Source organism: Hyperolius riggenbachi, chromosome 5 (assembly GCF_040937935.1).
Source record: "Hyperolius riggenbachi isolate aHypRig1 chromosome 5, aHypRig1.pri, whole genome shotgun sequence".
In the NCBI taxonomy this organism is placed as follows: domain Eukaryota; kingdom Metazoa; phylum Chordata; class Amphibia; order Anura; family Hyperoliidae; genus Hyperolius; species Hyperolius riggenbachi.
This window is the reverse complement of record NC_090650.1, coordinates 348,258,557-348,402,735: the sequence shown is the minus strand read 5'-3', so window position 1 is coordinate 348,402,735 and position 144,179 is coordinate 348,258,557. Positions and strand designations below refer to the sequence as shown.

The following is a 144,179-nucleotide window of genomic DNA, read 5'->3' as shown; positions in this document are numbered from 1 at the left end:
ATTGGAAAATGTTAGGATTGCAGTGATAGTGATTAAGATTAGCATTTTGGATAGCAATGGGGTAGGAATAAGCATATTGGAGGAGTACAGAATGGGATTAGCCATACTAGAAGGGTAGAGGCTAGGGCTAGGTATGTTGAATCAGCACAGTTTAGGATTAGGCATGGGGGGGGGGGGGGGTATAGGTTAAAATTAGGAATTCTGGAAGGTCATGGTTTACGTGTATAGGAGGGATACAGGTTAGGAGTAGGCATATTACCAACTAAATAACAACATTAATAAAGTGCTTTATTCCCATAGGTCTTATTAGTAGGGTGTGGGTTAGGTATACTGAGGGGATACGGGTTAGGCATATATAAAGAGTGTAGGATGATATTAGTTGTATTGGAAGGGTAGAGGTTATAGTTAGTGATATTGGTGGTGGTGGTGGTGGTGGTGTGTGTGTGTGTGGGGGGGGCATTCAGGTTTAAGCATTTCAGCGGTAGGTTAAGGATTGTTGTCAGGTTTACCAAAAATATTGAGCAGCACCAAAAATGTATTGTCTACTTACAGTAAAGAAATATTGTTGGGCTGTTGCTTTATAAATTAATACACATAATTAAACCTTATGACAAAAAATATATTTTAATATTAATTAGATCACATCACTTTTCTATTCCACATACTAAGAGCAGTGGTGATGCACATGGATGGTGCTGTACAAAAAATAAATGTAAGCGTTATGAAGTGTCAAACGCCAGTATTTGTGTCTTTTTTTGTTTTCCAGTAACAGATGGTAAAATAATAAATCATAACAAAACAACTAGGAAAATAATATAAGAATATAAAACAACATTGTGTGTTTATGATAAATGGTGGTACTGTTTTAAAGATGCACCTTCATCCTACAGAACTCATTATATTAACATCTACTTCATGAATGCCAGTTACTTAGCCTGTTCTTGCTGGAGTAAATGGATTACTTGTACATGTGTCTGGGTATTTTCTTCCAAAGCAGGCAATTTGGGCACCAGCAGGGCTTTGGTAAAATGGGTGCTGCATAGAATGCAATGTTAATGTTAATTATAATAATAATACCTTTTTTTGTATAGCGCTTTGCTCCTGTCGGACTCAAAGCGCTTGCGAGGCAGCCACTAGAGCGCACTCAGTAGCAGTGTTAGGGAGTCTTGCCCAAAGAACTCCTTACTGAATTACTGGCTAACTGAACAGGCAGAGCCGAGATTCGAACCCAGGTCTCCTGTGTCAGAGGCAGAGCCCTTAACCAGTACACCATCCAGCCACTACTAATTGTGGCTATAGCGATGCCCGGAGTATTAATTTTCATTTTTAGGTGGCTTGGATATCAGTGGATGTTTTTTTAGTGGCAAAGGGGGCGCAGACATTGGTGGATATTGCAGTTGGCGGGGGTGGCAGCTAGGCTTAGGCATAGATAGAGTGAGGGTTGGTGTGAAAATAGGGTTAGCTGCCTAGTAGTTGAAGTTCGGTAAGTTTACTGATATTGTACTAGTGGCTATCTCCAGCACCCAAATTACTGCAGTACCTTTTTTACACATACACATTTTCTTCACCTCATTATAACTTGAGGTGCTGGCTGCTCAGTGAGCGATGTTTTCTCTTCTACATCAGGTAAAGTACTCTTATTTTGCTTTTGGATGTAAGATAATCTGGATAAACGAGAACAGCCACATAAATACTCCCCTTTCCTGGCTGGAGATCAGGAATTAGCAATTATGCCATGTGCTCTGGAGTTTTAGAAAATTGCTTTTTTTTTATAAAGCCAGGCATAGTTGCTAAAAATGTGCTTACCTTTCAGCAACTCTTATTTGATATGATTCACACAAGCCTAATTATATTTTTGTTTATAAATCCAGGTGGGTTTTCCAGGATCACTCTTGATTCCCAGCCTAGATACGTTTTAGTAAATCAGTCACAAATATAGAATGGTAAGTACTGGGGTGTGGGCACCTTGTTGCAATGAAGTCTTATGGAAAGACAACAGTTAGTAACAATATGTGTATGCACTAAACTGCTTCAAAGGATATCAGAGCTGAACTCAGTTGGGAAGATGGGGGGGAGCAGGCATAAACGGGAAGCTAGCCTGATACCCACCGCTCTAGAGCTCTTGAGGCGGAAATCAGAAGTTCCCCCCTCCCCACCAAAAAAAGTCAGACTCAGATGTGCCCCCGGTAACCCATCGATCCATCCCGCATCCCCCTCACCATTCCCCCCCCCCCCCCCCGCTTACAAGGTATGGAGCACAGCGGCCACCGGGCAAAGATTACAAGATTACAACCAGTTCACTCACACCCTGCTCTGCGGTCTCCAGTCCGGGCGCAAGAGGTCTTAGGTGACAGCTCTCTCTGTGTCTCTACCCTGTTGCGCCCCCGCCTGTGTAATTCCTGTATCAGTGTATCAGGAAGTACACGAGCGGCAGCGCAACAGACCAGAGACACAGAGAGAGCTGTCACCTAAGACCTCTTGCGCCCGGACTGGAGACTGCAGAGCTGGGTGTGAGTGAACTGGTTGTAATCTTCGCCCGGTGGCCGCTGTGCGTTACACTTTGCTGTGGGGTGATGGGGGTCGCACAAGCTAGATGCAGCAGGATACAGGAGTGGGGCCGTGGGGAGAGTAGAAGTCCGCCCCTCCTGCCGCCCTCATAGCCTAGCGCTCATAGGCTGTAGCCTATCCAGCCTCTGCCTGGTGGTGGGCATCAGGACAGCTTCCATGCCTACTCCTCCCATGATGAGTAGACAGGGACGGATCTAGACCAAGTTGCCCCAAGTTGCGCCTGGGGCAAGGTCAGGTTTTGGCGCCTAAACTGCCATTCCCCATCCAAATTTTTCCGCCTTTTTAAGAATTCAACAAACTGCGCCTGGGGCAAGAGGCCTGCTTGCCCCCCCCTAGATCCGTCCCTGTGAGTAGAGCATAATTGCATATAATGTATGTAGTATGCTATACTCATTGTGTGGTAAGGCTTTACCCAAGTTATTCTGCTTAACAGTTTCGTGCATACTCATCAATAAGTAGTAAGTTATAATTACCTTAAAAGAGAAGCTATAGCTTGAATAAAGGACTGGTTGACAGTTCCCAAAATCTTGTGTAAATTATACCATTAAAAATTGCCAACACAGTTTGTTTTGTATGTCTGTGCAGCTTGTTTTGCAGTGAAAGACAAGGCACATGGGTGCGTCAGGAGGAGACAGGAGCAGAAAAGAAGTATTGCCAATTTGGCCTTGGACAATAAAGATTATGAGACTCTTGTATCTAGACATTTTGCTCAGTCAGGCCATATTGCATGTAGCAATACGCAGTATTGTAGTTTAGCCACTAGGTGTCTCTCTACTGTATTTTAAGGATCTAGTTTTGTACAACTTGTTGGTTCCTGCCTGTGTGTGTCAGGACACAGGTCACTGTAATAAGCAGGATTAAAACTTATGAGTTACAATCTACCATGTGTGTCTGCAAATAGAAGCAACCTAAGGCCCCGTTCACACTTGGACCGGACCTGATCCGTACGGTTCCTATCCGGATCCGGTCCGTTTGCATCTGTTTTCCGTGCGGTATGAACACGGTTGCGGTCCGGAACCGTTTAAGATAACAAGCTGTATAATAATACCTGGGGTCTGGGAGGTCAGCAGAAGCTCTGGGGTCATTGTAGGGCCTCACCTCCTCGTTATCAGACGTATCGGACATGTTGCTGCCGGGGAGCTCCAGCGTGAGGTCGCTGCTGCTCCACTCTGTGGGCGCTGGGCCCATGTGTCCCCATCCAGGATGGCCGCTGTAGCATGGAGGAAGCATGGGAGGTGGGGTGGAGCGTCCGTTTTTTACGGCCAGTGTGTTGTGCGCTCTCCGGTTCTCATTGCTTTGTATTGGCCGGATGCAACAGTCCGGCTCCGCTCCGGTTACGTCTGCCGGAGGAGCCGGACCAAAAAATAGCGCATGTTGGATCTTACGCCGGAGTCCGGATCCGGTCCGGCTCCGGTCCGGACGGAACGGATGCATGAGAACGGACGCATAGACTTTCATTGCTGTGCCGTGCGTCCGTTCCGTCCGTTCCGCATGCGGTCCGGCTCCGGCACGGCGATTCCGGACGGCGACCGCCAATGTGAACCGGGCCTAACATAACCAACATATTGGCAGTGATGTACAGGACTTCGGAGCAGTAAGAGCAATACTAGGAAAAGAGCAGAGAGAGACTGCAGTTGGCAGAGAGACTGCAGTAGACTTTGGTTTGCCTGTATCAGCACAAGTACCACAAAATAATGGAGAGGCACCACATGTAACATGAGCAGGCAGAACAACTAGAAAGCTGGCTCATATGAACGATTATGTTTAACGCACAAACTCTCTAGACAGATCAGTATAGCTAGAGTGTTGTTGAATTTTTACATATACTGTGTTGAGTTTACCTTTAAAGTGGACCTGAACTCAGACCTTCTCTCTGCTCTAAAACATACACAACAGCATAATAACCTTTAAACAAAAAAAAAAACAACAACATTTATTTGTTACAGCTCATACAAATCCTAAAATAAATCTGCACAGTTTCTACTTCCTGATTCACGAAAGCAGACATATTGATTACAGTTTGTGTTTTCAAATGGGCTTATCTGCAATAGGCAGTCATGTGACACAGGGGAGGATCAAATTACAACTTGAGATTAGACACAAATGAGGGGGAATACACTCTGAATACATAAAGGGTGCATTTCTGTATGTTTTCCTTCTGTCCTGTGCAAGAGTTCGGGTCCACTTTAAAAGAGAAAGTATGTTGCAATATGGAGTATTGCAGTTTAGCCACTAGGTTTCTCTCTACTCTTATTAAAGGGAGTCTGAGGCAAAAATTGAAGTAAAAAAGAGGAGAGGGAAGGCTCTGGGTCCTATAGAACCTTCCGATTCTCCTCCCGGTGTCCGCGTTCCCCCACAGGCTCACCCATTAGCAGTCCACAGCAAATTGGTCATAGTCTGCTCTCTTCTGGGTTGGGGAGACTTTGGCGGTCTTCAGAAGCACTCGGGCTTCCGAAGACGGGCCGCTCCGTACTGTGCATGTTCGAGAGCCCTCTCTCATGCACTGCGCAGCACAAAGCCTCCAGTCTTTGGGAGCCTGAGTGCTTCCGAAGACTGCCGAAGCCTCCCATGGCGGGAGATTCAAACAGAGGAGCCTGCCGGGGAACAAGTACACTGTCAGGAGACCGGGAAGGCTCTATAGGACCCAGAACCTTCCATCTCCCTAGGTAATTATCTGTTTTTTTCTTTTAGATTACGGTTCAGAGTCACTATAAGGATTTAGTTTTGTACAACTTGTTGGTTCATGTGTGTGTGTGTGTATGTGTGTGTGTGTGTGTGTGTGTCATGGACACAGGTCACTTTGTTAAAGCGGAACTGTAACAACAATTTAAGCACACTGTTTCGCTTACCTGGGGCCCCCAGCAGCCGTCCTGTCCCGCGCCAGTCCTGCCCGAGCCGCCGTTCTAGTTTCGGTTTTGCCGCCGGGCCACTGCGCCTGCACGTCTCTGGCCACGCGTATCCTTTCTCTGCATCCCTGCTATGGCAGAGGGGAACGCGGAGAAAGGATACGCTTGGCAGGGCTGTGCTGGCGTCGACTTTGAAGTCTAGGAACGGAACGGAGCTGGCGGCGTGAGAATGGCGGCTCGGGCAGGACCGGCGTGGGACAGGGCGGCTGCTGGGGTCTTGCAGAAGCCCCAGGTAAGTGAACACTGTGCTTAAATTGTATTTACAGTTCCGCTTTAAGCATAATTTAAACCTATCAGTTATAATCTACCATTTGTGTCTGAAAATAGAAGCAGCCTAACAGAACAAACACTGCATGTCATCTGTGATTATTTGTGACTGATACGATCATTTCACATTCTATTTCAGAGAGATTCTGTGGATAATCTCAGTGAGGGAAGAGAAAACACAGGGGACACAGGCACCTCTAAGTGCAATATTATTACAGGGAGATCTGTTTAGTAGAGTAATGGCCCATACTCACGGGCTACATTTGTGGCCTGTCGCTAGCACACGGGAGCGTGTGCGCGACAGGCCGGCGACAGCTCGTCGCCAGGTCCCTTCCGCGTACACACGCGGAAGAGGGATCAGCTGTGCGAAGGAAGCTGTCGCCGATGTTCCTCCTCTGCCGCCGGAAGCTCCGTGTTCTGGACAGAGGTTGCTGTCGCTAGTCCGCATACTCATGCGGACTAGCGACAGTTGCGGCGCCAGGGGATTGACCGTGCCAATCGCCTGGCAACAGCAGCGACAAGCGACGGTTCGGGGTGCACGCCCATGTTGCGCCTCATACTCACGGGCGACCTGTCGCCGCAACACGCGCGCGCCGCGTGTTGCGGCGACAATTGTAGCCCGTGAGTATGGGCCATAATACTCATACAAACAGTTGGTAGACTGCAACCGTAAATCTGGAAGGTGGAAGAATTTCCTGTCACTTACTCAAGTCTTTGTTCTTGCAGGTCCAGTGGATTGCAATCCATGGTGTAGTGGGAGCTACAGTACTAGTTAAGACTAAATCATGAAAGGAAGAGAATGCAGCTGGTACTACCACTATGGCGGAGGATAATGAGGGAAGTGTGGATTGAGTGCTTGTATGTGTAGAGCAGTGTGTGACGTATAAGTTTACCTACACAATCTGTTCATAGTATTCAAAATCTTCTGCTTTTTTACTACATGGAGGTGGCAAAATCGGCCAATTGGCCAATCAAAATTCAAAGGTGTGTACCAGACTTGACTTACGCTGGAGACAGGTCCAACAGGTTGCATTTTTATACCATATTTGGTGGCAGTGGTTAAAGATCTTGCATTTCTGGAGACTGGTTAAAAATCTAATTTCAGAGGTTATTGGAGTACATATTCCACTGGAAGCAGAAACTATGTTATTACATTTGTGCTTAGACAACATTCTGCCTTATAACCTTACATATTTTATTAGCAGCTAAAGTGGTTATTGCTAGATGCTGGAGGGCTCAAGATGTTCCTCTTCTAGCACAAGTCCACGGTGTGCTACAACAAAGCTATGTTTATGGAGAAATGTACGCAAGGGCAAATAGGCTGCTCTCCAAATTTTCTAAAGTATGGGATCCATGGAAAAAATCGTTAGACGTCAATGCTGATAAGTGATCCATTTTATGGGGTAATTGAGGTCAGTGATTTTGTATTTCTGTTTTTCTGGCAGAGTAGCCTAGGTGCTGCTATCACTTATACTGGTGATCTTTTTACTGCTATTTTCCTCCTTTTTGGCTGTTTAACTTTCGTTATCGTTCTGTTATATACAGTTATGTTAAATGATCGAGGCCCCTTTTACACCTGCAGGTGAAATCTGCTTTGTGTTACCCTATTATACTGCAAGAAGCCGCAAAAGCAATGAAAGTCTATGGAGAGTTTCACACCCAATATGGGTGTCCAATGCAAGGGCTGCAACACCTCACCACAAGTACCGTACTTTACGCATGGAGCTTGGGGTAATGGAAGTCTATAGGCAGTGGCGTAGCTAAGGAGCTGTGGGCCCCGATGCAAGTTTTACATTGGGGCCCCCCCAAGCACTCTATACATAACAATTGATACGGCGCAACAAAACCTGCCAATGACAACTACAGTGTCAGGGGTGCAAGAAGGGGTTTGTGAACAGTGTGTTAGTGATTACTACTATTCAAAGCATCTACAGAAGTGATTATTATGAGCACAGGACCAATAGAGAGCTAATAATGTAGTTGAGGGAGAGCCCATCGGGGCCCCTCTGGCCTAAGGGCCACGATGCAGTCGCTACCTCTGCACCCCCTATTGCTACGCCCCTGTCTATAGGCAACGCAGTAAGTGTAAACAACGGAGCGCAGTGGTACATGGCACGCATGACCGGATGGGATTCCCAGTGAAGTACTTCCTGCCTAGCAGGAAATAAGTCACTGAACGGGGACGGCGCTATGCATGTGACCCTGTCGGCACACTCTGCCGTAGGGTCATATGATTGACATTTTTTGCGTTGCAATGTGATATAGAAAAAGCATTGTTACCCCACCGCAATGCAAGAAATAGGTGTAAAACCGGCCTGAGAGTAGTATGTCTCTGTCATCTTCCAAACAAAATGTGCTATTAATCTGATTGTACTGCACTTGCTGTAATGTACCTCCATCAATTTTCCTAATAAAAACAACTTGACTAGAAAAAATAGTTTCATAATGGAATGGCTTAGATTGTACTAAAGCCAAAGTTTCCTTCGTTGTTTGGGAAAAATCTAGGTCTCTTTAGTAGCTAAACCAACATTACATCTGTCATATGGGGATTAAATTGTCAATGTTGCATAAATAGGCTAAATGTAATAATATCCACATGCAACATTGCATGGTTAGTACTGGGCTGAATAAATATTGCACAAAGTATACAAATTATGCCATGTCAATACATGTCATCCTTAAAGTGATTTTGTAGTGAGAGGGATGTGGTGACTGCCATATTTAAACAGTGTCCATTACCTATCTGTCCTCCTGATTGCATGGCTCTAAGGCTGTGTGCATACCATGCACGTTGCGGTGTGACAAGTGCATAATGCAAATGTGCATTGTGTGCAGCAGAATGTGTGCATTGTCCTACTGACTGCTGATCTCTATAGAGCGCATGCATGTGTGCGTTCAGCGGTAATTAACAACACATGCACAAAAGAACAAGGCTCAGGCCTCTTGCACACTACAAGCGATTCTGATTCCGATTTGCGGTTTTTAATCGATTTTTAACCTGCAATTCCGATTTACGATATTTAATCAGTACTGTAAGCTGCGTTTTTCCTACGTTTTTCTTTCTGTTTTAATAGCATCCAGGGAAAATCGGAATTGCAAATCGGATTTGCAGTGTGCAGGGAGCCTCATAGAGATTGACAGGCAGTAAAAATATGTGCATATTTTGCTGAACATTGTGCATTATGCAACACACACAGGGGTGTTACATAAGGGTAAGACTCATTAGTAATGTATGTTACCATAGCAATGGTCGCACTACTTGAGTACAGTGATGCACGCTAATAACATTACTCCCAGTACTGCAGGTGAAAGGAAGGGTAATATTGTCATCCGCTGTGTGTGCACAGCAGTATTACCGCTGTAATGTGCATCAAACCCATAGTGTAAATGTGCCCTAATGGTTTAGACCTAATGGTTTAGACCTAGAATGAGTATTGAACAAGTATACAGATCACAGACCTAGAAAGACTATACAGATACTGTGACCAAAGTCTGACCGTATTAGTCAAATGCTTGTGTAACGATCGGTGTCAGCACACAGAGAGAATCTGATTATTGGTGATCTGCAGTATCACCAAGAATACAGATATATACCTGATTATTGATGATCTGCAGAATCACAGATAATACAAGTATAACTAACCTCTGGACACCTGACAAAGTGTAAGTGTTTGGTGTGACAGTATATGAGTCAGTGATTCCCTGACTGCTGGGAATCAGACTCTACTGCAGTCAAAGGACACCTAAGAGATGGAGTCCCTGACTGGATTGCGGAGAGGTCCCTTTAAGAGACAGGGAGTCTCTGCAGACAGTAAGAGGGGTCTGCCAGGCCAGGTCGGTAACACACGAGCAGATAAGGTACAGAGACAGAAGACTGATACAGTAACCAGGGACAGGCAGGGTTGGCAACAAGTAATCAGATATGCGTAGGTACCGAATCAGATAGCAGAAGGATGGTCAGGAAAGCAATAGGTCATAACAGATATCAAGCATAGGCCTAGTCTAGAGTGTGAGGTCCGTGTTCTCAACACCCAGGAACTGGTCTAAGAATAACACAGTAATGACACAGTATCCCTAGTCTTGAGTGTGAGGTCCGTGGTCTCAACACCCTGGAACTAGTCTGGAGTATAACACAATATTAACACAGTATCCCTAGTCTTGGGTGTGAGGTCCGTGGTCTCAACACCCTGGAACTAGTCTGGAGTATAACACAATAATAACACAGTAATCTGGCTAAGTGTGGATTTCCAGGTCCACCTGGTTCAACCACACTGAAGGATCTGACTATGGTCTGAGTGCTAACATGTAAGCATTTGCAACGGCAGACAACCGGCAACTGACAGGGAAGAAGTATATATAGCAGAGCGCTCCTCAGCGCCACCCAGTCCCATTCAGCCAATCACCTGCTGCGCTGGGATCAGCTGATCGTCCAGATCAGCGGATCCCTCTCCTATTGGCATAAAGGGCTTGCCTGTTAGCGCGCGCGCGCAAAGCTCTCCATCTGTGTGCACTACTAGGCTCAGAAAAACAGGCGCACGCTGCTGCCGCTGCTGCGGAGAAACCGCCGGTCTGAACGCGGCTCCAGCGGCCTAGCTGTCAGACCACGCGGCGGTGTCTCCGCAATCCATTACAGCTTGTTTGAGGTGTGTGATTTCCGATAGTACTAAAGCTACTAAAGCCAAAAACATCAGCAGGGCAACCAACTGGCAGTTAATAAGAAAGGGCTAGTGCACACCAAAAACCTCTAGCAGATCCTCAAAATGCTAGAGGTTTTTGAAGCAGATTTCAGTGCGATTCTAGGCATGTTTAGAGACGTTTCCTAAACATGCCTATCGTTTTTTGGAGCGTTTTTGTGTAGCAGATGTCATATATTGTTACAGTAAAGCTGTTACTGAACAGCTTCTGTAACAAAAATGCCTGGAAACTGCTCTGATCTAGCGTTTTTCAGAGCGGTTTTCCACTTTCCTATACTTTAGCATTGAGGTAGAAACACCTAAAAAATGCTGCATCCCCCGAGTTTGTGTTTGTGCAAAAAAAACGACCTGCTCTGATGTGCACCATCCCATTTACTTTCATTAGTCAAGTGGTTTTCCCCCTGCAAGCATTTAAAAAAACGCTTCAGAACCGCTCTGGTATGCACCAGCCCTTCTGGCTCTGCAAGACAGACCTTTGTACAGTGGTATAGTTGAACACTGGCAGTTTTGTGTTGTGCACAGCGCCACATAGAATGTGACTAGAATACTTAGTTAAGGCCCAGCATCCAGTCAGAACATTACGGAGAGGACAGTGAGGAGGAAAACTGGAAGGAACATTGCTCTATGGTAGATTAGGTCACATGAGCAAAATTCTTAGGGACCAAGTTAGGCCTTGTTCACATCATAAATCCCAATCGCTGACACCAACGTTTTGCGATTTTGTGTGTGATATTTTTTAGTGCCTCTTGGCGCTTACCTGTACGTTGCAATTTTTTTAAAGCGCTTTTCTAAGCGCTTTTGCAGAGCGATCCATTTTTTCACTTCCTGACATCAGTCAGGAAGTGAACTCTTTGACCCGGAAAAGAATAAATGCAATGTATTTATTCTAAAAAGCGCTCGGGAAATCGCTATACAAATTGCTTTTTCAAGCACTCAGCACTTTGCGATTTCCCTTTACCTTCCATTATAGACAAATCTCCCCAAAAATGGTACAGGCAGCGGTTTAGGAGCGGATCAGAATCGAACCGCTCATATATGAATACTCTCATAGGGAATCATTGCACTAGTGCTTTTAGGGCAATTTTAAAAATCCGGCGCTTAAAAAAACCCGTAAGCGCCCTTAGTGTGAACAAGCCCTTACCAAGATAGGAACATGAAAACCTGGAGAAACTTCCCAGAGCAAATAATTCATATAAAAGCTAAAACCTAAGTGAGTGCTGTATGCTACTGCTTCCCTTTTCCTCCAACTTTTTATGTTCCTATGAGAAGGAAAGCCAGTTTTATTCCGTCACCTAATAAAGGGTGCCTCTCCCCCAATATCACTATACAAAACCTGGGAACAGATGGTACTGGTAGAGCGCAAACAGACTGATGCTGCACAACATTAGTGGGGCACTCTTAAAGAGACACTGAAGCGAAAACAAAATATATGATATAATGAATTGGTTGTGTAGTACAGATAATTACTAGAAGATTAGTAGCAAATAAAATATTCTCATATTTTTATTTTCAGTTATATAGTGTTTTTTATAACATTGCCTCATTCTTTAATATTTGCAGTTTCCACACTACTCAGCATTCTAAATGTTTTTACAGAGCAGTCTTGTGAACTATTGACCTGTCCTCTGGCAGAGAAAAAGAAAATCCTTGACTGAGAGTTGAGGTAATAAACTACATAAGATAGACCTCTGTGGAGCTTAATGGATTTTTTTGCATAGACATAACAACTGGAGTTTCTTAACTCTTCCTGTACTGGAAACAATTAGACTTATGTCTCTGCTCATAATGTTTTATTTCTTAGCTGTACTACACATACAAATCATTATATCATCATTTTTTTTCTCTCGCTTCAGTGCCTCTTTAAGAAACCCTTCTGAAGCATACTTATTATAATGCCACAGGTGAATTGGGCGCAGGGTGAGCCGAATGACGGCTCTCCTTGCTGACCCTAAAATTCCTGGCGGCATTAAATACTATTCCCCCTCTGAGTTGTAGCAACTCGATGGAAGAAATAATTCAGAGTTCAGTAATCCCTGGAACCCTGAATTATCCTTGTGCAGGGTGCACACTATTGCATTACTGCTATAGCAGCACCCAGCTTGAAGCTCGCTGAATGCCAAAATAAACTGCTTTGCTTCTTAAAGGAATCATCAGGCAGTATTAAAGAAAATAAGTGCTACTTACTGGGGGCTTCCTCCAGCCCCAAGGGGCAGGCGCAGAACTACTGTGCCTGCGCTGTCTGCTCTGGCCCACGTGGCGGTGATTGACAGCGCCGCTCGCGCAGGCGCAGTACAGGCTGACCTGGAGGTCACCTTGACGTCATCGCCGGGGACCGGGACGGAGCTGTGGCGAACGGCTGCAGGGAGAGCTGCGGCGAGGGACGTGCTGGGAGCTTGGGGCTGGAGGAAGCCCCCGGTAAGTAGCACTTATTTTCTTTGTATACTGCCTGATGACTCCTTTAAGCACTAACAGCAGTGATGGGTGAAAATGCTGATATATATTTTTTTGCACTAAATTTCATGAAAATTATGAAATATTTGACTTTGGAACAAAAATGCCATTGAAAACCATTCTACGATACTTTTCTGCTGTTTTTGCCATTTTTCATTTAGAAAATGTAATTCATTGGCGCATTTGCGGACGTTATGTTCACCCATACCTATCCCAGTTGATATATTTGTGAACAAAAAGTCGCAGTTCCCATAAAAATTTTTGGTTTCTGCTGTAGTCGTTTTCCATTGACCTTTTCACGAAAATATATTTAAAAAAAAAATGGCGTTTTCAACGTGAAAATGACTTTGGTGAAAATTTGCAATTGACACTGACTAATAGTAGTAATGGCAATCTCTTTTTGTGAGTACCTAACATAATACTTGAACTTTTTCATCGTTCCCTTGAGAATAATAAACCAGGTCAGACTTGATTTTGTGTAACCTTAGGGCTGAGACATAATCAGGACTGGTTATAAACTTTCTGCTGTCTAAAGCAAGGCTAAACACATGCACTCCTTCCTGACAGGATGCGTGGATAGTATGTCATAACACACCCCCTGAAGTTTGGCTAGATCTTGCACCCCCCCCCCATGTTAGGCCCGGTCCACATTGGCGTTTTTTTGCGGAACGTAACTGGAACATATACTGTACAAACGGAACGGATGTGAAAGGATGCAATGTTAACCTATGGATCCATCCACATGTGTCCGTTGGTATGGATACGTTACGTACGTTCTGTACCCCTGCCCAGCGGAACGGAACCGGACAAAAAGTGCTGCAGCATTGGGGCAATGGAAAATGGACCGTTTGTTCACACTAGTGAAGAAACTGACCATTCCACGGGGATGTGGGGATGCAAACCTGAGCGGTGGGAGGGTGAGGGAGGGTGCAGCAGCCAGGCAGGTGGATGAGGGAGGGTAAAATACATACCTAATACTCTTTTGAAGCCGGCGGTAGAGGCTTCCGTCTTCTTCCGCATCATGTGACTAAATGACGCGTCATTTGACTAGTCACATGACGCGCTGTGTAGTCACAGCGGAAGAAGAGGAAGCCTCTACTGCCGGCTTCAAAAGAGCATTAGGTATGTATTTAACGGCAAACTGAGTGAAAACTGATCCGATCGATCGTTGATCAGATCCGTTTTTCACTTTCCATTTGGCAGTGTGCACAGAGCCATCTGGATCTGGTGAAGCGTAGACCGGATGCGCTCAACGGATCTGTTTGGCTCAAAACTCTAATGTGAACCAGGCCTTAGAGGTGCCCAGGGCTAAAAGGGCCCACCTCTCTCTCTCCCCCCAGCGGAAATTAACTTACTTAGATCCCGTCTCCATCTTCCAGCTGTCCTGTTGTGCTCAGCCCCCAGGTACATGCTGGGAGATGTAGTCTTTATTCTATTTACATCTCAGCCAGGAGATGTTATGATGTCACATGTATGATCCTGCATCCCATGCATGAATAGCAGCCAGGGACACCCATCTCCTGGCATACACTGAATGCGCTGTAATGGTGACCCCTTTGGAATATGGATGCCTTCTTGGAGAAGGGAGCTAAGGATCCTCCCCCATAGGTAAGCTAAATTACTGCTTCCCCTGAACTTCCCCCCTTCCCCTCACACACACATATAAAGCCATCATCATTTTTGAGGTTGATTTTAAATATTTTTATTAATACAATGCTCAGTGCACTTTAAGCTGAAATATTTTGATCACTAAAGTATAAGTCGACTCTGGAAAGTGTGACATTAAAGAAAACCTGTATTGAGAAAAACCTCCCCTGGGGGGTACTCACCTGGAGTGGGGGAAGCCTCCGGATCCTATTGAGGCTTCCCCCGTCCTCCTCGGTCCCATGGCGGTGGAGATAAAGCTCCCCAACCAGCGGGGATGTGAATATTTACCTTCCCGGCTCCAGCGCAGGCGCAGTATCGGCCCTCCGCCTCGAAGATAGGTGGAAATAGCCGATCACTGTAGAGCGGACCCGACGGAGATCGGCTATATTCGCCTATCTCTGTGCGGAAATCCATAGCAGCGCCCTCGCTTGAGCCAGGAAAGGTAAATAAATCAGCGCTTGTCAGGCTTGTCAAGGGTGGATTCCGGGACACTTCAGGGGAGCCAGCGCTGGGCTGCCTGCAGCTACAGGGGAGGGGGAAGCCTCATTGGGATCGAGGCTTCCCCCTCCTGAGGTGAGTACCCCCCAGGGGAACTTTTTTATACAAGTTCTCTTTAAGGGCTTAAGTCTACAAATGCAGCCATAGTGCCTCAAGTGCAGCCATTAACACAGCCAGTAACAGCAGAACAGTGCCTTATAATACTGCACGGGTAAAAAAAAAAGAAGGGGTTACAGAAGTGCAAGTCAAACAAAATACGAGGTCTGCTCAAGCAGCATTATTAAAAGTTTTATCGTATTATATATAGTATTTTAAAAAATTATTAAAAGCGTCAAAAGTGCAGGGTAAATGCAGAGACACACAGGCAACACCATAAAAATGTCTCCTGCATTAGCCCTGCACTTTTGCACTTTTAATAGTGGATAGTTGGTAAAACTTTACAAGCACTAAAGCTGTACTTTGACAATACTGTTTGAGCAGACCTCTATACAGTGGCACATAGAGGTCTGCATTGATGCTTTAAGACACTGCAGGCACCAGCAGGACTGACAGGAAGACACACTAATGGGAGATGGTACTGAGGAAAGGTATGGGATTTAGTACTGTACGTTGTCACAGTAGAACCTGCATTTTACAGGTCTGTAAGTTAAAATTTTGATCTGACCCGTTTATAAGTTGCCTCCTATGGTTTACTTAAGTCAGACCAAAATTTCTAGACTTGTAGTCAAGTATATGCAGTACTTCTCTGCTCACACTATCTGCCACCATCACTTCTACACTAAGCTTAGCCTGGCAATGTCCCAGAATGTGCATTATCTTCCTTTCCCTCCTTGTTTTCGTTGCATAAGCATGCATGCGGCATTCACGTGTAACTTATACAAACCAGCCAGTGAGGTTTGTCAATGGGCAACATTAATGTCATGTCTGAAGACCTCTGCCATGCAGAATGAAGGCTGCATTAACCCAGCTGCGTAGGGAACTTATCACTAAGCAAATACAGCTACACAATATTACCAAAAGTATTGCGAGGCCCTTCCTAATCATTAAATGTAGGTGTCCCTACAAAGTGGTCAATAACCTTGCTTTAGCTAAAGCTGCAGGCAAATACTCCATTCTCCTCCTCATTGAGCTTTAAGCAGCTTTTGACACAGTGGACCATCCCGTACTCCTCTAGTCCTTCCAGTCCATAGGCATTCACCTCGCCCTGGCCTGGCTCTCATGCTACCTTTCCAACCGCTCCTTCACGACCTCCTTCAGTGTGTCCTCATTCACCCCCAACCACCTCTTGGTGGGAGTCCTCCAAAGCTTGGTCCTTGGCCCCCACTGTTCTTCCTATACACATCCTCCATTGGCAAGCTTATCTCCATCATGGGTTTTAACTATCATCTGTATGCAGATGACACCCAGATCTACCTACACACCCCTGATCTATCCACCACTACTACGGAGCCTATCATCCATCTCCTCCTGGATGTCTGTTAGGTTCCTGAAACTAAACCTGGACAAAATTGAATTTATAATCTTCCCATCCCTGACCCTCCCAGATGTAAATGTTACTGTTAAGCACACTACCATTCGCCCTACCTCTCAAGCCCTCTGTCTGGGCGTCACCCTGGATTTGGCACTCTCCTTCACCCCCTACATCCAAAACCTCACCTGCCCTCTGTCACCACTAAACTCCTCATCCATGCCCTCATAATTTCCCACCTTGACTACTGCAATGTCCTTCTTTCTGGTCTCTCTATGACTCAAATTGCCCCACTGCAGTCCGTCATGAATGTGCCAGCCAGAATTATCCACTGCTCCCATCACTCCATCACGGCGGCTCCACTCTGTGAATCCCTCCACTGGCTTCCTATCCAGTCCAGAATCAGATTCAAAATACTGTGTCTGGCCTGCAAATCTGTCCACAAAACCTGTCGATCCTACATTTCCGATCTTACTCAGAGGTACACACCTAGCCGCTCACTCCACTCCTCCAATGAACTTCGTCTGACTGCCCCTCGCATCATCTAATCCCATGCACGCCTCCAGGACTTCTCAAGAGCTGCTCCAACACTATGGAACTCCTTAACTCCCCACATTAGGGTTTCCCCCTCCTTCAACATCTTCAAGAACAGCCTCCAAACTCACCTTTTCACTCTGGCCTACCCCCCTCACCAGGGCCGGATTTCTGGGAAGGTCACAGAGGCCACGGCCTAGGGCGATAAAAATCAGCAGGGCGCAGGACTTGGAGAGATAAGAGGTCATATGTCAAAGTAAATCACCTCTCCTGCTTTGCTTTGGTCTGCCTGAATTCCAGAGATCCCTGCATCTCTCTCACTTGTGCAAAGTGTGTGTTATGCCAGTCAGCATCTGCTGTCACCTGTATGATGACAGGGGACAAACAATCTGCTGTGAGAAGAAAAATATATGGGCTCAAGTAGCAGAACTCTTGAGTTCCGATTAGTTTTTTTCATGCAGTACGCATTCACGGGCAGCAATTAGCAGCTCTCCCCTCTCCCTGACTGATGGTTTATTACTAGTAGGTCAGTGCTGTTAAAGACCTCAGATCTGTTAATTTTATGGCTTTTTTTTTTCTCCTAGAGAATGACAACAACATTCTTTGTGTGAGTTTAACTCTTTCCTGGCTTTTTTTTTTTTACCAGCAAAGTACTGTGTTAGCCACCAATGAAAGTAGGATGTTTTGAAACAGAATGACAACTGTGTTACATTTATTTATATTTACAAAACAATCAATGCATCTCCTGCTGACTGTATATATAAAGCTGTGTGCCTAACATCTTGTATACAATAACAAAGTCTAAAGATGGCTCATTAACCAAAGGCTCACTGTTTTTCTTTTGGTTAGCCAATAAAAAGTGTTATTCTGATACAAAACTTCCTGCTGACTGATTTTAAGATCTATCTTAAAGAGAGTCTGAAGCGAGAATAAATCTCGCTTCAGACCTCATAAATAGCAGGGGCATGTGTGCCCCTGCTAAAACGCCGCTATAGCTCGGCTTAACGGGGGTCCCTTCACCCCCAAATCCCCCTCGATACACCGGGGGAGCGCTTCCTGGTTGGGGCAGGGCTAACCGCCGCAGCCCTGCCCCACGCGCGTCTGTCAGCGCGTATCTCCGCCTCTCCTCCGCCCCTCTCAGTCTTCCTTCACTGAGAGGGGCGGGGGAGAGGCGGCGATGCGCCGCTGACAGACGCGACTGGAGGCAGGGCTGCAGCCGTTAGCCCTGCCTCCAGGAAGAGACAGCCAGCGACTTTTTCTACGACACACTTTTGTGGGGGGTGGGTTGGGGGTGAAGGGACCCCCGTTTAGCCGCGGGATAGCGGCGTTTTAGCAGGGGCACACGTGCCCCTGCTATTTATGAGCTCTGAAGCGAGATTTATTCTCGCTTCAGAGTCTCTTTAAGTGCTAAATTGTCACTGTGTAAAGTACACCTGAGCTTATGCTGGGTACACACAATGCAATTTTCTGACAGATTTACTGTCAGATCGACTATTTCCAACATGTCCGATCTGCTTTCCAATCAATTTTCTGAATGATTTTTCATAGAAGTGAACAGCAAATTGATCGAAAAATTGAAATCAGTTCAAACATGATGGAAATAATCGACCTGACAGTAAATCTGTCAGAAAATTGCATCATGTGTATATAGCATTACACTACATATATGCCAGTGTGTGTAGTGTCGGATCCTTCTACTTACCTGTCTTCTGTTTTGGATGGGCTTCTCTGCATTGTGCTGCACTGTCCCCTATTTGTGGCTCTGACGGCAGCAAGTAGCACAGAGGACAAAGAAGCAGCGATGTCCACTGGGGCTCCCTGTGATTTTGCACTCCTGTATGCATGTGCACAGGAGCCGAGGGAGTGTTATGGGTATGCGTACTTGACAAGTGCTGCTCATACATGAGCATCATTTCTGAAGTATGCAAGCCCAGAACACTATCGCCTGCTGTGCATGCAGACAGGAGAGCAAAATTACATGGAGTGGATAGAGCATGCACTGCTTCTTTGTTGAACAGGGCAAAGCAGCAAAACAGAGGAGGGCCCATTCAAACTAGTCTGAATTGGACAGAATGGGGAGGGGGGGGGGGGGGCGGTTGGTGACAGCCGGCCTAGGGCGCTGGAAAGTACAAATCCGGCCCTGCCCCTCACTGGAGCTCTAAACCCGCAGCTGAACTCTGGTCCCCTACCTTTAAGGTGGCCATACACTGGTCGATGTGCCATTAGATCGACCAGCTGACAGATCCCTATCTGATCGAATCTGATCAGATAGGGATCGTATGGCTGCCTTTACTGCAAACAGATTGTGAATCGATTTCAGCCTGAAACCGATCACAATCTGTTCAGCTGCTCCTGCCGCCTGTCCCCCCCCCGTATACATTACCTGAGGCTGGCTCCCGGGCGTCTTCTCCGCACTGCACCGCACCGCTGTTCTTGCTCCATCCCGGCGCTTCCTGTGTTACTCCGTGACCAGGAAGTTCAAATAGAGCGCCCTCTATTTCAACTTCCTGGTCACCGGAGTGACACAGGAAGTATAAGCGTACACTGGGACATGCGGAAATGCGGTGCAGCGAGGAGAAGAGGACCCCGGAGCCAGCTTCAGGTAATGTATACATGCTCGGATCGGGCCCGAATCGTACGCCGCAAGCGACGCGCTCCTACCGCCGGGCGATCGAGGGTAATTTCCCGCACGGCGCGATCGACGGTCCGATCCGATTTCGGGAGGGAATCGGATCGGCGGGTGCGTTTAGCGCAAGCGATTGGCAGCAGATCCGATCCCAGGATCGGATCTGCTGTCGAAACGGCCGTGAATCGAGCCAGTGTATGGCCTGCTTTAATGTCCCTACTGCTCCCTCTAGATTGTAAGCCTTCAGGCAGGGTCCTCCTCCTTATGTCTCCTTCCTGTTCATGCACCTCCATTACTGTACACCCATCATATGGATCTGAGTGAACTCGACTTGCCTAATCTCCATGCTTCCATCCAGTGACAAAGCATTTCCTGCACTCATACTGTGCTGAGTGATCTGGTTTGCATGTATTCCTGTATTGTCTTATTGCTGTATGTCACCCCTAAATAATGTCTGTAACCTTAACTAATGTCCAGCGCTGCGTAATATGTTGGCACTTTATAAATACAATAAATAAATAAGTGTCCCAATCACTTCCATGGCTAATAGGTCGCTCTCAGGAGCTCAGTGAATTTCAGAGTGGTACCATGAAAGGATGACAGCCGGTGTAGTAAATCCATTTTTGAGATTTGTGAAATTTCCTCACTACTAAATATCCCAGAGTAAACTGTCAGAGGTATTATAACAATGTGGAAACCGTTGGGAACAACAGCAACTCAGCCGCAAAGTGATAGGTCATATAAAATGACATAATGGCATCAGCGCAAACTGTGGAAGACATTGTGCTGAAGACAACAACTCTCTGCAGAGTCAACAGCTACAGATCTCCAAACATTGTATGGCTTTCTGATTAGCTCAAAAACAGTGTGTAGAGAGATAGAGAGCTGTTATGTAATGGGGTTACTGCATTCATGCCATCACCAAGTGTAATGCAAAGTGTTGGATGCAGTGGTGTAAAGTATGTCACCACTTAAGCAGTGGAGATGTTTTCTGGAGTAACGAATCACACTTTTCTGTCTAGCAATCCAAAAGATAAGGTTAGGATTGGCGGGAGCCAGGAGAACAGTGCTTGACTATCTGCATTGGGCCAAGTAAAACATTTGGTGGAGGGTTTATGGTGCGGGGTTGTTCTTCAGGGTCTGAGCATGGCTTCTTAGCTCCAGTAAAGAGAAACTCTGAATATACCAGGCTACCAAGACATTTTGGTCAATTTCATGTTCCCAACTTAGGCCCAGTTCACATTAGCGGTCGCCGTCCGGAATCGCCGTGCCGGAGCCGGACCGCATGCAGAACGGACGGAACGGACGCACGGCATAGCAATGAAAGCCTATGCGTCCGTTCACATGCATCCGTTTCGTCCGGACCGGATCCGGACCGGATCCGGACTCCGGCATAAGACCCAACATGCGCTATTTTTTGATCCGGCTCCTCCGGCAGCCATATCCGGAGCGGAGCCGGACTGCACCATCCGGCCAATACAAACCAATGAGAACCGGAGAGCGCACAACACACTGGCTAAAAATCCGGATGTTCTACCCCACTTCCTATGCGTATTGTAGCTGCGATTTTGGATGGGGACACATGGGCAAGCATTTTGGAGTGGAGCAGCAGTGACTTTAAACGTGCTGGAGATGTTGGCAGTATGTCGGAGGTGGAGGTGAGTGCTAAACAGCGGAGGGCCTGATTCCACAGGTCCACCTTCTGCTGACCTCCCAGACCCCAACATTTTTATTCTATTTCTACTATCTTTTGCCAAACGGATCCGGATCGCATCCTGATGAACACCTGATGCAACCTGACCGGATCCGGATCGGATCCGGATCAGAACCGTACGGTTCCGATCCGGATCCGGGCAGGTCATCCGGTCCGTTTGGCAGAGACCCGCAAGTGTGAACCGGTCCTAAAGCAGAGGCTGCAAGCCAGAAGTTCTGCTACAATATGTGGGTTCTAGGTTCAGGCTATGAGGGGTAGTGGGTCTGGGTGCTAGTTGTGTGCTACGTGTGTGTTAGGTGAATGCTATATGAGGTACTAGGTGTGGACCATGTGGGTGCTAGGTGCAGGCTATGAGGGGTCTGGGTGCTAGGTGTGGACCATGTGGGTGCTAGGTGCAGGCTATGGGGGGTACTGAGTGCGGGCTATGGGGGTGCTAGATGCGGGCTGTAAGAGTTCTTGGTGTCCTGTCAGTGCAGGCTATGGGGGGGGGGGGTTACTGGGGGCCTGGGGGCTGAGTGTGGGCTATGTGGGTGCTGTATGCAGACTGAGAGGGTTCTGGGTGCCCTGTCCATGTGGGCGATGGGAGGTACTGGGACATATACATGGAGATGGTAAAGTTGGTCAGTTATTGGCCAATCAAAATAACATGTGTATGTGCATGTTTAAAGTACCCCTGAACTGACTTAGAAATGACTGAATAAAGCACATGGTGGGCTAGGTTACATGCTCCTGAGTGTACTGGCGCTGCTCGTTGTTGTCGGGGGTCGTTTTTCGCACCAGTCCTCTAAACTCCGCAGCCGCCCAAGCGCTTGCTTATACTTTGCTCACACGACTCAGAACTGCGGTACCGTTTAGGAAAAAATGTATTTGACAGGAAGGTCCTGGCGAATATGAAGAGGATTGGGCACGGGACCAGGCACCGGGGACCTATACAACAAGCAGTGGCAGCATAAATGAGTAATACATTCATACATCCTTTTTAAGTCAGTTCAGGGGTACTTTAAAGCTCATTCTTATGTTTTAAAAACCTATTGTTAATGCCCAAGTAAGTGAACTTTACACAAAACTAGAATGCTTTCCTCAAACTTCATTTAGAAGCCACTGAAGGAGTAATTACTTAGGTTCAGACTATGTAAAACAGGAGTTGTCATATAGTTTTTTTTTTTAACAATAAAAAGTAAAGATGAGTATTTATGTATCTAATAGTGGATTTCAGCCTGGCTACATTGAAAGCTCTTCTGTCCTGTTTCTGTGACTGCAGTTAAAGTGTACACAATAGCCCTTGGCAGCACTGCTGCTGCTAGCTACAAACCATTTTATCATCTGTGTCCCTTGATACTATTTTAACTTTGCAACTATTTGGAGTTTGGCAAGCCCCATATTAAGCTTAATTAAGGACGCAGTTACAGCCCTGCCTTTAGCAGACAGACAGCCAGATTTCCCTTCCATTGTATCCTCACCTCCCATCCCAGTGACAGACTCTGTGCAATGACAGAGAGCCAGGACCTTCTTGCGTACAGTTCTGTGTGTCTGCAGCCAAGTCCTGAGTCCTGCTGTGGCACCACCTCCACCATCAGACACTCCAGGCAATTCCCTAGAACTGTTCCGCTGAGTTTCCCAGCCTGAACGATGCACTTTTTTTGCATCCAGTAGTGTTCATCCCCTAATTACAGTGATTAGCAAGTCACCTCCTCCCCTCTGGCTGCATAGACCCGGGGCTGCAGTGACAGTGCATAGGGGAAGCCTGACTGACTACTACAGCACAGCATGTCCTACTTAGGTCGCACTCACAGCAACTAAACCACTCTAGTCTTCACTTCCATCCGAGGACAGAGGACCCAGATGGCTGATCGGCAGTACATAGACGGCTCCGAAGTGCAGGGAGACCAGGATAAGCAGGAATGGGGCTATGTGGAAGGTAAACAGCAATCCAGTTCATTTATTCTGTCAGTTATGCATTGATCTCACTGCTAACTCTTATTATAGAAAATGTTTTCCTTCTCATCATCTGAACTATGCAGTAGATGCAGATGCCTTGATATGATTATATAATTAATAATTATAGAGCTCCAGAAATCATACAGTAGTTTTCAGGTGCCCATTAACGATAGAATTTTGTCATAAGACACGATCTTTCGATGTGATTTTCAAGATAAAATTGTACAGAAAAATGCGCGGTGTGTGGAAAAATCGATGTAAAACGATTCTATGGTCGATTGTAACAGAGAATTTAAGTGATCCGAATGTTGGATTTTACAATCGAGAAAATGCCCTATACGTTCTGTTTATAGGAACAATCGATAATTACCTTCTGATCATACCTACTTTTTATCGTAAAAATTGTGTTGAAAAATTGCATCTGATGAAAAAATTGTACCGTTATTGGGCACCTTTAGACTGATGCCTAGTGAACAGTGGTGAAATATGAAACCCTCTTTGGTAAATATCGGAATACGTAGAATTCCTATTTCCTAATATTTACTCTGCATGGCTAATAGTTCAGCAGAGGAGTGAGGATGAAGTTAAGGAACCTGTTGCACCACTTTTACTTTTATAATATTGGGTTGTGCGCAGGAAATCTGGGAAGTGAAGAATGCCACCCTTTGTTTATAGGTTTTTAGCCATGATTTTATACATAGTCTATCAGCACACATTGGTGTTTTGCTCCTGGTTGTAGAAATGGTAAAAGTATAATTGAAATTCATGCACTTTTTCATTTAGTTTGCTTCTGTTTTCACAACTTTATTCATTGTTGTTTTTAGAGACAAACTGAGCCATTTATAGAGGCTGTGGATAAAGTGTGTAGTGGAGAAATGTAAAAGCAAGCAGTGGATGCAGCGAACAGCTGTTACTGGCAGGCAGCTGAGGTCAGTGCAGGAATAGTCTGATCACCTCCAGATACCCGGTCCATCAGTTGGCACAGAGAGCCCTCCCACATCTGTTTATCATGGGGAAAACAAAAGTGATCACAGCGGCATCCCAACCTGCTTGATCATTTTTCTCCCAGCAGAACTAAGACAGAAAATATCGGTTATGTCTCTGTGGGTACTTTTCGGGCTAATTTCTGCTGTGGGTACTTTTCGGGCTAATGTTTGCAGCAGAAGAGCCTACCGCAGCACATTGCACTGCACTGCACTGCACCGCAGTATTGTATTCAGAGTTGTTCCTGCAGCAGGTAGCGCTAAAGGGGAAATCTGAATGCCTGCGCCACCCAAATGTGTACGCAAATGACGTCACCGCACTGCTACCACAACAATTTATAAAGATTGTTTTGGTGCCATGGACTCCAATGCAAACACACCACTGCTGTCACGAGATGTAGTTCTGTTGCATCCTGTCACACTGCACTGTGGCCTGTCTCATCGACATTAATGGCCACTGCAGCGAGGTAGCAGTGGGGAGAATACCGCAGTGTTATGCACTAGTGTGAAAGGAGCCTAAAAGTAAAGTGGAAAATTGGGTGCTGCCATATGCAAATACAAATATCATGTATAGGTGGAAATTTGGGCGCCGGAGCCAAATTACACCCATAGATGGTATTTGTATGGGCTCCTACGTCAGTGGCCAAACTTGTTTGGACTTGCGGTATTTTCCGCTTTTTGCAGCGTGGAGGGGGTGTTTAAAGAGACTCCGTAACAAAAATTTCATCCTGTTTTTTATCATCCTACGAGTTCCAAAAGCTATTCTAATGTGTTCTGGCTTTCTGCAGCACTTTCTACTATCACAGTCTCTGTAATAAATCAGCTTATCTCTCCCCTGTCAGACTTGTCGGCCTGTGTCTGGAAGGCTGCCAAGTTCTTCAGTGTTGTGGTTCTGCTATGAACTTCCCCTTCCAGGCCCCTCTATGCACACTGCCTGTGTATTATTTAGATTAGGGCAGCTTCTCTCTTATCTTTTACAAGCTGGATAAATCGTCCTCTGAGCTGGCTGGGCTTTCACATACTGAGGAATTACAGACAAGGGCAAAGCTGTTTGCAGGAAGAAAAGAGCAGCCTGACACTTCAGTGGATAAGAGATGCAGGGGGAAAGAAACACACAAATGATCTCTTGAGATTTGGTATGTTTACTTTTGAGCGATTTTAACAATACAGATTCTCTTTAACCTATCCCCCCTCCCAAACCACCCTTCCTGAACCCTTCCCTCTCTGCAAACCCCCTTCCTGATGCCTAACCTTATTTGCCTCCTCACCAGGGTAAACCTCCTTCCTGACTCCTAACCTTAACCGCCTTCCTTTACACCCCACACTGGAAACCCCCTTCCTGATGCCAAACCTTAAAGAGAATCTGTATTGTTAAAATCGCTCAAAAGTAAACATACCAGTGCATTAGGGGACATCTCCTATTACCCTCTGTCACAATTTCGCCGCTCCTTGCCGCATTAAAAGTGGTTAAAGAGTAACTGTCAGGCTGCAGAAGCTAATTTAAACCTCTATTCTCCTGTGTTAAACAGTTTAGACAGAAGCCAAAAAGACATTACTAAAGATAAAGATCTCTCTTACATTTAATGTGTGCTTATCAGCACAGTTAAGCTCCTAAGGAGGACGCAAGCCGCATTCCATACTGCAAAGCATTCTGGGGCCCTCCCCTCGGCTGCTAAGGAGAAGACGGGATCAAGTTTCAGCAGCTTCTAACGCAGTCCAGCCACAGCACAGATAAATCTCCTGGGCAGATTACACTGCAGGAGTCCGCTATTGTTCCTAGCCACATGGCTCATTAATATTCACTGCACACTGTGTTATTCTGTACTAGCTCCTCTGTGATCAGAAGCAGGCAGGACATGACGACACATTTGGCTTCACAAACATGGAACCTGCCATGGGCTGTCAGGAGCATCATTCTCTGCATATACTATATACAAATTCTGTGAAATCCAAACGTGGACAGTGAAATGCATATGTAATGTAAGTACAGCCAATCTTTAGCTACTGATATATGTGTTTATTTTCTCTGAGACCTTATACCTAACAGCTCCTCTTTAAAAACAGTTTTAAAAAGTTTGTTTATAAACAAACAAAATGGCCACCAAAACAGGAAGTAGGTTGATGTACAGTATGTCCACACATAGAAAAATACATCCATACACAAGCAGGCTGTATACACCCTTCCTTTTGAATCTCAAGAGATCATTTGTGTGTTTCTTTCCCCCTGCATCTCTTATGCACTGAAGTGTCAGGCTGCTCTTTTCTTCCTGCAAACAGCTTTGCCCTTGTCTGTAATTCCTCAGTATGTGAAAGCCCAGCCAGCTCAGAGGACGATTTATCCAGCTTGTAAAAGATAAGAGAGAAGCTGCTCTAATCTAAATAATACACAGGCAGTGTGCATAGAGGGGCCTGGAAGGGGGAGTTCATAGCAGAACCACAACACTGAAGAACTTGGCAGCCTTCCAGACACAGGCCGACAAGTCTGACAGGGGAGAGATAAGCTGATTTATTACAGAGACTGTGATAGTAGAAAGTGCTGCAGTAAGCCAGAACACATTAGAATAGCTTTTGGAACTCGTAGGATGATAAAAAACAGGATGCAATTTTTGTTACGGAGTCTCTTTAAGGTTAGGCATCAGGAAGGGTTTTTTTGGCAGGGGGAATTGTCAAGGTAATGCCCTATGCCCATACAAATATCAGTTATGGCAGGCAATTTGCGCACTGGTGCCAGATTAACACCCATAAACGCCCAAAGTATTTTCAGTTTTTTTGTGGCACACTTATGGTTAAGGTAGGTGTCAGGAGGTTTTGTGGTGGGTGGGTTAGGGTCAGGCTTCAGGAAAGGAGTTTGCAGCGGCGGTTAAGGTTAGGCATCAGAAAGGGGGATTGCAGCTGGGGGACAGTTAAGGTTAGCCGTCAGGAAGAAGGTTTGAGGAGGGAGGGAGGGGGGCAGCTAAAGTTAGGTGTCAGGAGGGGGGTTTGTGGAGGGGAGGAGGGCAATTAAGGTTAGGTGTCAGGAAGGGGGTGGGGTGTCAGGGGACGGTTAGAGTTAGGCATATTGCAGTGCGTTGTGTTGGCATAGCAAACACAATGTGATTATGTTGTTATGGTACATTCACATTGGTGTGTAAGCAGTGCGCTGCGGCGGAATCCATCAGAATAATGCAAGTCATGCTGTACCGGACAATGGACTTGATTTAGTGCAGCTTAATTTGCGCAGCACGAATAAAAATGTCAGCGCGCACGCTATGAGCGGTGGTGCTGCGTAGCGTCCACTGGCAACTTACGCAAACGATCCTTTGTATGTATCGGCTACTCCATTTATCCCGCCCAGAGCCCCGTCGGGTCCTGTAGCTTTTTAGGAAATTATTTCTCCACTTTGTTTGGCTCAATACGCTGCCTGTCACTTGCGCAGCGCTGTTTGCAGCAATTCCTAGTGCGATTGCGATTCCCCGACTCTTAGAACAGCCTTCTGGTTTAGCCCCCATTCCACATTCCTCCTCTATAGTACTCCCTATCATAATTCCAGTGTGAGGGCTGGTGCACATCTAGAGAGCTTCTGAAAGCTTTTCAAAGCGATTGTATTTGAATGGGATGGATCACACGAGAGTGATGTAATTTTTTTCCCGCAAACAGTCCTGCAGAGATTCAGCCTCAATGTTAAGTATAGGAAAGTGGAAAATCGCTCTAAAAAGCGATTTAACAGAGCAGTTTACCAAGCATTTTTTTTTAACAAAAGCTGTACACTTCCAGCTCTACACCAAAATTGCTACACCAAAACTCCACAAATCGCTAGGCATAAATAGAAAATTGCTAGGCACATGTTTAGAATCACTTAGAAAAATCACTTCTAAAAGTGCTTAGCGTTTGCGATTTACTCTAGCCGGCAGGGGTTCTCAAACTGGGTGCCGCGACATCCTGGTGCACCTCGAAAACCTCCCAGGGGTGCCTCAGCATGCATCCCCATCCTTTGCGCATTGCCATCAGTTAATGCAACCACACATTGATATACAATGCGACTGCATTACCCGCCAGTTACCTGAAGTCCCAGTAGCCGTGGTTGAAGTTGGACATCAGAGGAATTAGGGTGCAGAGACAGATCATTGCGCCTTGGCCTAGATAGGTAAGGAAATGTTTGTCCAACTAATGGGGGTCACGAAGGCCGGATCCACACTATAAGCACTTTTGTGAGCACTTGCGTTTGAATAGCTTTTTCTGAGCGCTTTTTAAAAAACGCTCCCATTTAATGAAAGTGAATGGGAATGATTTTTAAAAAGCGTTTAGAAAGTGCTAATCAAATGCAAGCACTCACAGAAGCGCTTATAGTGTGGATCCAGCCTTAGGGCCCTTTTCCACCTGCAATCGCTAGCGTTCACGCTGAACGCTAGCGATTGCTGAATCGCAAAACCGGCGATTCCCCCGACGTTTGCGGCCGCGATTTTGCTATGCTATGCACTGCATAGCAAAATCGCGGCAATTATCGCTCCGCCGCGCGTTCGCGTTCCCGACAAAAGCGAATCGCGGTAGTGGAAATGACCTACCGCGATTCCTATGTTAAAAAGCAAACCGTAGCGATTGTAAAATCGCTAGCGGTTTGCGGTTTTGCGATTCAGCCAGCGCAAACGCGCTGGTGGAAAAGGGCCCTTACAGTCTGTACTGGTTGCTGAGGTAATGCTGCATAATAAAAGGGGTTGTTACTAACTGCAGTCCTCATGTGGGGAATTGTCTATGTGCTCTACAAGATGGATTCTATATCCTTGTCATTTTCATTCAGGGGGGGTGCTGCCTAACGTGGTGGTCACTGACTATTTGGAGAGGGGGGGGGGGTGTTCTGCCAGGAGGGGGGGGGGGCAGTCATTGACACTGCTTGGAGGGGGGATGCTGCCTATTAATAATCATCACTAGCTACTTGGAGGAGGGGTAGCTGCCTAATAAGGGCCGTAACAGTATTTTAGTAGTTCTTGCCGAGGGGTGCCTTGAAAAAATGTAAAAGCCATCAAGGGCGCTATCACCCAAAAAAGTTTGAGAACCACTGCGTCTAGCGCTTTTAGGTGTGCACCGGCCCTTAGTGTTTCTAATTATAGCTCCCGCAAATATAGTGTTCCCCTGTAATAGGGCTTTTATTACACTGCCTCACTATTATACTGTTTTTCATTACGGTGCTCCTTATTACATTAACCCCTAATTTAGCCCTTTATTTTTATAGAGTGGCCAAGGGGGTACTTTCCACCCCACCAACTGAGGCCACTCTCATCGGAGGGAAAAATGCCAAGGAACTCCTGCAATGTCCTCAAGGAACCCTGTGGGGTTCTGGGGTTCCAGGGAACCCTGGTTGAGAAAGCATGCGGGCTTCCCCGTAACACGATGCAAAGATCTGACAAGATTAGCTACATGCTTGTTTCTGGTGTTATTCAGACACTACTGCAGCCAAATAGATCAGCAGGGCTGCCAGTCAACTGGTATTGTTTAAAAGGAAATAAATATGGCAACCTCCATATCCTTCTTGCTTCAGTTGTCCTTTAAGGCTACCTAATCCAGGCTAGCCCCCCGGATCAAGTAGAGGCAGGTTCTTTTTAACATCTCATTGACCAGCTGTACTGGCTAAACAAGGCAGCACAGTTTTAAAGCATACCCAAAGTGACATCTGACATGATGAGATAGACATGTGTATGTACAGTGCCAAGCACACAAATAACTATGCTGTGTTCCTCTTTTTCTCTCTCTGCCTGAAAGAGTTAATTATCAGGTATGTAAGTGGCTGACTCAGTCCTGACTCAGACAGGAAGTGACTACAGTGTGACCCTCACTGATAAGAAATTCCCCTTTTTACCCCTTTCTTGCTCTCAGAAGCCATTTTCTGTTAGGAGAGTGTTTTATAGTTGGAATTTCTTATCAGTTAGGGCTGGTTCAGACGGACGCTTGCGGAGCGTTTACCGCAAGCGTTTGGAACGTCGCGGTAAACGCTCCCATTCAAGTGAATGGGAGCGTTTACACCGAGCTTTTGCGCGCTTTTACCCGAACGCGGCATTCGGGTCCCGATTTTCGTTAGCGTTCGAGCTGCCCCTGGAAGCGACATGTTGCTTCCAAGGAGCGGCCAACCGCGACGGCTAATGTTCCCCTAGGGGAAATAAAAAACGCGACCGCATCGGAATGCGACCAAAGGCTACTGAAAGCCTGAACACGCAGCCGCCGCAACGCCCCCAGACGCGACGCCACGCAGACGTCCGTCTGAACCAGCCCTTAGGGTCACACCATAGTCACTTCCTGTCTGAGTCAGGACTGAGTCAGCCACTTACATACCTGATATTTAACTCTTTCAGGCAGAGAAAGAAAACAAGGAACACGACATAGTTATTTTTGTGCTTGGCACTGTACATACACATGTCTATCTCATCATGTCACATGTCACCTCAGGTATCCTTTAAGCATCAAGAAATCTCTTGTCTATGGGTGGTGGCTGAAATGCTCACTTGTTGGTAAGTTCAGCCTTGTGGCTGCAGTTACATGCAGACAAGTGGTAGCCTTCGGTAACACAGAGCTAGCTAGCAAGAAGAGTGGGAGCAGCTGACAGGTGGTGAGTTAGTTCACTGTCCTCAGATGTGCGTAATAAAGAGGCCTCAGGCTTCTCATGTCAGTTCCCAAGAAAGCCATTATCTGCTTAGAATTCTTACATTTCCTCAGTGATTGTGTTGTGTTTATTCCAGGTGTTTGGCTTTCCAGCATCAGAAATGAAATATGTACTGGTAGTTTGATTAGCTCTAGATTGTGTTTGCATGATTGTGGCGTTATTATTACTCTTTATTTATAAAGCACCAACATATCCATGGCTGCACTGAACACTAAATAAAAAGGGTACAATTTATCAAACATTTATACTTAAAGAGAGTCTGAAGCGAGAATAGATCTCGCTTCAGACCTCATAGCTAGCAGGGGCATGCGTGCCCCTGCTAAAACGCCGCTATAGCGCGGCTTAACGGGGGTCCCTGTCCCCCCAAACCCCCTCCGTGCAGCGGGGGAGCGCTTCCTGGAGGCAGGGCTAACCGCCGCAGCCCTGCCCCATGCGCGTCTGTCAGACGCGTATCTCCGCCTCTCCCCCGCCCCTCTCAGTCTTCCTTCACTGAGAGGGGCGGGGGAGAGGCGGCGATGCGCGTCTGATAGACGCGCTGGGAGGCAGGGCTGCAGCCGTTAGCCCTGCCTCCAGGAAGAAGATTACCAGCGACCATTTTACGACCAACTTTTGCGGGGGGTGGGTTGGGGGTGAAGGGACCCCCGTTAAGCCGCGGGATACGTGCCCCTGCTATATATAAGACCTGAAGCGAGATTTAGTCTCGCTTTAGTGTCTCTTTAACGCTATAGATTGCTATCTGGACGAATGTTTACCTGACATTCCCCAGACCTATTAGGTCTCTTTTACACTTGCCATGGTGAGTCGCGCCGTCACCGTACACTTCCCTGTCACAGCGGTGGGCGAGTTGCGGTATAAAGGGTTGCGGTATTGTAAGCACTGCATGCAGTGCCTTACCGGTAAACACGTGTGTTAGTAGTAGTGAAGCAAAGTTTTCATTGACTGTATGCTTCGCTGTTCCCGACACGGCGCTGCCATAATGTGCGGCATGACTTTTTGGTTCCATTGCGATACATTCTTTTTGTACAGCTAATGCAACATCCCACTGTGAACCTGGCCTAAGCCCTGGAACCCACTAGCAGCTCTTTTCTAAGCACTTGTGATTTGAAAAGCTCTTGCTAATGTAATGCTATGGGGGATTTCAAAAAAAAAAATCACATCCCTCAAGTGGTTTACACACATAGCATTATAGTAGCAAGAGCTTTTCAAATCACAAGCACTTACAAAAGGCTTAGAAAAGCACTGCTTGTGGGTTCCAGGCCTAAGAGATGATCATTGAAAATATGCATAATTCTGCATCAACTCAGAAAAATGTGCTCCTTTAGGGCTGGAACCCACAAGAGCGTTTTTTTTGAGCATTTTGGCAGCGCTGCGATACGCTAGCGTTTTGCCAAAACGCTCAGCTGATGTTAATGGATGGGGCAACTTCCACAGGAGCGTTTGCGTTTCCCAGAAATGCAAACGCAGGACATGCAGCATTTTGGGAGCGTTAGCGCTTCAATGTAAAGTATTGAAACGCTAGCAGAAACGCTCAGCAAAACCTAAACTGAGCGGTTCTGCTAGCGTTTTGCGGTTCAGCACACTGTAACAAAATGAAAAATAATTCACAGGACCAATCAGGATAAAAACGCAAAACGCAAAACGCTAGGCACCCGCTGGGGAAAAAAATACAATGTTGCAAAACACAACCCAAAACGCGCATGAATCTGCTTGCAAACCGCTCAGACAAAACGCTAGCGGTTGCGTTTTGCGTTTGCGGTTTTCAGTGGGTTCCAGGCCTTACTGTGGATATAAGAGACAGTAAATGAAATGTAATTTTTGGGTGCTAGTCTACTTAAAGGGATACTGTAGGGGGGTCCGGGGAAAATGAGTTGAAGTTACCCGGGGCTTCTAATGGCCCCCCACAGACATCCTGTGCCCGCGCAGCCACTCACTGATGCTCCGGCCCCGCCTACAGTTCACTTCTGGAATTTCTGACTTTAAAGTCAGAAAACCACTGCGCCTGCATTGCCGTGTCCACGCTCCCGCTGATGGCACCAGGAGCATACTGCGCAGACCAAAGACCATACTGGACTTGTGCAATACACTCCTGGTGACATCAGCGGGAGCGAGGATGCAGCTGCGAGGGCGCAGTGGTTTTCAGACTTTAAAGTCTGAAATTCCAGAAGTGAACCGGAGGCGGGGCTGGAGCATCGGTGAGTGGCTGCGTGGGTACAGGATGTCTGCGGGGGGCCATTAGAAGCCCTGGGTAAGTTCAACTCATTTTCCCCCGACCCCCCTACAGTATCCCTTTAAGTGGACCCAGCAGGAAATCTCATAGGAAACAGTCCTCCAGTCGCAACACCCTCTACAACACAAAACGCTGTGATTGGCCAAATAGTGTGGGCGTAGTTTACTATAACATATCTGAAACCTCCTGTCCACCCAATCATGTGAGCTGAGTTTCCTTATGAGGTTTTCTGCTCAGTAGGGCTGGTGCACACCAGAGTGAGTCGTTTTTTCCACAAATGCAAACTCGGGGGCTGCAGCATTTTTTAGATTTCAAAGGCGTTTCTGCCTCAATGTTAAAGTATAGGAAAGTGGAAAACCGCTCTGAAAAACGCTAGATCGGAGAGGTTTTCCAGGCATTTTTGTTACAGAAGCTGTTCAATAACAGCTTTACTATACCAATATTTTAAATCTGCTACACAAAAAGGCTCCAAAAACCGCTAGGCATGTTTAGAAAACCTCTCTAAGCATGCCTAGAATCCCTCAGAAATCTGCTTCAAAAACCTCTAGCGCTTTGCGGATTTGCTAGAGATTTTTGGTGTGCACTGGTCCATAGACAAACGCCAATGTAGAACAATATACCGTATTTTTTTTGGACTATAAGACGCTCCTGACTATGAGACGCACTAGAGGACAAAAACCAGGGGAGAAAAATATATACAGTATACTAAACCTGGTGCATCCATGGTGAAGGGGCATCTTGTGGATTATTCCCCCTTTGTACCTCACATCCCCTTGTACCTCTTGTGGTTCTGTGTCCTTCTCTGTCCCCCTTGTGTCCTCCTCTGTCCCCATGTGTCCGCCTCTGTCCTCCTCTATGCCCCTTTGTGTCACCCATGTGTCCTCCTTGTGTCCTCCTCTATGCCTCCTTGTGTCCTCCTCCATGCACCTTTGTGTCCTCCATTTGTCCCCCTGTGTCCTCCTCTGCATGGGCACAGTACAGGGAGTCCCCGACATTGCGGCGGGTTGGAGGTTCGTATTGACAGACGTTCACAAGTCAGGAACTCCCTGCATTTGGACGCAGTGACTGTTTTTCTCCACTTTTGGTAGAGAAAAAATGAGTCTTATAGTCCAAAAAATACAGTAATTGCATAGCAAACCTAATGGCATATTCACATTGGAGCATTAGCAGTGCATTGCAACAGAATCCATTGGAATGTTGCGGGGTATGCTCTGCGTTACAGGACGACGTGTGCATTTACAGAAGCGGTGAAGCATAATTTTGATGTACTCTATGCATCACTGTATACATTGCATTGAACACGTAATGCTTAATTCAACTTTTCCTCTCTGTTGCAAACCTGATTTTACAAGATATGCGATTTTCCAATGTGCATGTAGCCTCAGGGTACCTTCACACTCAGAATTTTTTCACACTATATTTACTACGTCGCAGCACAATAGACAATATAAATGCTTTGGAAAGCAATTATATTTCAATAGCGCTTTCACACTCACATATTTAAGGTGCGGTGCAACGCATGCTATTGGAATAACGGACTGCATGCAGTGCTTTAGCAGGCAATGCACATGGTTCTGGGTACAATGCAAGCATAGGTCTGTGGTCTGCATGCTGCTTTATATGTGTTGCATCACATCGGAAATGTGCAGATTTCCATCATTGTGTTGCAATCCTTTTGATGTGCAATGCGTTGGATATAGTGTGAAAGTAGCCTAAGGCCTAGCCTAAGGCCTGGAACCCACTAGAAAGCGCGAAGCGCTATCGCAATAGCTAGCGATTTGTGATAATGTTTTGCAAGCGGTTTTGGGAGCGATTTCCCTGCTCCTATACAATTCATTAGAATGGAAACGTTTCCAAATTGCTGCATGTCCTGTGATTGCGATTTGCTTAATCGCAAGTGCTGTAGTGGAATCTGTCCTATCCATTTACATTGGCAGAGCGTTTAGGCAGGGGCGTGTCTGGGTTATATAGCGCCTATGGCAAACACTGAAATTGCACCCCCCCCCAACACCCCTGAGTCAACCACCATGCCCCATAATAACAGCTTCTTTTCTTGCAATTATACAAGTCCTCCCACTATAAGTAGCCCCCCCCCCAAGTATAGGTTGCTAGAGTTTGCCTCCTAAGTATAATTACCAGAGGTAGCACCACAGTATAGGTAGCCAGAGGTAATTTACCCAGTATAGATAGCCCCCAGTTTAGGTTGCCCTCCCAGTATATGTAGTTAGAGGTGTCTCCCCAGTATAAGTAGTCTTCTTAAGCATAAGTGGTGAGAGGTGTCTCCCCAGTTAAAGAGAACCCGAGGTGGGTTTGAAGAATATTATCTGCATACAGAGGCTGGATCTGCCTATACAGCCCAGCCTATGTTGCTATCCCAAACCCCCCTAAGGTCCCCCTGCACTCTGCAATCCCTCATAAATCACAGCCACGCTGCTGACAAACAGCTTGTCAGAGCTGTCTGTGTTTATCTCTATAGTGTCAGTCTGCTGCTCTCCCCGCCTCCTGCAGAACTCCAGTCCCCGCCTGCATCCCTTCCCTCCCTGCTGATTGGAGGGAAGGGACGGGGGCAGGGACCGGAGCTATGCAGGAGGCGGGGGAGCAGCTGAGACTGACACTACAGATGTAAACACAGCCTCACAGCACGACTGTGATTTATGGGGGATTGCAGAATGCAGGGGGACCTTAGTGGGGTTTGGAATAGCAACAGAGGCTGGGCTGTATAGGCAGATCCAGCCTCTGTATGCAGATAACATTCTTTAAACACACCTCGGGTTCTCTTTAAAGAAGTCTCCCAGTATAGGTAATGAGAGGTGTCCCCCAGTAGGTTTGGCAGGTGTCCCCCAGTATAAGTACCCCCCCCCCCCCAGTATCCCCACAGTATAGGCAGAGAGAGGTATCCCCCAGTATAAGTCACCCCTTCAATATGGGTAGTGACAGGTGTCTAATTAACCCCCCCCCCCCCCAGTATATATAGTGAGAGATGTCTCCCAGTTAGAGGAGGCAGCCCTGGCCCCCAAGGGGCCCTTGGCACAAGCCATGCCTGTACCCCTCTAGATACTCCTTTGCGTTTAGGGAAATAGCTAGCGATTTAAAGCGCTCCCTAAACGCTCAAAAAAACGCTCTAGGGCGTTCCAGGCCTCAGGCTAGTTTCAAACTAAGGTGTTGCATTCTTTGTAAAAACGGGAATGCAACGTGTGTGTGTGTGTATGTGTGTGTGTGTGTGTGTGTGTGTGTGTATATGTGTGTGTGTATGTGTGTGTGTGTGTGTGTGTGTGTGTGTGTGTGTGTGTGTGTGTGTGTCTGTGTGTGTGTGTGTGTGTGTGTGTATGTGTGTGTGTGTGTGTGTGTGTGTGTAGGGGTGTGTGTGTAGGGGTGTGTGTGTGTGTGTGTGTGTGTATGTGGTTTGGTGTAGAGTCATATCGCGCTGAACACGTGTGATGCAATGCAAGCATAAAAAGTATGCTTTACTGCAACTGTAAGTGCTCACATTATCCAGTACTGCACAGCATACATCGCGTTACTCCAATAGACTCTTGTCACACTGCTCTGCTAACATGCCAATGTGAACTTACCATTACAATATAATTGCATCACATTTGCCATGTGATTACATTGTTGGACACAATGCAGCGCAACGTGACGTGAAAGTAGCCTGAAGAATTAAAGCTACTGAATACTCTTTTGCTTCCAGTGCCAATGTGAACAGTGTCATGAGCCTAGGTTCTCACACATAGTATGTGTATCCCAAGTGGTCCCCAAGGGCTTCCTGACCTTGCATAAAGCTATGAACACTCATCCCATCTTGATTGGCCAATTTTACCACTTCCAAGTAGCATGATGGCCAACAGATTTTGAATACAGATTACATGGAAAAAGCTCTATGGGCCCATTCACACTAGAAACACTTTTCTGAGCATTTTGCAATTGATTAGCGCTTTTGAAATTCGAGAACTTGCGGCAATTTTTCTGCAATTTTTACCATGACTTTAATGAAAGTGCATGGAAGCGATTTTAAAAAACGTTAAATCGCAAAACGCTCAGAAAAGCGCTTCTAGTGTGAATGGGCCCAAAGGCCTGGAACCCACTAGCAGTAGGTTACAAGTCATTTGTAAGTGCTTGTGATTTGAAAAGCTCTTGCTAATGCAATGCTATGGGTGTGATCCCACTTGAGCAATGTGATTTAAAAAAAATCCCCCATAGCATTGGCTGCTAGATTTGTAAAGTTCGGATTTGCTGTGATGACTTGTTTAAAGAGAACCCGAGGTGGGTTTGAAGAATATTATCTGCATACAGAGGCTGGATCTGCCTATGCAGCCCAGCCTCTGTTGCTATCCCAAACCCCCCTAAGGCCCCCCTGCACTCTGCAATCCCTCATAAATCACAGCCACGCTGCTGACAAACAGCTTGTCAGAGCTGGCTGTGTTTATCTCTATAGTGTCAGTCTGCTGCTCTCCCCTCCTCCTGCAGAACTCCAGTCCCCACCTGCATCGCTTCCCTCCCTGCTGATTGGAGGGAAGGGATGGGGGCAGGGACGGGAGCTATGCAGGAGGCGAGGGAGCAGCTGAGACTGACACTACAGATGTAAACACAGCCTCACAGCACGGCTGTGATTTATGAGGGATTGCAGAGTGCAGGGGGACCTTAGTGGGGTTTGGGATAGCAACAGAGGCTGGGCTGTATAGGCAGATCCAGCCTCTGTATGCAGATAACATTCTTTAAACACACCTCGGGTTATCTTTAAAAGGAAACAAATATTTCAGCCTCCATATCCCTCTCACTTTAGGTGTGCTTAAACTAGCATCTGCCAGGTTTAGAGATGGCCCTGCTTAGGATAACTCATGGAGAAGCATGTGATCAGTTTGATCAGCTGATAGATTTGTAAGGTTCTGATTTGCGGTCACGATCATGCGTTAAACAATACGCTGGCAGTCCTGCTGATCTGTTTGACGCAGTAGTTTCTGAATCAACCATCTGAAACAAGCATGTGGCAAATCCAGTCAGACTTGTTCATGGTCTAATGGTGCCCATACATTGTACAATTTTCTCATCCAATCTTACCATTTTTATGTAATATAAGGGAACTGCCGAAATTATCTTTTCGGTATATTCAGTTAATTTACCCTTATACTTCATAGAATTGGTAAGATTGGATGAAAAAAATTGTACCATGTATGGGCACCGTAAAGCTCCTTGCACACTATGCACATTGCGTTGTGATAGAATCACAACACAACGCTGACAAAAAGTCGCACTGAAGTACTAACGTGTGCATCGCTGCACTGTAAACACGCACGTTACCCCCAACTGAACCTACCACAACAACCCGCACAATTATCATGTGATAGCTCCATAGGAATATAATTGCATCGCGCTGGGATGTGATTATATTGTACGTTGCTACAGAACGCAAAGCTCATTGTGTGCAAGGAGCCTATGGCTAAGCAGGGCTGTGGAGTCGGAGTTGAGGAGTCGGAGTCGGGGCAATTTTGGGTACCCGGAGTCGGAGTTGGAGTCGGAGTCGTGGTTTCATAAACTGAGGAATCGGAGTTGGAGTCGAAAGATTTTTGTACCGACTCCACAGCCCTGTGGCTAAGGCTGGGAGCACACTGGTTTGAATCGTGTGCATTTTGCTGCATAGCGGGAATTACTTGCATTTAGTAATAATCTATGTGCCGCGTTGTAATGCGCAGCTCTCTGCAATTTGCAGTGTGCATTTTAAAAACACAGCATTATGCATTATCCTGTATACAATGGGCAACAAAAACCTGCGTTACACATACATTTTACAGAATAAACATGATACTGTATTTTTCACCATAACCAAGGGGATTTTTTCAAAAACGCAGACGCATGAACTATGCAACCATACAAAGCGTGCAAAAATGCAAAGACAAAAAACTCTGAAAGGCACATGGCAGAAAACGTATGGTTTTCCTCACAGACGTGTGCTCTCACTTCAGGTGTCCTTAAGGGCTAGTCTCCACTAGTGCGGTGTGCGTCATAGCCATGCACGGCTATGGGATTCGCAGCCTCCACGGCGAATTCTGCGGGGGGGTTCTGGGCGAATCGCTCCCGCAAGCGATTCCGCCGCGGCGCCGTCATCCCCTATGGCAGAGTTTCCCCGTGCGAATCATGTGCGGGGAAACTCTGCAGAATCGCCGGCGAAACCGCCCTAGTGGAAACGGGCCCTTAAATAAAAGGAATTAATATCTTGTGTGGCAGATAAAAGCAAATGGCTGTTGCTTTCTGGTGATCTTCATAAAGTTCATGCTGAAACCTATTATTATTATCTTGTCACTTAGCTGTCCCTCAGAGGAGCTCACAATCTAGTCCCTACCATAGTCATATGCCTGTGTATGTATCGTGTAGTAGCCATTTCAAGTGAACCTGAGAGGAAGCAAATTAAGTTTTATACATACCTGGGGCTTCCTCCTGCCTGATTAGTCCCTTTCCATCCTCCTCTGCTGCCTGGATCCTCCGCTATCGCTCACAGTAATTTGGCCTGTTAGGACGTAATGCACATGTGTGGCCAGGCCACATGCGCGTCGTCATGCTTCCGCCACTGGGTGCGCTCTTAGCCTGTACAGCACGACTGTGCAGGTGCAGAACGCTCCTGTCCGTGGGAGCGCGATGGTTGAATGCGTGCAGCAATACTGTGCCTGCGCCAACTGGCTCCGACTGGCTGAATTACCGGGAGCCATAGTGGAGGACGCAGGCAGCGGCAGAGGATGGCGAGGGACCGATCAGGCTGGAGGAAGGCCCCAGGTATGTACAAAACTTTTAATTTGCTTTGTGACAGGTACCCCTAAACTTATCTGTATGCTTTTGGGATGTGGGAGTAAATGGGAGTGCCCGGAGTAAATCCATGCAGACACTGGGAGAACATACAAACTGTGGCATGAATAAATTCCTCCACCCCATCAGATTCTGATCTGAGAGGGTTCTATGTTTGAGCCAGATCGGGTGCCCATCTATTAGTGTATTTGCACTTTTTCATTGGTCTAATAGCATTCTGATCTTTATTACAATTAACATACTCAGCTATGTGAATGTACCTTGAAGATGCTGGCCTTGAAGATTCCTTTTGTCTTGTTTTGTAACTGTGTGGATATGAAACAGAACTGTTCTCTGTGAAGTGACAGTTTTCGCACACTGATTTAATTCCAGGGATGGAAGATACTTCAAAAAATATGCTCACACACAATGTAACACTTAGCAGATAATCTTATCATCAGCCAAAGTAATGGCTGTGATTTATTTCCATGTTATTCTCCATGGCATCAGCAGGGCTGTTAATTATTTACTGTTCAATGTGGTCTGGTTCACAGACAACTTCATAGCTACTATCAACATACCTGCTTCTAAATAAACAAAGATCAGAAAGGAATAGGTAATCTACATCCATCTTCTTTTCAAGAAATATGACAAGGTGTTAATATGCAGTGTGTTATCTGGCAGCTCTGTAATCCTCAAACAGAAACCACTGTAAATAGTCTATATGCATCCTGTGCTGAACCTTCTACCCATAATATCGATCTATTGATCTATCTATATATACGTCTTTCTATGGCCCTGATTCACAAACCAGTGGTAAGATTGCCATATGCACGAAGCTCACGTCAAATCTTAAAGGATACCCAAAGTGACATGTGACATGATGAGATAGACATGTGTATGTACAGTGCCTAGCATACAAACAACTGGGCTGTGTTTCTTTTTTTCGTTCTCTGCCTGAAATAGTTAAACATCAGGTATGTAAGTGGCTGACTCAGTCCTGACTCAGACAGGAAGTGACTACAGTGTGACCATCACTGATAAGAAATTCCCCTTTTTACCTCTTTCTTGCTCTCAGAAGCCATTTTCTGCTAGGAAAGTGTTTTATAGTTGGAATTTCTTATCAGCGAGGGTCACACTGTAGTCACTTCCTGTCTGAGTCAGGACTGAGTCAGCCACTTACATACCTGATATTTAACTCTTTCAGGCAGAGAAAGAAAAAAAGGAACACAGCATAGTTATTTGTGTGCTAGGCACTGTACATACCCATGTCTGTCTCATCTTCTTACATGTCACTTCGGGTAGCCTTTAAAGAGGAACTTCAGCTTAAACAAACATACAGTCATTAAGTTACATTAGTTATGTTAATTAAAATAGATAGATAATACAATCTCTTATCCACCCTGTTTTGAAAAGAACAGGCAAATGTTTGATTTCATGAGGGCAACCATCTTTTTGGTTGAAAGGAGGTGACAGGGAGCATAAGACACAGTTCCAACTGTCCTGTGTCCTGATCACCCCTCACAGTTGCTAGGCAACGAGAACAACAGCATAGGAAATCCCATCATGTTTTGCACAGCATCAGGGGAAAAATGCCCTGGCATCTTTCTTTGATGGGGCGGAGCTTAGCTTCTTTTCAGCTAAAAATTAGGCTTACGTAATAAAAACAAAGTTCTGATGCTGTGAAACGTAAAGAAACACCAAGCCTTTTCAGTGCTGCTGAGTAGATTTTTAGTCTGGAGGTTCACTTTAAGTTATCCGTACATCAGGCGGTGTTGGGCAGATTCGACCAAGACACAAATCTCTTTCTAATCAAATCTGATTAGAGAGAGATCTGTCGGCTGTCCATATTTCAGATCGATTTTAGCATGAAATCTCTTGGGAATCGGCCGAGCTCACTGCATCCGGTGCTTTGCCGCTGTTCCCTAATGTATATGTGCTGTAAGTGTGCATTTATACCTTACCAGTCCTGTGTTGCGGTGCCGTCCGTCTTCCGCTGCTCTTCTATTTGCCGCATACCCGTAGCCGGCGTGGCTCCTGTGTGACGTCGCAGCTGATAGTAGAGCAGTGGTAGACAGACGGGCACCACAACACAGGACAGGTAATGTATAAATGCACACAGCACATTTATACATTTTGGAAACAGCGTTTCATTGCTCGTCCCGTTATCGCTCACTGTTACCGCTGTGCACAAGATCGAGCAAGTCAGCCCTACAGCTTGCAGCATGTCCAACCAATTAATGCGACCGATTTTGGCATCGTCAATCGGGCTTGCACTTGGCGGCAACAATTTTCATTCAATTTAATTGTAACAATCGAATCGGATGGTCGATCGGCCGCCAAGTCGCCTGCAGTATGGCCACTTTTACCGCTGCATTGGGAATCAAGGCCAATAGCTGTCTAGTGAGTGGACATTAAGCAACATTGAGGTTGATTTCCAGTAGCTGTTAATATTGTTGTGCACAGACAGCGCACACCAATACTACTGGTACATATGACAGCAGAGTATCATGCGTTGCGCAACTAGTGCAACCTGTGGTACGTGGGTAATGCGAGATTTGCTATGGTAACATATGTGGTCCTACTTGCTTAAAGGAATACTATCAATACCCAAGTATTCTAAAATGACAATGTACAAATAATGTCTAAGTAGCTGTGTAAACTTTTCCTACTTTTCATGTTAAATATCAGAGGCAAAAGCTTTAATTCATTGTGTGTAGAATTTAGCTCTATTGGGACAGTGTTGTTTTTTTGCATATCAGACTATAGAGTATTTTTCCCTGAAAGCAAAACAAATGCAGACTGCTGTCAGTACAGAGTGAAAGGAATAACAGTAAAGGAGTTACAGTAAACAAAAGAGATAAGCAAATGAAATGTATAAATCATTATTTACCAGCACTTCAGGAACTCTCTCAAACTCAGGTTAAAAAGCGCGTTAATCGATATTGTCCCTTTAACCTCCATGGCAGTATTCTCGACCTGGGCTTGGGGTTAAAAAGAAAGATGCTGGGAGCTGTAATTCTGAGCATCGGTCGGGGTATCCCACAGGAGGTATATGCAGAGCCTGCAGCAGAGAAGCCTTTATAACTCCCTCCTCCATGATCTAGATGTTCGCTGCCCATCTTCTTCTGCTCCTCAGAGGGGAGATTGCCACATGACTACAGGCGGTGATCTCACCATATCGCTGAGCGCCACCCAGAGGTAGCAGCGCTCGCTTTTACCATGTACGGCTGGGGAACCATCCTCAGACGTGATATGAGACCCCATTTTTTTGTTTTAAAAAGAACCCGAGGTGTGTTTAAAGAATGTTATCTGCATACAGAGGCTGGATCTGCCTATACAGCCCAGCCTCTGTTGCTATCCCAAACCCCCCTAAGGTCCCCCTGCACTCTGCAATCCCTCATAAATCACGGCCGTGCTGTGAGGCTGTGTTTACATCTGTAGTGTCAGTCTCAGCTGCTGCCCCGCCTCCTGCATAGCTCCGGTCCCTGCCCCCGTCCCTTCCCTCCAATCAGCAGGGAGGGAAGGGATGCAGGCGGGGACTGGAGTTCTGCAGGAGGTGGGGAGAGCAGCAGACCGACACTATAGAGATAAACACAGCCAGCTCTGACAAGCTGTTTGTCAGCAGCTTGGCTGTGATTTATGAGGGATTGCAGAGTGCAGGGGGACCTTAGGGGGGTTTGGGATAGCAACAGAGGCTGGGCTGTATAGGCAGATCCAGCCTCTGTATGCAGATAATATTCTTCAAACCCACCTCGGGTTCTCTTTAACAGCACTAAAACACATGAAAAGGTGAAGTGTGCAGCTATGCAGAAAGCAATTCGTTATCGCTAAACACACACGTTAACATTAAAGATGAAGCATACTTTTCATTGATTGTATGCTTCTCTGTACCCAACACAATGCTCAGATAACATGTAGCACTGCTGTCCTGGTCTGTTGTGTTCCTGCTGCCACAAGGAAGGCAACACAATGGCCACTGTAAATGTGGCCTCAAAGAAAAAAAATAATTCAATAAATAGAAAAATAATGTAAAATAGATTTTGCTCCCCCAAGTCCTGCTTGTGGAACTTCCCCTAAGCTACCCAAATTAGAATATGGCCCTGTTAGTATTGCTACTAATAAATATTCATCTTTAACATTTTAATAAGTCCTTCAGCAATAATAAGTTAGAAATGCAGCATATTCATCTTTATGCCTTTTGACTACTGAAGCTAATCTAGCTATTGATGGCCGTGGCATAGCTTTGTGCCTTGCAGTGTCTGTATGACCTTACTGTGCAGAATGTTGAAGTGAAGCCAGAATAGAAGATAAAGGGCCCAGCAGTGCAAATACTATGCTCTAATGGCATCCATTGTCTGACCACTGAAAGATGTGACTGCTCAAGTTTACTGTGTGATAGTTTGTTTACATGCTGTTAATATCCACTAAAATGATTTCCATAAGTAAATGCCAGAGTGCTTTCTAAACTATTTGCTAAAATTATTTGTGTTAATTTAAGCGAATGCCATATTTAAAATGCAATTATCTGATTTAAAAACACATCATTGCAACTATACGGGGTCTGATGCTGGGGATACATGATAATATTCAGCTGGTCCGATCACGCTGCTCGAACCCCACCCGCTCGATCCCCGCCTGCGGACAATGGCAGGGAATCGAGCGCTAATAAGGAAGCGCGGGCGGGGGTGAGCGGTAATCGATCCGCGGGGACGCGGTGGGGACGCGGCTGGGGTCGATCCTGCGAACCCGTCTATGCCCGGCATAACAGAAGGAAAAAGTACAGTAAGCATTAATATGAATAAGTGCATCAAGAAATGAAATCGGTCCTCAACTCAGAACTTCCTCTCTGCTCTAAAAGATACGCAGCGGCATAACAACCTTCAGGCTGGGTGCACACATAACAGAGCGTGAAAGGTTGCGTTTTCTGTCATGTGCGTTTTTCATTTTGTGTGCATTTTAGGGCGTTTTTAATGCGTTTGCGTTAGTGCTTTTTTCCCACAGGTGCATTTTTCCAGTGTTTTGCGTGCGTTTCTATGCGTTTGCGCTTTTTCCCCCAGGTGCATGTTTGAAAACACATACAAAACGCATATGCGTTTTTTATATGCGTTTTTTCCTGCAACCCATAGACTTCCATTAGCGGCAAACCCGCAGCGTTTCCCGCCACCGTAGCATTTCTGCTAGGTGTGTTCCTACCCTTAAAGAAAAACATTTTTGTTACAGCTGATACAAATCATGCAATAAATCTGTAGTGTGTTTACTTCCTGCTTTTATGGAAGCAGAAATATTGTTAACATCCTGTGTTTACAAATTAGTTGCTCTGCCATGGCAGAGGAGAATCCTGAGCTGACACAGCTGAGAGATCAGATTACGGTGGTGATTTGTCACAGATGAGGGGGAATTAGACTGGCGAAACTCGCTAAATACATACAGGGTGCATTTCTCTGTTTTTCTTCTGTCCTGTGCAAGAGTTCAGGTCCACTTTAAAGTATACCTGAGGCGATATGTAACATGACGAGATAAACAGGCGTACAGTATGTACAGTACAAAACCTATTAATAACCAGGCTGTTTTACTTGTTTTATTTTGTTGCCAGAAAGAGTTCATTTCCAGACATGGAAGTGACATCTTCTGTCTTGTAGGTACCTTGTCGGAAATATAGTAAACATCACTAATAAGCAAATTACAGCCGTAAAGGATTTCCTGGAAAAATACAACTTCTGAGGGCAGGGTGAGATAAAATACAACAACTATTTACCCTTTTCTAACTCTGGGACACTTAATAAGCTGCCAATGATTAGAGACAGTAAAACATTCAAGTTACTTTGTAAATGTTTAACCCCCTTGGCGATCTGATTCTTTTCGGATTTCAGGGTCTAAAAGCGGTGCAATTTTTTAGCATGCTTTTAGACCCTAAAACCAGGAAACGATCACACCGCAGAGAGATCTGCAGCAGCCCAGCACTCACTCACCTCCCTGGGATCCAGCCCTGCAGTTCTCTCTCCGTCCTTCGGGTGTAACCCTATAGTGAGATTGCTGGCTGTCGTCATGACGACAGACAGCAATCTCACCAGGGGGAAGCAGAGCCTCGGAGGAGAGGAAGAAGAATGGCGGCCGACGTCTGGATCCCTGGGAGGTGAGTTAAAACACTGCGTGCATTGCTCTGCATAGACCTCCCGGCGACTACCACGCGTTCAGCTCGGGATAACTGCACCTAGCTTGTTTTTTCCACCTGTGATAACCGCTAAGGTGGTTAAATATAAAAGAAAACCCTGGGATACTTAAAGTCATTTTCGGGAGTAGGAGGATAAATATAATTGTTTATCTCATCAGTTTAGTTTCATCTTGTGTTCACTTTAAAGTGTAACTGTCAGGCATAAAATCAAAAATCAATTCTTTATTTTTATCTGGTAAACAATTAGTAAAGGTGCTAACCAGGTAATCAAAAAGTTAAAATGACTATTACTTTTCTTGTTGATAAATGATTATTCCCAAGTTTACCTGACTCTTAGTTGGTACATTGCTGCACAAAGGAAGTTGCAGGGCATGCTGGGTTGTCCTCTTTTGCTTCTCTATTTAATTAATGCAGCCTGATTGGCTGAAGCCTCTTTGCCTTCGGTTTTCCCCTCCCACACCTCTGTGGCTCTCTGATTGACCACTATTTCTCATGCTGAGACAATGCACTTTCTATGGTGGAGAGCAGTCAATGCATACAGAGCCGGGACAAGGTCCTCCAGCACCCAAGGCTGAGACGCCAAAGTGCGCCCCTCCATCCCTGCCACCCCAGCCATCACACACTGATTGCTATTAGACTAAGAGGCGCCACAGGGCCCACAACCTCCCCAACACCTTAATATCTAGTTATCTGGCTTGCAGTCACTGTCATGTATCCCCTTTTCTTATTTCTTTCTGCTTCAAACACAATTAGGAATGACAGCTGAATGAATTCTGCGCCCCCTCCTACACTGCGCCCTGAGGCTGGAGCCTCTCCAGCCTATGCCTCGGCCCGGCCCTGAATGCATACACAATAAGGCAGAGCAGACTAAGGGAGGAAATTATATCAGGATTGGCTTAAAAATAGCCACAGTTAAAATGGGAAATGCTAAGAAGGATTTTCTCTTTTTTTTACTGTAGAAAAATCACTAAAATCAAAACGTGGACAGTGCAATACATATGTTATGTAAGTAGAGCAAGTATTTGTCTACTTGTATATATGTTGTTTTTTTCTGAGATAGTATGGCTGGCAGCTGCTCTTTAACCTGCTGGGCGGTCTGGACGATTTAACCTGCTGGGCCGATTTGGCTCAAGTAAAAAGCAGCACACGCATCCGGCACTTTGCCAGCCGCGTGTGCTGCCTGATCGCCGCCGCTCTGCGGCGATCCGCCGCGAGCACCGGCGAAAGAGGGTCCCCCCAGCCGCCTGAGCCCAGCGTAGCCGGAACAAAAAGTTCCGGCCAGCGCTAAGGGCTGGATCGGAGGCGGCTGACGTCAGGACGTCGGCTGACGTCCATGACGTCACTCCGCTCGTCGCTATGGCGACGAGGGAAGCAAAACAAGGAAGGCCGCTCATTGCGGCCTTCCTTGTTTATTCTGGGCGCCGGAGGCGATCGGAAGAACGCCTCCGGAGCGCCCTCTAGTAGGCTTTCATGCAGCCAACTTTCAGTTGGCTGCATGAAATAGTTTTTTTTTTATTAAAAAAAAAACCTCCCGCAGCCTACCTGGCGATCTTATCAGAACGCCAGGCAGGTTAAAGAGACTCTGAAGCGAGAATAAATCTCGCTTCAGAGCTCATAGTTAGCAGGGGCATGTGTGCCCCTGCTAAACCGCCGCTATCGCGCCGCTAAACGGGGGTCCCTTCACCCCCAGACCCCCCACTGCAACACTTGGTCGCAGACTTGGACGCTCCTAGAGGCAGGGCTAACGGCTGCAGCCCTGCCTCCAGTCGCGTCTATCAGCGGCGCATCGCCGCCTCTCCCTCGCCCCTCTCAGTGAAGGAAGACTGAGAGGGGCGGGGGAGAGGAGGAGATACGCGCTGACAGATGCGCGTGGGGCAGGGCTGCGGCGGTTAGCCCTGCCCCAACCAGGAGGCGCTCCCCCGCTGCACCGAGGGGATTTGGGGGTGAAGGGACCCCCGTTTAGTGGCGCGATAGCGGCGGTTTAGCAGGGGCACACATGCCCCTGCTAACTATGAGGTCTGAAGCGAGATTTATTCTCACTTCAGACTCTCTTTAAGGCACGTGGCTCTACACTCTCAAAAAGTTCAGAGTGACCTTACTTCCTATATACATAGCTGATAATTAGGACCTTTGTTACATTTGAGCTAAGTTTTTGAAATAATTTGCACACATCATAAATGAATTCTGAGAACAATCTGAGTGGTGTAACCTACGTTTAAAGTGGATTCAGAGTTGTGTTTGGCTGGTGATGTATTTTTCCAGTTGCGACCTCTCCCATTCTGGACTGCATTTGTGACTCGTTTGGGATGCATTTGAATAAATGCTAATGTCCACCAAGCCTTTTACTGGCAGCATGCTTTAGAAAACTGAGCTCTGATTCTAAGCCAGAAGTCCTTTTCAAATTCTAACATCTGTATAATTGTGGAATTCACCTCATTTCCTGTCCTGTTTCCAAATGTCAAAAGGACAGGATGGGAGATGGAATGTTGACATTGGGGACATAGTCAACAATGAGTATGGTACTTTAATTAAACTGATATGCATGGCACTCCTCTCATAATGTAAACCAAAGCAAGGAATAAATGGTGCTTCTGTCGGTTAGCACGCTTCACCTTATAAACATGTAGATATTAAATTCCTCTGGTCACCACTGTGTATAGAATCACTATTTATAGAATATAAGAATAGAATAATTTTGTATTTATGTTATAAAAATGTTGTATTTTGTGTTATTGTACATTTTGTATTTTTGACATTTGGGCATTCTTCTATCTCTATGTATAAAAAGTGTCCCTGCGTCCTGTCCCTGTGTCAGTGCTTTTGCATTACTGCGAATGTCCTGCACCGACACAGCCGTTGGGATAGGACGTAGGACGGGGCCGGGCCGGCGTGTGCACATAGCGTGCATGAGACACGTTTGCGCGCGGTGGGCGGGTGCGTTTGACAGTTGGCGGTGAAAGACCTAGAGCCCGTTTTTAAACGAGCTTAGGTCAGCTAGTTTTTTAATAATTTTGTACAGGTGAATTTGATTATTTTATCTACAGGTTTACATAAAATGTTATGATTGCTTGTGCAACTGTAATTAGAGGGATATGGAGGCTGTCATATTTGTTTCCTTTTAAACAATACCAGTTGCCTGGGTATCCTTCTGACACTCCGCCTCTTATACTTTAAGAGTGGGTCCACACTAGACCCGGTTGCAGGACGGACACTGCAGTCCGGATCAGGGGAAGTACCCACCGTACTGCAAACTGATGAAAGTGCATCAGTTTTGCATCAGTTTCCGTTCAGGTTTTTGCCTGACAGAAAACGTCTCCATCATTAGGAAGGAGTGGGAGGATTTTTTTGGGCCAATCATAAAGCTCAGGCTATCCGTTTTAACATCCATTTTTTGCCTGTGGAGCTGGAGATGCGTTTTCTCATTACTTTCACTACCCCTGCGTGTATCCGTGGTCCTGATCCGTTGCATGAAAATGCAGCAGATCCGGACCTTCCGTTCAGGTTTTGAAAACGGATCCCCGCAAACGCAGACGGATCCGTTTTTTACTTGGGTGAGGCTGGCTGCTATTTTCAACATTAGTATCCGGGACTCCGTTTTTCATCAGGTTTGAAAAACGCAGCCACGGATACGTTTCCGGACCTAGTGTGGACTGGCTCTAAGCCATAGATCCTGAACAAGCATGCAGCAGATTGGGTGTTTCTGACCATATTGTCAGAGCTGACAAGATTATCTGCATGCTTGTTTCTGGTGTGTTTCAGACACTACCGAAGCCAAATAGACCAGCAGGATAGCCAGGCAACTGGTATTGTTTAAAAGGAAATAAATATGCAGTGTTCTCCCCAGGGCTAATTAGGTGGGCGGGCCGCCCAGCTGTTTTGAAACCCCACCCGGGTGCTATCCAAGGCCCGCCCGCATTTAATATACAGTTCTGCCATGCAGTTATATGAGCTGCTAACCGCTCGCACATAGCGGGTCTTCTGCATCGACATCCCTAGTTCCAGCTGTGCAGCACAGGGGAGTACTGGCCAGGCCCCTGTACTGTGGGGGGCGGGAGGGAAGTACTGGAGGGGACCGGAGGATGTGCTCTCTAGTTACGGCTGCGCTGCCTGTGCCCGCCCCTGTGCCCACCTGTAGTGTTCAGTCAGACATTTAGATCACCGGCAGCCCGAAGGGTTATAAGACGCAATGTGCAATAATGCGCCTTACATTTAAAATATATGAAGTGACGTCACTTATCACACATTGCGTCTCTCATAACCCTGTGGGCTGCCGCTGATCTTAAGGTCTGACTGAACACTACAGGCGGACACGGGCAGCACAGCCGTAACTAGAGAGCACATCCTCAGGTCCCCTCCAGTACTTCCCGTCCGTCCGTACATACAGTGGCTTGGCCAGTACTCCCCTGGGCTGCAGCCTATCCAATCTCCGGTCTGTGTTCTCGCAGCCGATCATGGCTTTGAAGATTGTCAGAGCATCCTGGGGTGCACGGAGCCCAGCGAGCAGCAGGATGGTGGACGGGTGCTACTTCATCAAGGAGCACAGCATGAAACCTGCAGGCCTCAGATTAGAGCTTGATATCATTGGCAGTCACAGACTGGAAAGAGGCTCCATCACACCTCCACATACAATTCCAATCGATAAAGACCCAATCCGGACTCAACCAATCATCACATGTGGATTCTTCAAGAATTCATATTTATTTGCAGCGGTTATACAGCATAAAAATACAGCACAACGTTTCGGGCGTGGGGCCCTTTCTCAAGTCTCACTCACTCTTTTCTCAAAAACTACATGGTCTACTTGTCCCCACTCTTCCTCGACATATATGAAGCAATTTAGGTGACAATAGCATGTAACATACATTGTCCATTCCTCTCCTTGTCACTGCAATAGACTTTTGGTTAAAGTCACATTTTCACAATGGAAGAGGTAGGTTTGCTGTGATAGGAGGGAACATCACAGCAAGTCTGCCTCTTCTGTCTGAAAATTAGACTTTAGCCAAAAGTCACATTTTTCAAGGAGTGATTACAGAGACTACGGGGAATTAGGAGAGAATCGGACAATGCACTGTATGTAGATCCAGCTTGTACATACCTCTGTGCTTACCTCAGGTAGCTTTGCCTAGGGTCAGGTTTGGAATCTGAAGTGAAAATAAACTTATGATATAATGATTTGTATGTGTAGTCCAGCCAAGAAATAAAACATTAGCAGCACAGATATGAGTCTCATATTCAGGGCAGTGGAGTCGGAATCAGAGTCGAGGAGTTGGAGTCGGGGCAATTTTTAGGTACCTGGAGTCGGAGTTGGGAGAAAATGCACCAACTCAGTCTCCTGATGAATTTAAACTTTAACTTAAATAGGAAATATGATAAAATGTGCTATTTCTCAGATAATAGTCATCATAAATAATTTATATATAAAGTAATAGCTGTGCTTAGTCCACAAAAATTAAACAAACCAATCAAAAAATAGTTACTTGTGCTGCTTCAATAAAGCAGTCCCCGTATTTTTAAAGTCAGATATACATATCTGAATGTGACTGTACAGTATTTATGATGTGTACACAGGAGATGGAAATAATTCTGCGTTGATGCTGGTTTATGCAGATGTATACACTCCCTTTGCTCATTAAATCAAATAATTTGATATGTTGTTAAAATTTGGTTTGGTGACTACGAATTAAAGGGTACCTGAGACAGATGAAAAGAAAAGTTTTATACATACCTGGGGCTTCCTCCAGCCCCCTTCAGGCTAATCCAGTCCCTGTCTTTCTCCGCCACCTGGATCTTCTGCTATGAGTCCCGGTAATTCAGCCTGTCAGCGCAGTCCAGGAACATTCTACACCTGTGCAATAGTGCTGCGCAGGTGTAGTACGCTCCCAGCGGCGCAGTGTGTGCATGCGTACTATGCTCGACTGGCTCAAGTACCTGGACCCATTGCAGAACATGCAGGTGGTGGACGAGGACAGCGAGGGACTGATTAGCCTGAAGGGGGCTGGAGGAAGCCCCAGGTATGTATAAAACTTTCATCTGTCTAAGGTTTACTTTAAGTTACACAGTATTACTATACTCTACATATGCACTCCCCACAGAGCTGCAGGGAATCCACTGAGAATATTGTGCACATTGAACACAGAGGTGTTGTCTGTCACCCATAAACCTGGTTCAGATTGTACAAGAAAAATGTGCAATAGAGGAAGAATAGCCTTATTCTCCTGCAGAGTACCTGCACATCACTCTTACATGTACCCACAGTTACATTGCCTAGGGCATGATGGATGTTCTTTGTTCCTGTCTTCTACAAGTACTATTACCAAGGACTAGTTTTAGTCTATGGCTAAAAGTAATAGAGGTATTAGAGGCAGAAGATCACCCAGGTAGCCAGGTAACTGGTATTGTTTAAAAGGGAATAAATATGGCAGCCTCCATATCCCTCTCACTTCAGTTGTATTTTAAAATTCCTAAGCATTGGCAGTTAAGAGATGCATTTCATGTTACATACAAATTAGAGGAGTCGGAGTCGGTGGAATGCTAATCCAAGGAGTCAGAGTCGGAGTCGGTGGATTTTTGTACCAACTCCACAGCCCTGCTCATATTGTTTCCAGTACAGGAAGAGTTAAGAAACTTCAGTAGTTATCTATGCAAAAGAGCTCCCCTGAGCTCTGTGACTTGCAAAGTTCCAGAGAGCTCTGTCTTCTGAAGCTTTTATCTCAACTGTCCCTCACTGTATCTTGTTTGCTTAAGTTTTACTACAGAGGAAATTTGAAAAGGTCATTAGCTCAGCTCTGTGAAATCATTTAAAATGCTGAGTGTAGTGTGTAAGCTGACAGAATGATGCAATGTTATATAAAAAAAAAAAAGCTATATAACTGAAAATAAAAATATATTTTCTTTGCTACCAATGTTCTATTAATTACCTGTACTACACATACAATTCATTATATCGTCAGTTTTTTTTTCACTTCAGTGTCACTTTAAGGCGATATATCCCCTCAAAAGCCCCATAGGAGTACATGTTCCAGTAGGGACAATGTCAGGGAGATAGAGGTTTTGTATGCTATACCGCAATTTTCTAAATATAACCAATGATAGCACCAATAACCTATTTACTGTGCTAATAAGAGTTCTGTAAATTGTTAGTTGTTTCATGGTATTATCTAATTTCATAGGTGTTGAATGGGGTTTACTTTATCCTGAAGCTAATGGCCAATACCAGTCTCCAATCAATATAAATTCAAGAGAAGCTCTATATGACCCCTCTTTGCTTGAAGTCCGACTGTCTCCAAACTACGTTGTCTGCCGCGATTGTGAAGTCCTCAATGATGGGCGTGTAGTTCAGATACTTCTAAAGTCAAAATCAGGTAGGTTTAGAAAATATTTTGATGAACCTTAAATCAAATATAAGAGATGATCAATTCTTCCAGTAGGATTTCTAGACTAGGAAAATTCATGGAGAACATATAATACATTTTCACTGGTAAAACCTGGAAGCAGAAATGAGACATAACAGAATTGTACTAATTGATCACGTGATCAAAACTATCACATGCCACTCTATCAACTTCCCTAAATTGCATTGGTTATTATTGTTTATCATACTTCATGTAAAGTACTCCTAATAAAATGAAAAGATATAAGTACAGAAAACTGGTCAGAGGTTGTTGCCAGGTGGCTGGATAGCCTCGTTATTATTTAGAATTCGGATAACAATCACATCTTTATGGATCCTAGTGAAACTGTACATTAACAGCTGCTGAGTGGACTTGTCCTGGTTGAACACATTTTGTCAAGAAAAGAAATGTCTCTACCATTACCAAAAATCAAACTTGTTGTGGGGGTGGATCATGGTGGCTACAGTTAATATATGAATTGTGCCATGTGATTCTTCTGTCCATGAAGGTCATAGAGAAAGGTGTTGTGATCTTTTGGGGATCCATTAAAGTTTTACTGGGGCAACCATAGTTTGTAGCTATGCCTCTGGTCAGGTATAACTACAAATCATGCCCCCTCCAGCAAAACCTTTTATGGGGCCCCCCAGTTTTCACACCCTTTCCCTTGCCTACCCCTGGTGACTCTAACACCCTGAGGGCCCATCTTACAAGGGTCATAAAACAAGTGTAGACATCTTCACACCCATAATAAATGTTGCAGTGTTCTCCCCAGAAATGTTTTCCAGCCGGGTAGCATGAAATAATAGCTGGGTGGCGTGAAAAATTAGCCGGGTGGGGCGTGATGAGAAAATGCAGGGCCTTTTGTGCACAACTCTGCTTGTAGCATAGGAGGAGGTAAGCTGATGACACCCGGGTGCTCACCAAAACTAGCCGGGTGGACCATCCGGCTAAAAGAGCCCAGGGAGAACACTGATGTTGCCACAAAAACACCTGACCTAAAGGATGGACCCCTTTATCGGAGGAAGTGAAGTAGTAGTTGGGGGCCCATTACAGCTTTGGGACCACCTACAGTCGCATAGGCTGCTCCCCTGCAGTTACACCCCTGCGTCTGTTAGTGCTGGTCATTCTAAGATTTTTCTTCTTAGAGCTGTATTCTCCTCCACAATGCCAGGAACCCAGAGTAGAATATAACTGGTGAATTTAGTATTGTAAGAAGTTCTGGGGATATCTGGTGCTACAAAAGGAACAGTGATTATCAGCAAATACTGTGTGCGTGTGAAAATTGTGGGTTTTTATGAGTAGCTCCACATGTATCTTGCTTTTCTCATGGACATTTCCTTTATTTATTTTATAGATGTATACCACTGATGCTTTTCCACTTCACTTTACTCAGAATATTGAACAATGACTTTATAATATTTACTGTCTCTCAGTTGGGCTCACAATATAATATCCCAGCTGCAGTTTAGCATCATTTTTTTGGGGGAAAAGAACTGATCTACCAGCTAACTTAGGTTGCAGGAAAAAAAACAGGACCACCCTGAGGAAAACTATACAACCATTGAGATAACATACAAATAGAATATGTTTGTCCTAGTTGGGACTTATGTCTGGGGAATGTCCTAGGTGGGACTTATGTCTGGGGAATGTCCTAGGTGGGACTTATGTCTGGGGAATGTCCTAGGTGGGACTTATGTCTGGGGAATGTCCTAGATGGGACTTATGCCTGGGGAATGTAAAGCTATAAGATCAGCATAGTAACGATGTAAAAAAAAACGAACTAAAAACAGTAATATTCTAGCGCTGCTCACTTTACAAATGCCCAAGTCTTAAACATCCCACAGTATATCCCACACCCAATGCAATAAGGGGCTTACCAGCCATTGGCAACCCAACTTATAAGGTTGTTAGTGAGCAATGTTTTGTAAAGATAATTTTTATTGAACATTTTTTCAAGTTCCAAACAAAAACAATTTGCAAATCCCACCCTCCACCCCCATAAACCCTCAGGGCCCATCATCATAACTAGCATATAAACATACAATCAATGAAGGTTCAAATGTATACAAAGATCTAAAACACATAGCAATCCAGGTAAACTTAACCTACCATCAGAGTCTAAACATTTATATCCAAGTTTGGGTCGACAGATTCTGCGTCATCTACCGAAGTGCCCCAGATCTTGTCAAGTTTAGAAAGATGACCCCCTAACCTTATACGTGAGTTTATAAAGTGGAATCTTTTGATTCACCAAACAACTAAAATCGCCTATTGTTGGGGCCCCCTTTAACTTCCATTTAAGTAGTAGGTATTTCCTGGCATAAAAAAAGGTAATTTTCACGAATAGAATGTTATGCTTCTTACAAACAGCATTGTCAATAATACCTAACATCGGGACCTTGAAAGATATATCTATATGTCTTGCATGAGATCCGCCCAAAATGTTGTAACCTTTTCCCAGTATGCCATCACTACGGGGCAACTCCATACACAATGTCAGAAGTCATTGTCTTGGATACCGCATTCAAAGCACTCCAAGCTCACATTCAGATTAATTTTGGCCAACCTGGCTAGAGTGAAATATGTTTGATGAAACTATTTATTTTGAATTAGTTTGTCCTGTGCGCTGATAACCGTGGCCATGTATAAAAATTCAAACTCCGCCCAGTCTAAGTCTTCCAGCAACGCATGACTTTGTTGCCATTGCAATTTGATCCTATCATATCTACTAAATCTCGTTTTGTTTGTACCAAAATAGCATAAAACCTAGATACCTGCTTAGTCTTATCTTTATCAAGCATCAGGAGTTCAAGCTCTGAGGACTCAATGTGGACCCCCAAAGTACCTGGCTGGACTCTGACTGCACCCCTCAGCTGAAAATAATGAAATAAGGAGTGTCTAGGCAAGGCACTTCCAGGTTCATCAGCGCTTCTGTTCTGTCTGCGCTCATCCATCTATGGACATACGTTGCCTGTGCAGCAAGAAAACAGAGATAGAAATCTGGGAGTTCTAACCCCCCATACACCACTGGTAGCCTCAAAGTACTAAGCGCTTTCCTAGGTAAAGAACCACCCCCATATAAAACTCATCAATAGGGCATCTATTTGTTTAAAGACTATTTAGGACACATCATGGGGGACATCTGAAGGATATAAAGGAGCTTTGGTGCAAACAACATTTTAATGGCAGTGACCCTACCTACCACCTTAATTGACAGCTTCCCCCATACTTTAAGGCGGCAGTCTAAGTTTTCTACCAATGGGGTGAGATTCCTAGACATGTAATTACCTACTTCCCTAGTGACAATAACCCCTCAGCGAGCGGTGTTAATCAAAGTGGCTGTCATGGCGGCGTAGTGGTTAGCGCTCTCGCCTTGCATCGCTGGGTCCCCGGTTTGAATCCCAACCAGGTTAACACCTGCAAGGAGTTTGTATGTTCTCCCTGTGTCTGCGTGAGTTGTGGTAAGATTATTTTTTGCATTTGGTGTGGGACATGCTCTGGAATACTGAACACTTGGGTGATTGTATAGTAGGCAGTGCTGGAATATTTGTATTTATATAGACTGTGCACACCGAGGCCCCGGGAATACTGGCTGCTTTAGCTTTTATGTGGAGTAGGCACTGGTTATTTTGAAGCTTTTGACAATCTCATTTTTGTTATCTTTAATTAAGTCTGAATGGTGTACTTACCTGGAGTGCTGCCAGGGCTAAAGCTAACTACATATTCATGAAAGCACAAATGACCAGTCAAACGTTTGTTGGTGCAACACGTTTCCCACAGTCCTTACCTGTCTAGTCCTCCTTAGGAAGAAAAGTGCTTAGCTAGGTCAGCACTATATTATCTAGAGCACAGGTGTCAAACTCAAGGCCCTCCAGCGATATTTGACATGGCCCTTGAGAGTTTAAAATGGGAAATCGTTGTAATCGGTAATAGAACGACAACACACTGACTTCCTATTCAGAGGAGCACACCGGGGCAGTGTTCCTGATTGAAACATTGTCAGTTTGAGCCAGGGTGCAGCAATACTCACAGGATACTCCCACCCACCCAGTAAAATTACCATAGAGCCCGTTCCTTGGAACAAATTCCTTAGCCACCCATGTGGCTGTTAAAACAAACATGCATCCCACCTCTCCCCCCAACACCATCCCTATCCATTGAGTAGCGAAGCGGAGCAGTACAATATTTACCTGATCAAGCGATGCGTCATGTCTTTTCTGTTCTTCCTGGCAGTCACACATACTGTGTTCCCATACCTCCTTCTCCCGATGATGTGACATTTCTCAGGAGCCACACTAATGCTGGGTACACACTATGAGATTTTCTGGCCAATTTACTGTCAGATCGATTATTTCCAACATGTCCGATTTGCTTTCCGAACGATTTTTGAGCATTTTCCGATCGATTTCCTATTAAAGTGCACAGAAATCGATCAGAAAATGCTTGAAAATCTAATGGAAAGCAAATCGGACATGTTGGAAATAATCGATCTCACAGTAAATCGGCCAGAAAATCTCATAGTGTGTACCCAGCATTTGACTATGCTTTAGATTTTGGGCCGTTACGTGATTGAGTTTGCCACCCTGATCTAGAGATAAGAAAAAAATTACCAGAAAACAAACCCTTTTTTTTTAAACTTGTAAAACATTTTCATTCTCTGTGGACAGTAAAGATTTAGTTATAGCTTTATGTACAATTTAAAGAGAATCTGTACTGTAAAATTCTTACAATAAAAAGCATACCATTCTAGTTATTATGTTCTCCTGGGCCCCTCTGTGCTGTTTCTTCCTCTCCCTGCTGCAATCCTGGCTTGTAATTGCCATTTTTATGCAGTGTTTACAAACAAAAGACATAGCAAGTGATACGCTGAAAGTAGCTCAGTGTGTGAGTCATACAGAGTGTGCAGGGGCCTGGAGAGGGTGTGTATAGCTTCTATCCAATCACAAGCAGCACAGCACATTCCAGCCTGACTGCCTCAGCCCAACAGAGCCGACAGAGGAGAGGAGATTAGATCATATAACAGAGAAAGTACAGCCACTGTGCAAATAGGAAAGCCTGCAGTAAGACAGAGCACATTAGAACAGCTATAGGAACATATAGGATAGAAGAAATAAAGCTCAACCTTTTTTTACAGAGTCTCTAGGCAGAAGTCCCTTCACAGCATAATCATCATATTCCCATTGGGAAAAGCTTAGTCAGTTGTGCAGACACATGTGCATGATGTAATTCCTTTCTCTGGATGGCTTTTTAGACTGGTTTAGCAGTGCAGACATGATATTTCACACCAGGCTTGACATTCTATTGCAACTCATTATTTCCTGTTAGATTTTTTTCAGGAAACCATATGTTGTGTTCGGGTCAGTGGCATAGTATTTATAAGGCACTCCCCAATGTACGTGTACTGGTACTGTGCTGGAATTACCAACTTGTGTAAGGAGAATTCTTCCTGGTTCTTTGCTCTGCATTCTTTTAGCAAGAGCATTGAAAGGAAATATTAAGGGCCAGCAGCGTAGTCCAACTTTATCAGCTGGATGAATAGAAAGTCTCGTTAGTATGCATAGCAACAGTCCAACAGCACTAAACACTCCCTTATTGTGTTGCTGAAAACCAAGCTGTGTGCCAGCTGAAATTTGTAAATGTTCTCTGTGTGCTTTCAGGACTTTGGAATCTAACTGTAATATGTTTAAGGAGAGCAGTGGTGGATGAGAAATAAAGTCAATCTGCCCAGGACCTAATCTATTCATAAAACCTGCAGAACCCAAGTGAGGTTCCCTGCGTTAGCTGTCTTCGTAAGTAAACCAAGAAGACAAAATAATCCATGTTGAAACTGTGCATGGACAGTATTGTGATGTAGAAGTTTCTATCATTTGGAAATGTAATGATCCATGCTGGGGGGACCGTTCAAAGCTGATAGGCGCTCTCCCCTGGGCTTTATAATGGGATTACATGAATTTCTGAGGTTTATTGGGGCATCATATGGATGTTGCAGAATGTCCTTTTGCTCAGTGTTCACCCACCTTTCTCACTGCACTCAGTGCTTCAGTGTTGCTTCTTTACAGTGGTATAGAAACTGCCATAGTAGCCATAATAGCCATCGCTCACCTTTCCCCTGCCCCACCTCAGACCCAAGTACAAAAACCCACTTTTGCCTCTTAGGACTTCTCATCTTTTTAAGCACAGAGTGTATAAGATCAGTTGCATGACCGGATACTGATACTGATGGATGCATGAGGAATAAAGTGGACCAGTTTGGATCTGAAGAGGAGGAAAAGACCTAGGTGGCATGACCAGGTAACTATTCATAGTTCTGAGGACTCCCTTTAACACTCTGCATTAGAGACAGCCATGGCTACACTTATATGGCTGGAGGTGAAGGGAGGGGAAAAGTGACAGCACTTGTTGTTGTAAGAACACCATGATGAGTGCTTTAGTTGTATGTGCGGCAGGAGGGTAGCACATGCTATATGCTCTCGAAGGGTGCTCCTAGCTTGGCTTACTGCAGTAGTTCAGCACTACAGTTGGCCGGAGGAAGTGGGCATAGACCCATGAAACAGATTGCCAGTGCAAATAATAAATTATTTTGTATTAACCCTGTGTTGTTATAAAGGTAAGCCACCTCTTTCATTTCATTTTTAGTGTTTTTAACTAAGTTTTTTTTTATTTACCATTGGGAACCTCTTTCCCCTTTTTCTCCTTAAAGTGAATCTGAGATAAACTTTTACTCATTACATAATTGTGCCCCTTACATATAGTTTTAGGACACCCCTCAAGCCAAATACTTTTTTTTTGTTTTGTTTTAACACCATAAATACCTATAAACTAAACAAGCCGCGCCCACAGCTCCTCCAGCGTCTAGACATTCTGAGTCCCATGTAGCAAGTGCTCATGGGAGCTCAGTCTGGGGATGAGGAGGTTTTTCCCAAAGGAGGAGGAGGAGACGTTACCAGCCAGAGATTTCAGAGGCAAGGGGGAGGAAGAGAGGAGGCGAGGGGAGTGGAGTTTTCACAGGCTGAGGGGTGGAGATGCAGAGCAGCTTGTCTGTGTAATGATGACAAGCAGAATATGGCTGCTCTCATTGTATCACAGGGAGAAATGATCATATACCTTTGAAGCTTTATGCAGATAGATTTGCTTTAAATAAGATATATAGACAAGTTACTTGTTATAGTTAGTTTTTCATCTCGGATCCACTTTAAATGAAATGGCTGTTGGTTGTTTGGAGCTGCCACCCCTATCACCCACTGGCCTGGGCATCCAACAATACAAATGTAACTTTCAGCTTGCTGTAAGCACATTTTGGGAATGAAGTATACAACTTGAGCTGGTTATCTCCATTTCCTCCCTTTTCTGCAGTCTTCCCACCCATAGGAGCACACCAGTGACAGTGGCCACATTCAGGTATTGCTCCTGATGCTCTTAGGGTGCCTACCAGAGACTTCCCCTTCCCCATTAATACTGGCGGTCCCCTACTTACAAACAGGTTCCTTTCCGGGAGTTTCTAATTTGTCCGTTTCTAATTTGTCCATTTAAGTTGAGTAATGTGTTAAACATGGTGAAACGTGGATAAATTATTTACTTTTGGACAACTCTGGAATTGAACATATAGTACAAACTGTGTTTTTTGGTTGTTTTTCATGTAATTATAACATTTTTTTTAAACTACTTATGACAGGTTATACAATACTATGACATTTAAAAACGAAAATATGTAATAAAAGAATATCTTATATTTTGTACATGAAGATAACTTTTTATATCTGAAACATTCTAACTCAAGTAAGCAGGGGACTGTCTGTAAACAATTTTGCCGACAAAACTGTGTTTTAGATTAAGATGGTCTTTGGAATTCTCGATTCATTCCAGTCTTCGTGAAGCTGTTGGAAATAAGTCAAGCTCACATAAGTCAAGCTCACTCATTTTATAGTACAGTAAAACCTTGGATTGAGAGTAACTTGGTCTAAGAGCACTTTGCAAAACAAGCAAACATTTTTGTGAAATTTTGACTTGATTTACAAGCAAAAAAAAGTATACATGCGTCATGTCATCACAATTGAGCTGATAGTTCTTCTCACTTTGGCGCTGCAGGTTTGTACTTAATTGTACCTAATCTGAGTGTAGTGACTGCACAAAGTCACATTTCCATGAAATCCTCAAAAGTAACTGTCATTGGATAAGTTCCTTGTTACAGCCACACACAAAAAAAGGTTGGGGAGAGCCAACAAATGGCAATGATTCTGTTAGTTATAGTGAAAGTTTTGTTTACATTTTTATGTTATACTATTACTATAACTATTTTTTAATTGTAGACTGAATCAGCTGGGATTCCATTAGTTTCATTAATTCTTATGGGGAAATTTGCTTTGATATAAGAGGGCTTTGGATTACAAGCATGTTTCCGGAATGAATTATGCTCGCAAACCAAGGCTCCGCTGTATTCTAAAAGATGTTCCACTGCTAATCCAAATGGCTTCCTTGGTTTAACTGTGGTGAGATAGAGTTCCAGGACTTAAATTTGTATGATCAATTCCATTACCATAACTAGATGAAAAATCCTCTTCATAGTTCATAATTATAATCTCATTATTTATTATGAAGATATTGATTGTTCAAGTTATTCAGCTATAAAGTTGTAAACTGTTGATAAACTGCCTGGGTAATGATGTGGCTAATGATGTCAAATTCCTTCTCCCTAAATGGTTTTGTAATTTTTTGTACCTTTTGTTTTTAAGCTGTTTTACACACCTCTTATAACTTCTCTTTACGCTTTGAGGATATCACTGGCGTTACACAAGTGGCAAATGTTATGGTGCAGGAAGACAACTGATTCCTAGCCTGCAGATTTACCCCTCCTATCTTTAGCCCTAAGCTTTGAATCCATTCGAATGTAGTTCTCAGCAGGATGACAGGTCGCACCAGGGCAGTCCTAGATAGTAAAAATACTAAATATGAGTTTCCTGTTATGCACTGAACTATGTTTCTGAAGCTCACTGAAAAGATAAAGAACACAGTCACTTTGACTCTGTAACAAAGAAATGCTGATAGTAGTGATGGTGACTTGACTAGAGCTCTCAGCGTACTTAAACAATAGCCTTTTATTTTTTTTCAGCTGTAATTATGGGAATTATGGAAGTCCAAGAAGCTTAGAAAAGTAGCATTGCTAGTACTGACTCATTTCTGTAGGTAGTATATAAGAAATTCTGTATTTGCTATTGGGTGGCTCATCCAAACCACCCCCCCCCCCACCCCAAATGCCAAGAGCTGGTACTAAACTGCAGGGGAAGGTAGGTATAGGCACCTATGATTTATGGTGAACTTCTGTGTTAGAGCTGCCCTTAGCATACTGGGGGACAGTCCTCTCAATTTCTGCAGTGCTTTTCAGAGTCCATAGTCATGCCAATATCTGCTCCTCACAGGTGCTCACAATCTACTTCCAACCATATTGCAGTCCCTACAATAGTCTAAGGATAATTTTTCAGATAACTAGGTAGGTTATCAGTATGTTAGTGGGTTGTTGTGGAAATCAGAGTGCGTAGTGGAAACCATGCAACAAAGGAAAACGTACAAGCTCCATGCAGTCAGTGTTCTGACTGATTATGGTTACACTTATATTATAGCTGTGCATTGATATGTATAGTATAGAGGTTATGATTCATTCATATAATTATTATAATTCACCTAAATCAGCTGGGCTTCACTACAAACCATTGGACCCCCTAGCGAAAATTTCCTGGGATTCCACCCCTTCCCATGTTGAATATCCAAAAGTGTGGAGATTTAAACCATCAAATTCTCCCCTTAGCAAGTATGCACAACTCTCACCAGTGTGACCATCATAACACACGTTTTCCACCATTCCCCTTCCTCCCAAAAACAAGTGTAGCCAATATTACATTCACTTAACATGTGTGGCCAGTATAACACCCTTCTCCCCAACAATGGTTTGGCCAGTGTAATTAAGTAGCTAGGTACCTCCAGTTTTGGAAGTTGGAGTGTTGTCTGGGAATCGGACAGGGTTCCAGGGGTTGAGACAGGTTGAGATCAGAAATATCTGTAATTGATATCTATGTGCCACGTGCTCACATACCCAATCTCTGAGAGCCAGAATTCTGTCTGGGTTGTAGGGGATCAAATACGTATTTCACTCAGTGACATGCAAAGCAATTTATAACTTTTATTTAATGTATTTATTTTCTGAATTAAAATGAAAGTACCATAAAAATTACAAACTGTTTATTTCGACAAATTGTTTCCCCAATTTGTCTCTTGGTGGACCCCTGTCTGATTTCCACACAAAACCCCAATATACAGTCTTCGTGACTTTACCTTCCTTTGATGGTACAAAAATGGACCACAAGAGCCAAAAAGTGGCTGTTTATCAATATACTGTGTTTTTTACACAATGGCATCTACGGTAGAAGCAGTAGGCATTTAGCAATAGCAGGTCTTGCTGCCATTAAAACATGACGCAGAAGCAATTTCTGTAACTTTTTGACTGGGATAGGGAGCTTAAGTAGCAGCAAATACTCAGGTGAGAGTTTTGCAGATCTAAACACTAGTTCCCAGAATTTCTTCAACTATGGGAATATGATCCAAAAATTGGATATTGTTCTAATATAGCATCTCCAACAAAGCAGTGTGCTATATATTACGAACCTGAGCTAGGGTCCTATTTCACCAGGAAAGAACCCGCTATGGTGGGGCAGGGGCTGTACTACTGTCCAGATAGTGGGAGACGGGGCTGGCAGCTCAGGGACTAGGGGAGCAAGATCAGGTGTCAGATCTCTGCTGTTACAACAATCACAGCCAGCCATTCCTCGGCATTCACTTGGTACAACACGAATCCTGATGTCCAGTTCCCAGTTTCATTAGTCCCCAATCTACATGGTTTAGAGGTGCTGTTACACATCTTCCTCCTTATGTATAAGATCCCCTCATATTTAGAACGTGATTGGATCCCTGCAGTCCGGGATGCTGTGCTGCCGATCTATGAAGCAATGTGCAGTAGCGATGGTGTGAGATGCTTCTGGCAGCAGCCGCAGGTGTGAGCAGACAGAGTGTCGCAGTGATGAAGCCTGGGGTCTCTTGGAGATGCACTTCCCCATCTTGGCAGAGGGAAGCAGGGTGAGCCAGAAGAGGGTAGTTTAGTAGGGGGATTTGAGGGGAAGGGGAGAAAAAAGAGAAAGAGGCCGGAGCCCTCTGGCCATGGCATCCATCAACGGCGCCATCTTGGTGAGTTAGTGGCTGGCGATAAGGGGGTCCCCGGTGCACCTCGTGGAGACCTACAGCAGGCCCTCTGAAGCGCAGAGTAGCGAGGGGAGGAGAGAATTAGGATACCTCTCCAGGCTCCACTGACAATCCACCTTCTCCTAGGCGTTTCCGTCTCCATGACTCCAGCTTTGTCCCTTAGCGCATGACCCACTGCACATTCTGGTGGGTCATATGAAGAGATGCAACCCTCAAGAATGTGTGGCGGGTCATGTGACCATAGGGATAACTCTTTGGTGGTGGTGATGGTGGGGGGCAACGTCTGTCTACCCATACTGGGGGGCACCTCTTACTACCTATATTTAGAGCTACTTAATGCTAGGGGCATTTCGAACTAATCATTATATGGGGCTACCTATGCTGGCGGGGATACCTAATACTAAGGGGCACCTCTGGCTTTCTAATACTGGGGAGGGGGGTGGGTAACACTTCTGGCTACTAAACAAAATGCAGAGGCTACCTACAACTGGTGTATGCATGTGTGTTACAAAGGTACCTTTATACCTTTGTTTTGGAGGGCGGTACCAACATTTTTCTGTGGGCCTGAAGGATTTCTAGCTATACCCTGGATACCCTGGATCTGAAATTATGTTTGAATTTTTAATTCCTTGCAATGAATAGATCTGAACTAAGTGACTAAGTGGATTGCCATTTATTAGCAGTAAAATTAAATATCATAACACTTGCGTCCAAGAAATAAAAGGATTAGTTTGTAGTTTGTATTTAAAGGTGTAAAAGAAACAACACTAACACTTTGTACATTGTATGTGTTTTATGTCTTTTTTTCAATAGCTTTGTTACTCAAGTCCGTAACAAAGTTTTGTATTAGTTATATTGTATATCTGCTGTTTTTCTACAGCTCAGCTGCAATCTGAAATACTTTTATTGCGTCCTCCTATAAACAGGCTTCCTGTCCAAAGACAAAATCTTTATTCATGAATATCCATAGTGTTCCAATCAAATCCATTTTCATTGTTTATGCATCATCTGACCTATCCATTAAAATAAACCTTTAATATACTCCCCTTGCCTTTCATAAAATCCAATTTACTTTAAGATTACCTTCTTGTTTTTAGCGTTGACCTTGCACAGAAGATTTGAGGAATTATAAGGCTGAGACTGAAATCCTGACACTTCAGCTCAGTGAGAAAATCAAATGCACCAGATACATTTCCCCAAGCAGCACTATGTGCTCAGGAAATAATAGGATTCTATGACACACAAATCTTTGTTACACATTGCTAGGAAAGTAAAGGTTTATTAGTGTGGGTTAGTGTCCTTGTGTGCACCTTCCCTTAGACAAGCGAATTGTTACATTTTTACCGCTGTGCTGTGCGTTTTTCTAATAGCTAGAATTCATGCCATACGTTTCATTTTTAATAGGTAGACAGTTAAAGTAGGCCTGAATTTAAATGTAAAAAATAAAACTAAGGGTAAGCATGCCTTCTAGGCAATCTGTACACAGTAGTCACATCATCAATGACTCAAAGCATACTGCAAATGCAACCAAGAGTTTTTGAAGGGAAATAAGTGGAATGTTATACAATGGCCAGGTCAATCACCTGACCTGAATCCGACTGAGCATGCATTTCACTTGCTGAAGAAAAAACTAAAAGGGAAAATGCCCCAAGAGCAAGCAGGAACTAAAGTTTCAGTAGAGGCCTGGCAGAGCATCACCGGGGATGAAACCCAGCGTCTGGTGATGTCTGTGCGTTCCAGACTTCAGGCTGTAATTGACTGCAATGGATTTGCAGCCAAGTATTACAAAGTTAAAGTTTGATTTATGATTATTATTCTGTCCCATTACTCTTAACAAGTGGGAGCTACATATGCAAACTGTTGTAATACCTACATCATTCACCTGATTTGGATGTAAATACCCTCAAATTAAAGCTGACACTGACAGATATATATATTCACACACACAGTCACATATGTATATATATATACCGAGTACAGACCCAGAAACACACACACAGCCTTTCTCTCCTCTGTCTGTCCTACACAGGCCAGCTGTAATCTGGTAGAAAGAGGGGTGGATCTATATCCTGCCTGCATGTGCTCCTCCCCTCCTTATCTCCTGCATGTGAGAATAACTACAGAGGTGATAACTTAAGGACTGGAGTGATAAGACAACACTCTCAAGCTGGCCATACACTGGCCCGATTTGCTGCCGTTTCGACAGCAGATTCGATCACTGGGATCGAATCTGCTGCCAATCGTTTGCGCTACACGCCGAATTTCGATCCATTTCGTCCGATCCTGTCGAACGCTCCGTGCGGAAAATTACCGTCGATCGCCCGCGGGTAGGGAGCGTGTCGCTAGCGGCGTTCGAGTGCCCGACGACCGACGCAATAGAGCGGCAATACATTACCTGCTCCGCCGGCGCGACTGCCCCCGGTCACCGCTGCTCCGTCTCCGCTTCAGTTCCTCCTGCCCAGAAGGAAGTTTAAACAGTAGAGGGCGCTCTACTGTTTAAACTTCCTGCCGGGCAGGAAGAAGTAAAGCATGCCGGACCTGGAGACCAGAGCGGAGACGGAGCAGCGGTGACCGGGGGACTGGAGTCGCGCCGGCAGAGCAGGTAATGTATGCGGCGGGGGAGGGGAGCGGCGGCAGCAGCACCACCACCACAACAGATTGTGAACGGTTGCAGGCTGAAATCGGTTCACAATCTGTTTGCAGTAAAGGTAGCCATACGATCCCTCTCTGTTCAGATTCGATCAGAGAGGGATCTATCTGTTGGTCGAATCTGATGGCAAATCGACCAGTGTATGGCTACCTTTACTCTGAAAACGTATTACTACATGTTAGTAAGGCAAGCTTCTTTAGTGAATTAAGACTTAAAGTACTGATTGTTTGGTGATAATTTTTCACCTGCCTTATAATCACTACTAGTATGATCTTAGTGAATTGTGACCAAAGTCCTCCCCCCCCCCCCCCATCCCCTTACTCCCAGTAAAGAAATAAAATACAGTATAATCCCATTCTAATACTAATTTGCTACTCTAACACAGCACAATTCTGTGAGGATTCCAAAAAGAGGAAAAACTTTTGGAAGCAGAAAATGTGCATGTAGGCACTTTCTGCTATGATGGTGCCAGAATGGTTGTTCCCATATTTCTGACCTTGCAAAAAGGAATATGGTTTTGCATATAGTTTCCAAGGTCCTAACCAAGCAGAGGTGAGTTTACTTTGGACATTTGCGAAGGTAGTATTCTTGATATTGTACTGTATAGTTTTATTACGAAGAACACTTTTTCATTATGCATGAACAGTGGAGCTTTAATTTCCAGTTTGCTGTTTTTTTTTAGTTGTTTACTCTGTTGCGAAGTCTTGGCAGATTTTTCTTTACAGCCTATTTACCTAAGTACAGACACGAGGCACCAGTGTAAAGATTGCATCAGAGGAGGAAGTTGCTCTTATTCTATGTTGAGTGCAGATAATCCACCTGTGTATTTTCTCCAGTGCTGTCTCATGACCATGAATAATAATTTAGAAATTTAATATAAAAACTTTTCTTGCCAGTTTTAACAGGTGGCCCTCTACCTCGAGGTCATGAGTATGAGTTACATGAAGTGAAGTTTCACTGGGGCAGAGAGAATCAGAGAGGATCAGAGCACACAGTCAACTTCAAAGCTTTTCCAATGGAGGTGCGTTTACTAAATTGTATCTTCTAATGTGTTCATAATCTGAAAAAAGCAGTGTGTGCAGTAACTATCCATAGCAACCATATTGAACTGTTCTGGCTGTATACCATAATTTATTGTACATATTAAAGAAGTCTGAGATTGTCCCCAAGAAAATCAAAAAAGGAGGGAAAAGTTTACCCAAAGTGTGAGAATCACAAAGTGCCTTGCGCATGGCTGGTGACTCAAAGGGTGCTGCTGCTTCCAGCCCACCTGACTAGTATTGCGGTGTATTCCTTCCCCATGTTTGTGCCGTAATTCCTGGAAATAAAGTGCGCAGAATGTGGCCACGCTCATGTACGTTAATGTGTACTCCATTGATTTGTCCCCAAGCATTCAACTTATTGCAGTTATTGACTACAGCATGTTGCATAAGCAAAAGAAAAGTCATATAGAAAGAGCAGCCAAGCGTATAGAATACTTGCACAAATAAGAATTGAAGACCTTGTATGGTAGGTGTTGCCTATAAATTGTTGATGTGTACATGTCCATTGCAGTGATAGTGCAACGTTTAACTGAGGCTATTTTTACTCCTTCCTGATATTTTTTGCGCAGGTCTGTTTGTGCAGTGGACTGCCCTTGTTTCTTCCTCTGTCATGCTCCATTACATATTTTATATCGGGCTGAACAGCATTGCAGCATGTCCCATAAGGATGATTTCTGCAAGGACTATTGAGAAAATGAAACAGAATTCAGAGTTGAAGTAGACCAGGAGTGAAGGTTACACAATATACTGCCCCCATTTGTAACCCGAATTGATGTAATTGGTATGATTTATTCATGGATGTTAGAATCAGGACCTAGGTGATGTAGACTTAGAATACTGGTGATACACCTCATATGGCACGGTACCCATTTACTTTGACAATCTTCCACCACAGCTATCCCCTGTGCTCACTCACATTCAGTCTCTACATATACTTCTGCACTATACTTGCAAATGTTCTCAGCCAGGGCCGGGCCGAGGCAGAGGCTGGATGGGCTCCAGCCTCTGAGCGCAGGGCTGCATGGGCGCAGAGAGGAGCCCGACATCCATATCTAATATTTCCCTCTCCTCTGCTCCCTCCTGCAGGTTGTGTGTAGTGCGCTCACAACCCCCCCCTCCTTTCCCTGGCATTGATCGGGAACGCAGCGCCCGAGTTGAGAGGATTATAAGCAGCCCACATACACTCCACACACATAGGGCAGGCAGGAGGTGCCTGCAATACCGCTGCCCTGCTTCAAGTTCAGAGCGGAAACTCCAGCGCCTGGGACCTAGGAGAGGTGAGTATGTGTGGGCTGCTTATAATTCTCCCCACTTGGGCGCTGCATTCCATAACGCTGCCAGGGGATCAGTTGAAGCAGTGGAGATGACTGCACTGCTCATCCTGCAGGAGGGGGGAAGACAAATGAGAGGGAGAAGATAGCTATACATGTCGCCCCCCCATTACCTGCGCTTGCAGCCATGTGGCGGGGGGTTTCCAGCCATCAATAATGCTGCTAGGGGGAAGGGAGGGGGTATGGGGGGATATGGGGTCGCATTTTAGAATCTTAGCCTCTAGTGCTGGATATCCTTGTCCCGTCCCTGCTCTCAGTGCTACCAGTTTTCCCTCCCCACTGCTTTGTCGAGCACCTGCAGCCCCACCTTCTTTCTGTCCCTATTAAATGTAGATATGCTGACATCCCCTGTGTTCTGGTTGCATGAATGTAATGCTTTAACCACTTGACCACTGAGTGGTTTTTCCCTTTAAGACCAGAGCAATTTTCAACTTTCAGCGCTCTTCCCTTTTGTTTGCCAATAACTTAATCACTACTAATCACAACAAATGATCTATATCTTGTTTTTTCGCCACCAATTAGGCTTTCTTTAGGTGGTACATTTTGCTAAGAATTATTCTATTCTAAATACATTTTAACGGGAATAATACGAAAAAAATGGAAAAAAATGATTTTATTTCTCAGTTATCGTCCATTATAGTTTTAGAATAAGATGTACTACTGTGCATAAAAGCCACTCATTTTATTTGCCTATTTGTCCCAGTTATTGCAACATTTAAAAGATTTGTCAATGTTTGGCACTAATATTTTATTTGGAAAGAAAGGTGCTTGTTTTCAGTTGTGCGTCCATCACTAATTACAAGCCCATAATTTAAAAATTGACAGTAATATACTCTCTTGACATAGATATTAAAAAATTTCAGTCCCTAAGGTAACTATTTTTTTTTTTAATTGTTATTTATTTGGGTACTATGGCAAAGTGAAGGAGTTAATTTTAAATGTAAGCGTGGGTCTTTTTATTGAAATAAATGTATGGAGAATTTTACGATTTGGCCACAAGATGTCCTTGAGCTTTATTTCCTATTAGTGTACTATAAATATGCAAATAGGAAGTAATGCGTGGACGTGTTACTTCTGTAGTTACAATGACGCAGGCACGTATTTGATTCTGGCAATCATTGCAGAGGGGAACTCATTGATCTCCACTCTCGGAAATCATTGACACAACACCATTTATTGATCTCCTCTCTAACAGGAGGCAATGAGTATCCACGTGGTAGTGCACACGGGAGCGAGCGGCTAGATGAGGATCTATGACCCTGGGGCTTTAGACGAAATCCTGCAGGATGTTGGTAGTGAATTCAGTAAGTAGTTAAGAGAACATCCAGAGTTTTTGTGACTTTGTGTCATTCAGTGGTCTCCTGTCACCAGAGTCTGTGAATATCCCAGCATGCTTTCAAGCTGAAAAGTTAAGTTTGGACACCAGTGGTGGTGGTGTTGGAGAGCCATGACAGTGGAGCTGTAGAGACTGTGTATGTGGTGAGAAGGGGATTACACAGCTAACAGTCTGACTGAGGTCCAGAGACTGGATGAAGCATAATTCTGTTCAGGTGGCAAAATCAGTCCATCTCCTTTTTTTTTTCTTTTTTTGTATTGGAGGTGGCATACGGGCACTTGGCAGAACTTGGATGCCATCTTTGAAACTTGGGCCAAACAATTGTAGAGCAAAAATCTTACAATTTGGACAATTTCAACTCCACACCCTCGTACCTCCACACATTGTTGCATATTATTATTACTGATTTATAAATATATAACAACATATTCTGTGGCACTGTACAAAGTTAGAAACAAACATGGGATGCATACTAATACAGACAATGTATTTATATAACTAATTCCAAGACAGAAAAAGGTTTGAGAGCCCTGCTCTTGTGAGCTTACAATGTAAATAAATGGGGGGGGGGGGGGAAGAGGAGGGGTGGTATACAATAATATAACTAGAGGCAGCGTGTTTTTTAGGTTATCTAGAAAGGATTGCAACTGGCCCTTAGGTCAAAGGGAGAATGGACTAAGGTAGAGCGTATGCTTGTCGGTAAAGATGAGTTTTGAGGGAGCGTTCAAAGATATCAAAGGTTGGAGAGTGACAGATGTGTTATGAAACAGGATTCCATAGGAGGGGTGAAGCATGTGCGAAATCTTTTATACGTGAATGCGAGGAGGTAATTTTAGAGGAGGACAAAAGAATGATATGCATAGATCTGAGATTGTGGCTAGGTTGGTATCTGGAAACTAGTGAGGAGATGTAATGGTGAGAGAGACTGTGGAGAGCTTTGTAGGTTAGGGTTAAGAGTTTGACTTGGATCCTCTGGTTAATTGGCAGCCAATGAAGAGCTTGGCAATGAGGAGGAGCAGAGGAAGAGTGAGAAGAAAGATGAATGAGACGAGCAGCCGAGTTCAGTACAGATTTATACATACTGTATACAAACACAAAAGCACTGCATAAACCCTGTGTTATGTGAACAAACTGCACATTTGTTGACTCAACCACAGGAGAGGTGTCAGCACACCCATGCTTACATCATATACAGTATATGGGACACTTCTGCTGGAGGCTAGTCCACTAAACATTCAGCCAGATTCATCATGGGGTCTTCAGGCACTTTGTAAGACAGCAAATGAAGGTCAGGCAGAGTTGATAGGGTTCAGGAGGCAGAATTGAGGCTCCTGGGCAAGGAATTGCAGTTTTGTTTAACAGAAGTTTTAATCTTCAAAGAACGGCTTTGTGGCTTGTAATGTACTTGGACAGCCAAGAATTACCAACACTGAAATAGAAATGAAATTAATGGTAGGCAGTGGCCGGCAATAATGGGTAAACAGACCTTTTATGACTGGAGTTTCTCTTAACTTCTGCTTATTTTAGTTCTAATGTCTATTTTTCTATCATTCGGAGTTGCCATATGCCCAGATTAACTTGAATAACAGACTATGACTCTGTGACAGAACTTGGCGCCCAAAGCAAAGCATGAGGTAGAAATTATAGACAAAACAAACATCCTTTTCACCTCTGTGTTACGCCTTCTGCTTCTAAATTAGGGGACTTTTTCATGTAAGGTGCAATTTGTTTTTATTTTATGACCTTCCTAATATTATATTTGGCTGCTATTTCACACAGTAAACCCTGGCTCTTTCCTGAATTAAACATCTAAATGGTTCGGTGTGTTTGATAAGAATATAATCGTTCTGCTCCAAGTGTGATATATAATATACCAGGCGCCGATTCTATTACCTCTCTTAGCATGGCCATTATTTTTTGTGACGAGCATAACATTTATAAACAGCTTCAGCTAAATAAATATTATACGCAAACACTTCAACAAGTGACTTCATTTGTACTTTTAAATGGCAAAAGTTGAAGGCAAAACTGTATAGATAAAGCTTTTTATCTGAATGAAATGCTTATGACATTATTATGTAAGATGACTTAGAGGAGCCTTGACTATGTAACATGGCAGGTTTCCTTAGGAGTTATGTAAAGTGACATCTTCTTGTGTGCAGAAGAGATTAATGGTGAAAATTTGGCATGAAGTAAAACAAATACAGTATATTTATCTGTGTTTGGCGCTTGAATCTACCATACTGCCTGAGAGTATAAGTCCTGCTGTGTGAGAAATAAAGTGCAGGCCTTTCCTATACCCAAGTCTAAATTTTGTGTATAATAATATAGGTACAGATTGCCCAGCAAGCTCATGGTGAACCAGAACTACTAGTTCTCCTTACTAAAATGATGTAAGTGGATAAGGTGAACCTTAAAGTGAACCTAAAGCCAAGAAAAAAAAATGAGATTAACTCACCTGGGGCTTCCCTCAGCCCCCTGCAGCCGATCGGTGCCCTCACAGCCCAGCTCCGATGGTCCAGGACCCGCCGGCGAACACTTCCGGTTTGGCCGTCACCGCAATAGCAGCATAGGGGGCGATATACAGGCTGGGAACGCGAGCAAACACTCGCGTTCCCATGCCTGTCGGCCGGTGATGGCCAAACCGGAAGTGTTCACCGGCGGGTCCTGGACCATCGGAGCGGGGCTGTGAGGGCACCGATCGGCTGCAGGGGGCTGAGGGAAGCCCCAGGTGAGTTAATCTCATTTTTTTTTCTTGACTTTAGGTTCACTTTAAGAAAAAACACACAGAGACCAGGGATGGGAGCCCAGATAGTGCAGTAGGTTCTGGTTATGTGGATGACGAATTGATGAAACAGTGGCATGCACAAAGATGGGTTGCAACACAGGGCAACCATCCAACTGCACTTGTGGAGAATAGCTGTCTCCAAACGGGTATTGGTCACTGCCCATACAAAGGTTGCTCTCTGCAAAAAAGAACCTGGAGCACTGGGGCCCGAGGAGGACACCCCTCAAGAGGGAGGAGTGTATATGTGAAGAACCACAAGATGGAGAAGCGCCCAAAAGTATAAAATACTGGTAATTAAAATTATAAAAACAAGATTATGAGGTGGCTTACCTAATTCACAACATCACTTACAGTAAGGTAAAATAAGGATTTTATTAAGCACAATGCAACACGTTTCGTGAGACCAACCTCACTTCATCAAGCCAATAATTGTGTCGGGTGTAGATTAATATCTAACATTGGGCGCTGACATTGGTGCTTCATAAAATCCTCATCTTAACTTACCGTAAGTGGTGTTGTGAATGAGGTAAGCCACCTCATAATCTTGTTTTTAATATTTGAATTATTTTATACTTTTTGGGCGCCTCTCCACCTTGTGGTTATTTACTAAAATATTATGTAAAACCAAAATTTGCCTTCTTAAAACAGGTATTTGCGATTTTTTTTTTTTAGGTTGGAGTAAGCATTTGAGGTGCATCACTGCTGATTATGCAAATCATCTCTTTGTCACTGATAGCTAGACACACCTTCAGAGCCGCTGGAATGCAATTATGTGTCAGCTTGTTAATATTACAGAGCCAAAGTATTCCAACATGCACACAGATTGCTACGGATTGCTTGATCCTTATCAGTGCATAGCATGGATTAATATGGTCTAAGAGGTAGGACTTGAGACACCCAGAGTTACAGATTGCCCAGCAAGCTCATGGTGAACCAAAACTCCAAAGGAGTGTGTAAGGGGCTGAGAGGGATCAAACAGCCTCCTCACTAAAATGCTATGGAAAACAGAATATTTGTACACTGATAAATACAAGACTTTGGTTTTAAAAACTGTGTCTTTACTATATTTATTTTTAAATATCTTTGCTTCATTAGCTACTAAGTAATTTTTTTTCTAACTAAATGTAATTTTTATTAGTTATTGTTATTCATAACATATCAACGAGTACAGAATTCTTCCATTATAGCTCAGGCCCCTTTCACACGTGCGCGTTTTCATTGCGTTGTGTTTCCCTTTTTTACCGCTGGGTAACGCTTAAAGGGACTCCGAGCAGTGCAGAAACTATGGAAAGATGCACATCATTTTAAAGCTCTCTTTCTCCTCTTTCCAATGATATATAAACCGCCACCCTACGCCTTTTAGTTTTCGCTATTTTCGCGATTGCGAGTTTTCGCTATTTGACGATCGCGAAAATAGAGAAAACTAAAAGCCATAGTTATATTGTATTACGCGACTTTTTGTCAAATTCAGCAGCTGCATTCAGCAAAATGGAGCTGCTGACACTGGGGAAAGTGTCGTCCTGTGTAATACAATATAACTATGGCTTGATGGATATCATTTTAAAGCTCTCTTTCTCCTCTTTCTGACGACACCTAAATCGTTGCCCTACACTTTTTAGTTTTCTCTATTTTCGCGATCAAAATCGTGGTCGCGGCAATTTCAATCGCGAAAATAGCGAAAACTAAAAGACGTAGGGTGGTGGTTTATATATCATTGGAAAAAGGAGAAAGAGAGCTTTAAAATGATGTGCATCTTTCCATAGTTTCTGCACTGCTCGGAGTCCCTTTAAGCGTTACCCAGCGGTAAAAAAGGGAAACACAACGCAATGAAAACGCGCACGTGTGAAAGGGGCCTGAGCTATAATGGAAGAATTCCATAGTTTCTGCACTGCTCGGAGTCCCTTTAAGCAATAAAAGACTATGGAACATTTCATACCTGACGCGGTGCAATGTGCCGGAAACATTGCATCTGATGCGAAAGCAACATCGTGTTACCGGGCAACATTCACAGTGCCTTGCGTTGACCAGAAGTCATGTAAATCAGTGGTGATGCACATATTTGAAAAATGTTATAGTTTGCGTTACACATGTGTAGAAGCGTATTTTTTCAATACACTTTTGTACATATTTCAGCCACAGGAAGTGGGCGCTAGAGAGCCTCACTTATAGTTTGGCTTGCAGCCAGAAGTGAGATTACCGCGCATTACCACGGTAATCTCCAAAGGCTATTTTTAACGTTGCAATGCGATCTTCCAATCCAACCGTACCTATAGCACTGGTTGCTGATGCGAAAAATGGCCTCAGTGTTAATAAAAATGTGACATATGTTGTAAAACAATTAGCCAAAAAGGAAAATGGGAAAAAGAGTGTAACTGTTGTTTTCATCCCTAAGAATTACCATGGTTTTGAAATTGGATATCAGATTGTGATATTTTTAAACATTGTCTGATAACTTTCTGAAAGGGGTACTTTTAATATTTTTTTGTCATCTCTCACTATCCATGCTGCAGTGATGAGCTACAACATTAGCCAGGCAACTGCTTATGATAATGATTTCTCGGAATTGCTAAAAATGTTCGTCAGTGTTAGTGCTGACAGCATGGTCACTGGCAACAGATGTCAGTTTATTATGTTATATATAGATTTTCCTCTCTCTGCTATAGTTATAGCTGCAATAACAGCCCGTAGCTAGCTATGAATAGTTTGTAGCATGAACCTTTAGCTGCTACAGGTGTCTGCTTCATCTCACCTGTGTTGCTTAGATGTAAGACTATGTAGAGTAACCCTAAACACATAAAATTTAATCAGTGGGTTGACTCCTGTAATCTTATAAATGGATAAAGATATTTGTGATGTTTGGCAGTACTGTATGTTATTTTCAGTATGATGTATGAAGGTCTGAGGAACCTACTGGGGGGACCAGTGCGCAGAAAGTGATGGAGGTCTGGAGAACCTGTCGTTCTTCCAGAGAGAGATAAAACAGGAGGGAACCAGGAGTAGGGATGGCCCTGCTTAGGAGAACTCATGGAGAAGCATGTGATAGATTTGTAAGGTTCTGATTTGCTGTGATGACTTCCTGGTTTAACACATGATCAGGACCAGCAAATCAGAACCTTAAAAATCTATCAGCTGATGAAACTGATCACGTGCTTCTCCATGAGTTCTCCTAAGCAGGGCCATCCCTAACCAGGAGCCCCTTATTGTGTAGTATGTAAAGCAATGCAGAATGGAAAAGAAGCACATAAGGTTACAGAATGGAAACCACAGATTTTAGCTTGAAGGGGGTGTACATGACCACCAAGAGAGGGGTCACACACCAAAAGAAGGGATAGTACTTGGGAAATTGTAAAATCAGAGGTGTAATACTGGGAGTGTAGTTCCCCAAAGGATGTGTAAAATGATTAAAAACAGTTTGAAAGTCGATAAAAAACGTACCCCAAGACAAGCACTCAGTTAAGATACAAAAATATTTTATTCAAAAACACAGTACAATGCATTTCGTGAACATTCCACCATCTGCTTCCTCAGGTCATTAAAACAGTTTCTCAAGGTAAGAGTGAATTAGCTCAGAGCGCTTATATCAGTCCTTCAGTACCTTTTTTTTGCCTTTTAAAGTGTTAATCAATGTATATATCCTTTGAGGTGCCTCCCTCCCAGTGGGCAGAAAGATTCACCTCAACTTGTCCAGGGAATGCCCTTGTTTTACTCTTTCATCATTGTCAGCTCAGATGCCCATTCCTCAGACAAGCCCAGCTGCTGGATAGATTCTCAGACCTCACAGTTTACATCCAACCCTTTCTTTCTTCTGCCAGCTTCATGGAATGTTTGCGTCTTCTAGTGATGTTGCAGTGATTCCAAAGATTCACAAATGGTGGTAGATGACATTACCGTCATTCATGTTTTCTTGCAGTTTAGTCACTCAGTACTAATTCTGATGTTTTATTTATCAGTTACACTTTATGAAACACAGACACTTTATGAAACAAGAAAAATAGGGTTTTCAGGTCCACAATCAATTATACAGTGATTATTAAACACAACTTTTAACATGAAATGGCAGTGCAAACTGGGGATAATCAGAGGTTACATAGAGAACAGAGATATCCATTGTAAAACATAGAATAACTCACAGAGGATGCAGGAAGAAAGTCACCTGTTCCCTTTAAGAGTCAAGCAGACACTGCATATTGATGTGACATACACGTATGGATTTTTAATAATTGTGTCATATTTGTTTATTAGTCATTGACTGTAATTAAAGTATGTTTTATAATAACTGCATTGTTGATTGTGGACTTTATTAATGCTTGTGCAAAAAAACAGGGCCTACCGATTTCATGCTGTTTGGACCTGCCATCGCTATGACAGCAGAGCCAATCAGGAACCAATTTGATTGGCTCAGTTATAATCACAGGGTCAGGAGCCAATGAAGTGAGTGAGCTGCAGTAGCGGGAGCACTGCGCGATTGTTGGTGGCAGCGTGCGGTGGCCTAATTGAAATCTACGCTCTGGCAGGGATAACAGGTCCCAAACAGGGTGTAGATTTCAATTAGCGCAGTCTGGAACAAGTTAGACAGTAACACTTGGCTTAGGCCCGGTTCACATTAGCGTTCCCTGTCCGGATCCGCCTGATCGGATCCGGACCGTATACTGTACAAACGGAACGTACGTTCCACATAGCAATGCAAAGGCTATGCGGACGTTCACACGTGTCCGTTCCGTACAGTACGGAGCCGGACCAGATCCGGACTCCGGACACTTTTCCAACATGCGCTATTTTTTGGTCCGGCTCATCCGGCCTACGCACCCGGACCGGAGCCTGACTGCACCATCCGGAAACAGAAAACCAATGGGAAACGGAAGCACAGAACACACTGGCTACAAACACCTGACGTTCTACCCCACTTCCTATGCGTATTCTAGCAGCGATTTTGGATGGGGACACATGGGCAAGCATTTTGGAGTGGAGCAGCAGTGTCTTTTAACGTGCTGGAGCTGTTGGCAGTATGTCGGAAGTGGAGGTAAGGCCTATACAGCGGAGGACCTGATTCCACAGGTGCACCTTCTGCTGACCTCCCAGACCCCAAAATTTTTATTTATTTCTACTCTCTTTTGCCAAACGGATCCGGATCGCATCCTGATGTACACCTGATGCAACCTGACCGGATCCGGATCCGGTCAGGTCATCCGGTCCGTTTAGCAGAGAAACGCAAGTGTGAATGAGGCCTTAGTGTTTTTGTTTATTTTTTAGAAGGAAAGAGGGCAGAAGAAATGATGACTAGTAGATGTGGTCAGCACTAATTGGCAGCATGCCTGCTGTCAGTACAACTATTGCATATTTTGAAAGTTCCATACTTAAAGTGGGCCTTTACTCCTCCAACATTAGTGTTGGCATACATGTTATCAGGCTAAGGTGATTGATGAACTGGATTTTCTCCTTTGTATGCAAATTGGTGCTTCAGGTTTGAATATGTGCTGTGCCTCTGCAGAGTGCTTTTATGCTAGATGGGGTGCTTTCACTATTTTTGGTAAGAGAATATTATATGATTGTTATTTGTAATGCTGGAAAATGGTCTGTGTGTTTGAAGGAAAAGGTCTCTGATGGTTGCTGGTGCAGGTAATACACAGATTAATTTGGGATCTAGGATCAGCATGTATTGGGAGAAAGGTGGGCTTTATGTACCGGCACTATTAGAAGCTCACCTGGTGCAATTGCATCAAAACCTCCACCTCTTAGGAGGCAGTGGGCTGAGCACCAGAGAGGCTGCTGAGGTGCTGAAGTGAGTTGGACTCCAGCACTGGGGACCCAGGAGAGGCCTGGATGAATGTGGCAAAAAAGCACCAATAGGCCTGTGACAGGGAGTCACTTGTGAGGCTGGTCAGACTGATGGACAGAGATGCATCCTAATGACCCTGGGGATAACTAGAGAGTTCAGAATAACAGGAAATTGACTTGGCAGTTACTAAATGGACACAGACAATATGATTCAAAGACAGACAGTATAGATATTACAAGTCAAGGACAGTATATGAGTTAAAGTAGTAGCAAACAGTATGAGAAGTGTTCATTTTCAGTTTTAATGCTGTAATGCTTTCGAGTCCTAGCAGTCCTATCGTGGTTCTGCATTAAGCATGGCTACCACCTGAGGGAAGAAGCTGTTCTGTGCCTAAAGGTTTTTGTTGCGACTGACCGGTATATCACTCCTGAAAGCTTAAGCTGGAAGATGGAGTGAGCAGGGTGTGAGGGGTCACACAGACTGCTTTGTTCCTTGTGTGGCCATTTTTCTTTGCTGAATACTTTGTAAAGTGTATTTTTTTTTATGTCAGTTTGAAAATGAAGCTGTGTTACTTTTTTTTTTTTACCGTAAAGATTAACTTGCGGGTGTTTTTTTACCCTTCTATGGTACAATCCTCTGTAACTAATGAGCTAAACCCCCACAATATGCACCTGATCTAATATTGCATGGTGCCATATGGTAAGCAGGTAAATGATTAATATTAAGCGGATGGCTATAGATTACTTTATCTAATAGTGTATGGATTGCAAAATAAAGACTTCCAGCGTATTCAAAGTAATAGAATAGAAGGCTTCTTGTTCACTTTAAGGCTTGCTTAATCCTTTTGACCTTGTTTTTTTCTTTTACCTGTAGCAGTGGTAGGTGATTAGGCTGTGCTTGAGTTAACACAGCTATTACTGAGCAGCAGAGAGAAAGCTGAAAAGACAAAGCTATGAACCTTGTAATTTGGTGTTACAAAGGGCTTCTAGTCCCGCTTTCAGCCTGTAGCATCTTCTTTAACCACTTCAGCACCACAGGGTTTTTGCTTAAAAACCAGAGCAATTTTCACATTTCAGCGCTCCTCCCATTCATTCACCAATAACTTTATTGCTACTCATCAGATGTAAATGATCTATATCTTGTTTTTTTTGACACAAATTATGCTTTGTGAGGGTGATATTTGCTTTTAGTAATTATGTTATTATCTGTGCATTTTAAAGGGAAACATTAGAAAAAAAAAGAAAAAATACACTATTTCTCCATTTCCATCCACTATAGTTTTCAAATAAACAATGTTACCATAGGTAAAACCCACACATTGTATTTGCTAATTTGTCCTGGTTATCTCAACATTTAAATAATGTTCCTAGTACAATGTATGGCGATAATATATTAGTTTCTGGTTTGTGTTTTTTGTTTTCTCATTGTACTCTATCAGTAATTAAAAGCCCTTATCTTCATGATTAACAGTAATACACTCTCATGGAATACATATTTTAAAAGCTAAGTCCCTAGGGTAACTATGTATTCTCTTTTCAATGCTGTCACTTTTGTTTTTTTTTTACAAGTATTTATTTAGGGGTATAGAGTACATGAAAATAACAGTTTTATTGCTTTTCATTCAGTTTTCGGGTAAAAAAAATCACATGAATTAGCCCTCAGTTGTCATACAACACAAAATATATTCTCTCACTTGACACGGTTAAAATGATACCCTATATACATAATCAGATAGCTTATTGGGCATACAGCACACTGTTTACCACAAGTACGCCTATTTACTCCCCTGAGCTTTAGATGAAGTTTTGTGGGGAGTAGATAAGCATAGCAAGGGATTCAAAGTGGTTAATACAGTACAGATAAAATACATTACATTGTCACAGTGTTGTATCACATATGACACAATGGGACCTGCTCGCTAAAGAGCACTGTTTTCACTTTGCTGTGCACATTTTGATGAATCAATCAGGCTTATGAAAAGAGTAAGAGTAAAAAAATTGTCTGTTAAGTGAAATGGTCCCAGTAATGCAGACATCATTATTATGTTGTCATTAATGTTGTTGAATAGAGTTTATCCTTTATGAAGAAGACAAAGCTCACAATTTGATCATAAACGACTATATCGGGGCCATGATGGGTCCCTTTTGTCAAGGCCTTCAGTGCCCAAATTTCCTTCTGTAAACAATATTCCTACGGGCACCAAAACTTCTGTAGCTCTTCGGGCACCCAAACTGCGTTCTTCGACCAGAGTTTTCCCCCCTGAATAAAAGAAGCACCTAAATAAGAGCTTGAACTGCAGTATATTGGCTAGGAAGAGTAGTGGGGGTGTCTTGACACCCTAAAGAAAAATTAAAGGGAAACAAGACGGGAGCCCAGTAGTGCAATATGTTTGGGTGCAGTATTTGTAATGAAAGAGGAAATAGATGCTCTTCTCACAAAGGCAGGTTACAAACAGGGCAACCAACCACAGGAAGCAGGTGGGGACAATGAACCCGACTCCACTCGGGGTGGTCTGGATGGACCTGGATGCGGTCGCTCTCCTAGATAAAAGTGACAGGTTTCTACTGTGGTGGGGACCACTGGTGGTCTGTCTCAACCCCACCAACAGACTCTGTTGGGGAATGTTAAGAAGCACAATTTCCCCATATTATGTTGGCTAGGAAGATCTTTAAGGCCATGCAGCCAGCAAAAATAGTCAAAGATCAATAAAACAAATTGGTCTTAAAAGAGGAAGAAGCTGAAGATTCTACTTCTGAAAAAGAATTGATAAAATTGGAGGATTCTAGTTCAATACTTGTTTCTTCTATTCTTTGGATGTGCTTCTTATTTTAATGAAGCAGCTATTGCCAAGATTTCTTGGAATAAGCAATCAAAAATGAGTAATGATTTAGACACTGTCCTCTGAGGTACATCCCATCCCTACTTCTGTTGTCAGATCAGCTGCTTATAATCCTTTCATCTTCTCCACAGAGCACACCAAGTTGCCACTTAGCAAGATATTTTATTTTAAAGCCCACTAAAACCTTTTTATTGCTATAAAAATAGGAATAGTGCTTTAAAAGATAACTGACCTGAGAGGAATATGAAGGCTGCCATATTTGTTTCCTTTTAAAGGGACCCTGAGTAGACCTGAGCAGGTTCCTCAGGTCTACTCAGAGGGAGGTAAGTCCACCTCAACTTCCCTCTTTTTATCATTTTTAGAACATTGTATTACTCTGCTTGGTGCCTCTGTTTGTACATATTACAGAACAGGTTCCTCGATGTCCTCTGGGTCTCCTCCATTGCCCCAGTGGTGGCCCCGTTAGCCCGGTGATTTCGGGAGAAGTCGTGTGCAACTGCGCATGTGTGTCCTTGATCATGTGCCCATTACTGTAAGCATGTCTTTCGAGAACCACACATGCACAGGACACTTACGGTGATGGGCATATGATCGAGCTGGATGCATGGATGGGCCAGGCATGCCTGAAGTCGCCGGGCTAATGGGGGCGCCAACAAGACCACAGAGGGGACCCAGAGGATGCTGAGGGACCTTGTGGGCTACGGGGGCCTGGGGGAAGCCCCAGGTAAATTCAGATTTGCTTAAAGAGACTCCGTAACAAAAATTGCATCCTTTTTTTTTTCATCTTACAAGTTCCAAAAGCTATTCTAATGTGTTCTGGCTTACTGCAGCACTTTCTACTATCACAGTCTCTGTAATAAATCAATGTATCTTTCCCCTGTCAGACTTGTCGGCCTGTGTCTGGAAGGCTGCCAAGTTCTTCAGTGTTGTGGTTTTGCTATGAACTCCCCCTTCCAGGCCCCTCTATGCACACTGCCTGTGTATTATTTAGATTAGGGCAGCTTCTCTCTTCTCTCTTATCTTTTACAAGCTGGATAAATCCTCCTCTGAGCTGGCTGGGCTTTCACATACTAAAGAATTACAGACAAGGGCAAAGCTGTTTGCAGGAAGAAACGAGCAGCCTGAAACTTCAGTGCATGAGAACAGGGGGAAAGAAACACACAAATGATCTCTTGAGATTCAAAAGGAAAGCTGTATACAGCCTGCTTGTGTATGGATGTATTTTCTATGTGTGGACATACTGTACATCAACCTACTTCCTGTTTTGGTGGCCATTTTGTTTGTTTATAAACAAACTTTTTAAAACTGTTTTTAACCACTTTTAATGCGGCGAGGAGCGGCGAAATTGTGTCAGAGGGTAATAGGAGATGTCCCCTAACGCACTGGTATGTTTACTTTTGTGCGATTTTAACAATACAGATTCTCTTTAAGATTAAGATTTGCCCTTCAGATTAAGGGTCTGCTCAGGGTCCCTTTAAACAATGCAGATTCCCTGGCTGTCTTACTAATCGTCTGCCTTTAATACTTTAACCCATAGACCTTGAATAAGCATTTACATCAAACGTTTGGCTTAAAGCGAAACTGTAAATTCCTGTAAAACAAAAAAACACTTTCACTTACCACTTCCCCAAGCCCCCAGCAGCCGTCCTGTCCTGTGCCGGTCCTGCCCGAGACTCCGTTTTCCCACACTAGCTACTTTCGTTACCGCTGTAGACGGCAACTGCGCCTGCGTGCTCCGGGCTAAGCGAAGCTTTCTTCGCGTATCCGTCCGCTGTAGCGTCCTGCACTATTAGCGCAGGATGCTATTGCTGGCTGGAACGCGAAGAAAGCTTTGCATAGTCCAGGGCGCGCAGGCACAGTTGCCGTCGACTTGCAAGTCGGCTGTAATGAAAGTAGAGTAGAGAACGGAGGCTCGGGCAGGACCAGCGCGGGACAGAACGGCTGCTGGGGGCTTGGGGAAGTCCGAGGTGAAACTGTTTTTTTACAGGAATTTACAGTTCCACTTTAAATTTGACTGCATCTGTCACATGCTTGTTTCGGGTGTGTTATTCAGACACCACTGACTGATGCATGAAAGATCAGCAGAATTCCAAGCAAATGGTATTGTTTAAAAGGTCTCCGTAGCACAGTGGTGTGAAATGAATGACAAGTATTTAGTTAAAATGCAAACAATTGCAGTAAATAATTTGCCTCTGTAATCTGACCCCTCTCTATTTTTGTATTCATATTTCCAGCTCCACCTTATTCACTGGGACTCCACGTTATACGGGAATATTGAGGAGGCCTTAGGGAAAGCACGTGGCATTGCTATTATTTCCTTATTTGTGCAAGTGAGTATTTTGAGTCTTGGAAATACTTAAAATAAAATAAAAATATATAGATCTTAGATTTTGCTCTTAGAAGTTCGCTAGGGCCTTTTGTGTCATTTTAGGCCCGGTTCACACTTGCGGTGGCCCTCCGGAATCGCCGTGCCGGAGCCGCACCGCTTGCAGAACGGACGGAACGGACGCACGGCATAGCAATGAAAGCCTATGCGTCCGTTCACATGCGTCCGTTCTGCCGAACTGGAGCCGGACCGGATCCGGGCCGGATCCGGACTCCGGCCTCCGTTCCAACATGCGCTATTTTTTCATCCGGCTCCTCCGGCAGCCGTATCCGGGGCGGAGCCGGACTGCACCATCCGGCCAATACACACCAATGGGAACCGGAGAGCGCACAACACACTGGCTGAGAAATCCGGATGTTCTACCCCACTTCCTATGGGGATTGTTGCGGCGATATTGGATGGGGACACATGGGCAAGCATTTTGGAGTGGAGCAGCACAGCTGGATCCGGATCCGGAGATGTTGGCAGCATGTCGGAGGTGGAGGTGAGTGCTAAACAGCAGAGGGCCTGATTCCACAGGTCCCCCTTCTGCTGACCTCCCAGACCCCAACATTTTTTTTGTTTTTAACGTAACTTTTGCCAAACGGATCCGGATCGCATCCTGATGGACACCTGATGCAACCTGACCGGATCCGGATCGGATCCGGATCAGAACCGTACGGTTCCGATCCGGATCCGGTCCGGATCCGGTCAGGTCATCCGGTCCGTTTGGCAAACAACCGCTAATGTGAACCGGGCCTAAGTTGTTGTACATTTTTTTAAAATCACTATAAATTTGTCACTGTAACAATTATATTGTGTACCACTTCTGTATTATGTGTATTTTTATGTACTGTATATCAATGTCTGCAATTTATATATATGTGTTTTTTTTCAGCTCATTCAGTGCTATGGAATATGATGGTGTTATATACTGTATATTCCTGCGTATAAGACTACTTTTTAACTCTTGAAAATCTTCTGAAAAGGTGGGGGTCGTCTTATACGCCGGGTGTCATACCCCCTATCCTCTTACCGCCTCTCAGATCTCCCTGCTGAGGGAGCGCAATCTATTCTTCCATACCGCTCTGATAAACAGGTAGACAAGGAGAGCTGACCAGTCTACTTAAAGGGATACTGTAGGGGGGTCGGGGGGGGGAAATGAGTTGAAGTTACCCGGGGCTTCTAATGATCACCCGCAGACATCCTGTGCCCGTGCAGCCACTCACCGATGCTCCGGCCCCGCCTCCAGTTCACTTCTGGAATTTCTGACTTTAAAGTCAGAAAACCACTGCGCCTGCATTGCCGTGTCCTCGCTCCCGCTGATGTCACCAGGAGTGTATTGCACAAGTCCAGTATGGTCTTTGGTCTGCGCAGTACGCTCCTGGTGCCATCAGCGGGAGCGAGGACACGGCAATGCAGGAGCAGTGGTTTTCTGACTTCAAAGTCAGAAATTCCAGAAGTGAACTGGAGGCGGGGCCGCAGCATCGGTAAGTGGCTGCGCGGGCACAGGATGTCTGCGGGGGACTATTAGAAGCCCCGGGTAAGTTAAGCTCATTTTCCCCCAAACCCCCTACAGTATCCCTTTAAGGAGAGTTGACCAATGCAACAAGTCAATTGACTATACACTGTTATATACTGGGTAACACATACAGTACAGCACCAGTATCTGTTCGTACACAGAACCAGTACATGATTTTTAAATTTTTATTTTAATTTGGTGTGTGTTGGAAGAGGGGTAGTCTTATACGGCGAGTATATCCCAAACTCCATATTTTAACTGGAAAAGTTGGGGGGTCGTCTTATACACCCAGTCGTCTTATACGCCGGAATATACGGTAAATCAATATTATTAATAATAATGACGTAGATCATGCAGTCCAGTTGTTGAAGCGGAAGGGAAATTTGGACTGAACATCCACTTTATGGCCTTGTTCACTTTATGAATGCCCATCGCTTTTTCTAGCGCTGAGCAATTTTTCACGATTTTTAAATTCGCCTTTCCCTATGCTTTCTAAGCACATTTCTAAGTGCTTAGAAAGTGGGTGCTTTTTTTCACTTCCTGACATCAGTCAGGAAGTGAACTCTTGTTCACTCTTGAACTATTCATCCAACTATTCATCACTACTCTTGAACTATTCATCAAAGCGCCTGCGAAATCGTTATACAAAGCGCTTTGCAATTTCTCTAAACCTTCCATTACAGGCAAATCGCCCTGAAAATGATACAGGCAGCGCTTTGGTGAGCGGATCTGAATCGAACCGCTCAGATGTGAACATTCTCATAGAGAATCATTGCAGGTCGCTTTCTGAAATCGCCTGCGCTCAAAAACACCCACAAAGACCCTTAGTGTAGACAAGCCCTTAGAGGGTAGAATAAAAGTTAGTGATTTGAGAGATAAATTGTGATTGTCATCCTCTCTCCAAAATTTTTGGTTAAAATTGAAATGTAAAAATGTGACACGTCTGTATGTGCTATTTTTTACATAACTTTTAGGCCTAAATTGAAAGCTATACAGTACAATAGATAAAATATACATTTTGTATCTGTTTTGTCACAGCTGTGTTTATCATCATCCCACTGATGTATTGTTTGTGTTTCAGATAGGAAAAGAACACATAGGCTTAAAAGCCATAACAGACATTCTTGAGGATATCCAGTATAAAGTAAGTCTTTGTCTTGCATACATCATGCAAAAGTGAACAATGCAGAGGAGACCATTTTTTTTAAGATATGCTAAAATTATCCTATTGTTTTCAGTACAAATAAACGGAAGACCTGAGTTTTTCCTCAATAGTTCAGGAAATATGACATTGATCCATTGATGCATCTTCAAAACTTGGTGCGCTGAAAGGACACAGTGGAGTGCTGGCAAAGTGCCAGTGCTTCTGGTGACACCTGTAATGTCCAGGGGGAGCTTGGGTGGCTCTGATCCTTGTAGACAGTTGCTTGCAAATATACAGCAGCTGTATAACCTGTTTTCCAAGTTGGTTCTTTATTCAGATATTTATATAACAGCAGCAGGAGCCACAGTGGGTATACAGTACTCTGGAGTCTAGACATTAGGAGATACTAGAAATTCTCCATAATGCATTACTAGTTGCTTATATAACATTTTTTGACATTGTATAGGAGCACCACAGCCTATTATTGAAACAATCTCTTTTGGATTCATTTTGCTGGTAGGAACATGTATTGTGTGAGGTTGGCTTTTGCAGCAACCATCTTGTGAACTGTATTTGATAGGGGCATTAAAGAGGAACTCCAGTGAAAATAATGTAATTAAAAAAGTGCTTCAGTTTTACAATAATTATGTATAAATGATTTAGTCAGTTTTTGCCCATTGTAAAATCTTTTAAATTTTACATTCTGACATTTATTACATGGTGCAATTTTTACTGTTGGCAGGTGATGTAGCTGCTGCATGCTTTTTTGGCAGTTGGAAACAGTTGTAAACAGCTATTTCCCACAATGCAACAAGGTTCACAGACAGGAAACTGCCAGGAGTACCATGGTCCTCAGAGTTTCCTGTGGGAGGGGTTTCACCTTAATATCAGTCATACAGAGCCCCCTGATGGTCTGTTTGTGAAAAGGAATAGATTTCTCATGTAAAAGGGGGTATCAGCTACTGATTGGGATAAAGTTCAATTCTTGGTCGGAGTTTCTCTTTACGTTAGCCCATTAGTATAATTACAGATAGAATGTGCCACTAATAACGAATAATGGACAATGCATGGTCAACATAATGACCTTTATTCAATTTCCTTTTTCTCCTAGGTTTTCTCCTATAGGATATTTTGATATTATCCAGCCAATTATGTCCAGCCAGTCTTGTCCACTAGTACTATTTTAGTCTTGTCCAGCCAGCCATGTCTGTCAGTCTTGTTCTACCAGACCCTACTCTCCAGTCTGCTCTCTCTTATCCCCCCCCCCCCCCCCCGTCTCTCCTCCCCTCTCTGTGAGGCTCTCCCTCTTTTTCTTCCCATCTCCTGTGGGGTGGTCCCAGGGGTCATAACCTGTGGCCACTAAGCAGCAAAGTAGTCCGTCACCCGCTAGGGTGACAGCCCATCATCCCTTGCAGGATGCTCTGGTGTAGACCCGTGGTTGTTTAGCCTTCACACCCTGGAAATGCCAACACCAACCACTGGTGCCAAGATCAACAGGTCCCTTGAAAGATCGCTTCCCAGGGAGGTATTCCCCATGACTTTGGGTAATGTTAAAGGTGCAGAGTCTTCAGTTTTTGATTTAATATTATGTGAGCTCCTCTGAGTGACACAATCATAATGGCATAAGAATCTTCATGTGCAGATCTTTTCCTGGTCTCATGTAGGCCCTCAATTGAAAGCCATTGTTTTTAAATGCTAAATAAGGGTAAATGCTAAATAAGGGTAACAGTTTGATACTCTGCTTCTTAATTTGTCATCTAGAATATTTGGATCTGTGTCTGAAGTATGTTTTTAATGAAACTATTATTAATAATAATACTAATAATCTGTGTTGCTTGCAAATTTTTGCCAAAGTCATTTTTGCATAGAAAATGCTATTTTCGATTTTGAGAAAATATTTGCGAAAATACATTGTATTTTTGCAATATAGTCAAAGGAAACAAATGTTTCTTTCTGATTCGAAAATCGCATGAAAATACTTTAAAAACCTGTAATTTTACAGCGAAAAAATATTTTTTTAAGCTTTTATACTTTCTCATGCCCTTCATATCTAGTATGTGCTGTATTCTTCTGACAGAAGTGGTATTGTGCACCACTTACAATAAGATGGAAAACATAACATTTCAGCAATTTTCATATCCCATGGCCTTGTTATGAAATGAATGATATGGCCTTGCAGCTGCATCAGTTAAAATGATAAAGAGGGCTGGAGATACTATAATTAGTGATGTTCTGAAGAATGCTGCCCTTCAGCTCAAGGTCTATTAATTGTTACCTGACAATTTAGCAACCTTTATTCAAACTTTTCACTTTCTTATTGCAGGGCAGATCGAAGACAGTTCCGTGTTTTAATCCAAATTCATTATTACCGGGTAAGTCAAGCTGCTTAATTAGCTCATTTTCTTTAGTTTACACACTGTTCTGATTTGTTGATAAAATATCAGAGAATTTTGTTTTACAGTTTCTCAATTTAATTAATGTGTATGTTTACAGGTATGTTTGAATTTGAAATGGAGTAGTGGAAGAAGGTATTCACTTCTCATAGGCTTCTAAGTAAAACCAGGTCCAACCCCCCTTCCCCCACCAGGAGTCCTTATATTACTAAGCTGACTTGCAACCAATCAGAAATATGCTTAGTTCTTTAAAGGATACCAGAGCTGGAAAAACGGGGGAGCAGGCATGTATGGGGAAGCTGTTCCGCTGTCCACTGCTTCCCCCGTTCTCCTCCTTCCCCCTCCTTTGCTATTATTTGCCCCTGACATCCTCTTCCAGATCGGGCACTAGTGCACAGATTCAAGCCTGGCTGCGCGTGTCCTACATCGCATGCCTGCAGCGGGGAACGCACTGTGCATGCGCACGACATCACAACTATGCACAGTGCAGGTCACACGCAGCCGGGCTAGCGACTGCACACTAATGCCCCACCCAGCCAACACAGAAGATGCTGCCAGGGGGCATTTAGGTAGGAAAGAAGGGGGAGAGCAGTGGGCATCAGGACAGCTTCCCATACATGCCTGCTCCCCCCCCTTTTTTCCAACTGAGTTCAGCTCTGGTATCCTTTAAAGTGTACCCTAGACAAGTAAAAAAAACAACATACTTACCTAAGAAGAGGGCAGCCTCTGGATCCTATAGAGGCTACCCACGCTATCCTCTGGTTCCCTGTCATTCCGCGCCCCCCCCCCCCCCCCCAAGAAGCAGGGCCACATTTACCATAAGACACTGTAGGACTGCCAGGGAACTGGTGTTGTTTAAAAGGAAATAAATATGGCAGCCTCCATTTCCCTCTTGTTACAGTTGTCCTTTAACTGTTAAAAAATAAAATTTTCCAGAAGGTTCTTTGACAAGTCACATTAGTTTGTTTTCTATGAAGTTCACAGTTTTATAAATAGCTTGACCATAGAAATGGGAACTGGTGGCAACGTGATGTAAATAATAAAGGATGCTGACTTTGCTTCTTTATGAATGGGGCCCATATAAATATAGTGCTGCTTGTGTGTGAACAGTTACTACCAAGGCCGGATTTATACTTTAACTGCCCCTGGGCCAAGTATGTTGTGGCTTCCCTTTCTTGCGCAGCAGCACCCCTCCCATCCCATGTGCAGCCCTCTCTTCCATGTGTATCTTCCATGTACAGCAGCCCCTTTCTTTCATGAACAGCTCCCTTGAGCATCAGTTTCCCTTTTTCATGTGCCGCTTCCCATTCGGCCTCCTCTTTAATATGTAGTAACCCCTCCATCATGTCCCTTGGGCTGCAGCCACCTTTGTGGGCTTTCCAGAAATCATACCCTGGTTACTACGTACCGATACTAAATTTGTTATTTAAAATTTAAAAAATGTGATATACCAAAATACTGTCTCCTATCTTATGGCTAGACCAGACAATACGCAACTCAGTAATTGCTTACACCAGTCCAAAACCAGCAAGCAACATTCACAATAGTGGACATAGGAAAGTCACTAGGCAGTTGGGCATTAGCTGTAATCTGCTATGCTCGGCTCCACGGCTTCTGGAATGTGCATGTCAACAGTAAACAGTATAAGCGTGTCATTAAATAAGTGAATGTGAATCATTTAAAGAGGAATGTTACCGAAAAATAGTAGTGGAGGAAAACATATCAATACATTGCAAAGTGAGAAGTTAAAAATGAAAGAGAAATCAAGAAATGATTTATATTCAGCATGTAATTTGTTCATGTTGTTTGATCCACAATGAGCCTGCATCAGGGCCGGGCTGAGGCAAAGGCGAGAGAGGCTCCAGCCTCAGGGCGCTGTGTAGGAGGAGCCACACAACTCACTCAGCTATCATTCCCCTATTGTGTTTGAAGAACACAAAAATAAGAAAAAGGGGATACATGGCAGTGACTGCAAGCCAGATAACTAGAGATTAAGGTAATCGGGGGTTGGGGGCCCTGGGGCGCCTCTTAGTCTAATAGCAATCAGTGTGTGACGGCTGGGGTGGGAGGGATGGAGGGGCACTCTTTGGTGTCTCAGCCTTGGGTGCTGGAGGACCTTGTCCCGGCTCTGGCCTGCATGTAATCATATTCACTACTGCCAGACAAGAAAACAATTACACAGTACCATTATCTACAACAGGGGTGCCCACACTTTTTCGGTTCGCGAGCTACTTTAAAAATTGCAGAGCCCAGGAGATCTACCCCCCTCCCACGTACACACACACACAGTGTCTCGACCCCCCCCCCCCCCCACACACACACACACGTTCCCCCATATCCAAGCATAGTTAGGCTCAGTTCTGCATAGAGAAAAAGTAATCCCTGCCTGTCCCACATTCAGGCTATACAGCAGGAAGTTAACCTCCACTAGACTCACTCAGAACTGCTGCTACCATATTGCCAGCATCTGAGCAGCTCCCAAGAACCAGATAAAAATATAAAACAATGCATTTAAACTATTAGAGCTGTGTCCCTGTGCTATTTACAGGACAATTATTTACACAAAGCTCAGCTCTAGTTTCAGCTGAGAATCATACCCTCCTTCCCTGCTTCACACTTAATCGCTCATCAACCCCCATTCCTTGCCTAGAGAACAGCTTCCCCCTTCTCTCTTCACTCCTGTGACCCCATGCTGTTTTCTAGGAAGGGGGACCAGCTTATCACATCTCAGTACGGAGGCAGTTGCATGCATCTCCCTCACTGCTGACAGCTTATCAGTCGGCAGTGGCTGGAAGATGCATGCTGTGCATTAAGATGACATAATACAGCTGAGGCAGGAAGATGTCACTCGGGCAGCACTACTGACCTAAGGAGAGCTTTCTCTGCTAGCCAGGAACTGGATGATGGTTGGCAGCCCTGGAAGACACTCTGTCACGAGCAGCCTGGCGGGGAGGAGACGCTATATCCTCCTTCACTCCTCTCCCCTTCAGCCACGCCTCCTCTTCAGCCGCACCTCCCCTCTCCTCGCTGATGCTGCTCTGGCAGCAAAATCTGACAGCCACGGCTGCAGCCTGCAGAATATGTCAAGACGCGGCCACACGGCCGCGATCTACTCTGAAGGCGGTCGCGATCTACCGGTAGATCGCGATCGACCTATTGGGCAGCCCTGATCTACAACCACAACAATGTGATAGGGTAAAAACTTGGATTTTTTTTTATAGATATAGAAATGCACGGAGGGAGATACTGGTTGCTTGGCAGTTGGAAACAGACGTTATTTTCCACAATGAGCTCTATTCACAAAACTTCTCATACATTACTGATCATCACCTAATTGATAAAAATAACCTTTCAGCACATTTACAAGCAAAATAATCACTCAAATTAACCTCCCTGGCGGTAAGCCCGTGCTGAGCACGGGCTATGCCGCCGGGAGGCACCGATCAGGCCCCGCTGGGCCGATTTGCATAATTTTTTTTTTGCTACACGCAGCTAGCACTTTGCTAGCTGCGTGTAGCATCTGATCGCCGCCGCTACCCGCCGATCCGCCGCAATTCCTCTCGCCGCGGCCCCCCCCCCCCAGACCCCGTGCGCTGCCTGGCCAATCAGTGCCAGGCAGCGCTATGGGGCAGATCGGAGTCCCCTCTGACGTCACGACGTCGATGACGTCGGTGACGTCATCCCGCCCGTCGCCATGGCGACGGGGGAAGCCCTCCAGGAGATCCCGTTCTTTGAACGGGATCTCCTGATCTCCGATCGCCGGAGGCGATCGGAGGGGCTGGGGGGATGCCGCTGAGCAGCGGCTATCATGTAGCGAGACTTTGTCTCGCTACATGAAAAAAAAAAAAAAAAATTAAAAAAAAAGATTTGCTGCCCCCTGGCGGATTTTTTGCAAACCGCCAGGGGGGTTAAGCTGTTCCCGATTAATTGTATTTCAATATTACTTTTCTTTCCTTAATTATTTTATATTTTTGCTCTTTGAGAGCTTAAAAATGTAACATAGATAAGGTGAAAACAGAGGAAAACATGAAAAAGCTTTTTAATTCACGACCAATGCATCCAGGTTCACAGAAAGGAAACTGTCAGTGTGATGTCAGGACCATGGTCATGACATGACACTGTAGGAGGTGTTTCACCACAATATCAGACATACAGACACCCCCCCCCCCCCCCCATCCTTCTGCGATGATCTATTTGAGAAAAGGTAAATATTTCTTGTGGGAAAGGGGGTATCAGCTACTGATGACGGTCAATCCTTGGTTTAAGTTCCTCTTTAATGTCCTTTTAAAATACATATTACAAGGATTGTTGCCTTGCTTACCCATATACCTATCAGCAACCGATATCCTAAAACAGAAATAATTAGTTACTTAGAAATGTACTTACATTTTATGCTCTTTTTTACATAATCCAGACCCTTTACTCCGTGATTACTGGGTATATGAGGGCTCTCTTACGATGCCACCTTGTAGTGAAGGCGTTACATGGATTTTGTTCCGCTATCCCTTGACGGTATCCCAGTCACAGGTGGGTTTTCACCATTATCTTCTAAATTCCATAAATGTCATCATGTGTTTATTCCAGCACCATGGAATATGTTGGCTCTTTATAAATTGGTAATAATAATAATAATTTGATGAAATGCAGAAGTGCAGATAAGTTGCAAAGTAGATAGGTCTAACGCTCACCACCTTGTTAGCACACCTTTGTGTTGCAGGCTGATACAAGAAACAACAGTCCAGCTCTTTACTTTCTAGCAGGGTGGAGAGAAAGTCTAAGTGGGTGTTAAGTGGATGGGTAAAAGGGCTGGAAGGTTTCCCCCTCAAGAATGAATCCCTAATTTGCACGCCCACATACATCTTATTACATAGGCCAAAGCCTTAGGCCGGTTTCACACTGAATATCTGCGGTTGTGGTGCGTTGGTGGGGCCATCGCAGCAAACAGCCTTCGGGGATTACCATACTAGTACGCGGTAATCCCCACCTGGCAGCAGGCCGAGCCGGAAGTGACGCTCACTTTCTGGGGCCGAATCAATGATGTGTGCGGAAGCGTATTGCTAAAATATGCTTCTGTGCATGCGGGACGCATAAAACTTGTGCTTTGAATTGTGGTTGAATTGCTTTTTTTTTATTTTTATTTTTTTTGCAGCGATCCTGTACTTTACATTGAATCCATTCGCTAGCAAAATGCTACAGGCAGAGCGATTGTGATTTGTACAAATTGCAATCGCTCCAGTGGGCTCCTCTCCAATCACTTTCATTGGCATTGCAATTTTTGTAATCGCCAGCGCTACCAAATCACTGCTGAAAGTGCTCTAGTGGGTCCTAGGCCTAAGGGTATGTAGATGATGTAACCGGACTATTTATTCTACAAGCAGTAAAGCGGATATCCTACCTAATAAAAGCCCTGGAATCTGCGTCCATGGGCTGCGTCCATGTCAGGCGCTGAGTGCACAGACACTGCGTTGCCACGCGGTTGTGGAGGGACGGCCGTGCACGCTGGCTGTCTAGCTAGCGCCAGTTTTTGAAAGGGGCCTAATTGACTAGTTCAGTTATCATTTTGAACATGAGCAATATGTACAGTATGTGTAAAAAATAAATTCTCTTAGATCGCAGAGGTTTATTATTCTATTTGATGTAAAAATGCTAATTTTGGCATAAATAAAAACAGTTCCCTGCAACTTTCTGATTGAATTAACGTGTATAACTATAGCTGAAGACAATTAGCAATGAGAACACCGTATGGACTGCATTCTGTTTAAGCTCATCTAGATATGTTTCAAAATAATTGCTCAGAAAATTGGTGTAGAGACTGCTTCTTTAATCTTCATGCTACTGCATGATCAATGTGTAGGAATTTTCAAGTATCCTTACATTTTCTTCTGTTTATTGTAAATATATGAGCATGAGCCACAATTATGCACTACATAAACATATACTTTTATTAGAGATGATTACTTTCCCATGTATAATCTCTCTGAGTTACCGTAGCTGGAATTATGTGTTTGATTTGTAAATTTCTGATTGGCTGGTCAGTGGCCCATGGGCAAATAACCCTCATTAAAGCGGAATATAACCCTGCATTTCAACTTGGCTCTAAAACATTATTTACAGCATATTATATGCAACCAGCTATTTTTTTTTTTACTAGACCAGCATTGGAAGGGTTACACACAGAGCTTTAAAGTTCCGTGGAGAGAAATGCTGCTGCAGCCGAAGTTTAGATAGATGCATTGAAGTAAACACAATGTAACAAGTGAGGAATGTGACTCACTCTCTCTCTGTGTCCAGGAGCTTCTGCACAGTCAGTGGGCCTGATTCACAAAGCGGTGCTAACTCTTAGCACAGCCGTTTTCGCGTGAATTTTCGCATTGCGCGTGATCGTGAATTTCCGCGTGAAAAGATAACGGTTTCGCGCGCAAACACGAATTTCCACGCGAAATCGATATCGTTTTTGCGCGGAAATTTGAGTTTGCGCGTGAAAACGTTATCGTTTCATGCGAAAATTCGCAATTGCGCGCAATGCGAAAATTCAAGCGAAAACGGCCGTGCTAACAGTTAGCACTCTTTTGGGAATCAAGCCCAGTGTGTGTCACATTCCACACTTGTTACATTGTGTTTACTTAAATGTATCTACCTAAACTTCGGCTGCGACAGCATTTTCTCTCCATGGAACTTTAAAGCTCTGTGTGTAACCCTTCCAATGCTGGTCTAGTAAAAAAAAAACAACAACAGTTCAACAGAACTCTATCAAGCTTCAATCAAACTGTGCTGCTGGATGCAGGGCAGAGTTACAGAACATCGATCTTCCATCGCTCCTCTCCTGCCCCCACCCCACAGAGATTGATAAACAGCACAAAATCGATTGAAATCCAGTCAATTGTATATGTAAGAGCAATAGATTACCGGCAGATTAAATCAGTGATCAAAATTGATGTGTGTATACCAGCCTTTCTCAACCTTTTTAACCTGGAGGAACCCTGCAAATAACTTTTGGATCTCAAGGAACCCCTGCAAACAATTTTTTGATCTTGAGGAACCCCTGCATTTATTTTGCAGGAGGCATGGTCTTTAAAAGTATGTGTAGCTGTTTATTTCACTACTCCCTATTACACTGCCACTCATTATACTGTCTCCTGAGCCCCCAATTTAGTGCTTCTTGTTACACTACCACCTATTATAGTGTGCTCTATTATACTTCCCCCACGATGGGGGGAAATGCCAAGGAACCCCTGCAGAGTGCTCAAGGAACCCTGGGGTTCCAGGGAACCCTGGTTGAGAAAGCCTGGTGTATACTGTATAGCCAGCATTAGATTTTTTTTTGCCACTTGGGTGATAAAATTAAGGCTATATTCCGCAATGGAGGGAACCAACTGTGAACATCACAAACAGTACTTCTAGGCTTTTGAGCAGAGCAGAATGTCCAAATTATGGTGCGATCATGGAAGAAAAGTCGCCTTCATATGTAGGTGACTGATACACAGCAAACTTCACTTCCTAGCAAGCAGCTGCTCTTGTGGGGAGAGATCACAGACACATTCCAGCGCCCAGCCTTTGTCTGACAGCTTTGAGCTAAGGAAGGGGGGGGGGGGGGGGGTTCTAACACTTTGTGCGCCTGTGTGTTTCATTTCTTATCACTGTAGTAGAGCACTGCTGCAAAGATCGTGGTTTTTACGGACTAAAAGAGTTACTTAATGTGTACATGAGGCTATATGTGACATGATGAGGTAAACATGTGTGTGTACAGTACAAAATATATTAATTGACCAGGCTATTTTACTTGTTTTATTTTCTGGGCATGGAAGTGGCAGCTTCTGTCTTGTCGGTAATATAGTAAACATCACTGATGAGCAAATTACAGCAATAGAAGTTTTTCTAACCTTCCCAGACTATACGGCACAGCTCTCTTACCAAAAAGCTTGCTTTATTGGATCTTATAAAACATACATGATAAAAGCTGTATAGTGGCCACTATACAGCTTTTATCATGTATGTTTTGTAAGATCCAATAAAGCAAACTTTTTGGTAAAAGAGCTGTGCCGAATCGTCTTGAAAGATTTGGGTTACTAACCCTGGTGGTACACGGTTGGATCCGTTGCACGCCTGACCCCTGCATCATTTCAGTGCTGTCCTGCTTACCTTTTTGGTGATAAAAATTTTCCTGGCAGAATACAACTTCTGAGGCCAGGGAGAGATAAAATACATGAACTATTGACCTTTTTCTTTATAGGCTGCCACTGATTAGAGAAGGTAAAACATTCAACCTGCTTTGTAAATGTGTAAATACAAATTAAAACCATGAGATGAGAAAAAAAGTCATTTTTAGGAGTAGAAAGATAAATATAATTATCTCATCTCGGGTTCACTTTAAGCACTACATGAACAAAAATCATTATGGGCACCCTTGGCCTCCTGTGGCCCCTGTGGCACTGATGTTCCAATATTTTCTGTTAAAAAGAAGTTTGGGCAGAAGTGCAGCAAAACCCAAGTGGCACGAGGCGTTAGATGCACAACAGTGCTAGTGTGACCAAGGCACAGACACCATGGTGTGGCTTATTCCACAGGATATGCTGTGAACCCAGCATTGTGTATCCATCATAGTGGGAACCCAGCCTAATGTGAGCTTGTGCAGAGGCCTAGAAGAACTGAGGAGGTGAGGGTGACAACATGGACACAAGCAGCCCTGATAAGCTGTGCCCAGGTAGATAAACTGGTACTAGTAAACTGACCAGGATGCTGTCTAAATGTCAATGCATGGGATACAAAAGATTTCTTAACAGAAGTGAAAAAAAACCCTGGTTTTGAATGTAGCACGCTTTAAAGGACAACTGACCTGATAGTGATATGGGGGCTGGGATATTTATTCCTTTTTAAACAATACCAATGCTTGGAATCCTGCTGATCTTTCAGGTATCAGCACTAATGTCTGAATCACACACCTGAAACAAGCATGTGGCAAACGCAGATTGGCATGTTTGACTAAAACGTTTAGGGGCAGAGGATCAGCAGGAAATCCAGGCAATCTGCTTTGTTTTAAAGGAAATACATAGGGGATTCTCTTTATTCCTCTCAGGTCAGTTGTCCTTTAAAACGAACCAGAGATGAAAATAAAATGATGAGATGAACAATTGAATTTATTATCTACTTCTACTCCTAAAAATGACATTTTTTTTAGACATCCCATGGTTTTATGTTATATTTAAGCATTTACAAGATAGATTAAATGTTTTATTGCCTCTGCTCAGTGGCAATCTATTAAGTGTCTCAGAGTTAATATACATGAATTATTGACCTTTTTCCATTTCTCCCCTTCCCTCAGTAGTTGTATTCTGCAAGGAACACTTTTATGGCTTGATTATATATGTTTTTCACCGTACATACATATTTATCTTATCACGTTACATGTCGCATCAGATACACCTAAATTTTTATGAGCATATATGACAGTTTTACAATTATCTGGAGTAGAACACAAACCATTAATTACAGTTCAATTCTCAGTACACGCACCACTAAAATTCATATGTAATAGCAATAAAGTCCCACAAATTCCTCAGGAGGAAGTCCTTTTCCTTCTCTGCAGATATTTCAAGGTCCCTTTTATTGTATATCACACAGTTCACCTCTACCACACCCAATCAGAAGCCACTCACACCAGATGCGATGACCACCAGGGTTTATAGAGCATTGGGGATATTCCCAGGTCACCCCCGACCTCCATGATCAGATACAATTCTCTTCCTATTCCACCTTCAATATCCTATTTATGGCCAATGTGATAATCTCCAATAACAACCTCTCATAGCGTAATACTGTAAAATGATTTCATAGTATAAAAGGGTATTGCACTCACATAAACTGACTTGTAAAACAGTGTAGCATTTTATGTACAGGCTATCCCCCATGCAGGTGGCATCGGCTGGCTCCTCCCAATGGGCTGTCCTTGCAGTGTATGGTCGGCTGCCGCATGCACAGCCTCCACCTCACTGCTTCCCAACACATTTTGGAAAAGGACTTCATGTTGTGGAATTTGTGGACGTTATTGCTATTACATAGGAATTCGAGTGGCCCCTGTACTGAGTATTAATAGCAGAAGGAACACCATCAGCAAGCTGACTAAGTTGCAAACAGGGACAGCTAGTGTGCATCAGATAATGTTTATTGTTACAAATCATTAATTAGACCTGAGATCTGAAAAAGGAATTTTAATGCCAAGTAGATATTTTTAATTGCTCAATTTTAAAATCACATTCTGACCAATTGAATAACCTTCCTGCTGAACACTGTGTACTGATGATTAGAGTCAGCTGGCAAATGAGCCAGCCCCAATTCTCTCCCCAACCCAACTAAATGGTTATTACTACAGCCACCCAGTCTGTAAATATTAGCTGGCAATAAATTGCTCTAGTTATTTCCTTGGTATATTGTTAAGGCAGCACTTGTATGGGATGCAGCCTAGTTTACTTTATATGAGCATAAACTTTTTTTTTATATACATGGCCATTGTCCCTGTTCAAACCTGCCCTGTACTGTATGTGTTTAGCAATGAGCCTTGTTTCTCTGCAATGCTGTCTGATTTGGTTTCCAGGTATTCTGGAGAAACAGCATGATTCATTTTTTGCATACCTGGACTTTTTCCACTGTATCATCCTAGCTAGAGGCATTTCACATCCATAACGCAAGATAAGAGCGCACTCTCATACCTCCTGTGAAATCTGTAACCCTGTCACATGGCTGTACTGCTGGTTAGTTACTACCTTTTCAAGTCTTATAGGGCTCCATGGGGGGGAAGGGGGGGGGGGGAAGGGCCTAGTCGTTAGCATTCCCCATGCAGCGCTGGGTCCCTTGTTTGAATTCCTGCCAGGGAACTTTCTGAATGGAGTTTGTATATTCTTCCTGTGTCTGCGTGGGTTTCCTCCGAGCACTCTGGTTTTCTCACACATCCCAAAGGCATACAGATAAGTTCATTGGCTTCCCTCTAAAAATTGGCCCTAGACTATGATAAATACCCTACACGATACATACATGATACACGATACATCACTAAGCTTATCTCCTGTCTTTAAAGAGACTCTGTAACAAATTTTTCAGCCTTAGTTCTTCTATCCTATAAGTTCCTATGCCTGTTCTAATCTGCTCTGGCTTACTGCAGTCTTTCCTAACTGCACTGTCTCTGTAATAAATCAATGTATCTTTCCTCTGTCCTGTTTGTTGGGCTAAGGCTTGATTGTGTGGAATGTGCAGGGCTGCTTGTGATTGGTAGAAGCGATACACACCCTCTGCAGGCCCCCTGCATACTTTGAATGACTCACACTCTATGCTTAGCTGAGCCTATTAGAAGCTGGTTAGTTTGTTTGTAAACACTGCCTAAAACTGTTAATTACAAGCCAGGATTGCAGCAGAGAGTGGCAGAAACAGCACAGAGGGGCACAGGAGAAAATAATGAATAGAATGGTATGCTTTTTATTGTAAGAATATTAGAGTACAGATTCTCTTTAATAACGTTTCTAGAGTGATCACCATGGTGATGAGGCATGTAGTATTCAGGAAACATTTTACCTCAGGCAAACCTAAAGTTAACTCTTCAATCCTTAAAATAACTCCAGAATTCTAAAGTTAAAGATAGGCTGTTAATTAACTGCGTGTGAAAATAACTACAGAGGAGGTAACTTAACTACAGAGGAGGTAACTTAACTACAGAGGAGGTAACTTAACCACTTAAGCCCGAAGGGTTGACATTTTTTTACATCCGAGCAACTTTCACCCCCCATTCATTTGCCAATAACTTTATCACTACTCATCACAATTAATTGATCTATATCTTGTTTTTTCCGCCACCAATTAGGCTTTCTGTGGGTGGTATATTTTGCTAAGAGCCACTTTACTGTAAATGCATTTTAACAGGAAGAATAAGAAAAAAATGGAAAAAATTCATTATTTCTCAGTTTTCAGCCATTATAGTTTTAAAATAATACATGCCTCCATAATTAAAACTCACGTATTGTATTTGCCCATATGCCCCGGGTATTTCACCGTTAAAATTATGTCCCTATCACAATGTATGGCGACAATATTTTATTTGGAAATAAAGGTGCATTTTTTCGGTTTTGTGTCCATCACTGTTTAGAAGCCCATAATTTATTAAATCATATTGATATACTCCTTTGACATGAATATTTAAAAAGTTCAGACCCTTAGGTAACTATTTATGGTTTTTTTTTTTTTTTTTTATTGTAAAAAAATTTTTTTTTAATTTAAACTTGTATGTGGGTATTTTTTGGTGTGGGAGGTAAACAGGTTTTTTTTTAATATATTTATAGGTTAATTCTTAAAACTTTTTTTTTGTAGGTGTAATTTGCTATTTGGCCACAAGATGGCCAGAATCAAAAAGTCCTGGGAGCGATCGATCTCGCTCCCAGGCAGAAGAAAGGAGACCAGAGCTCAGAAAAGCCGCAGCGTCTGAAGAGACGCTGTCGGCTTTTCTCCTGGGGGGTCCGATCAGCGAAAGGGATTTATAATCCCTTTCACTGATCGGTGGGCTAGCGGCCAGCAGCAGGGGCGCGCACGGGGGGGCCCGCGGGCGCGCGCGCGACCTGCGGGAGTGCGCGCAGCCCAACTGGACGAGAAATCTCGTCCAGTTGGGCTTAAAGTGGACCCAAATTAAAAATACAAGATTTCAGAAATAAAATCTATTTTCTAATTTATAATAATAAATAGCGTCCTTTTTCAGCTGCATGATGACAAATATAAAATATTTCACATTTATTGGAGGAACCCCTCCCTTCCTTTCAAATTGCCGGGATTTTTCCGGCAAACTGGTGGAGTAGATGGTGTCTGGCAATGGAGGAATTGCTAATGGCTGCCCCCAGTATAACCCTAGCTATGAAAAGAGAAGGGTGAAAAGCATGCACTGAAATGATCATAGGTTTGAAGGAGTGTTTATTTATCTTTCTATGTGTCAGAGTGGTGCAACTAAATATTTTTAATAAAAAAAAATGTTTGGTTTGGGTCCGCTTTAAGTGGTTAAAGGGGCACTACAGCGAAAAACTGTAAAATTTAAAATATGTGCAAACATATATAAATAAGAAGTATGTTTTTTCCAGAGTAAAATGAGCCATAAATTACTTTTCTCCTATGTTGCTGTCACTTACAGTAGGTAGTAGAAATCTGACAGAAGTGACAGGTTTTGGACTAGTCCATCTCTTCATAGGGGATTCTCAGCAAGGTATTCTCAGCAAGGTATTCCCTAAAAAGGAATTAAACAATAATGCTGGCCAGCTTCCCTGCTCGCTACACAGCTTTTTGGCAGTTGGACAGAGCAACTGCCATTCACTAAGTGCTTTTGAAAATAAATATATCCCTGAGAATCCCCTATAAAGAAATGGACTATTCCAAAACTTGTCACTTCTGTCAGATTTCTACTACCTACTGTAAGTGATGGCAACATAGGAGAAAAATAATTTATGGCTCATTTTACTCTGGAAAAAATGTACTTCTTATTTGTATATGTTTGCACATATTTTAAATTTTACAGTTTTTTGCTGTAGTGCCCCTTTAAGGAATGAAGGGATAACTATCTCACTGTGCCATGGCAAGTTTTCTCTTGCCTTATTATCTCCAGCATGATCTTAGTGAATTGAGGCCATAGACATATTACTATGATAGGGATTAGACGGTGACCCCCTCTGAAGCAGGAATGGTCGTAGTCAGCCAACTTCGCTACGCTGGAACTACGCGTAGTTTTACGCAATTATGCTTCGTTAAACTACGGCTTAGAAATCAAATATTCGCTTCGTATGCATTTTGTAAAATACGCGTTAAAATACGCAATTACGCGTAGTGCGAAGCGTATTGTATGCGGATGCTTATGCTTGTATGCAGAAAATTGTACGCATTAATTCCTCTTTAGATGCTTATCCTGGGAACTCTTGTATGCGTACATTCCCCTTTCCAATGCGTAAATTTGTAAGCATACAATCGTACGCGGAAAAATAGACGCGAGTAATGCATACATAGTCCACTACGCAATACACATGTTAACTACGCATAGTAAGCGTAAGCTACACGTAGCGGTATTTCGCTACGCGTAAATTCGTAAGCGTAGTTCTGCAACTTCACCTACGAACTACTATGCGTAGATGCAAACTACGATGCGTAAATTCGCACTGGCGTAGTTTCTGCTCATCCCTGCACTGAAGGACAGTTAAGTGACAAGACAATATACTCTGTACAGCGCTGCGGACGATTTCGGCACTAAATAAATTATAAATAATACAGTAATAACAAATAATATAAGCTTTCAAAATTGTAACCATCTACCAATGTTAAATCTCTCTACCATTTAGCTGCTATGTTTTCATACAGTAAGGGCCATTATATGTAAAGCAAGTCCTCTCACTGGTAAGAATCTGGACATATAATTTGAGTGGTGGCTAAACAGTTAGTTCTTGGTGCCAAAGTGAATTATGCACTAATTTAGTAACTTCAGGTTAGTGTTACGATGTTAGCATGTCCACTGATGTGTTGCGCCTGCCCCACGTAGACGCTTGTATTGTGGGTTACTGTCAAAGCACATTGACTTGTTTTAATGTGACTTTGCTTTAGTCTGAGTCCTGCAGTGCTCAAGTATGCTTTTTATAGAATCAATAAAAGTTAAAGTGACACTGAGGAGAAAAAAAATATGATATAATGAATTGTATGTGTGGTACAGATAATTAATAGAATATTAGTAGCGAAGAAAAGAGTCTCATATTTTTATTTTCAGTTATATAGCTTTTTTTTTATAACATTGTATCATTTGTCATATTTTTATAGAATCAATAAAAGTTAAAGTGACACTGAGGAGAAAAAAATATGATATAATGAATTGTATGTGTGGTACAGATAATTAATAGAATATTAGTAGCGAAGAAAAGAGTCTCATATTTTTATTTTCAGTTATATAGCTTTTTTTTATAACATTGTATCATTCTGTCATATTTGCAATTACAAAAAACACTCTGTATTTCAAACTATAAAACTAAGCAGAGCTAATGAACCTTTGAACTCCTCTGCAGTAAAACCTTATCGGAAGCTGTTTTTCACTGTTTCTTTGAAATATATATTCTTCAGAAAAAAAAATTGTCTCCGACCCAAGTTGGGTCGGAGAGCTCAAAGAAGCTCTTTTGCATAGATAATAACTGAAGGTATGTTAACTCTTCAGGTACTGGAAACAATATGAGACTCTTTACTTCTTACTCTTTCTACTATTGTTCTATTTCTTAGCTGTACAACACAAACAATTAATTATATCATAAGTTTGTTTTCACTTCAGATTCCATTTACGGTAAGTCTTAGAAAAAATTAAATGAATGACCCACAGTTTTTATGGTTACTTGAGAGTCTGGTTCATGGTAATGTGGGTGGGCGAGGACAGTTACAGTTACTACTTCAGTACATGTAGAAGGAACAGTCAACTCTTTGCATCATTTTTCAAATTGGGTACAGCAGAAAGGCTTTTATAAAATATAGTCTTAACAGTAGATGACACTGTGGAATTGAACACAGGTTTACTGCAGATTTACTTCCCTAGGGCTTCCTCTCCGTAATTCCGCTATCGGCCTCTCTTCTGGGGTCCCTTCCATAGCGGCTGATGACCCGGCTGTGGTGGTCGGCTTCTGTGCATGTGCACGCATGCGCCGCTCGCACTCTTATAGCTGGGAGTGTTCTGGCCACCTGCACAGAATGCTCCCGGCCACAGGAGAGCGACCATGAGCTATACTCATGCATGCTCAGAAGCTGTGGCGAAGGACACAGAACTGTGGTGAGGGACACAGAGACTTCTACTAGCTGGAGGAAGCCCCACGTAAGTAAATCTGCATAAATTTTTCTAGCTTCATGTATCCTTTAACAGCAAATTATTTGCAGTTTTTTTAGGGTTGAATGTCATTAATTCTTGTACCGGAAGGTGTGAAAACTCTTGTGTGATTGAACTGAATTTAATATTGTTAAAACAATCAAAAGATTACTTTAGAGTCTTTCCTCTTGTTTAACATCAATCATTTAAAACTAGTGTTGGGGTTTTGAGTTCAGCATATGGAATTTGAAACACTCTTCTTTCTCCGTCAAGGAGGAAGCATCAGAGTCATGTGACATGCACCATGGAGCACAAGTAGTGAACTCCTGCTGACCCTGTCCCCATGTTCAGTACTGAAATGGTGCTGCCGAATTCAATATGCCTAATTCCAACACCAACACTATTCAAAACAAATGTATTAGAAACTGTCTACTAGGATAGGAGTTATAGTGGGGCTAAGATTCCCACTATAGGTATTATGATTACAGTGCTGCTAACACTATGTTCAAATGAATGGTGCTAATATTTGTAAGGAAATCAAATGTTTGCTTTTTATATTTTATATCACTTACATGCTCGATTTTAAAAGGGCACCTGAAGTGAGAGGAATACCAGGGCTGCCATCTCCCTTCTCTTATAAACAATGCCAGTTACCTGACTTCTGTGCTGATGTATATTTAAATAACTGGATCAGAATGAGCATGCGGATTCGATTCCTTGACTCTGGTGTGACTGCACTGGCTGCATGTTTGTTGCAGGTGTGGTACTCAAAAAAGAATTAAAGAGAACCCGAGGTGGGATTTAATTATGTTAGTGGGGCACAGAGGCTGGTTGTGCACACTAACACCAGCCTCTGTTGCCCCATGGTGTGCCTCCAGGACCCCCCTGCGTGCCGATATCCCCTCCGCAGTGCTAGCGACACACAGCGTGTCGCCAGCACAATGTTTACCTATGCCGTGTCTGTTAGCGCAGCTCCTCCGCTGATTGGAGGGAAGTGATGCGGGAGGGTAGCGCCGATACAGAGGAGGCGGGGGAGCGGCGCTGACTGACACGGCATAGGTAAACATTGTGCTGGCGACACGCTGTGTGTCGCTAGCACTGCGGAGGGGATACCGGCGCGCAGGAGGGTCCTGGAAGCACACCATGGGGCAACAGAGGCTGGTGTTAGTGTGCACAACCAGCCTCTGTGCCCCACTAACATAATTAAATCCCACCTCGGGTTCTCTTTAAAGACTAAAGTTCAGCATAACAGCCAGGCAACTGGCATATTTGGTAAGAAAATGAAGATGGCAGCCTCCATATTCCTCTTGCTTCAGGTTCCCTTTAATAATTTTTTTTATATTTTATGCTCTCAATAAAGTCAAGGAGATACAGTAGGTTCACATAATGCTGGACCTGGTTTTGACAAAGTCTAAAATACTTAAAGAGGAACTTAAACCTAAACAAACATACTGTGACAGCGCTGCGTAATATGTTGGCGCTTTATAAATACAATAAATAAATAAATACTGTCATTAAGTTACATTAGTTATGTTAATTATTATAGATAGGTAATATCATCTCTTACCCACCCTGTTTTAAAAGAACAGGCAAAGGTTTGTGATTTCATGAGGGCAGACATCTTTTTGGCTGAAAGGAGGTGACAGGGAGCATGAGATACAGTTTCAACTGTTCTGTGTCCTGATCACCCCTCCCAGCTGCTAGGCAACGAGAACAATAACATCAGAAATCCCATCCTGCTTTGCACAGCATCAGGGGAAAAATGCCCGGGCAGTTGAACCTGTTAAAGAAACACCAAGCCTTTTCAGTGGTGCCGAGTAGATTTTTAGTCTGGAGGTTCACTTTAAGGGCTGTACACACTCTACAAGTCACCCTGATCAAACAACCAGCGTCACGATTTTACCAGTGACCAAAACAAACGACAAGTCTGTCTGACGAAGCTTTTTGACGCAAGGATAACGACCAACTAATTTAAATACTTTACGCACATGCATTCTGTAGAACGTTGTTTAAAGACAATTTGGGTAAAGAGGCGCCCTGGTTAAGATAAAAGCGTCTAAAAACAGCTTAAAACAAAAAGATAATATGAGGTGGCTTACCTCAATAACGAAATCTTTGTCTGTAACAAAATATTTTTATTTAGCACAGGCAACGCGTTTCGCAGGTCTGAGCCCGCTTCATCAGGCCAATAAAAGTGCCTACAATAGCAAAAAAGCTCCTCAGTATGACTGTATAGACAAAGTTATATAATAGTGCAATAAACGTTTGTGCATTATACACTCACATTGTGATGGTACATTCGCTCTTAAAGGTAATTTGAAAAGCAAATTGATTTAGATAAATTGGTCAATCAATAAACCGATCTCTATCAGAGAGACAGGCATATCTTGAATTAAGGATCTGGACTATTTATCCATAACGGGATATTCATTATAGATTCTATAAGATAGTATATATTCAGTATGTGGTAATATTTAAAATAAGAGCAATACATATATATATATATATATATACATATATTTCTCTATCAGATCAAGAAGGATCTATAGTCCATATGCTCAAAAGTTCCAAAAAATGTATATCCATAAAAATATATATGCAGGTACAAAAATGACACAAAGAATAGCTTACATATCAAAAAATCTGCCGTTTTTCATATAAACGCTTTTCTGCCTATGTGTATATAACATAAAATACATCCAAACAACATATGTATAAATATTCAAAAATGACATATATAAATATCTATAAAAGACTTGGCCAGTATAATGGAAGGACATGCGTCCATTAACACCTATAGACATTTTAAAATTACCTGGTCACTGACATAGTAAAAGCCAGAAATCAACTGTGCATAGCTTCAGCAGCAGGGGGAGCGCTTGATATAAATATATGAATGAGAACAAACTTCACTTACCAAATGACTGGGTAGATACAGCATAGGGAGCCTCTATAGGGGGCTCAGGAAAGGTGCAATATATACCTCATTTGATTATCTCGGCTGCTGCAGCATTGCACGCTCGCCGAGAGGTGGGACAGATGCTGGAGGGGCGTGGTGACGTCATGTGACATGACGACTTCCGCCGGAAGTTGCGGGGCCGCCATTTTGGATTTGGGCATTCTCATAGCCATAAATAGGGTGCGCCAGTACATGTATGTATTGAATAGGACAGCAGTCAGAAGATCTTTACCGGTATTGGACATTAGATGGCAGCAGAGCTCTGAAAGCTATAACAGATAGTGTGGTTAGACTGTTTGTAAAATGAAGACAAACTTAGAAACAGTTTTTTTAAAAAACATACTGTTATGCAAAACATTTGGTATATGGAATTGCTAGGAATTTATACACATACCTTGGTTTCACTATAGGTGAAATCAAGTGCATAAGAAAATTGAAGTGCAAGAATACTTCTATATTTTATTCTTGTATGGGGTTATTGAATGTGTGGAATATATCATTAGTGACACTTAATGGTGCATAGTGCATCGTAGTGTGATTGGTATCACATAAAAATATGCAAATAAATAATAGTAGTTGGAGGGGGGGGGTTAAAGTAATATCGATTTATATCACTTATGGGAGTTGTTTTAATGAAGTAGAATAAATTAGCATAGTATACCTGAATGGTAGAAGTAAAAGAATGATAAAAAGACAACAGGAAGGCGGGGTGGGAGAAGGGAGGAGGGGGGGGGGAAGGGAAGAGGAAGTGGGGAACAATATGAGGAGAGGGGAGTGTAACTGTGGTGATATGTTATATAATGTTATGGATTATTGTTGTTTAAAGAGAATCTGTATTGTTAAAATCGCACAAAAGTAAACATACCAGTGCGTTAGGGGACATCTCCTATTACCCTCTGTCACAATTTCGCCGCTCCTCGCCGCATTAAAAGTGGTTAAAAACAGTTTTAAAAAGTTTGTTTATAAACAAACAAAATGGCCACCAAAACAGGAAGTAGATTGATGTACAGCAGTGGTGCTCAAATACCCCTTTTTAAAATTCGAGTTTGGTCGAATTCGAATAGTAAATTATTCGAGGTCAGTCGAATATTCGAGTCGAATAAATTTTACTATTCGATTCGACCTCGGACTTCGAGCTCACTATTCGAGTCGGTATTCGAGCTCATTATTCGAGCTGACTATTCGAATTGGCCTTAAATAGCTTCCCAACACTTGTTTTGAGGGTGAATGATGCAAGAAACATATTTTTTTCCAAGTAACAACAGCAAGTGATTATGTGGGGATGTTCCTTTAAAAAAAAAAAGGTGAAAAGAGAAGTTGTGTCCAGAATTTTGTTCAGTACTGTATATACTTCTTCTTCTTCTTCTTCTTCTTCTTCTTTATCTTCTATATCTTCTTCTTCTTCTTCTATATCTTCTTCTTCTTCTTCTATATTGTCTTCTTCTTCTTCTTCTTCATCTTCTTCTTCTTCATCTTCTTCATCTTCATCTTCTTCATCTTCATCTTCTTCATCTTCATCTTCATCTTCTTCATCTTCATCTTCTTCATCTTCTTCATCTTCATCTTCTTCATCTTCTTCTTCTTCATCTTCTTCATCTTCTTCATCTTCTTCTTCATCTTCATCTTCTTCATCTTCTTCATCTTCTTCTTCTTCTTCTTCTTCTTCTTCTTCTTCTTCATCTTCTTCTTCTTCATCTTCATCTTCTTCTTCTTCATCTTCTTCATCTTCATCTTCTTCATCTTCTTCATCTTCTTCTTCTTCATCTTCTTCATCTTCTTCTTCTTCTTCTTCTTCTTCTTCTTCTTCTTCTTCTTCTTCTTCTTCTTCTTCTTCTTCTTCTTCTTCTTCTTCTTCTTCATCTTCATCTTCTTCTTCTTCTTCTTCTTCTTCTTCTTCTTCTTCTTCTTCTTCTTCTTCATCTTCTTCTTCTTCTTCTTCTTCTTCATCTTCTCCTATATCGTCTTCTTCTTCTTCACTTATTTCTCTTTTCATTTTTTTTTTTTTAAAGAAATGCAGCTATTTTTGAGCGTAACAACAAATAGCTGGTGGCGCACGCATGTTGGAAGCGCCATTGTATGTGCTCCCTGGCAGTGGAAACACACAGACAGCAGGAGGTAAATTCAGCAGCAGGAGGAGGAGGATGAGTGTGTGGCAGCATGCAGTCAATGAGGCAGGCAGCGTGACATAATAGCCCTGGTACCTAGCGGTGATACCAGGGCTGTAAATAAACACAACAGGAGGTCCCAGACAGCGGTCGTGCAGCCCACATTGTGTCCAATACACAACTGGGACAACACAGTTTTCAACCCGGGCACCTCAGAAAAATTAAACCTTTTTTTGTAATGGTTTTGTAGTTTTGGTTTTACAACCAATTACACAGATATATAGCTATTTTTTGACGTAATAGCTGGTGGCAGAGTGGCAGCAGAAGGTAAATCTGTGTACCCTGGCGGTGGGAAACACAGACAGACAGCAGCAGCAGCAGGAGGAGGAATGGAGGAGTAATTATGTGAGCAGCTATTGTTTGACGTAATAGCTGGTGGCAGTGTGGCAGCAGAAGGTAATTCTGTGTACCCTGGCAGTGGGAAACACAGACAGACAGCAGCAGCAGGAGTAATGGAGGAGTAGTGTGAGTGTGGCAGCAGGTAGACAGCGTGACATAATAGCCCTGGTACCTAGCGGTGATACCAGGCCGTAAATAAACACAACAGGAGGTCCCAGACAGCGGTCGTGCAGCCCACATTGTGTCCAATACACAACTGGGACAACACAGTTTTCAACCCGGGCACCTCAGAAAAATTAAACCTTTTTTTGTAATGGTTTTGTAGTTTTGGTTTTACAACCAATTACACAGATATATAGCTATTTTTTGACGTAATAGCTGGTGGCAGAGTGGCAGCAGAAGGTAAATCTGTGTACCCTGGCGGTGGGAAACACAGACAGACAGCAGCAGCAGCAGGAGGAGGAATGGAGGAGTAATTATGTGAGCAGCTATTGTTTGACGTAATAGCTGGTGGCAGTGTGGCAGCAGAAGGTAATTCTGTGTACCCTGGCAGTGGGAAACACAGACAGACAGCAGCAGCAGGAGTAATGGAGGAGTAGTGTGAGTGTGGCAGCAGGTAGACAGCGTGACATAATAGCCCTGGTACCTAGCGGTGATACCAGGCCATAAATAAACACAACAGGAGGTCCCAGACAGCGGTCGTGCAGCCCACATTGTGTCCAATACACAACTGGGACAACACAGTTTTCAACCCGGGCACCTCAGAAAAATTAAACCTTTTTTTGTAATGGTTTTGTAGTTTTGGTTTTACAACCAATTACACAGATATATAGCTATTTTTTGACGTAATAGCTGGTGGCAGAGTGGCAGCAGAAGGTAAATCTGTGTACCCTGGCGGTGGGAAACACAGACAGACAGCAGCAGCAGGAGGAGGAATGGAGGAGTAATTATGTGAGCAGCTATTGTTTGACGTAATAGCTGGTGGCAGTGTGGCAGCAGAAGGTAATTCTGTGTACCCTGGCAGTGGGAAACACAGACAGACAGCAGCAGCAGGAGTAATGGAGGAGTAGTGTGAGTGTGGCAGCAGGTAGACAGCGTGACATAATAGCCCTGGTACCTAGCGGTGATACCAGGCCGTAAATAAACACAACAGGAGGTCCCAGACAGCGGTCGTGCAGCCCACATTGTGTCCAATACACAACTGGGACAACACAGTTTTCAACCCGGGCACCTCAGAAAAATTAAACCTTTTTTTGTAATGGTTTTGTAGTTTTGGTTTTACAACCAATTACACAGATATATAGCTATTTTTTGACGTAATAGCTGGTGGCAGAGTGGCAGCAGAAGGTAAATCTGTGTACCCTGGCGGTGGGAAACACAGACAGACAGCAGCAGCAGGAGTAATGGAGGAGTAGTGTGAGTGTGGCAGCAGGTAGACAGCGTGACATAATAGCCCTGGTACCTAGCGGTGATACCAGGCCGTAAATAAACACAACAGGAGGTCCCAGACAGCGGTCGTGCAGCCCACATTGTGTCCAATACACAACTGGGACAACACAGTTTTCAACCCGGGCACCTCAGAAAAATTAAACCTTTTTTTTTTTAATGGTTTTTTGGTTTTGTTTGTAAAAGAAATTACACAGATATATAGCTATTGTTTGACGTAATAGCTGGTGGCAGAGTGGCAGCAGAAGGTAAATCTGTGTACCCTGGCGGTGGGAAACACAGACAGACAGCAGCAGCAGCACACAGCAGCCCACTGTAGGTGTAAAATGTGTGGCTGCAGGCGACGTAATAGTCAAAGTGAACCAGGCTGGCTTAGTGAGCAGGAGCCAGGAGGTGGTAAAGGGTGGTAAGGCACATTAACGATGGTTCTTAGCCAGTTCATGTCCCCCTCTCGCCGACAACAGGGGCCAGGAACTCGCCTTCCACCCACGCCTGGTTCATCTTGAGAAACGTCAGTCTGTCCACAGACTTGTGAGACAGACGTGAGCGTTTCTCGGTGACCACGCCACCAGCTGCACTGAAGCAGCGCTCGGACAGCACGCTGGAAGGGGGGCAGGACAGCACTTCCAGGGCGTACTGCGCCAGCTCGCTCCAGATCTCCAGGCGCTTGACCCAATACTCCATGGGATCAACAGGGGCATCGCTGTCAAGCCCGCTGTAGGACCCCATGTAGTCAGCCACCATGCGGGTCAGGCGCTGGCTGTGACCGGAGGAGGATGCTGCTGCATGCACCTCCTCTCTAGTCACTGCTGCCGGAGCCTCTACAGTCCTGTAGAGCTCGTGGCTGAGAGACAGCAGGTCTGTGGGGCGCTTGCTGCTGCTGGATGCAGGCACCTGCTGCTGCCTCTGTGCTGGCTGCTGGACAGTGGGGGTGGAAGGCTGGGGGAAGGCTTCCTCCAAGCGCTCAACAAGGGCCTGCTGCAAGCTCCTTATTTGTTGCGCTGGGTCTCCTCCTGCAGGCGGCAGGAACTGGCTCAACTTCCCCTTGAGGCGTGGGTCCAACATCATGCTGATCCAGATGTCCTCCCTCTGCTTCATCTGGATCGCCCTGGGGTCCCTGCGCAGGCACGTCAGCATGTGCGCTGCCATTGGGAAGAGGCGGGCCACGTCTGCTGGCACATCGACGGCAGTGCTGCTGTCCTCATCCTCCTCCTCTGCCTCGTCAGCCTCATCCTCTCTCCACCCCCGCACCAACTCAGCTGCACTGTGCTGCTCCCCCTCATCAGCAGCAAGGTCAGGGACCTCCACCAAGTCCTCCTCCTCCTCCCCCTCAGAGGTGGACTGTGCAGCTGCTTGCCGCTCCTGCTGGTCCAAGGCTGCCGCTCCCTGTTCCAGCAAAGCATCGAGGGCCCTGTTCAGCAGACAAACCAGGGGCACCCACTCGCAGACCATAGCATGGTCCCTGCTCACCATGTTAGTGGCCTGCAGAAAGGGAGCCAGCACTAAGCACACCTGCTGCATGTGCCTCCAGTCATCATCGGGGACGATGGACGGGATGTTGCTGGTCTTGTCCCTTCTCTGAGCGGCGGAAACAGTGGCCAGGGCAAGGTACTGGTTGACAGCGTGCTTCTGTTCAACCAGACGCTCCAACATCGCCAGGGTGGAGTTCCAGCGAGTCGGAACGTCAAGGATCAGCCGATGGCGTGGCAGATCCAGCTCCTTTTGCACGTCTTCCAGGCTCGCACAGGCTGCAGCCGAGCGCCGGAAGTGACGCACAACGTTCCTTGCCGTTTCCAGCAGTTCGCCCATCCCCTGGTAGGTGCGCAAGAACTTTTGCACCACCAGGTTCAGCACATGGGCAAGACAGGGGATGTGGGTCAGGTTTCCCCTGTCTATTGCGGCAACCAAATTGGCCCCATTGTCGGCCACCACCTTTCCGACTCTGAGGCCTCTGGGGGTCAGCCAAATCCTCTCCTGCTCCTGGAGTTTGGCCAACACATGGGTTGCCGTCAGCTTGGTCTTCCCAAGGCTGACCAAGTGCAGCAGCGCTTGGCAGTGGCGGGCCTTCACGCTGCTGCTGAGGCGGGGGGTTTGGCCAGGTGTGCCGGAGGATGGCAGAGGATCGGAGGAACCTGCTGCAGTTCCCCTGACCCTGCGGGGTGGCACCACCCACTGTGTTGCTGCTGCTGCTGTGCCCACTGCTGCTCTCCCATCCTCACCCCCTTCCACCAAGCTGACCCAGTGGACAGTGAAGGACAGGTAGCGGCCTGTCCCGAAGCGGCTGCTCCAGGAGTCCATGGTGACGTGGACCCTTTCACCAACCGCGTGCTCCAGCCCTCTCTCCACATTGGCCATCACAAAGCGGTGCAGTGCAGGAATGGCCTTACGGGAGAAAAAGTGTCTGCTGGGGAGCTGCCAGTCTGGGGCTGCGCAAGCAAGCAGCGCACGAATGTCGCTCCCCTCCTGCACGAGCGTGTACGGCAGGAGTTGGGAGCACATGGCCCGTGCCAGCAAGCCGTTCAGCTGCCGCACGCGACGGCTGCTGGGAGGCAGAGCCCTAACCACCCCCTGGAAGGACTCGCTCAAAAGGCTCTGGCGTGGCCTTTTGCTGGCACGGGAATCAGCAGACACAGCAGAGGAGGCCACTGAGGACTGGCTGCCAGAACAGGCCTCAGTGTCGGCGGCAGGAGTTGCAGAGGGGGGAGGAGCAGTGCGTTTCCGCACTCCTGCTGGTGCTGCTGGAGGAGCAGGAGGGCGGGTGGCTGCTGTTGCTGCTGCTGCTGCTGCTGAAGGCTGTGCAGTGATGGGTGTGGTGCCACTGCCAGCACCAGATGCCTTCAGCCTCTGGAACTCCTCATGCTGGTGGAAATGTTTCGCAGCAAGGTGGTTGATGAGCGAGCTGGTGCTGAACTTTAAGGGGTCTGCACCTCTGCTCAACTTCCGCTGACAGTGGTTGCAAGTGGCGTACTTGCTGTACACAGTGGGCATGGTGAAATATCGCCAGATTGGTGACAGAAACATCCCCCTACGGCATGGAAGCGCTGCTGCCTGTCTCCCTGTGGTGGTTGGTGGGGGGGCTTGGGTGCGGCTGGTGGTGGTACTGGCAGATGCTGCTGCTGCTGCTGCTGCTGAGCCTGAGACACCAGCTGGCTGTGGGACCTGCCTACTGCTGCCAATGCTTGCAATGATGCGCCTCCTTGCAAGGCCCACAAGCGCATCCTCCTCCTCAGAGCTGCTGAGGACGACATCCCCTGGAGGTGGTGGCACCCAGTCTCTGTCTGTCACCGGGTCATCATCATCCTCCCCCTCCTGAAACATGTCCTGCTGGGATGATGACCCCCCAAACTCCTCTCCTGATGCATGGATGGGCTGCTTGACTGTCGCCACAGTCTTGCTGTCCAATCCCTCATCCCCCAAAGTGCCCATCAGCATCTCCTCCTCAAGATCGCCAACAACAGCAGACAATTTACTCATGATGCCTGGGGTCAAAAGACTGCTGAATGACAGGTCGGCGAGTGACGGTGAACTGGCCTCCTCCCCAGACCCTGCTGGGCGGCTGCTGCGAACAGGGGTGGTGGTGGTGGTGGTGAGGGTGGAGGCCTCGGATGCAGAGCTGATGGCGGGCTGCTCATCCTCCGTCATGAGTTGCACCACAGTGTCTGCATGCTTTTCCTCAATGGGACGTTTCCGACCCGGCTGGAGGAAAATCGGAGCAGGTGCTACACGCTGCTGCTGCTGTGTCTCTGCAGCGTGAGTTGCAGATGCTCCTGCTGGGCGGCGCCCAAGGCGTCCACGGCCAGTGGCTATGGGAGGAATGTTAGCCACTGACGCTGCTGCTGCTGCTGCGGAACTGTGCATGGTGGCGCGGCCGCGGCCTGCCACAATGCTGCTCCCTCTCCTCCTGATTCCCTTGCTGCCCTTCCCCTTGCCCAAACCGCGCTGGCTGCCACTTCCAGACATCTTCGATGTTTTGGGCGTATAGACAAAAGTTTTTTAAAAGGGCGGGTGAAAAGTGGGGTACTTTAATGGAGTGGGTTGGTGGGTGAGGTGACTGAGTGAGTGTCCCTAGTACAGTAAGTAAGTAGTAACAGTCAGGAAGTACAACTAACTAATTACAATAAGCAATCAGTTATCAGAAGGAAATAGAGTGTGTGTAGTGTGTGTACACAGACAGTGAGTGCACACACGCAGGAGCTAGTAGCCTATGAACAGTGACTGAGTGTCCTAGACTCCTAGTACAGTAAGAGTAACAAGTAGTAACAGTAAGTAACTAACTAATTACAATAATCAATCAGTAATCAGAAGGAAATAGAGTGTGTGTAGTGTGTACTCAGACAGTGAGTGCACACACGCAGTAAGTAACTAACTAATTACAATAATCAATCAGTAATCAGAAGGAAATAGAGTGTGTGTAGTGTGTACTCAGACAGTGAGTGCACACACGCAGGAGCTAGTAGCCTATGAACAGTGACTGAGTGTCCTAGACTCCTAGTACAGTAAGAGTAACAAGTAGTAACAGTAAGTAACTAACTAATTACAATAATCAATCAGTAATCAGAAGGAAATAGAGTGTGTGTAGTGTGTACTCAGACAGTGAGTGCACACACGCAGGAGCTAGTAGCCTATGAACAGTGACTGAGTGTCCTAGACTCTTAGTACAGTAAGAGTAACAAGTAGTAACAGTAAGTAACTAACTAATTACAATAATCAATCAGTAATCAGAAGTGTAGTGTGTACTCAGACAGTGAGTGCACTGAGTGCACTGAGCCTATGAACAGTGACTGAGTGTCCTAGACTCCTAGTACAGTAAGAGTAACAAGTAGTAACAGTAAGTAACTAACTAATTACAATAATCAATCAGTAATCAGAAGGAAATAGAGTGTGTGTAGTGTGTACTCAGACAGTGAGTGCACACACGCAGGAGCTAGTAGCCTATGAACAGTGACTGAGTGTCCTAGACTCCTAGTACAGTAAGAGTAACAAGTAGTAACAGTAAGTAACTAACTAATTACAATAATCAATCAGTAATCAGAAGTGTAGTGTGTACTCAGACAGTGAGTGCACACACGCAGGAGCTAGTAGCCTATGAACAGTGACTGAGTGTCCTAGACTCCTAGTACAGTAAGAGTAACAAGTAGTAACAGTAAGTAACTAACTAATTACAATAATCAATCAGTAATCAGAAGGAAATATAGTGTGTGTAGTGTGTACTCAGACAGTGAGTGCACACACGCAGGAGCTAGTAGCCTATGAACAGTGACTGAGTGTCCTAGACTCCTAGTACAGTAAGAGTAACAAGTAGTAACAGTAAGTAACTAACTAATTACAATAATCAATCAGTAATCAGAAGGAAATAGAGTGTGTGTAGTGTGTACTCAGACAGTGAGTGCACACACGCAGGAGCTAGTAGCCTATGAACAGTGACTGAGTGTCCTAGACTCCTAGTACAGTAAGAGTAACAAGTAGTAACAGTAAGTAACTAACTAATTACAATAATCAATCAGTAATCAGAAGGAAATAGAGTGTGTGTAGTGTGTACTCAGACAGTGAGTGCACACACGCAGGAGCTAGTAGCCTATGAACAGTGACTGAGTGTCCTAGACTCCTAGTACAGTAAGAGTAACAAGTAGTAACAGTAAGTAACTAACTAATTACAATAATCAATCAGTAATCAGAAGGAAATAGAGTGTGTGTAGTGTGTACTCAGACACTGAGTGCACACACGCAGGAGCTAGTAGCCGATGAACAGTGACTGAGTGTCCTAGACTCCTAGTACAGTAAGAGTAACAAGTAGTAACAGTAAGTATCTAACTAATTACAATAATCAATCACTAATCAGAAGGAAATAGAGTGTGTGTAGTGTGTACTCAGACAGTGAGTGCACACACGCAGGAGCTAGTAGCCTATGAACAGTGACTGAGTGTCCTAGACTCCTAGTACACTAAGAGTAACAAGTAGTAACAGTAAGTAACTAACTAATTACAATAATCAATCAGTAATCAGAAGGAAATAGAGTGTGTGTAGTGTGTAATCAGACACTGAGTGCACACACGCAGGAGCTAGTAGCCGATGAACAGTGACTGAGTGTCCTAGACTCCTAGTACAGTAAGAGTAACAAGTAGTAACAGTAAGTAACTAACTAATTACAATAATCAATCACTAATCAGAAGGAAATAGAGTGTGTGTGTACAAGACTGTGAGTGCACACACGCAGGAGCTAGTAGCCTTAGCCTTAGCCTATGAACAGTGACAGTGAGTGTCCTAGGCTAGCCTAACTACAATACTAAATACAGAATCAATCAGTAGTAAAGGACAGCAGCAGAAATACTGGTATAGATGAGAGAAATATACTAACAGAGGACAGGAGAGAACAGCTGCCCACACAGGCAGGCCCTGAGGCCTAAAGCTGTGTAAGCCTGCAGCAGCTGTGTCTCTGTCTATGTAACACAAAAGCTACTAACTAAAATACAATGTCTATCTAACTAACAACAATATAGGTGTATATAGGAGGTGTATGTGAGCAAAAACGCTAGGTAAATGACCACAATAGAGCTCTTGCTAAGCCAAAGCACAAAGGAGCAACTCTCTCTCTGTACAAGTCTCAGGCAAGCACGGAGAAACCTAACATGGCGGCCGCTATTTATAGGGTAGGGGCTGGCCAGGGTCCCCCTCTGTGATTGGCTGCCATCAGAGGGCCTGGGAGCCCTCTGATTAGCTCTAAGGACATCAATCTGGGCTATGACGCTATTCGAGCTCGGTACCGAGCTCGAATAGCGCCGTTTTGCTCGAATAGCTCGAATAGTGAATGGGCTATTCGAGTGTACTCGAATACCCCATTCGAATAGCTCTAGCTATTCGGAGCTCGAATACCGAGCTCGAATAGCTGAGAAAGAGCTCGAATATTCGAGCTACTCGAATATTCGAGCTCTGCTGAGCACCTTATGTCCACACATACAAAATACATCCATACACAAGCAGGCTGTATACAGCCATCCTTTTGAATCTCAAGAGATCATTTGTGTGTTTCTTTCCCCCTGCAGCTATCTTCCACTGAAGTGTCAGGCTATTTCTTCCTGCAGAGTGCAGACAGCTGTGCCTGTATGTTATTCCTCAGTATGTGAAAGCCCAGCCAGCTCAGAGGAGGATTTATCCAGCTTGTAAAAGATAATAGAACAGAGAGAAGCTGGACTAATCTAAATATCACACAGGCAGTGTGCAGAGAGGGGCCTGGATGGGGGAGTTCATAGCAGAACCACAACACTGAAGAACTTGGCAGCCTTCCAGACACAGGCCTGACAAGTCTGACAAGAGAGAGATAAGTTGATTTATCACAGAGATGGTGATAGTAGAACGTGCTGCAGTAAGCCAGAACACATTAGAATAGCTTTTGGAACTTGTAGGATGATAAAAAACAGGATGCAATTTTTGTTACGGAGTCTCTTTAAAGAGACACTGAAGCGGAAAAAAATGATGATATAACGAAATGGTTGTGTAGTACGGATAATTACTAAAACATTAGTAGAAAAGAAAATATTCTCATATTTTTATTTTCAGTTATATAGTGTTTTTTATAACATTGCATCATTCTCTAATATTTGCAGTTTAAACACGACTCAGTATTCTAAATGATTTTACAGAGCAGGCCAGTGAACTTTTGAATTGTCCTCTGGAGAGAAAAATAAAATACAGTGAGTGACAGTTGAGATAACAAGCTTCAGAAGACAGAGTTCTCTGCGACTTTGAAAGCCGTGGCGCTCAATGGCTCTTTTGCATACATAACTTGAGTTTCTTAACTCTTCCTGTACTGGAAACAATATTAGACTTATGCCTCTGCTCCTAATGTTTTATTTCTTAGCTGTAGTACACATACAAATCATATCATTTTTTTTTTTTTTGCTTCAGTGTCTCTTTAAACAACATTGTTCACAGGTGGCTGACTGCACAATATTTGCTCAACAGCCGTCTGAGTTGATCCGCCGGATTGAAGCTCGTTGTTGTCATTTGGCTACATTTTTGTTACACAATTGACGTCCGGTACGGCAAAATCTGACATTTGTCGGATGTGTCCAATGACTTTAGTTGAGCGTGTGTATGAGGCTTTATTGTCGGCTCTAAATATTTTAATATGGCTGGATTGATAAAGCCTTATTTGTAACCAAATGTAGAATAGGTTATTGAAGTTTGTTAGTGTGTAGTGTGACTAACAGCATATCATATGTTGCTGTCTCAGTAATGCAAACACACCCTTGTAAATTAGAGTGGGGGCTAACAGCAGGTAGACGTGACAGTTTTTATGAACGTAACTTCACCTTGTGTTGTAGTTTTATATTTCACTTCCAAATGGTACTTTGGACTTGCAATAAAATGTATACATTCAACTTGCCATATAGAAACAGATTTATAAGAGTGTGCTTAGAATGAATATAAAATGGGTTATAGATCATTAACCTTTAATTAACACTGCCTTCTTTCTGTTTATACGTAATACTCACTATTCATTACTAATATACAGACGAGCAGATGTAATATACACTGGTATTTCTTGGCTGCACAGAACAGGTCAGTTTGGGATTGCAGCTGAATATAACAAGCTCTGTCATGTTTGTTATGGCTGTTTTCAATTATTGTTTTGTTAAATTATTTCCAGAGCAGTGCTATGATTTTATAATTAGAGTGAATGCAGCAGTTTGCAGTTGTGCTATCTAAACTCTTTTTTTTAGTTCTTGTTCTCAGAAACAGCAGTGGTTGTAAACCAAACAGTTAGGAGAACTATTGTTAGATTGTTTTCATTTAATGCTGGTGCACAGGTTGGCTATGGCTCAATTTATCAAGTTTGAGTGGATGCCTGAAGTGAGGCAAAGCTACCTAAGGTGAGAACAAAGGTAAATGGTGGTTTCACATACCTCTGTGCATTGCCAGTTCTTCTCCTCATTCTCCCTAGTCCTCATAATCACTCTTTGAAAAGTTTGACTTTTGGCGAAAGTCAAACTTTCAGACAGGAAGAGGCAGGCTTGCTGCAATGTCCCCACCTATCACCCTCCCATTTCCTCTTCTTAAAGGACTACTATCACGAAAATCATAAAATTCAAGATGCATGTTAACACATACAAATAAAATCAGCAAAAGCTTGGTATACAGAGGCGCCAGAGTAGAGTAAAACGTTTAAAAAACCATTTAAAAGCAGAGGGGGATGTTAGGGTGGACTTACCTCCCTCTTACAAAAAAAAAAGAAAACTCACTTGAGTCTTGATAAAACAGAATTGACAAATAATTGATTCAACTCCACAAATGCAACGCGTTTCGCGGGCGTGACCCTTCTTCCTCGGCAAAAATGGGAGCACTACTCAGTGGGTCAAGCAGTAGGTTTGAGCGCCTCGAAACGGCTACTGCTTGACCCACTGAGTTGCACACCTGCACTTCAATGATTGGCAACAGGATGCAAGATACTCCCATGTAATTATTTCTGCTATTTCTGCTATGCACAGCTGAAGACAAGGTAAGCTAGGTGATTTAATGTTTGCCCCTAACCCTCGCATTGTATAGGGTAAGTTACTGTCCCTGGCATCCACCGATGAGAGTACAACTATTATATTTTAGCTTAATTTCAACAAGTAGAGTGTTGTAAGAAAACTTCCTAAATAATACTCCCAAATCCAAAGTATTATTCTTGTATTCTGTGCTACAGCTGATGCTTTTTCATTCTGCAGATTGAAGAATTCAGGCGGTTACGGATGCATGTAAAGGGAGCAGATCTGGATGAAGAAAGTGATGGAATACTGGCTGATAACTTTAGACCTACCCAGCCTCTTAGTGACAGGATGATTCGAGCAGCTTTTCAATAAGTGAGCCACATTAGTATGTGTAAGTAATTTCTTACAGACAATCGATGTTCATTAATTCCCTGAATGTGTTAAAAAGAAAATAATGAGCCCAATTTAATAAAGCCAGAAAGGACAGAGATCTCAGGCAATCTGATGTAATGCGGAAAAAATACCCCTTATTTACATGCGTAAGCATGTGATTTTGCTTTGTTTTTGATTTCCACTCGCCAGCTACGGCTATGGCTTGTAAATGGGTAAGTGGTTTGAAACTAACCTCTTGACTTATTCACCTGGCATGGTGGGCACCTTAGACACCAACAACAAAGGGCACTTGTGCTTTGTGAGTAATTCTGGATTTTTGGCATTTCTAAGGAAGAAAAAACGTTTTGTAAAAAATAATACCTTTTAATGGCCAATGGATAGAGTTAAATTATGCAGGCTTTCTGGGATCTCTAAAGGTGGCCATACATGGTACAATTTTTCAATTAGATAATTTAGTTCGATTATTCCAGTAGATCGAATATAAAGATTTTTCCAGCATGTCCGATCATTTTTCCCGAAAAAACGGGATAATCGTTCGAATTTCTTGATCGAAAAAAAAAAATATTTTCAACTTTCATTCAATTCGATCATTTAGATCGAATAAACGGGAAAATCGAACGTTTTTATTGTACCGTGTATGGCCACCATAAAGAAGATCTTTCACATGCGAGGTGCAAGTCATGCAAACTGGATCAACATAGCAAGGGACTTTTTTCAGTTGCCATTCTCTCGACAGGGGAGATACCAGATTGCAGGCATGGTGTACCATACTGCTGTAAACATAGGGGGGACACCATGCTGTTTTTTTTTAAATAAGGTTTAAAAAATGTATTTAAAGACTCAGAAATCATAACATCATCCTCAGACAAACTCAATCCACACACACGTCCACAGGGCCTATAACTCGCCCACATATTTATCTATAATAATCCGCCAGATACTGCCGTAGGACCTAGCAGAACCTTGCTGGGTACTTATTCGGCTCACGTCTCAAGTATATCGCAGCACTGCTTCAGCGATGATACTCGCTTCGCTCCAACAGCCAGCGGGTTAGCCACAGTACTATACAGGAAGTATACCAGAGCACTGCTTCAGCAATGACAGGCGTTCCCCTCCAATAGCCAGTGGTTACAGCCACAGTGGTTACCATGTGTGGGGTTCTACTGGACGATTAAGACAGGAAGCATCCCCGACAATCGCACCAGCACTGCTGACATGCCGCTCACTCCTCTTGCAGCGGCACCAGGTACTACAGCATTCAACTTGTTGCAGGGGTTTTAGGAGCATCTGACTATAGGAAGGGGGGCTGCCTTAAACTGGAGGGGACATCGGGCTATAGGGAGGGGGGCTGCCTTTAACTGGGGGGGGGGCATCTGGCTGTAGGGATGAAGGCTGCCTTGAACTTGGGGAGGGGGATCTGGCTATAGGGAGGGGTGTTGCCTTAAACTGAGGGGGGCATCTGGTTATAGGGAGGGGGCTGCCTTGAACTGGGGGGGACATCTGGCTATAGGGAGGGAGGCTGCCTTGAACTGGGGGGGTACATCTGGCTATAGGGAGGGGGCTGCCTTGAACTTGGGGGGACATGTGACTATAGGAAGGGGTCTTGCCTTGAACTGGGGGGACATCTTGCTATAGGGAGAGGGGCTGCCTTGAACTGGTGGGAACATCTGGCTATTTATAATGGGAAGGAGGATGCCTCATACTGGGGGCACATCTGCCTATTCATACTGTGGATGGGGCCATACTGGGGAGGGGGCTTAGTTACTTTTTACTGCTTTTTGAGGGGAAAGTGGGTGCCTTAGCTTACACATGAGTATTGACCCCAGTAAATATAGTATTTATTAAATGTGGTTCCATCCACTAGTTATACTTTAATACAAATTATAACAGTTGCATTATATGCCATATTTTTCGGACCATAAGACGCACTTTTTATCCCCCAAAGAGGGGGAAAATGTGTGTGCATTTTATGGTCTGAATGTGGTGCCACAGACCATGCCCTTTTAACCACTTAAGGACCGCAGTCTTTTCACCCTTAAGGACCAGAGCCTTTTTTCCATTCAGACCACTGCAGCTTAAATGGTTTATTGCTCAGTCATACAAGCTACCATCTAAATGAATTTTACCTCCTTTTCTTGTCACTAATACAGCTTTCTTTTGGTGCTATTTGATTGGTGCTGCGATTTTTACTTTTTATTCTATTCATCAAAAAAGACATGAATTTTGGCAAAAAAATGATTTTTTTAACTTTCTGTGCTGACATTTTTCAAATAAAGTAAAATTTCTGTATACATGCAGCGCGAAAAATGTGGACAAACATGTTTTTGATTAAAAAAAACCCATTCAGTGTATATTTATTGGTTTGGGTAAAAGTTATAGCGTTTACAAACTATGGTGCAAAAATTGAATTTTCCCATTTTGAAGCATCTCTCTCATTTCTGAGCACCTGTCAGGTTTCATGAGGTGCTAGAATTCCAGGATAGTATAAATACCCCCCAAATGACCCCATTTTGGAAAGAAGACACCCCAAAGTATTCACTAAGAGGCATGGTGAGTTCATAGAAGATTTTATCTTTTGTCACAAGTTAGCGGAAAATGACACTTTGTGACAAAAAAAATAAATAAAAAAAAGTTTCCATTTCTGCTATCTGGTGACAAAAAAAAATGAAATCTGCCACGGACTCACCATGCCCCTCTCTGAATACCTTGAAGTGTCTAGTTTCCAAAATGGGGTCATTTGTGGGGTGTGTTTATTGTCCTGGCATTTTGGGGGGTGCTAAATTGTAAGCACCCCTGTAAAGCCTAAAGGTGCTCATAGGACTTTGGGCCCCTTAGCGCACCTAGGCTGCAAAAGAAATGTCACACATGTGGTATCGCCTTACTCAGGAGAAATAGTATAATGTGTTTTGGGGTGTATTTTTACACATACCCATGATGGGTGGGAGAAATATCTCTGTAAATGAGATTTCTTTTGATTTTTTTACACACAATTGTCCATTTACAGAGATATTTCTCCCACCCAGCATGGGTATGTGTAAAAATACACCCCAAAACACATTATACTACTTCTCCTGAGTACGGCGATACCACATGTGTGACACTTTTTTGCACCCTAACTGCGCTAAGGGGCCCAAAGTCCTATGAGTACCTTTAGGATTTCACAGGTCATTTTGAGGCATTTATTTTCTAGACTACTCCTCACGGTTTAGGGCCCCTAAAATGCCAGGACAGTATAGGAACCCTACAAGTGACCCCATTTTAGAAAGAAGACACCCCAAGGTATTCCGTTAGTAGTATGGGGAGTTGATAGAAGATTTCATTTTTTTTTCACAAGTTAGCGGAAATTGATTTTTATTGTTTTTTTCACAAAGTGTCATTTTCCACTAACTTGTGACAAAAAATAAAATCTTCTATGAATTCCCCATACACCTAATTGAATACCTTGGGGTGTCTTTTTTCTAAAATGGGGTCACTTGTGGGGTTCCTATAATGCCCTGGCATTTTAGGGGCCCTAAACCGTGAGGAGTAGTCTAGAAACCAAATGCCTCAAAATGACCTGTGAAATTCTAAAGGTACTCATAGGACGTTGGGCCTCTTAGCGCACCTAGGTTGCAAAAAAGTGTCACACATGTGGTATCGCCGTACTCAGGAGAAGTAGTATAATGTGTTTTGGGGTGTATTTTTACACATACCCATGCTGGGTGGGAGAAATATCTCTGTAAATTAAAATGTTTTGATTTTTTTTACACACAATTGTCCCTTTACAGAGAGATTTCTCCCTCCCAGCATGGGTATGTGTAAAAATACACCCCAAAACACATTATACTACTTCTCCTGAGTACGGCGATATCACATGTGTGACACTTTTTTGCAGCCTAGGTGCGCTATGGGGCCCAACGTCCTATTCACAGGTAATTTTGAGGCATTTGGTTTCTAGACTACTCCTCACGGTTTAGGGCCCCTAAAATGCCAGGGCAGTATAGAAACCCCACAAGTGACCCCATTTTAGAAAGAAGACACCCCAAGGTATTCCGTTAGGTGTATGGTGAGTTCATAGAAGATTTTATTTTTTGTCACAAGTTAGTGGAAAATGACACTTTGTGAAAAAAAACAATACAAATCAATTTCCGCTAACTTTTGACAAAAAATAAAATCTTCTATGAACTCGTCATACACCTAACGGAATACCTTGGGGTGTCTTCTTTCTAAAATGGGGTCACTTGTGGGGTTCCTATACTGCCCTGGCATTTTAGGGGCCCAAAACCACGAGGAGTAGTCTGGAAACCAAATGCCTCAAAATGACTGTTCAGGGGTATAAGCATCTGCAAATTTTGATGACAGGTGGTCTATGAGGGGCCGAATTTTGTGGAACCGGTCATAAGCAGGGTGGCTTCTTATATGACAGGTTGTATTGGCACTGAAGTGCAGGAATGTTCTCAAATCATGACCTGGACATGGCAATTAAGTCGTACCAGCAGTGATCAGAAAAAAAATTTCTGTCACTGCGGTGGGGCGGGTGAGGGTTTGGCCGGGTGATCAGAAGCCCGCAGGGGGCATATTAGGGCCTGATCTGATGGGTAGCAGTGACAGGTGGTGACAGGGGGTGACGGGGTGGTTGATAGGTGATCAGTAGGTGATTACAGAGGAGAATATATGCAAGCAATGCACTGGCGAGTTGATCAGAGGGGGTCTGGGGGGCTAATTTAGGGTGTGGGCAGGTGATTGGGTGCCCTCAAGGGGCAGATTAGTGTCTGATCTGATGGGTAGCAGTGACAGGTGGTGACGGGGTGATTGATGGGTGATCAGTGGATGATTAGAGGGGAGAACAGATGTAAACAATGCACTTTCAGAGGTGATCTGAGGGTGGGTCTGCACGCAATCTGAGGGTGTGGGTGGGTGATCAGGTGCCCACAAAAGGCAGGTTAGGGTCTGATCTGATGGGTGGCAGTGACAGGTGGTGACAGGGGGTGATTGATGGGTGATTGACAGGTGGTCAGTGGGTGATTATAGGGAAGAATAGATGTATACAGTACACAGGGGGGAGGGTCTAGGGAGGATCTAAGGGTGTGGGGGGTGTGTGTTCAGGAGCCCCCAGGGGGCAGTTTAGGACCTAATCTAAAAAATAGCGTTGAGATAGTGACAGGGAGTGATTAATGGGTGATTAGGGGGGTGATTGGGTGCAAACAGGTGTCCCAGGGGTGGGCAGGGGGGGTCTGATGGGTGCAGTGGGCGATCAGGGGGCAGGATCAGTGTGCTTGGGTACTTACTAGGAGGGCTGCAACCTGCCCTGGTGGTCCCTCAATCACTGGGACCACCAGGGCAGGAGGCAGCCTGTATAATACGCTTTGTATACATTACAAAGCGTATTATCCGCTTTACATGCGGAAGATCGGGGGTTAACAACCCGCCGCCGCTGCTAATTGGCTGGCGGGTTGACGTCGCGGGTGGGCACATCCAGCATGCGATCCCCGGCCAGCTAGTCCGCAACGAGCCGCCGCCGATCGGCGTATTGCGCGGTCGTTGCGGGCTCCACTTTGCCGCCGCCCCTAGGTAGGGGCGGCCGGCAAGTGGTTAAAATCACAATCCAGTTATATATATATATATATATATATATATATATATATATATATATATATATATATATATAGAGACATATATATATATATATATATATATATAGATCTATATATATATAGATCTATATATATATATAGATCTATATATATATATAGATCTATATATATATATAGATCTATATATATATAGATCTATATATATATATAGATCTATATATATATAGATCTATATATATATATAGATCTATATATATATAGATCTATATATATATATAGATCTATATATATATATAGATCTATATATATATATATATATATATAGATATATAGATATATATATATATATATATATATATATATATATATATATATAGATCTATATATATAGATCTATATATATAGATCTATATATATATATATATATATATATATAGATCTATATATATATAGATCTATATATATATATATATAGATCTATATATATATATAGATCTATATATATATATAGATCTATATATATATATAGATCTATATATAGGTGGTTGGGAGGGGATCAAGGGATACATGGGGGGGAGAGAGCTGGAAAAAAGTTTATTTTTACACTAAAATCGCACAGCCTGTCACGGCTGCAGGCTGTGCGTCTCTCCCTGTCACACAAGATCCACAGTGACAGGGAGAGGGAGGCGGAGAGGGAGGCGGAACGGCAACTATGTTGCCTTTCGGAGGGTGATCGCTGTGATTGGCTCACAGCGATCACACGGCAGGGAGCCAATCAGTGACGGCTCCTGCCGATACCCGGAAGCCTTAGCTGTCATAAGACAGCTAAGTGCAGCCGGTTCGGTGCGCGCGATCGCGGCGGGGAGCGGCGGCGCCGGTGATAGAGATCTACGCCTTGCCAGCCAGGAGCCCATCAAAACAGGGCGTAGATCTCTATCACTGCGGTCCGGAAATGGTTAAATAATAAATAAATTACTTTCATTCATACGCTGCAGGGTCTGCTGCTTCCCTGTTTTCAGTGTAGAAATGGGGCCTACCATCATCCGGGCCCTGATATGGAGCAGCAGACAGACGTGATTGGTGCATCCGGGGTCTTTATTTCCCACCTGATTGGCCAAAGAGTGGCTTGAAGACTTGTGATTAGCTGTGGTGGCGCTTCTATGTCCCGCCCACGTAGGTATTGCGGCCACTCATAGTGCAGTCTAAACGCTCCTCTCTGATTGGTCCTGGTGTGCCAGTGGCTCCATCTCTGATTGGCCCGGATGACGGCGGTGTTTCCTGCAATTGGTGCGCATTTAGCACAGTGAATAATAATCTCGGAAGCCACAGCTGCAATCCGAGCATTCCACTCCAATCGGTCCTGGGCTCCGCCTCCCCCGTCTGACCATCGGCTTCCGCTCGTCTTGGAAGCCGCAGGTCAGACGGGGGAGTTGAAGCCCAGGACCGATCGGAGTGGAGTGCTCGGATTGCAGCTGGGGCTTCCGAGATCATTATTCACTGCGCTAAATGCACACCAATTGCAGGAAACACCACCGTCATCCGGGCCCATCAGAGATGGAGTCACTGGCACACCAGGACCAATCAGAGAGGAGCAGTCAGACTGCACTACGAGTGGCTGCGATACCTACGCGTGTGGGACATAGAAGTGCCACCACAGCAAATCACAAGTCTTCAGGAGGTCTTTGGCCAATCAGGTGGGAAATGGAGACCCCAGATGCACCAATCACCTCTGTCTGCTGCGTGGTCCGGACCAGGGTAGGCACAATCTCTATATTAAAAAGACAGAAGCATGGATGATGTTTAAAGAAACTAACTGGGTAAGAGGTTGTGTCCAGGATCACCTGTCCCTGCATATACATACAGTAACTGCTTCATGTGGTGGCCTTGCTGCAGCTTTATTCAGGCCACATATTTGGACATGGGTATTTTATTAGTTTCATGTGTTGTGAGACAAGGGTGTGCTTAATAAATCTTTATATAGTGTACATTTGACGTTATACGTTATGAGAGCACTTTCAGGTTGATCCATTTGGTATTTGTATGCTCATATCCCTCACATTTTGCAAGCTGTTGTGGGTCCAGGAGGTGAAGCGCCACAAGACGCCCCTGCACCATGGACAAACCAGGTTTAGTATATTTATTTTTTTCACATTTTTTGTCCTCTAAATCTAGGTGTGTCTTATGGTCAGGAGCGCATTATGGTCCGAAAAATATAGTATTTGTTATTCCTTCACTACTCTGGCCCCAAAAATGCAAAAGAGAGATCACAATCCTCTGTGTTCACTGCCTGACCTGTCCAAACAGTAATAGAAAGCTTCAAAGGACTATGCAGCATGTTTACTAATCTGTATAAAACAAAGTATAGGATTACCCCTAATCCTGGTTTACATACAAAAGTACTGTTACAAAATATAACTGTGATTCACACAATCACAAATGAACAAGCGTCATGATTGCCATTCATACTTGATCGCAGTGGTACTGTCAGTCACCAAGGCTGAGAACTTGGCAGCATTCTGGTTCCAGTTGTCAACACATTTTGTAATATAGCATTGGGGTTTGAGAGACAGTGAGTAATGGGATTTTTTTTTCACTATAACTAGGAAAGTACTGTGTAGTATGTCAGCACTATATGTTACAAAACTGGATATTACCGTCTGCCAAAAACAGTGGTGCGTTTATCTCGCACGCGTAGAACAATTCCAACTAGTAACGTCAGATGAAGGCAAAGAGCCAACTCAGTGGAGCTCAGCTAGTATTGAATAGGTCTTACCAGCGCCTTACAATCACTGGGGTCAATACCACATATAGGTAAGTTGCAGAGTGCAAAGGTCAGTGTCTGTCTGGTTAGTGGCTGGCTTGATGTTGAAAGCAGAGCCTGCCAAGCACACAGGATGCCATGAATGAGATGGAAAGCATTTCCAGTTTGGAAAAGGTCTATTTACAACACAGTTCATACTTTGGTTGCATGTGCCATTGTGGCAAAAAGTTAGAGAGTCATACCTGTAAATAAATATTGTTTTTGATTGTAATTTAAAGAGAATCTGTACTCTAACATTTTTACAGCAAAAAGCATACCATTCTATTCATTATGTTCTCCTGGGCCCCTCTGTGCTGTTTCTGCACTCTCTTCTGTAATCCTGGCTTGTAATTAACAGTTTTAGGCAGTGTTTACAAACAAACTAACCAGCTTGTGATAGGCTCACATAAGCAGAGTGTGTGAGTCATACAGAGCCTGCAGGGGGCCTGCAGAGGGTGTGTATCGCTTCTATCCAATCACAAGCAGCCCTGCACATTCCACACATTCCAGCCTTAACCTGACAGAGCCGACAGAAGAAAACAGATTAGATCATATAACAGAGATAACACAGCCACTGTGCAATTAGGAAAGGCTGCAGTAAGCCAGAGCACATTAGAACAGGCAAAGGAACTTATAGGATAGAAGAACTAAGGCTGAAAATTTTGTTACAGAGTCTCTTTAAGTAAATTTGAGGCAGCCCAAAAAAATGACTGATACTTACCTAAGAAGAGGGAAGGCTCTGGATCCCGTAGAGCCTTCCCAGTGCTTCCCAGTCTTCCCTCTGTCCTGTAGTGCTAGCCCCTGTAAAGTTCTTTGAGCGTCTTGATTGAGTATGTCTACGGCTCTCCTCTGGCATTTTTTGAAGTACTGGCATCACAAGTACTTCCTAAGACATGCAAATCCATACTGAGCACCCGTGAGTCCAGACTCTTGCATGCCTAGTATGGATGCTCCAGTCTTTGGAATTGCACATGCAGGGGCATAAATACGTCTGATGATTGCAGAGGAGTCATGAGTGGGTTATTCATTGATTTAAATGGAAAACCAATGGGGAGCCCCGGCGCAAGACTCAAAGTTTCTTTGCTGGGGCTACATAAACATTATAGCCAGAGAGTCGTCACAAGCAGATGAGCAGTGTGGGACACTCCGTGAGATGGGACCCTTCAATCAAGTTTTAAAGGAGACAATAGAAGTGACAGATGAATTAAAGGAGAAGATGGAAGAAAGAAGTGGCAAATGAAAAAACGAAGAATAAAGAAGAATTTTTTTATCAAAATAAAACGGTATTTGTCTCCCTTCTTTTATGCATTAAATAGGTATAGGATCAATTTTGGCCCTCTATACCTATTTACCTGAAAGAGGCAGGACGTCTTGGGGTCCCCTTGTTAACCACTTGCCGACCGCGCACTCATAACGCGCGTCGGCAAAGTGGCAGCTGCAGGACCAGCGACGCAGATATGCGTCGCCGGCTGCAGGCTAACTAATCAGGAAACAGCCGCTCGTGTGAGCGGCTGCTTCCTGTCAATTCACGGCGGGGGGCTCCGTGAATAGCCTGCGGGCCGCCGATCGCGGCTCGCAGGCTAAATGTAAACACAAGCGGAAATAATCCGCTTTGTTTACATTTGTACAACGCTGCTAACAGTAGCAGCGTTGTACTAGATCAGCGATCCCCGGCCAATCAGCGGCCGGGGATCGCTGTCACATGACAGGCAGGAGCCTGTTAGAGGCTGCACAGGACAGATCCATTCCTGTGCAGCCTCCGATCTCCGGGGAAGGGAGGGAGGAGAGGGAGAGGGGGAATCCTGCGGTGGAGGGGGCTTTGAGGTGCCCCCCCCCCACTAGCCACACGCAGGCAGGAGCGATCAAACCCCCCCAACACATCATCCCCCTAGTGGGGAAAAAAGGGGGGGCGATCAGGTCGCTCTGCCTGGTGTTTGATCTGTGCTGTAGGCTGTAGAGCCCACCCAGCACAGATCTACTAAATCAGCGCTGGTCCTTAAGGGGGGATAAAGGCTGGGTCATCAAGTGGTTAAAGGGGGCTCCCAAGGGGGCTCCTAGATATCGCATAAGCCCTCAAGGACCTCCTCCTGTGCACTGAAAGCGGGGAGGAGCCCCTTGTGCATGAAATAGACAAGGGCCCTGTAGGAGAGGGGGAGGCTTTGTCACCCCTCTCTTACAGAGCCCCCCATATCATGGACCATGTTGGCTGGTATGGCTAATATGGCCCCATGCAGGTTGCAGCCATCATGGGACCAGCCTGCATGGGTGACAAGGGGTTAATTAATGATGTGGAGAGCAGGGAGGCTACATCGTATATTAAAAAAAAGATACATTTCCACAGCTCCCCCGCCCCCTTCCGGGCTGGTATGGAGTCATTCTGCCTGGTTTCTGCTATACCAGCCCACATGGCCCATGCTATGGGGGCTCTGTAAGAGATGGGCAACAAAGCCTTCCTGGTGCCCAGGAGGAGGTGGGGGTGGAGCACGTACAGTACATATGGGTGGGGCTTATGCAGAATCTGGGAGCCCTCTTCAATAATGGGACCCCCAGATATCCTGCCCTTTACAGGCAAATAGGTATAGGGGTTAAATTTACCCTATATCTATATTTACTATATAAAAGTAAAAAAAGAGACAAATAAAGCTTTATTAGGATAAAAAAAATCCTCTTTATTCTTCAGTTTTTCATCTGTAACTTCTTTCTTCTTCTACTTCTTTCTTCTCCTCTAATTCTTATTTTACTTCTTTCTACTCTTTTAAATCATGATTGCAGGCTCCTCTGGCCACCGATCCCACTGTTTGTCACAGCCCACAAAATGCGCTGTGCCCTCAGCTGCTGGTCTTTTTACTGTGAGCCTGTAATGATCTGCTCAGCTGCCTGTGCAGGCAGGCAGCTTTTTGACCATTGTTTAGGTTTGCATGCTGCAGGACTCTGGAAAGGAGAGCTTCTGTCAGTTTTGCAGCTTGTGCTTGCTGAGGAATTTGCATACGTTGCCATGCAAATTGCCTGGCCACATTTATTGGAGGCGTGTACTATAAGTACTAAGTGTTTCCCACAATGCTTGGCTGGTCATAAGGATTCCTTCCTGTGAATCACTCCTGGAGGAGTGTCAGCCTTACTCTTTGGTTGAAGTTCAGCTTAGAGTAATTTCTGAAACTGCACTAGGCAGGTTCCCCTAGTGCAGTTAGGATTGCTTATCTGTTTTTGTTTGTTCTGTTGCGATTGTCCTGTCCCAGCGGTGGTCGACAGGAAATCGTTCTGATCTCTGTTCTTGGAGTATAGCTGGTGCAGCGGTTGCTACCAGCTATCTCTTCTGATCTGTCTCACTTGGATTGCACTAGCATCTTGCGCTAGTGCTGTGGATCCTACTGTTCTGCTACTCTGTCTGCCTGGATCGCACTCGCCTAGCGCTAGTACTGTGGATCCTTCTGTTCTGTCTTCCTGGATCGTGCTAGCCACTTTCACTAGTGCTGTGGATCCTATCTCTCGCTTGTCCTTGTTTTCGTGTGTCTGTCTTGTCTGCTACGAACGCTTGCTGGAGGCTCGGTGAGTTAACCGTTAAGCAAGCGCTCGCGTCCTCTGTTACATGTTTGTCTGTCGATGGTTAGTTAGGCGTGCTTGTCTCTATTGTGCTTATCACGTGGAGACCGCGCATGAACGCGTGCACTGTTGCGAATGAGTGCGGTGTTCGCGTTCAGTTAGCGTTTGTTATTTTCCGTATCTCCTCATTGTATGATTTGCTGTGCCTTTGCTATCCTCGTATTATGTTCTGATCTGCCTTGTGTCACTTTTGGCAATCGCCTTTCTTGCGGTTGCGTTTCTGTTTCGTATCTGCTGTTGTGTGTGCGCTGTCGCGGGGTGGCGACTAGATTGGTGCACACACATACAACCTGTCCCTTTGCTCGTTCTTATTCGCAATCGCCTCTCTTGCGATTGCGTTCTGCGCTTCGTACAATTCCTGTCTGGCATTTGTGGAGGTACAGAGGATTGGTTCCTCTGCACTCCTCAGCGCCATCTGCCGACAGGAATTTCCCTCTACGGGTGCGTAGCACCTATTGCTGGGTTCCTGCAATTATACGCTTGTGGAGGATTTCTGCCGTATCAGCGCACGCGTTGTGCGCTGATCACGGAGAAAGTTCCACAATCGTTACAGAGCCCCAGTAGAAGCATCTTTGAATGTCCCGCTGGGGCTCCCCATTAATGCACTAGGTGGACCAATGAGAATCATCCTGATTCTCATTGGTCCAAGGCAGGAGCAAGGCAGCAGTGCTGTGGTTCTGAAGGACAGCTCCATGGCACAAATACCTTGCTCTCCATCTCTCGGAACACAGGAGCATCGCCTAGGCAAATACTTATTATGTAGGCGCATACTCTAGTACCTAGAGTTATGCCCTTAACACTCAAACATCGCTCAGATGCAACTGGCAATTGAATTTGTTGTTAAATCCCAAGCGATGTGAGGTGATAAGAAGCTTGCACGTTTTGAGTTATTACCACCTTGAATTGCATATGGCCCTTTGTGTTAATCACTATTATTATTGATTTATATAGCAACTGCATTTTCCGTGGCGCTATGAGATGTTATCAGTGCTCCGACTTATAGAGGACATTTAATAGTGAACTCAGAAAAGTATTGGATCTGAAAAGAGTTTTGAACACAGGTGTAGACTACAATACTGTTTGAATGGAATCCTCAATGGATTTGCCTCAGGGTTCTGTCTTTTAGTTGCACTTCTGTTGTAGTATTTTGTACAGCTCATACCAGCTTATCGTTTACACGTTTTCTCCTGTGTTTCTGTTTCAGAAATCAAACGACTGCAATTCTAGAGATATTGGTACTACATCTGCTGAAATTACGTGTGATTCTTATTGGATGGTTAATCCACAAAGTTTGTGTGTAATCGGGGAGAAAGGCCAGTGTACATTTACCACGTTCCTGGAAAGGGAATACAACATCTTCATACCCTCTTTGTGAAACTTTTGAAGAAGCAATGCATTATTGATTAGTTATAGGAGAGCCTCATCAAGACAAAACCAAGAGTAAACTTACATAATAGCTTATTTCTATACAATTTTTTTTTAAAAAAAAAGGAGTGTTGACTTCACTGTATTGAGGTGTAGAATCTCTAGTTTCTAGTTTATGGTGCTAACGTCTATCAATTGGTTTGGATGTGTGCCCACTGCTACCATCACATTGCACAGTAGCAATGACTAGACATGTTCTAGTTACACGCAAAAAAAACATATGACCCAAAGCTCTCCTGTGGGCCATACCAGCTCATTTCTAGGTGACCAACTTATTTTTTGTAAATGCTGAAATACAAAATGGCAACATAATGCATTGTGTGAACTGCTCTTTGTCTACAGTTCTTCTTTAATATTTTTGTAGGTTTAAGTACTTTACATATGACTCTAATATTTAAAAAAAACTGGACATTAAACTGGACGTTACCCCTAGGCATAGCAAATGCCCTTGGTAGTAATCAAAAGGACACTAATAAAGTGCCCAACTGTAGCATATATTTTTTTTTTGGGGGGGGGGGGGGGGGGGTATGAAAAGTGTGAAAAAAGGGTGGAGCATTTGCTAGGGTTCTAGTGTTGCATTTGTTCTAGATAAATTCCCATTACTCCCTGTCCCAGTGTAAAATTAGGGACAGCAATAAAAATCTAGCACTATTTGTACCTTTTCTACCTTCCACTTTTTAACTGATGTTTTTGTTCCTCTTAAGGGAATGTTCACACTGCTTAAGGGAAGTGCTGAAAAAATCCCCTATTGGTTAGAACAGGTAGAACTTAGAAACTTACATAAAAATATTTTTGGCTGTTTGACTTTAAAGAGAACCCGACGTGGGTTTGAAAAATCCTATTAGGACACAGAGGCACATTCTGCATACAATGCCCAGCCTCTGTGTCCTTCCAGTGTCCCCCCAGTCTCCCCCCGTGCTCTGCTGTCCCCTATGCAAATAACCGCCAGGCTAGCGACACGCAGATTGTCGCTAGTTGGCTGTTTACCTGAAGGCTGTCAGTCACCGCCGCTCCCCTGCCTCCTCTATAGTGTGGCTCCCCGCCTGTGTCCCTTCCCTCCCCACCTCTGTAAGCTTCCTCCAATCGGCTTACGGAGGCGGGGAAGTGAAGGGACACAGGCGGGTAGCCACGCTATAGAGGAGGCGGGGGAGCGGCGGTGACTGACAGCCTTCAGGTAAACAGCCAGCTAGCGACAATCTGTGTGCCACTAGCCTGGCTTTTTTTATAGGGGACAGCAGAGCACGGGGGAAGACTGGGGGGACACTGTAAGGACACAGAGGCTGGGCATTGTATGCAGAATGTGCCTCTGTGTCCTAATAGGATTTTGCAAACCCACCTCGGGTTCTCTTTAAGGGAAGCCTAAAATAGTAGAGGCTGCCATATGTATTTCCTTTTAAACCATTAGATTAGTTGCCTGGTTGTCCTGCTAAACTTTCAGGCTTCATTAGTGTCTGATTCACGCACTTGAATCAAGCATGTGGCCAATCCAGGTAGACTTCAGTCTCTGAACATCTGTACTTTTACCCCTAGACCTTGTATTCGGGGTCTATAGGTAAAACTATTAGAGGCAGAGGATCTGCATAACAGCCAGGCAATTTGCATCGTTTTGAAGGAAATAAATATGGCATCCACCTTATCTCTCTCCCTTCAGGTCTATGTGAAGACACATGCTTTGCATAAACGTTCACAAAAAGACCAACAGCATAAGTTGTTTTTTTTTTGCAAAGAAATATACGTCTTGAATCTAAAAGTAAGCCTGCAAACTTTTTATTAACTGCAATGAAAGACATTTTATTGTAGGATAGCATTCTATGCTAGTAGCATTTGCAAATTCAAATTTATAGTATATTTTTATTCTATGTATTGGACTGACATGGCCTGATTTACTAAAGCCACAATAATCAGCAATCCTAGATTAGCTGCAATGTTGTTGAAAACAAAGTCTGAAATGATGTAAAACAAGATAAGTGTTGATCATCGTTCAAGAAGCCCTGGACATCAGAGTGATTCTCATCCTACTCTGAGAACAATCACAGCAGAAACAGACAGATGGGATTGCCTGGCAAGCAAGAGTGAAACATCAGACATGATCTTTCTTGTGCCTAGTAGATCAGGCACGCTGTATGACCAAGGCATGGACTATGTAAAAAGATGAATAGATGTAGAGACCAAAGCTAAATCTATTGCTTGGAATGAGTGGGTTGAGGGAAGTATAGAAAATGTTATAGACATTATTATGCCTCTGAATTTCTTAAAATGTGTACTTGTCAGTGTCCTTATCATGTACTTAAAATCATCCTGAAGAAGAGTCACAAAAGTTAAAGTGGACCTGAACTCTTGCACAGGACAGGTGGAAAACAAAGAGAAATACACCCTGTATGTATTTAAAGGTATCCTAATTCAACCTCACCTTTGACTAATCACCACCATAATTTGATCTCTCAGCTGTGTCAGCTCAGGAATCTCCTCTGTCACAGCAGAGCAGCTAATTTGTTAACACAGGATGTTAACAATATGTCTGCTTCCATGAAAGCGGGAAGTAGACACACTGCATATTTATTGAAGGATTTGTATCAGCTGTAACAAAAAAATGTTATTATGCTGTTGCATCTCTTTTAGAGCAGAGAGGAAGTTCTGGTCCTCTTTAAACTGTTAAATTTCCATCTCTCCAAACATATTTTTAAGTCTTAGTGGCTGAACCAGGCTGGGAGAAGTCTGGTACTGACCAAAACAATTATTTATAATTTCTACTTCGAAATGCTGCATTATATTTGTTATGCTGGATACTGCAACACCCACAGTTTAGTCAGATTACCCTGATTAAGAATTAAGATTCAAGTAATGCAGAAAAGGGAAACTGCTGTGAAAATGACAGATTTTTTTTCATATTTTATGGTAATTAACAGTATTCAAAGTGACAGTGACAGTGGAAATGCTGTAATTTATGATTGAGGCTACAACATGTTTCTGCTGTGTATCTTCTGGGATTTTATGTACAGTGGAAAACTGTAAGATATTGCAACTTTATATAAATTATACATTTTTAACAGTCATCTTTTTTGTGTGAGTTTTTAGTTGTTTTTGTACATTTCTAAAGTTTAGTAGTTTGTTCATGTATTTATGGGTCATTTCTTTATAAATGTTAGTTTTAAATGCATTTGCTTCTCCTGTCTTGATTGAAACTTCTTTAAAACGTGTCCACTTATTTTAATGTTCCTAATTACATTGTAAAATGTTTTAAAGTTGAACTGTGGGCAATGTGAAAGTACATGTTAGGGAGAGAATAATATATACTCACTTCCTCCAAGGTACTATTAGGCCCCTATTAACCACTTGAGGACCGCGGTGTTAAACCCCCTAGTGACCAGGCCATTTTTTACTAAATGGGCCACAAGTGATTCCCCCCCCCCGCCCTTTTCTCCCCACCAACAGAGCTCTCTGTTGGTGGGGTCTGATCGCTCCCCCAATGTTTATTTTTTTAAATAAATATTTTTCTTTCTTTTTGTTTTAAATAAATGTGCTTATTTTTTATTATTTTTCCTATCCTCCCTTCCTCCCCCCAATCAGCCTATCACAGCAATCGGCTGAGATCACAGCAGATTGCTCCTGTGTCCCCCAGGGGGACAGCCGTGTCACATGGTTGTCCCCAGTACAGCGATGCCTTAGATCGCAGCGCTGTACAGTGTTATTAGACGGCAATTGCCGCTGGGAGACTGAAGGCGGAGCGGAGCTCCATCATCAGAGAGGAGATGCGCACGCATGAGCGCGCACGTTCTCCTACAAGCCCTATAGGAAGCCATTCACGCCAATCGGCGTGGAGTGGTCCTGAGGCTGCTGCCGCGTTCACGCCAATTGGCATGGAGCGGTTGGCAGGTAGTTAAATTGTGTTTTCTACTGAGTGTTCTTCCAGGGGGATCATTTTCATGTTATCTACAAGAAACATATCAGCACCTGGGAATTTAGGTAAAGAAGTAATAGACTTATTTTGAATATTGTCTTGTCTGCTTTGGGCTTTAAGTATTCATTAACATGGTATGAAACCCTCTCCTGTAAAAAACAAACAAAAAAACTTAGGAGAAAAGATCATTGAATAGGGGCCCTAACCCCTTAGCATGCCTGGGGTTTCACCCCTTGAGATTCCTGAAAATTTTAGCATTTCAGCTGTGTCACTATGGATACAGCAATAGCATTTTTATTACTTGTGCCATCAAAGTGATACATATATTGTTTATTTTGGGGACAATCTAGGCTTTGTTTGGATAATATTTTTTCCAAGAATATTATAGGCATTTTACAGGGAAAAAATAGGCGTAAATGCAGAAAATACATATTTTTATTTTTCACATCTTCTAATTTTCACATAAGTGCCACAGTTATAAAACACCCCTAAAATACATTTTTTTCAACATTAATTTTTATTGAAAGTCAGTGTCAACAAAACAGTCAATAGAACAAATTAACAGAAGCTAATGTTTGCATTACACAGGTAACACATATATAGCCCTTATTAATGTATCATACAAGTTTAAATCATACCCACAATGTGTACAAAAGGTTTACCCTTCATGACAGGCTATCACCGTTTATTTTTATCATACTAATGTTCTCTATCTGTTTACTGGCGTAATAAACCAATGGTCAGCCATCTAAACCGTATAGGCTGGTTGGATTGAAATAGGCCGCTAAGAAGAGGTGGACAACTAGAGCAGGGGACTACCGACCAACTAGATGTTTAGTGGAGGATAATCTTAGATAGAGTCAATGTTAATGTGACATCCATACGACATATGACATCCATACGAATAATAGTCACCCTGTAACATTTTGCTCAACACCGAATGAACCTATGTGCTACTCTTAATCAACAAGGTCTTATAGATGGTGTTGGATTTATGCCTTGGTTACTTGTCAATTAACCAGTAAGAGGGCCTGAAACATAAGGCAGTAAGTTGGTGAGAAAAAAAACAAAACAAAAAACAACAACATTTTTGAAGAAAAGAACAACATATAACCTAGTGTATCATTCACCATCGCCTAAGTAATACGCGTGCATAATCTTCTGCAGGAAATTATCTACCTATAGATTCTTTCTAAAATACATTATTTGGCTCGTCCTGGTTACAATGATACCACATATGCCATATTTCATCAATACCATTATCACCAGCCTGTGCAGTTTGGAGACCCCAGTGCTATACAGATACATCACTGTGCAGCTGGCTAACAATGCATCTATGCAGCATTGGGTCACTGAATTGTCGCCCTAGCAGTCGCATTCAATCACTAAGGGCAGCGGCAAGTACTGGAGTCCATGAATTTTAAAGAGGAACTCCAGTGAAAATAATGTAAAAAAAAAAAGTGCTTCATTTTTACAATAATTATGTCTAAATGATTTAGTCAGTGTTTGCCCATTGTAAAATCTTTTAAATCCCTGATTTACATTCTGACATTTATTACATGGTGCCATTTTTACTGTTGGCAGGTGATGTAGCTGCTGTATGGTTTTTTTTTGGCAGTTGGGAACAGCTGTAAACAGCTATTTCCCACAATGCAGCAAGGTTCACAGACTAGAAACTGCCAAGAGTACGTACTCAGAATTTCTTTGTGGGAGGGGTTTCACCACAATATCAGCCATACAGCACCCCCTGATGGTCCGTTTGTGAAAAGGTAAAGATTTCTCATGTAAAAGGGGGTATCAGCTACTGATTGGGATAAAGTTCAATTCTTGGTCAGAGTTTCTCTTTAAGGCCTTGTATAGGTGATAATAGGGGATACAAGGGGTTCATTAGGTAGGTAGGGGTTAACACTTCACAACCGGGGGGGGGGGGGGAGGCACTTGATATTGTAGTGTGACACTGTCACTTTAACAACAAAAAAACGTAATCTTTTTTTTAACTTAAATGTATGATTTCTGCTATTTGCTGTGGCAGCAATCATTTGCTATAGAATGGGTATACAAGCAATTGCATGCACATGTACAAGTGATGGGAGTGTGTGCATATGGAAGCAGGCTGTAAGTGCAGTCTCACTTTCTGAAATCTACTGGAGGGCTATTTAGAACTTATGACACTTGCGTCCTTAAGGGGCCCATACACCTAACGATTTTCCCGCCAATATACAGCAGATTCAATTAAAAACAATGGTGCATGAGCCAGCCTGGGGCCCCGGGAACTCTCACTGCCCGGGGCCCCAGAACCAGCATCTAACACCATATGTGAGCGCAGCCAAAACCTTGGAGCTCCCACCTCCAAGGCCTGTTTCCTACTGCTCTAAAACTTACCAAACACACAATTGGAGAAACTCACTCCCAAACAGTTCTCTGCTGCTTTATAAAGCCTGCAGGCTGCTTATAAGCCAATGAGAAATGCACACATATAATACACCTAGCTTGCAGTGATTAATCAAGCAGAAGCTGAGCAAGTCAGCCAGTCAGTAGGAGAGGGTTTCAGTTGCATATAGACAATGGCTATATGACCAGCAGGGGGCACCAGCGTGCAGGATATTCCCTCTCATCTGCCCCCCTCCTAACTAAACTGCATGGGATACTACAATAAAATTAAAAACAATGGTGCATGAGCCAGCCAGGGAATATCCTGCACGCTGGTGCCCCCTGCTGGTGTATTATATGTGTGCAAGCTAGGTGTATTATATATGTGCATTTCTCATTGGCTTATAAGCAGCCTGCAGGCTTTATAAAGCAGCAGAGAACTGTTTGGGAGTGAGTTTCTCCAATTGTGTGTTTGGTAAGTTTTAGAGCAGTAGGAAACAGGCCTTGGAGGTGGCAGCTCCAAGGTTTTGGCTGCGCTCACATATGGTGTTAGATGCTGGTTCTGGGGCCCGGGCAGTGAGAGTTCCCGGGGCCCCAGGCTGGCTCATGCACCATTGTTTTTAATTTTATTGTAGTATCCCATGCAGTTTAGTTAGGAGGGGGGCAGATGAGAGGGAATATCCTGCACGCTGGTGCCCCCTGCTGGTCATATAGCCATTGTCTATATGCAACTGAAGCCCTCTCCTACTGACTGGCTGACTTGCTCAGCTTCTGCTTGATTAATCACTGCAAGCTAGGTGTATTATATGTGTGCATTTCTCATTGGCTTATAAACAGCCTGCAGGCTTTATAAAGCAGCAGAGAACTGTTTGGGAGTGAGTTTCTCCAATTGTGTGTTTGGTAAAATATACAGCAGATTCAATCACTGTGATCGAATCTTCTGTGAAATCGTTGCGCAAACGCTGACAGACTGATCGATTATCATCCGAAATCAATCGTTCCCGTCGAGCCGTCCATGCGGAAGATTTTGCTCGATCGCCGGCGGGTCGGGAGTGCGTCGATAGCGGCGTTTGAATGCCCCACGACCGACGCTAGCGGCAATACATTACCTGCTCCGCTGGCGCGAGTCCCCTGGTCTCCGCTGGGCTCCGGGTTCCGGCTGGCTTCACTTCCTGTCCCGGCAGGAAGTTTAAACAGTAGAGCGCCCTCTACTGTTTAAACTTCCCCTGGCAGGAAGTTCAGTGAAGCTGGAGCCGAGCGTGGAGAAGAAGACAGCGGAGACCTGGGGAGTCGCGCCGGCCAGATCAGGTAATGTATGCAGGGGGGCAGCAGCAGCTCCACAGATGGTGAATCGATTTCATGCTGAAATCGATTCAAAATCTGTTTGCAGTAAAGGCAGCCATACGATCCCTCTCTGATCAGATTCGATCAGAGAGGGATCTATCTGTTGGTCGATCTGATGGCAAATCGACCAGTGTATGGCCACCTTAAAGAGAGTCTGAAGCGAGAATAAATCTCGCTTCAGACCTCATAGATAGCAGGGGCACGTGTGCCCCTGCTAAACCGCCGCTATCCCGTGGCTTAACGGGGGTCCCTTCATCCCCAAATCCCCTCGTTTCAGCGGGGGAGCGCTTCCTGGTTGGGGCAGGGCTAACCGCCGCAGCCCTGCCCCACGCGCGTCTGTCAGCGCGTATCTCCGCCTCTCCCCCGCCCCTCTCAGTCTTCCTTCACTGAGAGGGGCGGGGGAGAGGCGGCGATGCGCCGCTGATAGACGCGACTGATGGCAGGACTGCAGCCGTTAGCCCTGCCTCCAGGAGCAACCAAGTCTGCGACCAAGTGTCGCAGTGGGGGGTTTGGGGGTGAAGGGCCCCCCGTTTAGCGGCGCTATAGCGGCGGTTTAGCAGGGGCACACGTGCCCCTGCTAACTATGAGCTCTGAAGCGAGATTTATTCTCGCTTCAGAGTCTCTTTAAGGGTAATGGGTAAT

At 44.1% G+C, this 144,179-nt stretch overlaps 1 protein-coding gene across 1 annotated transcript; it reads left to right on the top strand.

Moving 5' to 3' along the window:
- Positions 1-22,811: 22,811 nt before the first annotated feature.
- CA8 (carbonic anhydrase 8) lies at positions 22,812-136,237 on the top strand. The gene is made up of 9 exons (XM_068234787.1): positions 22,812-23,291; positions 53,268-53,459; positions 68,280-68,404; positions 84,731-84,826; positions 87,465-87,527; positions 89,851-89,899; positions 94,335-94,447; positions 122,372-122,525; positions 135,705-136,237. Exons 1-8 carry the CDS (start codon positions 23,216-23,218, stop codon positions 122,504-122,506), a joined length of 849 nt encoding a protein of 282 aa, XP_068090888.1. The 5' UTR covers positions 22,812-23,215; the 3' UTR covers positions 122,507-122,525; positions 135,705-136,237.
- Positions 136,238-144,179: the final 7,942 nt, after the last annotated feature.

Coding starts and splice junctions, on each gene's coding strand:
- CA8 (XM_068234787.1), top strand. CDS start 23,216: ATGGCTGATCGGCAGTACATAGACGGCTCCGAAGTGCAGGGAGACCAG. Junction 53,460..68,279: donor ACTTCTAAAGTCAAAATCAG/GTAGGTTTAGAA, acceptor TTTTCTTGCCAG/TTTTAACAGGTGGCCCTCTA. Junction 89,900..94,334: donor TCCAAATTCATTATTACCGG/GTAAGTCAAGCT, acceptor TACATAATCCAG/ACCCTTTACTCCGTGATTAC.